The 144,179-nt window shown below is 41.1% G+C and overlaps 2 protein-coding genes and 1 long non-coding RNA gene across 4 annotated transcripts; 2 read left to right on the top strand and 1 right to left on the bottom strand.

Moving 5' to 3' along the window:
• Nucleotides 1-449: 449 nt before the first annotated feature.
• LOC109616304 lies at nt 450-5,979 on the top strand. Its single transcript, XR_002197416.2, has 3 exons — nt 450-563; nt 640-691; nt 5,799-5,979. It is a non-coding gene; the product is annotated as an uncharacterized LOC109616304 (long non-coding RNA).
• A 39,092-nt stretch (nt 5,980-45,071) lies between these two features.
• On the bottom strand, nt 45,072-95,015 carry rgra (retinal G protein coupled receptor a). The gene is made up of 7 exons (XM_010903949.5): nt 94,776-95,015; nt 94,315-94,471; nt 85,281-85,402; nt 70,227-70,380; nt 69,671-69,788; nt 68,294-68,407; nt 45,072-45,236 (listed from the first exon to the last, which is right to left on the bottom strand). The coding sequence occupies exons 1-7, from the start codon at nt 94,852-94,854 to the stop codon at nt 45,093-45,095; spliced, it is 888 nt and encodes a 295-aa protein (XP_010902251.1). The 5' UTR covers nt 94,855-95,015; the 3' UTR covers nt 45,072-45,092.
• Nucleotides 95,016-98,937: 3,922 nt separating this feature from the next.
• Nucleotides 98,938-109,867, top strand: LOC105030230 (leucine-rich repeat, immunoglobulin-like domain and transmembrane domain-containing protein 1). 2 transcript variants are annotated; one of them, XM_034292577.1, is made up of 6 exons: nt 98,938-99,189; nt 100,170-100,392; nt 102,978-103,259; nt 103,713-104,173; nt 104,831-105,136; nt 107,143-109,867. In XM_034292577.1, exons 3-6 carry the CDS (start codon nt 103,138-103,140, stop codon nt 108,186-108,188), a joined length of 1,935 nt encoding a protein of 644 aa, XP_034148468.1. In that variant the 5' UTR covers nt 98,938-99,189; nt 100,170-100,392; nt 102,978-103,137; the 3' UTR covers nt 108,189-109,867. The 2 variants fall into 2 exon arrangements, with proteins under 2 accessions (XP_034148468.1, XP_010902252.2); XM_010903950.3 differs by lacking the exons at nt 98,938-99,189; nt 100,170-100,392 and having other exon boundaries at nt 102,877-103,259.
• The last annotated feature ends 34,312 nt before the right edge of the window (nt 109,868-144,179 follow it).

The following is a 144,179-nucleotide window of genomic DNA, read 5'->3' as shown; positions in this document are numbered from 1 at the left end:
TTTAATATACATTTCTTTGTTTTACTTGGTGTGGGAATAAAAGTTGTCAAGCCATTAAACTGCATAAAGTGGCCATGTTGTGGCTCAGCTGTAATGTACCAAGACTTCAATCAAATACACTTGTCATTAACTCAAAATATCCAGGGTTCAATACCGAAGTGGCTAGACCTTTCAAGTGATAAGAATATATACATTACTAAAAAAAATATAGGACTTCCACAGGTCTGATAAGCACAAAGTATGTTCTTCTAAAGCAATATCTTAAAACATAACATTTGACTCAAAATTGCTTAAGATTCATTCCTTTCATTTTGTTTGATCAAATGCAGGTCATGTCCGGGGTTAATCCACAGAAAGTGCTTTCTATGGGATGGTTCTGGGGACTGCTACCTCTGTCAAGGTTTACACTTCAGATTTTTTTTCAATTTCAAGATGGCTGACAACTGTTTTGCTGTCTACCCCTGACCATAAACAAGACACCTCTGCTGCTGCTAAGACTCCCTCTCCTGACGCGCAGCCGGGGAAATCGCAGCCGTCCAACGCCCAACTGGAAACCGCCAAAGGTGATGCACAAAAGCAGTGGAGTGCTTTCCCCGGAATAGACACTGAAAAATGTTAATTTATTTTCACTGGTTACAGGTTTCTTGGTGGAAAGTGTTTTCAAGATTTCAGACTTCCATCAAACAAAACAGTAAGTGTAAAAACTGTTTTAATGTGTGGCCTGTGGCGTCCCCTGCGGAGGATTAATGTAGGGTGTCTGTGTGGATGATATAACTAGTCTGTATTTCCATAGTGCCATAATGTAATGCACACATGAAGTGTATGTATCCACGTTTTACATTGGTCAGCCATTTTGTCTACCATCTTGTAATATATCTCTATGTCTATGTATAAGACACAGGTATGCCGATTGCCAGGTTAATCAGAGTTACTTTTCTTATTTTTATAGGTTTAATATGATGTTCATTGTACAAAATATCCAAGATGATTGGTTCTTGATGCAGTGTTAGACCTCCTGGAGAATTAGACAAGTAGACCAAGAATCAGCATTCTAGGTCAATCGGGGTGCAAATACTGTCATTGTGAAAAAATGTATTAGGTTGTGGCCTGTGGCGCCCCCTGTGGAGGAATCAGGTCCAGTTTCTGTGTGGAAGGTATATGGCAGTAGTCATCAAACTTTTGTAGCCCAAGATCACATTTTTATTCAAAACGTAAGCTGAGATCTACCATTGAAAACAATCGATTTATAACATTTGATCTTAAAATGTATTTCACTATTAAAACATCATTCTGTCTGTAAGCACCAACAAACGCCGCCTTAATATACAAAATAGAGGTTAACAATATTATTTTACTATGCTCACTAACAGGCTTGGCACACAAATAGATGCAATTAGAATTGTATATTACAAGTCACATTAACCAATAACCGGCTTACCACACAAATGCATTCCCATCAATAGTATTGCATTTTAACAATGCACATGAATCAAGTTTACCATTAATCAATAACAGGCTTATCACACAAATGCATGCCCATCAATAGTCTTGCATTTTAACAATGCACATGAACCAAGTCTACCAATATTAATAACACACTCGTAATAATAGTATTGCATTTTACCATGGCACGTTACAATATTGAGTAACTTAACTATAAATAACCATCTCAACAAATACACACACAACAATGAACAACTATTTCAATGACAAGCTGCAAATAAAAATGTAAATGCAGTTTAGTTTTGAATTGTAGTAATTTGACTGTGTAAAAATAGAGTAAATTAAGAGAGGCTCAACATGATACCCATGAAAATAAGTGTCAAGAGGAGAACAGTGTCTGTCTGCCTGTCATTCAATCAGTGTGATGGATGGGACTGGACACTATCTGCAAGTGAGTCGTTGTCTGGCTCATAGTTCGACATGGCTAGTCTAATGCGGTCTGTTAGATGTGCATCTGTAAGGCGAGAACGGTATTTTGACTTTATTATTTTCATCTGTGAAAAGGCCATTTCACATAGGTATGTAGATCCAAAAAAGGCCTTCACCTTAATCGCGCATGTTGAAATGAGTGCATACTTCTCTCTACTCACAAGTCCCCAAAAGTCCTTGTCTCTCGATCTAGCTTTCAATTCAATGTCACTTTGTAAGTCAATTATTTCCATGTCTACTCCCATTGGCAAACCAAACACTTCCTGCATTTTAGCAGAGAGCTGTTCAATGTCATAGGAAAAGAATGGATTTGAAATAAAAGTGACCACTTGCTCAATCTGGTTTATCTCTTCAAATCTCTGATTGAATTCATGCATCAGCTTGTTAAATTGGTTACAGAAATGTTCAGAGTGGAAAGCGTTTTTGTTTTTAATGTTTTGCAACATCTTTTCAAGGTTTTGGAAGTGTGTTAGCTTTCTGTTTTTTACCTGGGTGGTCCACAAACTCAGCTTGACCTTGAATGCGTTCACTGAGCTTATAATGTGGGCAAAGTCCCTGTCTTTTCCTTGGAGCTCACAGTTTAGCTTGTTTAGTTTTGCTGTTAGATCAGTAAGAAACCCCAAATCTAACAACCATTCATCATTGGACAGCTGCTCATAATTTTCATTCCTCGACTCAAGAAAACATCTAATCTCAGGCAGCAAATCAACAAAGCGCTGGAGCACTTTTCCGCGACTCAACCACCGCATATCTGCGTGGAGAATGAGATCGCCATATACAGAATCAAGTTCATCTAACAAGGACTTAAACAAGCGGTGTTGAAGTGCTTTTGCGCGAATCGAGTTAACAATTTTAACCACAGGAGACATCACATGTGAGAAATCAATTACTTTACCTGCCAAAGCTTGTTGGTGGACACAGTGTTAATTCACAAACGGTGGAAAATCCGGATCTTTTTTACACAGTGCGCAAAAGCCCGAATGCACACCACGCATTGCGGGGGCCCCGTCAGTTGTTATTGACACCAATTTTTGAATTGGAATATTGTTCTCATTAATATATTTCTTGAATTTGTTGTACACATCTTCGCCCCTTGTTCTCTCTTTCATTGGGATAAGAGTTAGAAAGTCCTCCTTTGTTGTGGAGTCCTTGAAAGCCATTCTAACGAACACAATCAGCTGGGCAGTGTCTGTAATATCCATGGACTTGTCAAATTGAAGTGAAAAGTATTCACAAAGTGATAAGTCTTTAAGCACTTGTTGGGAAATATCCTCAGACAGCATCTCAACTCTTCTGGCTACAGTGGATGCACCAAGCGACACTTTCTTTATTGCTGCTTTGTCTTGTTTTTGAAGTCAGTGAATAAAGTGGCGGCGGTGACAGTCATAGCTTCTTTGAACAACTCACCATCAGTAAACGTTTTTTTGTGCTTAGCCAATATGTGGCTAACACGGAATGATGCCTTTGTAGCAGCCTTGTTTTTAGCTGTAGGTTTTGTAAAAAGGGTCTGTTGGGCTTTTAGCAGGCCTTTCAGTTCCTCCACTCTCTTAATTCGTAGTTGGCTTTTCAGTGGATAGGTGTCGGTGAATTTCGGATGGGCGGTGCTATGATGGCGCTCCAGGTTGCCTCTTTTAGATAAGGATATAGCCTTCTGACATATCGGGCATATCGTTTTTTCCTTCACTGTGGTGAACAGAAATTCATGTTCCCATTCATCATGGAAATTGTACTTTTTTGCCTTCTTTTTTACCGGTCCCTCAGCCATTTTGCTGGAAGTCTGACAGCTAACATTCGACCACCGAACATCAATAACTGTGCACTGCCATACAGTGTCACTGTACGATAGGCTACACGCACTGTTAAGCACATTGCTCTAATATAGCTTCTGATTGGTTTAATTGTATTTTCCGACACAGTAGAACAATCACATAACGGATCACTGTATATTTTTCGGTATAAAAAAGAAGTAAAAAAACAGCACATTTACAAAAGGGTTCACGATCTACTAGGAATGCCGTGAAGATCGACCAGTCGATCACGATCGACTATTTGGTGACCACTGGTATATGGTCTATATTTTTATTGTGCCATAATGTAATGCACACATGAAGTTTATTCATGCATTTGTTTTACACTGGTCAGCCATTTTGTCTGACATCATGTATTTTATCTTGTAGCTGTGAACACCCTATCAGGAGACATGTATAAGACACATGGTTGCCGACTGACAGGTCAATCAGTGTTATTGTTGATTTTATGTAGATTTTTTTTTTTTCAAGAAATGTTCAATGTAAAAAATATTCAAGATGGCAGACTTGATAGGTCCTTGAGGCATAGTTGTACCCCTTGTAGAATGAGGCATGTATACAAAGAATCAGCATCATTGTGAAAAAACTGATTTTGGCCATTGCTTGTGGCGCCCCCTATGGAGCAATCGGGTTGTGTCTCTTTGTGGTAGGTATACGTAGTCTATATTTTCAGTGGTCCAATTTATAAAACTTTTCACCAAGGACTTTTTGAGTTAAGTGGTTTCAAGGGGGGGAAAAGTAAATAATAATAAATATAGTTGCAAGAAACAGTGGGACGGGGTTCTCCTATATGGCAAGAATAGTGAAATAGGTCAGAAGTTACAAGCTGGAAAGGTCAGACACTGTGACACTATTTATATGGATTATTTATACCCTAGTGAATATTCTCAGAAGCCATGTTCCACCTCACTACATCTAGTTTTTCATTTATAAGGCAATTTTCATAGCTAAGTTTGACTTATAGTGTATTGAATTGGAGCAAATTGAGTGGGTATCATAAAAAGTGCTGCTGGCTATACCCTCTATTTTCCCCCATGAAATGACAATTTATATGGATTCTTCATACCTTAGCGAGTAATTCTTGAAAACCACGTTCCACGTCACAACGTCTAGGTTTTTTGTAAAAGGCAATTTGCATAGGCTAAATTCTGGTGTAGAGTCTTGCACTGGAGCCAATGGAGTGGTTGGCTAAGAAAGTGCTGCTGGTGTGACCTACGTTGAGATAGACAGCATAGAAGTTGGTCAATAGGGTAAACACTGGAAAATTGTTTGGCAGGGGACATTAGTGTCTGTTTGTGTATGGACTTTTGACTCAACAGTAACTCTCTAAGGCCATCAACAAAAACACTGGCAATGGAAAACAGTGGTAGGACACTGCAACTATGTTTTTTCAATAAGAATCTTTGTGCATGTGTGTGAAAGAGATACAATGAAGTAACCAATTCTATGCTGTCTGTATCACCTATCTTCTACAGTTAAACAGACTTACATTAACCACCTTTTTACTGTGGTCATTGTTCTGCCATCTTGCAACGTATCCCTTGTTCCTTACAACCCTATAGGGAGGCATATATGAAGCATGTACACCAAAAATCTGGTCAATATGACTGCTGGGTGATTTTAGTTATTTTATTAGTTTTTTGTGAATATACTTTTACCTTTTTTTACATTCTGTGATTTTCATCTTACTGTTGTTAACTTAACATCTTTAACATTTTACAGAACCAACAGTCATGTTTCCATTGCATTCATTATAACAATTGTACACATTAAAATACATATAGTATTCTTTTAAAAGGGCAATAAAACAGATCAAAATGACAAATTATGAGTAATGAGTTAAAAAAACCCAGTTAATAACACCCAGTAGATTTTAAAACTAATCCTAAATTACTTAAAATGGTCTCAATAATCCATTAAAAACCTTTTTAAACCATGTGTACTTGTGTTCTAAAAAGTAATCTCAGAATACAATTAAGAACAGTGTTTTTAAGACGTTCAAAAATGGGTACTAATCCAGTTCTATAGCTAAGAAGTTCTGTGTCTCCTCCTGTGCAGTAACAGGGCAACGACCGTGACTCCCCGCCATCCTGACTCCCCAGCGCGGGCACTGAGGAACCCCCCTCTGAGGCCCAGAGGAGATCGCCCCCGATCAGTCCGTTGCCGGCAGGGCCTTCCAGCAGGGGACATACAGTTATGTGTTGTGCCCTGTGATGGCAATTTCTAAAATCCAAGTAATTCTATGAAAATGGTAGGTAAGACAGGAGAAATCAATTGCGCAATAAACGGTTTTAATCTTGCTTGCAAGGAGAAAGTATACAGGTTACAAAGTAACAGTGGATAGTTTCTAAATAAAAACATCATTTCGACAGTATTTATTACATAGGAAAAAGGGGTGTGGTAAGATGCTGCCATCTGTTTCATGTCAATCAAACACCTTTCCCTTTGTTCTATCACACACGTCAAATGCTATCTTCCCCCACCTTATCCTTCCTGCCATAATGTTTACTGTAGTGTTTACCCAAAGGGGCCAACTGACCTTACTGGCCCCTGTTGTATCTTCTCCTATCCTGTCCTAAACCCCACTGATCTCCATCTGGACAGACAATAGATGCCCCCTATGCAAATACCAGATCCCACACATTCCTATACCTATCTAAACCGTGGGACTCAGTCCTTTACTCAGTCAGAATACATTGTATATAGAAATTTCCACAACAGCCCCCTCCGACTTCCGCCCTCAGGGTCTTTGCGGCCCCGGGGGCCCCACTTCGTCCACACCAAAGGCGCAGCGGCCCCCCGGAGCCGCTGCCAGAGAGCGGTTGTCCACACGCATCCACGCCAGCGGGTTCTGGAGGTCCGCAGTGCACCCTGGCAGCCAGCGCTGGCGGGCCACAGATTTTTTTATTTTCTACAGTGGTGTCAGCCCCCAGCCGCTCCTTTGCACAGGGTACAGAGTGCTTCTTAACTTGCTTTTTTAATCGACCCGGTGAGGGTCCAACAGCTCCTTGTTATTTCGTTTCCTCTGGGGCTGTGGGACACTCACCATCAGGTCGCCTTCCTCCTCCATCATCTCTCCTACACTCCCCTCCGACACAGTTTCCATGCTGTCGGAGAGGGAGAAGAGGAGACCGGTTTCCCCAGGGGCAACGGTTCTCTCACCGGTCGTGGATCTAAAATCCGTAAGGGCCCCTGGGGGAGGAACTGGTGCTTGAGACACGTCCTGGGGGGGTCTGGAGGCAGGGGCTCTTTCTCCGACTCCGCCTCACCCCCGACGCCCACCAAGCTCCTCTTCTGCAAATGCCACCACCTCAACCTCTTTTTCCTGACCTGATTTTGGGGCCCTCTCTTCCTCCCGTTCTATTACATTTCTGGCTTTTACTTTGTTGGCAAAAGAAGAAGGACAGTCCCTCATGAGATGGGAGCACAGACCGCACAGGTTACAACTCCTGCCGTTCGTGCACACCTCAAAGAGGTGCCCAATCTGCTGCATACTATACGATCGCAGTTAGCTGCCTGGTGGCCATGTTCACCACACTTCCCACACAACTTGGGCTGGCCATTGTAGTGAACATGGCCTGCTCTCCATCCATTAGCTGGCTCGGGACACGGCCGGCACCAGTCCAGATGCCGTTCATGTCCTTCACCTTTATAGGGTCACTCTTCCCATTGCAGAACCGGTTAAGCCACATCACTATGTCCGTTGGTTCTGCTGTCTCATTATACATACGAATGATGACCATTTTCAATCGATCATCTGTAAACTTTTCAAGTTCAAAACAAAACAAATTTAGCACTGCAGTTTTCAAAGCAGAACAAGAAGTTCCGCCGTGTCCCTGCCGTGGCAAAACTGACATCAAAACCCTACAGAGCAAGTATACAATGTATCTCTGCCGGATGGAAGCAAAGCAATTCTTGTAAGAACTTCCTCGAGGGGTCTAAACGGGAAATCTCTATAAGTTTCCCATCTACCCCCTTCAAGTTGAAACGCACACTGTGGTGCCTCTTAATGCTGGCCCGTACCGCTGACATGATGGAAGCTTTCACCTGCGCTCAAACTTTCCGGTAAAGTTCTAGGTTAAGCCAGAAATGTAAAAACACCCCAGAGGACTAAATTCTAAAAGCTAAAACCGGTAAAACCAGTTAAAACTAATACAATTCAGTCAAATGGGTAAAGGTTTAGAAGCAGTAAGATTAGTTAAAACCAGTAACAAAAGGCTAAAATCAGTAAGATGCCACTAGTTCCCACTGTCCAACTACCTCCTGGTCCAATCTTTCAAGGGTCCGTGGTGTTCTGTGGGCTAGCGAGTCCAGGAGGGCCGTGGTCAAGCCACTGTTACCCTCCTTTCCTCCTCCTTCTTCTGGCCTTGTCCGTAGACCTGTGAAACTGCACCAGCCGCGGTCAAGCCACTGTTACTGGCACAGCTCCCAGGTCCGTAGAAAGAAATAATAAAAAATATAAGAATAAGGGTGAGAAAAGGCGATAAAACCAAGCACCCCTCCAAACACTTGAGCGTGATTGAAGAGAAACTGAATTTTCTGCCCCCACTGTTTACATTTTAAATGATCTATAGAAATTAGCCAAAAATAAATATTTGCCCCCTCTGTATTATTTTCTGCCCCCTCATACAGATATACATTTTTACGACCCTATTTATATTTAGAACAGGGTCTTAGGATGCCTAAGGGGGAATTGTGTATGGTCTTATTGTGCATATGTTTAAATTTTATGACCATAGGGTTATTTGTGTATTAAAATGGGTTTATTATTTGTTAAGGTGTCTGTGCCTTGAGTAAGGGATCACAAGTTGGCTTGGGATGGGGGCAGATTTCCTATCTCACATTAGGAAGAGACCGATTTAGGTTTTATGACCTCATGATGCCTAAGGAGAAATTGTGTGTGTGTCTGTACATTGACTAAAGGCTCACAAATTATCATGTTCATCTTTCCACAGATTGTATGTCATATTGTTTTCTGGATCAATGGTAACTATGTGTAAACCTGAATGCTGTGTGTGCGTGTTGACTAAGGAATTCTTGAGATCAATGCTTCCTTGGAAGGGGAAACCAGGATTGGTTGGCCAATGGCAAGAGCCCTTCAAAGATTGTATAACATTAACTTTTTAGTTGAAGGGCACAAAAAGTCAATTTCCGCCTAAAATGATGCACCCAAATCTAAATGCTTGTAGCTCATGACCTGAATATAGTAGAAACATTTTCTTGGTACCATTTGAAAGGAGACACACTGTAGTTTGCAGGAATTATAAATTAATGCAGGAAAATATAACACAATAGATTTGGCAGAAAATAAAACAAACCAAAAACATGCGCAAACAGTTGGCAGGAGTAGAAAGGAAAAGAGTAGAAGGGAATAGGAGAAAGAAGGGGGAGACTTATCGACTTCTGGGAAATCTCTGAAATGGCCAGTCAGATGATGACATCACAGTGGGGGTCAAGGGCGAGAGGGACCTCCTGAATCACTGTTGGTTATTCAGGGAGAAATATGGGGATGAATAGGCCGTAAGAAACAGCCACAAAATGTCATTGCCAAATCACAGACAATTGGTTACATATAAGAACATTATGAACTGAAATCTACTATAATGACGTGACCCAATAGACAGTAAATGCTCAGAAACTATATGACATAGCCTAATATGCTAATGGTAATACACTGTATGTCTTGGGTAATCTATCTTATTGTACTCACCAAGTTTCTTGACTCACAGTCCATGATTTCTTCCAAAAATCTAGTCCAAATTGGTCTCCTATGTTGCTTTTCCACTTATGAGTAGCCATTTAAACTTTAAATGCAGAGTATAGTTTTGTGAGCAGCGACAGCTATGCGTCTTGCGCAATAGTCAAGTTTGGTTGAAGATTTGTGGGGGTGGTGTGCACCGTTGGTGTGTCCTGTGTGTGTGTGTGTGTGTCTGACGGTGATAGTTAAAAAATTGCCGTAAAGAGTGGCTCGTGTGCTCTCAACCTAACGAGTTTCAAATCCATTGGTCGTCATTTGAGGGAGCTACATGCTCCCAAAGACATGCGCTCGCGCATAACCGGTGCCAAACTGCATGTCTTTGCTTACGTGGTGCGAAGCATATAGGCAACCCAGAAGGATAAACTATGTCTGGTTAAATGCTAGAGGCTCTGTTCTTTTTTTACCAATTATTACTGTGTTAAAACCTAGCATGGTTTGAATATCATGAATAGTTTTGCTCCGAGTTGGATTTTGTGGTGGAGAACATGGATCGTCTTGGATTATAAAAACTGAATTTATCAAACAAAACGATGCTTGGCTATATCTCTGGGACCATCAAGATAAGAAATCAGAAGAAGACTGCTCATTGTAAGTACACAATTTACCACCAGAGACCAAACTAGAGACCCTGGTGCCATTTTTGTGGATGTTGACTATACTCAAAAACTTGCATAGGAGTTAGTCGCCGTAATAGCTATTTAAATTGTGAACTGCAGTTAGATTCACAAGATTCTAAGCTTTCTGCACATATATAATATGCCTATAACAAAAAAATATATTTACAACACTTTGCACACTTTGTGGCATAAACGTTTGGTGTCCCGGCGCCGGGACGTTTGAATTAACAACAAGGATCCACCCCATTTCAACCCCCATCCTCTCTCACCCAGGAAAGTGGCCTTCGGGGACGGTTTAAATAATTCCCTTTTTTCCTAGGGTTATATCTGTGACTTGTTTCAATCTGTATATAACTTAGGGTTTTTAAAGTGAGTGAAGAGTGAACACATAAGAAAAATAACAATAATAGCTTTGATACTGACTGATACATCGGTGCCCAAGGTGAAAGATGTCTTAGCTTGTCCATGATATTAAAACGTCCTTATTGGGTATGTGTTTAAATAATAATGATGCGAAATTAGGCTACATTACGGCATGGCAAAACTTTTCTAAACTTGATTTAAACATACTGAAATGTAGACGCTACTTATATTCATTTCGGAACATACCATTTTGACATTCCTTCGATTACTTTTCCTAAATAAGTGTAGCATTATATTATATTGTTCCGTTGTCAGATTTCTAAACTCACAAACTGAGAACTATTTAGAGACTAATTACCCTTTGTTTTACATTGTATTCCTGCTTAACTGATTAGGCATGTGAGACTACAAGTATTGTAACAGGCGCTTTGTCTCACCTGTGTTGTGGAAATTTCTCTAACCCTTGTTCAAATTAGAAAAGGAATGTGGGGGACCTGGTATTTGTCTAGGGGGCATCGTTGACTGGTATCAGCAGATGAAATTGTTACTCTTCATCTGCACATCTGTATAACTCATCAGGGCTTCTATTGTCTGTCCAGATGCTGTAAGAGCTCTTTAGATTTCAATAGGTTACCCATATGGGGGGAGGACAGCTTTCCCCTTGTGAAGACTAGGTAGTAACAGAACAAAGATTGTGTTTTATTGACATAGGACAGCTGGGCAGCATCTTACCACACCCCTTTTTAACTGTAATAAATACGGACTGTTCATGTATTAAGTTAGACTCCTCGGATGATTAGGTTTGTGTTTGACGCATCTCTTATTTGCAAATAATTAATAAACTGTTAAATTGTGCCAAGAGAATTTTGTCTCTGTTCTTACTCCTTTAAGAGTTCTGATCGATGGAATTGCCATCACACCCGTCTCTCTCTTTGGGTTAATGTGGAGTAATTAACAGTAATTTGTTGACTTTAGGCCATTGTACAGTAAATTAATGAATTACATGTTCTGTTGAATCATCATTTTATTAGAACATTTAGAAAGAAATCTAGTTATTTACCTCTGAAAATATTAATGAAACATTTAAGGTTTAACGTGTAGTCTATTGCCCTGTTTAATAAACATCCTTCATGTAAACATGCTATGTTAAACACTTGAATTATATTTTCTCTGGGGTCTACTCCGACATATTGTGCTTTATAAAAGAAATTTAGTGGGGAAAGTAATATTTTTTATTTTAATACGTTTTTATTGCTAAAAACAGATGCAGTCTTCAGGAAATATTTCTGCAGAAAAGTGGCATCAATGACACAGTAAGTAATGTACTTGGTAAAAGTCTGCAATTAGCCTACATAAATGTTAACTTAATCATTGTAATCAAAAGCTATATTTCCAGTCAAATAAATGTATTTTGGTTTAAATAATTACAATTAACGAAAAGGAAGAGATTCATGTGTAGACCTATAACATGGAATTAAACACAGCAACATTGCAATCCATGAATAGGATTATAGTAGACAATATTCCTCCACGGTTTTATTCTGGCCATATACATTGGACATAAGTCTACACACCCCTGCGAAAATACCTGGTTTTTGTGATGTAAAAAAAATTTGACAAAGATAAATCATGTCTTCCACTTTAAATGTGAACAATTCAATTGAAAAACAAAATATCCACTGCAAGTACAGACGCAGGCTTGAATAACAGCAGTTTCAGGCAGGTGTCGGTTCTCACAGATGCCTCCTGGTGGACATTCTTATTTTTTATTTTATGTTTTTCTCAATGTCGCACCACAGTGCAACTTGCCGCGGTATACTGCGCTATGCCTCGTTGCGGACCGCCCCCTTGGCGCTGGAATTAAACTAGCGACATCTGTAAATCTACATAAAATCAACAATAACTCAGATTGGCCTGGCATTCAGAATACCTTTGTCTTAATGTTACCATTGTGGTATTTTCAATTGTTAAATAAATTATATGGTTTAACACTGTCCTAGATGTAAAACAGTAATGGCAATTCTTGCTCCATTCCATTCGAGGAAGTTGGGGCAGCCCTGGTGGAAAAAAAGCACTGGAGACATGCTAGGATCCATTTTTAAAACAGAGAAGTTCAGGTAGATGTCTTTAGTTTAAATAACTTCTTTTTTTTTTTTTTACCTGTCCTTTTTAGAATGTTGTTTTAATTCAAATGTATAAAATTTGAATGTGTTGTTGTCACTACTGATAGCATGAGGCGGTACCTGCAGCCCATTTAGGTTGCACAGGCAGCTATCAGTAGTGACAACGACACTAGCAAAATGCAAAACTAGAGAAGAAATCAGTCAGGAAGGATAATGAGAGAGCAATTGTCTGAGGCCACCACCTGCAAAACCATTCCCTTTTTGGGGATTGTCTTGCTGTTGCCTTTCCAGTGCACCGGTTGTCACTTTCATTTACCCCAAAACAGATTACATTGATTCACAATCGCTAATGCTTCCAAACAGGACAGACCATCTCTGAATTTAAAATGACTTGGTGTTGCAATGTGATAATTATGTGTTCCCTTAATTTTTACGTGTTCAATGTTTGAGGCAGATAATTCCTGAGTATGCCTGCTGTGTGAAACTGCTGTTGTTTAGTAGCTACAAATAAATGTTAAATTGAATATTAAAAAAAATAAAGTGACCCTAATTCAACCAGGTACAAGGTAGGCGCAAAAATCAACACTCAGCCCTCAGTGGGAATAAACATACAGTATAACAAAATATAGTAAATAATGTATTGACTGAATGTTTCCTGCACTTTTAATTGACAATTTCATAATCTTTTGACAACAATAAGACAATTACAGCACTGAGTTAAAAACAAACTTTCTGGTTCCAGTAAGACTTAAAGTAACCTCAGTTATCAAATTATTTTGGTTGACATAACCGGTCCATTCCATGATCTTTGTAACTCAGGCAACAGACTTTTTGTAGGAATATAGTACATTTACAAAGAACTAGATCATAAAACAAATTCTATGACATAGAATTTGTAGGGCTGTTGGTTTTAAAAAAGATACTTGTATGTATCCTTTTTAGACAATGTAATGTCCAATATTGCAAAGAGTCTCAATATAGTTCCACAGGTATGACTAAAGATCAATGCCCTGCACAGACCCCAGATAACACCCAAATCACTTGCAGCATGAATGTGTGGCTGAATAAAAGTAGGGACTGCATGAGGGTATTGAGTCAGCATGACAAAAATCCCTAAATAACATTTCCAGCAATTTGGTTTAATACATGCTAAGAATTTGGTCGGTACACCATATACTACATGGGTGTAACAAAGAAAATTGCCACTTAGTGTCTGCGACATTTCAGCTCCACAAGTGTACCCCTCCATCAGTTTTTTGCTTTCCGTCTGTGTTTTATTTTAGGTTTTAAGTTGTCATTGGTGGCATTCTTGACCTTCTTAATCCTTTGCCAAAATGCATCAAGAGCAGTGATTTTTCGTTTCCTTGTCACCTTCATAAAGTTGGAGAAAACCAGTTGGTGTGCCCTCTCTACTGTTTTTGATGTTTTACAGTTATAATTGTATATCTCAGATTGGCTCCACAATACACATGCAAAAACTTGGGCTTTGATGATTCACATTTCTGTTTATTCCCATCGCTATTGCTATAAAAGACTAATATGTTTTTCTGATCGGCGTGATAACACTGACTATCAACTATTCATCTTGCTATTGTATTCCTTTGGTTTCCAATATCCACTCCTCTCCTCTGTTCCACTGTCTTTGTGAAAAATAAGTGCTTGCACATACTACCCATTTTATATGTTGGGCAATCACATTTAACAGTGACTAAATCTACCATGTGAGAGTTGGCACCTGATTCAGATGGTACAGAGCAATTTCCATGTTCATTTATAATAAACTGAGCCTCCAGTTCTTTCTCGAACATAGCTGTAGCAGCAGCACTGCATGCATCAGTGGCCACCTTTATTCTTCGAGCCTCTGCAAGATCATCCATGTAGCTGGAGCATGGAAAATATAACAGAATTAAGTGGCTTGCCTGTAGGGCAAGCACAAATCTAGAAATACCTTTCATCTATTATTATTCCAATTTCTTTAGCCCGCTCTAAAGACTAAACAATCATAGCCATCAATAAAGGAACAAACTCAAAAAATCCAGCCTACAGGAACTCTAATGTAAATTAACTATAAAACTATGCTTTCAACTATTTAAAATTATTTCACATGATTTGACTTAAATTAAAGTCTACACTTTCTAAACTTAAATTAGAAATATTATTTTTAGTTTAATCTAACTTTCATTCAGAACAAAAGTCACATCAAAGCAGGATATTTACCTGAAATATTTCTGGACATTTCTGCACTGCAAGCGAAGATGATGATCAATCCTCTTGTTGGTTTGGCCCCTCAGGAACTGTTATTTCATGGTGAGAAAGAATCTTGAGAGGTAATTGAGAATTTTATTGAATGGTTGTAAATGTTTAACATACAACAAGAATGCAGGATTGTGATTTGAGCGTGACATATAAACAAAGGTTGAGAAACCTCAAGGGATATCATCTGTTGCACTTGCACTGCATGAGTGAATATATCACGTGAATGAAAATAGGCTTAAGTCAGAACATGTGGGCAAAGTTTAGAACAAGCTGAGCAGGAAGTAGGGTTGTCCTGTACTACTCAAGTACCACTGAAAAGCTCAGCCAAAAAACATGTTAGGAGGGGTAGGTGGAAATTGCAAAATAAGGTAATGACAATCTAGGCTTGGTGATGGCTTTTTCAATTATTTATATTTAACCATAAGTTCTTTTTTTGTCCTTTTACACTTTTCTCCCCTCCCAATTTGTCATGTCCAATTCCCATTTGATATTGCTTCATCTGCAACCCCTTAGTAGATGCTGGATAGTCCAAAGTGCTCACATGCTTCCTCCAAACATGTCACTGAGCCGATCACACTTTAACACACTGCAGGTTTTAACTCTTTATCTGATACATGTGTGTGAAGTAAACGAATATGAAAACTATATTTCCGCAATGAAATAAAATAACGCAATGATCTGCACAAAAATAGTTGCTAGAGAGCCGCAGGGTAAAGTACCCATGTCCAACTTCACATCCACCAGCGGCAACAGACGCTATGCTAATGGCGCCTCCCTTTTGCTAGACCTCAGAGCACAGTCAGAATGACATGACCAGAATACAAACCCTGGCAGCCGTAACAGTTAGTTGACCAACAATACATTCTAAAATAATACAAGTTGTTGAAATGCCTTGTGAGCTCAGTTAAACATAACCCATCATAAACATATTTGGTAATAGGTATTGTATTTGTTGAGGTGCAACTGAGACTCATACCTCTCTGCTTTGTTGTTTGTCTCACTGTTATGATGGTAAAATGTCAGACTGAAATTGCATAAGGAAACCAGTGTGTCTTCTAGTATGTGGTTATGTGCCTACTACCGAAGTAGGAATCAAGCTCACTGCACTTGGTGGTTGAAACATTCAAAAAGTCTTCCTCCTTTAAAACAAATAATGTCTGATGTAACAAAAAAAATATTGAGTGTAACCCCTTAATATTCAATATAACACCTAATAACAATTGTCCCTGTTTAAAGTTGGATTTACTTTAAAATAGTATATTACTAATTTGTCTTAAGCTCAAATTAGTAATAATGATGGACACTGGCTATTTATGGCTGGACATGTTGAAGCAAGCCCTGTAATATTAAGAAGTGTGATGTATCAGTAGATCGGCTCGCTTACTGTTAAGCAAGCTTTCACGGATACCATGTCTTGAAATTCTCTGTTTGTTTGAAACACTGGAAGGTTACCTCCATCCATCTTCACCAGCCATCTATGCACAGCCTAAACAAACATTATACAGTGCAGGCCTATACGTTTTTGGACAGTTACACAAGCTTTGCTGTTTTGGCTATGTATGCCTGCAATTTGTATTTAACATTTTATTTGTATAATGTGGTGAATCATTTGCTGAGAATGTCATTGTAATTAAAGTTTATTGATCAACATGAAAAACATACTTGCAGCACATGAAACCAACAGAGAAGAAAAGAAAAACAATGTTTGTCAAATCTTAAAAAGCTGAAGACAAGTAACACTATGTTTAATACTCAGTCTATTTTTTGTTCACTTAAAAGGGGTGACAATACAGATGTTTATCAAGGAGCATATTAACAATAAACTCTTCAAATCATACATACCTGGGATGAAAACCAGGGTTACTCGCACAAAGCTTTTCTAAGCAGAGACTTAGTATTTCGGTTGAGTCCTCTTTTCATAATGTAAAGTATACAAATGGTATATCTCTACCCGTGTCATTAATCAACAAAAGCACATAAAACCCATAACCATATGAGGTTATCCCTTTGTAAGAGGCATCCATAAAAAACATGGGATATGAGTGCTCCTTTAAAATAGCAAAAGGTAGGATATGATGTGTTGTAAGAGCACTTGAAGATAGGCTATGTGTAGAATGACACGATCGTGCCGTTTGCTTGCCAGACTCCAAACTTTATACAAATAATCATGTGCAGAAAACTGTGATTTTATGCTCAATCAAAATAATAATTTTGACTGGTGGGATATATTTGTATACAATTTATTGTATAGTTGATTTTAGAATCTGTTTACCTACTTAAAAATTATAATTCAGATTACTAGTATAAAAGTTGGAGTCAATTAGGGCTTTCTGTTAAAAAGAGGAAGAAGATCGATTAAGAAAATTAAACCAGAGGACAATGAGATCATAGCAACTTCTCAGATCCCAAAGATTGTGAACAGTTCATTGTGCTGACTAATTTAAAGAAAAAAACATTTGTTGGGTCATATAATTTGTGTTTTATTGCTGTTTAAATGTAGGTTATTATACAGTATGGCTATTTAAAACATATGTTTAATAGCTATTCTATACAGCTGGAATTCGGGAATTCTTATGGCCATATTGGCTGATTTGATAAAACAATTGAGTTGATGCCACAAATAAGCAACTGAGGCATTTGTCCATTATATACAATAGAGTAAACTCTGACAGCCTATTCGCCAACTGTCATAAGATGTGTTTTTCTACCATGCCATACTTCAAAACTATGATCGTAACATAAGTGAGGCTTTTATTAGGTATTGTATTATTTCTTAAGATAATTCAAATGTTTTTAAAATAATTTTATGTTTTTCTGTGCAGGCTATTGGTGTATTTTTATATATTAATTCATTATAACCTGTTATTTTAGTAGAACATTGTGTGTACTGTCATTTAGAAAATGATTTTCAGCGTTTGGAATTGGAATTGTGTCAAACTGTGATTGCGAGGTAAGAAAAGCTGTAATTAAACAAGCGACATCTGTATACAGGTTTCATTAAATGGTCACTATACAAAATCCAAGATGGCATACATGATCGGTCCTTGATGCATATTTGAACATCCTGGGAAATGAGCCACGTACACAAAGAATCAGCATTCTAAGTCAATCATGGAGGAAATGGCCTAATTGTAGAAAAATGCATTAAAGAAGATTTGAGAAACTGAATATCATATTTAAATACTTTGAATTTAAACAATCTACCGTTCAAAAGTTTGGGGTCACACAAAAACTTTTTTGTCCATTAAAATAACATCAAATTGATCAGAAGGAAATACAGTGTAGACATTGTTAATGTTTTAAATTACTGTTGTAGATATGGAATATCTGCATAGGCAATCAGAGGCCCATTATCAGCAACCATCACTCCTGTGTTCAAATGGCACGTTGTGTATGTTAGTCTGAATGATCATTAGGAAATCCTTTTGTGATTATGTTTGAAAACTGTTGCACTGATTAAAGAAGCAATACAATTTGACCTTCTTTAGACTAGTTCAGTATCTTCAGCATTTGTGGGTTTGATTCCAGGCTCAAAATGGCCAGAAACAAATAACTTTCTTCTGAAACTCAGCCTATTCTTGTACTGAGAAAGGAAGGCTATTCCATGCAAGAAATTGACAACAACCTGAAGATCTTGTACAACAATGTGTACTACTCCTTTCACAGAAAAGCTCAAACTGGCTCTGGCACATTGGTTAGTGTTTGTATTTAAAGCTCTAATCCAGAAAACATTATCGTACCTCAAAAATAAATAGGAAAACCTACAGTTAACCAAACGCGCTATCAAGACACCAAGTGCCCATAAGGATATTTTCATGTTTGATGGATTGTCTTTTTAGTTTTCACTGTTATTTATTTTCTTAATAATAAATTATATTTTATATTACACCGATCAGCCATAACATTATGACTACTGACAGGTGAACTGAATAACACTAATCATCTCGTTATAATGGCAACTGTCAGTGGGTGGGATATATTATGCAGCAAGAGGAACATTCTGTCCTCGAAGTTGATGTGTTAGAAGCAGGAAAAATGTGCAAGCATAAGGATCCGAGTGACTTTGACATGGGCCAAGTGATGGCTAGACGACTGCGTCAGAGCATCTCCAAAACTGCAGCCCTTGTGGGGTGTTCCCGGTCTGCAATGGTTAGCACCTATCAAAAGAGGTCTAAGGAAGGAAAAGCGGTGAACCGGAGACAGGGCCAAGCCCCATTGATGCACGTGGGGAGCGAAAGCTGGTAGCTCAAATTGCTTAAAAGGTTAATGCTGGTACTGATAGAAAGTCAGCTGTGTAGCTGCACACCAGTCAGGGTGCCCAATACTGACCCCTTTCCACTGCCGAAAGAGCCTAAAGCTTCAGAACTGCAATGGACGAAAGTGGCCTGGTCTGATGAATCACGTTTTCTTTTACGTCATGTGGATGGCCAGGTGCGTTTGCGTCACTTACCTGGAGAACACAAGGCACCAGGATGCACTATGGGAAGAAGGCAAGCCGGCTGAGGCACTGTAATGCTTTGGGCAATGTTCTGCTGGGAAACCTGGGATCCTACCATTCATGTGAATGTTACTTTGACACCTACCACCTACCTGAGCATTGTTGCAGACCATGTGCACCCTTTCATGGCAACGGTATTCCCTGATGGCTCTGACTCCAGTCAGCAGGATAATGCGCCCTGCTACCTAGCAAAAATGGTTCAGGAATGGTTTGAGGAACACAACAACAAGTTCAAGGTGTTGACTTGGACTCCACATTCCCCAGATCTCAATTCAGTCGAGCATCTGTGGGATGTGCTGGACAAACAGGTCCCACCTTACAACTTGCAGGATCTACTGTTAATGTCTCTTGGTGCCAGATACCACAGTACACCTTCAGAGTCCATGCCTTAACGGGTCAGGTCTGTTTTGGCAGCAAAATGGGAACTTACACAATATTAGGCATGTGGTCATAATGTTATGGCTGATCCGTATATATGTTATTATTGTTGCTGTAATAGAGGGCTCAAATGGGAAAGGGAGCCATTTTAAATAAAAATCTAAATTGCGGTGACCTTGGACTACTTTTTAATGTGATGTAGGTGTTTTGATTATTTCATTTGTGTCCATTACTTCATTTTATTGACCACTGTGATGGCAGGTTTAAAAGTCCAGATAGAGGAAAACTCTATTGTACAATAAACAGTTTGTTGCTTGCAAGGAGAGAGTACACAAGTCACAAGGTAACAATGCATAATCTCTTAATACAGGACAATCAGGACTTTATACAAGAAAAAAGGGGTGTGGTAAGACGCTGCACACACACTCTCTTTGTCCTATCAATACCTAGGCTTTAACCAAGGGGCACGCTTGTTTACGTCTATTCAGCGTAATTCACACCCTCTTAGGCCTTAACTCCACCCAGCTATTTAAATATTCAATGGGGACACTCTGGCCTTGTGCTAAACTGGTCTGGTTGGTCTCAAATAAACACATACTATATCAAACCAAATAAAAATACATTTCACATGGACTTGATACATCATATATACACGTTAAAGTAGATTAGCAGCAGAATTCATAATAAATAGTAGCAGCAGTGTAAGTGCAGATTAAGTGCAGGTGGACAGCAACTGAGCCATTATAGGGTTTAGGCATAATCACACACCTAGATGAATGACCAGTCAATCAGGTAGCTTATGCTGTGACGTGCTCAGTTTTGTGAAGACTATGCAGACAATATCTGAGCATAATCACACAAGCTGGAAACCAGGAAATATAGCTAGCTGGTAAGTTAATGTTGTTACCTAGCTAGCTAACATTAACAGTAATGTCAGTAGCTATAGCTAGATAAGTAGCAAAACAAACGACTGACAACTTTTTGAAAAGGAATTATCTGCAGTGAGTTAGCAAACATTACACTTACCCGTATACATCCTCTGATTACAAGTCCTTTGTTGTTTGTGTAAAGTCTGTTGACCTTGTTTACAATGAGTCTTTTCGCTACCGTTCACACTCAAGGCATTCAATACTCCAAGAATCTATGCATCTTTTGTTGTCGCTATCATAACTGCCATGGTTGTCCTTTTCTTGTAAATGTAATCCGTGGACAGTTGTTTTATACAAGAGGAGCTAGCATTCTTTCTACCATTGGCACTGCAATGAAATGCCTCAATTTTGCCTGAACGTTTTGAACAGTATCAATGTCTGGGATCTCCTCATGTCATCCGATTCATCTTCTGAGTCATGGCATCACTGTACTCCAGAAAGTCGTATCTCACTTCAGATTTGTTGATAACACCAGAAAAATTCAGGGCAGCGATTGATTTACAGCTGTAGCATTGCTATCACAGTTGTCAATTTAAAAAAATCCAGGGATCACAATGATTTACTGACCAAGCAGTTGCGTTGTTGACAAAACCGGTTACTTTATAGACTAATCAGAGCTCAGTATGTCATCGTACCTAGTATACATGCGCGCATCTGAATAGGTATTACAAATGTGTAGGTGCGGTACATTTATAGAAATAAAAATTTCCAAAGCAAACAATGACCTCAGTAAATATGTCCAAATATACATTAGACCAGAGAAGACAACCCCAAAACATCATGAAGAATCCTTGTACACAGGAATTCAAAAATACATAGGCCAAATGAATTATTAAAAAAATACTGACTATTGCCCGTTACATGGGTCAAAATAGTATAAGGAACCCCACGTCCACAACAACAGAGTCCGGGCCATAGAGTAAAACAAGTCAAGGGTTATCTCGGTCACTAGTGGGGTTGGCTACGTCAACTGTAGGGAACTGTTTTCCACCAATGCAGTGTTGCCGGGCAGGGTGGGACAATGCAAAACTCCAAAGTGTCCCAGCAATCAGCGAAGTGCCACAGAGGCCAAGGACTGGCAGGACAGCTGGTAGGGTGTGGAGCTCGGTCAGGGTGACAGTCCAGGTCCAACCTGAGCAAAAATAACTACAACACAGAGCTCAATAAACCCAACACATCTCATCTTCATCCGCTTATCCAGTATCGGGTTGCGGGGGCAGCAGCTCCAGCAGGGGACCCCAAACTTCCCTTTCCCGAGCCACATTTGCCAGCTCTGACTGGGGAATCCTGAGGCGTTCCCAGGCCAGTGTCAAAATATACAGATGCTGGTCATTAAATTAGAATTTAATCAAAAAGTTGATTTATTTCAGTATTTCCATACAAAAAGTGAAACTTTTATATTATATTCATTCATTACACACAGACTGATGTATCTCAAATGTTTATTTATTTTAATTGTGATGATTATAACTGACAACTAATGAAAATCCCAAATTCAGTATCTCAGAAAATTTGAATATTACTTAAGACCTATACAAAACATTTTTTTAGAAATGTTGGCCAACTGAAAAGTATGAACATGAAAAGTATGAGCATGTACAGCACTCAGTACTTAGTTGGGGCTCCTTTTGCCTGAATTACTGCAGCAATGCGGCGTGGCATGGAGTCGATCAGTCTGCGGCACTGCTCAGGTGTTATGAGAGCCCAGGTTGCCTTCAGCTCTTCTGCATTGTTGGGTCTGGAGTATCGCATCTTCCTCTTCACAATACCCCATAGACTTTCTCTAGGGTTAAGGTCAGGCAAGTTTGCTGGCCAATTAAGAACATGGATACCATGGTCCTTAAACCAGGTACTGGTAGCTTTGGCACTGTGGGACCTTGATTTCCAAAGGAAATGCAAAATGTACTTTCATCAGAGAACATAACTCAGCAGCAGTCCAGTCCTTTTAGTCTTTAGCCCAGGCAAGACGCTTCTGACGCTGTGTCTTGTTCAAGAGAGGCTTGACACAAAGAATGCGACAACTGAAACCCATGTCTTGCATACATCTGTGCGTGGTGGTTCTTGAAGCACTGACTCCAGCTGCAGTCCACTCTTTGTGAATCTCCCCCACATTTTTGAATGGGTTTTGTTTCACAATCCTCTCCAGGGGGGGGTTATCCCTATTGCTTGTACACTTTTTTCTAACACATATTTTCCTTCCCTTCGCCTCTCTATTAAAGTGCTTGGACACAGAGCTCTGTGAACAGCCAGCCTCTTTAGTTATGACCTTTTGTGTCTTGCCCTCCTTGTGCATGGTGTCAATGGTCATCTTTTGGACAGCTGTCAAGTCAGCAGTCTTCCCATGATTGTGTAGCCTACAGAACTAGACTGAGACATCATTTAAAGGCCTTTGCAGGTGTTTTGGGTTAATTAGCTGATTAGAGTGTGGCACCAGGTGTCTTCAATATTGAACTTTTCACAATATAACAATTTTCTGAGATACTGAATCAGTTATAATCATCAAAATTAAAAGAAATAAACACTTGAAATATATCAGTCTGTGTGGAATGAATGTATACATTATACAAGTTTCACTTTTTGAATGGAATTACTGAAATAAATCAACTTCTAATTTTATGACCAGCACCTGTAATCTCTCCACCTAGTCCTGGGCCTACCCCGAGGTCTCCTCCCAGCTGGACGTGCCCGAACCACCTCAACTGGCTCCTTTCGATGCAAAGGAGCAGCGGCTTTACTCCGAGTTCCTCACGGATGGCTGAGTTTCTCACCCTATCCCCAGGGGAGAAGCCAGCCATCCTTCTGAGAAAACCCATTTCAGCCGCTTGTACTCGCCATCTTGTTCTTTCTTGTTTTCATGACCCAGCCTTCATGACCATAGGTGAGGGTAGGAAGGAAAATTGACCAGTATATCGAGAGCTTTGCCTTCCGGCTTAGCTCTCTTTTCGTCACAACGGTGCGGTAAAGCGAATGCAATACCGCCCCCTTTGGCCAGAGAATCAGAGCAATCTCCCACTCCATTGTCCCCTCACTCGCGAATAAGACCCCGAGATACTTGAACTCCTTTACTTTGGGTAACACCTCATTCCCTACCCGGAGGAGGCACTCCATCGGTTTCCTGCTGAGAACCATGGCCTCAGATTTAAAGGTGCTAATTCCTCATCCCAACCGCTTTGCACTCGGCTGCGAACCAGTCCAGTGAGTGCTGAAGGTCACAGACCGATGATGCCATCAGGACCACAACATCCACAAAAAACAGCGATGAGATCCCCAGCCCACCAAACTGCAACCCCTCCCCACCACGACTATGCCTCAATATCCTGTCCATGAAAGTTACAAACAAGATTGGTGAAAAAGCGCAGCCCTGGCAGAAGCCAACCCCCACCTGGAACGAGTCTGACTTACTACAGAGAACCCGAACACAGTTCTCACTTTGGACATACAGGGATTGGATAGCCCTCAGAAGGGACCTCCTCACCCCATTCTCCCGCAGGACCTCCCACAGTATCTCCGTGGGGACCCGGTCATGCGCCTTCTCCAGATCCACAAAACACATGTAGACTGGATGGGCATATTCCCATGCCCCCTCAGTGACTTCTGCCAAGGAGACTGACGATGCTTTCCCATCAGCCTCCAACTCTGCCTCCACTATAGAGGGCGTATTAGTGGGATTTAGGAGTTCCTCAAAGTCTTCCTTCCATCGCCCAATTACTTCCACAGTTGACACAGTCAACAGTGTCCCATCCTTACTGTACACTGCTTTTTATCACGCCAGAGCCAAGGATTCTTTGGTTTAAGAAGCAAAACCGTTTCCCATTCAAAGTAAATAGAAATAGGAAACCAACCCAGGTGTCATATAATTTTGGCCATTGATTGGGAGTGTGGTGCTTGTGCGACTTTTTCATCTGATTACTCTGACGAGTGCCTCCTCCTCCCTACCCGGAGGAGCACTCCATCGGTTTCCTGCTGAGAACCATGGCCTCAGATTTAGAGGTGCCAACACAATCCTCCATAAAGCTTTTACACTACCCTGTCTGAATCCGTTATCAGACTCTATTTCCCATATACCAAAACTTCTTCATCTTACCTCGCACATATTCTTCCAAACTTACCTTCAATCCGTGTGGTTGTCTCTAGTCAAAGCTACAATTAGCTGGCAAACCCAATGAGAGAGAGAGGAGAGCAAGAGATAGTCAGGGTAAGGATCCAAAGGACAAGCTCCCAAATTTTGATGGCAATTCCATCGATTATAACTCCTTCTAGGTAAGGCAGAGATCAAAAAATACTCTTGAACACAAATACAGTTTATTAACATTTGCAAATAGAGACAGAAAGACACTAACACATGATCAGTGACAGTGTCTGCCGTACAGTTCAGAAACCTCTTTTTGTATGAACATGATGAAAATGTTGATGAAAATCTCACAAAATAACCAACCTTTGAGCATCACATGACTATAGTCTCAATCAGTCTTGTTTCTTTGATTAGTTTAGTTCTGTATTAGCACATCTTGTATTGTGCTACTGTCTAAATACATGAACTCAGTACTTTACTATCAACACAGTAGGTAGCTAGTGATTTTTAACTCTATTATACAATAGAGGTAAAATTAATCAATACATAAGCTCAGTAATTTTCCACCATAATTGCCAAATTTATCGGGCATAGAATATGACCAGCCTATAGTTTGGAACATGCATGTCTATTGGTCTGTTATTGTAGTACAACATATACACTGCACACTGTTGAAACATGTGCTTATATTACTCAGCTGTGTTAAGGGTTCATTGTTGGTTTTAAAAGGTTTTAGTGGTTGGAGCACTGAATTACATAAGCGCAAGGTTAGTGACAAAATGCATATGATATTCCATTGTTATTGTTGTGTAGGACTTTTAGTCAAGTTTCTATCCAAAAATGACCTGCACTATCACATTATTTTATTAAGAAATAATGGTAAAAATAAACTTTATTGCTTTACAATTGTTAAAGCCGTTTATGCATCTTTTTACGGGCATGCCTGTCATCAGCTAGGAAGTTAGTCTGTGTCAATAGAATGGACAAGGAGATAAACAGAAGAAAAGCCCAGGCAGAAAAAGCCTGCTTCAGGGTGCTTATGTACAGAATATGCTCTATCCATCTTGCTAAGAAAAATATAGATAATGCGGTGTCAGAATGTGTTATTATACAAGCTCAAGCTCTTTCAGTAGAACCAAATACAGTGGGGAAAACAAGTATTTGATACACTGTCGATTTTGCAGGTTTTCCTACTTACAAAGCATGTAGAGGTATCATAGGTACACTTCAACTGTGAGAGAAGGAATCTAAAACAAAATCCAGAAAATCACATTGTATGATTTTTAAATAATTTGCATTTTATTGCATGACATAAGTATTTGATCACCTACCCACCAGTAATAATTCTGCCTCTCACAGACCTGTTTGTTTTTCTTTAAGAAACCCTCCTGTTCTCCACTCATTACCTGTATTAACTGCACCCGTTTGAACTCGTTACCTGTATAAAAGACACCTGTCCACACACTCAAACAGACTCCAACCTCTCGCCAATGGCCAAGACCAGAGAGCTGTGTAAGGACATCAAGGATAAAATTGTAGACTTGCACAAGGCTGGGATGGGCTACAGGATAATAGGCAAGCAGCTTGGTGAGAAGGCAACAACTGTTGGCGCAATTATTAGAAAATGGAAGAAGTTCAAGATGACGGTCAATCTCCCTCGGTCTGGGGTGTTCCATGCAAGATCTCAACTCGTGGGGCATCAATGATCATGAGGAAGGTGAGGGATCAGCTCAGAACTACACGGCAGGTCCTGGTCAATGACCTGAAAAGAGCTGGGACCACAGACTCAAAGAAAATCATTAGTAACACACTACGCCGTCATGGATTAAAACATACGCTCAAGCCAGCGTATGTCCAGGCCCGTCTGAAGTTTGCTAATGAGCTTCTGGATGATCCAGAGGAGGAATGGGAGAAGGTCATGTGGTCTGATGAGACAAAAATAGAGCTTTTTGGTCTAAACTCCACTCACCGTGTTTGGAGGAAGAAGGATGAGTACAACCCCAAGAACACCATCCCAAACATGAAGCATGGAGGTGGAAGCATCATTCTTTGGGAATGCTTTTCTGCAAAAGGGACAGGACGACTGCACTGTATTGAGGGGAGGATGGATGGGGCCATGTATCGTGAGATCTTGGCCAACAACCTCCTTCCCTCAGTAAGAGCATTGAAGATGGGTCGAGGCTGGGTCTTCCCGCATGACAACGACCCGAAACACACAGCCAGGGCAACTAAGGAGTGGCTCCGTAAGAAGCATCTCGAGGTCCTGGATTGGCCTAGCCAGTCTCCAGACCTGAACCCAATAGAAAATCTTTGGAGGGAGCTGGAGGGAGCTGAAAGTTCGTATTGCCCAGCAACAGCCCCAAAACATGAAGTATCTGGAGAAGGTCTGTATGGAGGAGTGGGCCAAAATCCCTGCTGCAGTGTGTGCAAACCTGGTCAAGAACTACAGGAAACGTATAATGATCTCTGTAATTGCAAACAAAGGTTTCTGTACCAAATATTAAGTTCTGCTTTTCTGATGTATCAAATACTTATGTCATGCAATAAAATGCAAATTAATTACTTAAATCACACAATGTGATTTTCTGGGTTTTGTTTTAGATTCCGTCACTCACAGTTGAAGAGTACCTATGATAAAAATTACACACTTCTACATGATTTTTAAGTGAGAAAACCTGCAAAATCGGCAGTGTATCAAATGTGTTCTCCCCACTGTATGTATCAAGCTTGACACAAACTCATGAAAAGCTCTTTAAATAAACATTGTTAACTGAAATGACATACAGTATGTGTCACAATTCATGACACAAGTGAATATATGATTTAGTAAAACACTATAGATTATTTTGTAGATCATCTAGTTCCATTTTCTGACAGGAGCTAATGGAGTCCACACTTTTAAAATGTAACATGCTTTATAAAATCTTCATTATCCCAGATGTCAGTGCAAAACGTGGAGATTTATGTTTTTTTAAAACAACATCAGTGGAAGATTTGCAAGGATAGAGGCCAAGTATCCAAACTCCAGGATTATGCCATACTTAGAATTTGAAACTCTGGCATGATGTCACAGTTTGTCCTCTTATTGACTTACTGTTCTCTTTTTTTCCATCAGCTTTGCCACTCTTACAGCAGCAATCTCAAGTCTGCCATTTGAAGTGATTCAGGTATTTACAGTTCTCTGCGGATTAAGCCGGGTAAACCAATGAACATTTCATATGGGCTTTTTAAGAAGATTACACAGAAATGTGTTACAGCTGTGTCAGGCGAGGTGACTCTGATAGAGGTAAGAGAGTTACCGATTGAGCAAATCTGGTTGGAAAGAGGCAAGTCTTTTGTAACCTCTTGGTGAACAGGTTATTAACACGTTTTAATGAAATGTTTATTAACGTCTTGTACTTGCCAAAAAATATTTTCCACTATTTGCTAACTTCATATCTGTTCCCTCCTTTTAGGACAATATACATGACACCTAGAAAATATTCCTTAGGGGTTTTCAGCATGGGCCTATGAAAGTTTAGTGTTCTAAAGATGGACAAAGCCCATTTTGCAAAAACATTGCCATTGAGGGTTCTAGTATTTGAACAATACCCAATATTCCATATTGAAAAAGCATTGGTTTTTTTTCAATGTTTTTAAAAATGTATGCCAGTATATTGAAAATTTAAAACTGAAATACCTCATTTATATAAGCATTCTGACCTTTTTCCATAACACTCCAAATTGAGCTAAGATGCATCCTATTACTTTTGATCATACTTAAGATCTAAAGTTTTATGTCCACCTGTGGCAAATGCAAATTATGGAAATGACACACCTGTCTGCGTAAGATCCCACACTCCACAGAACATATTAAAGGCATTGATCTGGGCAAGGTTATAAAAAAAAAAATATCTAAAAAACTGAAAGCTCCCAGGAGCACAGGGGGCTCATTCATTACAATGACTCTTCCTAGACCTGCCGAACATGCCAAACTAAGTAATTGGGCAAGAAAGGCCTGGTGACCAAGATCCCAATGGCAGTTCTAATAGAGCTTCAGAGTTTTTCAGCAAAGATGTAGAACCTGCCAGGAGGCAACCATTTCTGCAGCATTCCATCAATCTGACCTTCATGGTTAGAAACCCCTCCCAAGTAAAAGGACCTGCTGCCTAAAGGATTCTGAGGGCATTAAGGAAAAGATGATCTGGTCGAATTAGACTAAAACCAAAGTATTAGGTCTGAATGCCAAGTCCTATGTTTGGAGAAAACAAGTTACCACTCAACACCTTGCTAGTACCATCCCTGTTCTAGGACCATTATGTTATGGGGATGTTTTTTTAGAAGCAGGGACTCAGAGACTGATAATGATTGAGGGAAGGTAAACGGAGAAAGATACAGAGAGCTCCTTGAGGAAAACCTGATCCAGAGAAGTAGTCATGGTTGCATCCTTTTGACAAAACCAATTGTGTTCATGGTCCATGACAATAATGTGAACCTATTTCTCTACTGCTGCCCCTCTGCTTCCTAAAGGAAACAATCATCTTGTTTTACAAAAAGTGTGAGAGGTTGTTGTCCTGTCCTCCATGTTATCTGACGATTTTATTTTGTAGCCAAATTCCATAACAAATCAATCTTCACAGTCACTGGCTCTGCCTTGTGACACACACACACACACACACACACACACACACACACACACACACACACACACACACACACACACACACACACACACACACACACACACACACACACACACACACACACACACACACACACACACACACACACACACACACACACACACACACACACACACACACACACAGCTGAGATCTCACCACCAGATTTCTCAAAATACCACTGTCATCTGCATATTATTTCCTTACATGCTGCTGGTATTTTGTTAGTTCTATAGTATCAAAATACAGTTTTACAACACACACACACACACACACACAAAAATCTGCATTTTTAATAGTCATACTTTTGTTTTGGGGGGGAAATAGTATATTTTTAAAGGATTAGTGATTCCACAGTAATCTGGATTAGGGAGGTTTGCGTCACACAGCTCTTTAGAAAGCTCTCTGTTCTAATTCATTAAACCACTCACTTTTTCACCATACATATAGCTGGGGAGTCGGTCTGATTACACACAACAGCATGTTCAAAACACACATACCAAAATTGTTACTGAAATCTGTATAGCCAGCAATAACATGAAATTGTATAGCCAATTGCATGAAAGGTGCACAGGAAAAACAATCAAAACATTGTCAAATATTTTGAGAAGATTTAATTCACACATTAAGTAATTCCACATTACACAGTCTATGTTTCAGAAGCAGTTCCCTTAGTCCACCTCTTGGCACTGTGCGTTCACAAGGTTTTGCGTAAATCTACAAAGGATTCTCAAGCAAACGTTCATATTAATAAATCCTTTCCTCTGTCAGATTATCAAAATATTTTCTTCCTTCTCCCTTTCGGACTTACATATTGGCCAAATGCGTTAGTTTATGCCAGTTATATGCTAAGGTATCCTGTTAGTGCTGAGAAATGTTTCCTCTAATTTCTTTGGTGTCTTTTTGGAACTTGAAAATATTTGAGCCCTTGTACACTTGCCCTGGACTCTGGCCACAGCCCATCTTTTCTAAACTGTATTTATTGACCCACTAGTCCCAACAGTGCCACCTGGCATAGCTGTGTAAAGTAAGTATGTTGGGGGTGCAGCAGCACACCTACTTCATTGTAGTTTTGCAGAATCAATGTAAGTAATGCATTCCACCTGCTACTTTTAGAATCAGCAGCATATATGAAGTATATTCTCTGCAAATTGAGTGGAAATATGCTACTGTTGCAATTCACTAGACTGTTGCAAAAGTACCCCCAAATGTGTTGCACTTGAAGGTTGCATTTCTTTCTCCCCTTTGCCCAGTTCATCCCATCAGTCCATAAGAACTTCTTCCAGTCTTCAGTAGTTCACTGGTGGTATTCATATGCTTCATGACCCAGGCAAGCATCTTTTTCTTAGTTTGCCATCTTAGCAATGGCTTTCTTACTGCCATTCAACTTGTCAAACATGCAACTCAAATTCTTCTCTTCAAAGTTAAAACTGAAAGTTGCTTACCTCGACCGGTTACGCTGTGCTTGAAGCTGTTGATTCTCAGAAACTTCTCTTCTGATACTTTTGTGGCTATGGGTCTGCCAGACACCTTCCTGTCAGGTTTTCCAGGTGCCTTTTGAAGATGTAGGATACCGTACTCACTGACACCTTGGCTTTCTTTGCAATTTCTCTTGAGCAAAGACTTACACTTCTAAGGGTTATAATGGTCTGTATTTTTTCTTTTGTTATTAACATTTTTCTCACCATAATGATAGCAATATACTACTTCCTGCAGTACAATACTGTCCAAATTATGCTTAAGATAATAATAAAAGGCTGTTCCAACACTGCAGTCATGAACTCCTAGTAGGCCAGGGAAACAACATGCCATGCCATGCCATGCCATTGAATGTACATACACTGGACTAATGCAGAGAATGGAGTAGGAGAATATGGACATCAACAACAAACCAAAACACATCTCCTCCAAGCAGGATCTGTTGGGGTTTAAATATCAGGAAGTGGCGTCTGATTTGCAGATCACAGCATAGGGGAGGAACTGATTAATTGAAGCCAAACAGGATCACCTGAGAGGAACATAGAGGTTGATAGAGGTATGCCTAACAGAATCACCTGGGAAGAACATAGAGGTTGATAGAGGGAGACCAAAAACGATGAGCACATACAAGCGTACAAACACAAGATGTTTGTCAAGGGACGTAACAATTGCTTTTATATAGACAGAGGACTTGGAAGTTATCAGCAAAAGTTGGGCAACCTGAAAGAATTGTCATCTTCAACTTTGAAAGCTTAAAGTACTTCCATCAGCTGTAAATTGTTAACCCATAACTTGTTCCCTTATAACTCTGAAATGTACATTATTTTTCAGTTTTTGGTAAACCAATTTATTTATTTTTTACCTCTGGCAATTTCTAACCTTTCCATGATTTAAAGTTATTCACTGGACTTGAACTGATTACATTTCAATAAAAATTGGAAAAATTAGAGTGTTCTAAAACCTTGGACCGATTTTGAAATTATACCAGTGTCAAGAAATGATGGGTAGGAAGGAAAAAGTTTTCAACTGAGATGTTCTGCTGAGTTTTCTTTCACTAATTTGATTCACCTTGCATGTCAGCTTTGGGCATGTTCTGTGATGTGGCAGCTGTCACTTTTGATTATTGATTGACAGGTGGATAGGACTTCTGGTTCGGGGGCAGGTCTTCTCGTTTGGTAGGTGGGATTCCCTGTGTGACGTATGCTTGGGTGTGACTTCTGGTGTGACGTATTTTGGGGGTGTAACTTCCTGTGTGACGTGTGTTAGGAAGTGTTACTTCCGTTATGACATATGCATGTCCGGGGGGTAGGAATTTGGTATGGGGTGTGTGGTTTGTAATTTATGGTAGCATTGATGTTTAACAACAGGGCGCCAGGGTTTGGGAATGTTAAATTCCCCGGACATTCAGTGTTATGATAAGTTTGATGTTTAACAATAGGGTGCAAATTATGTTACGAGAAGTTCTAAGTCCATTCAACAGATGGTCTATAACCAGTGGGTGGTATCTTTTATGTTGTACGACGCGATAGGTGGCTGGATTGGTCTGTGTATTTAAACCACACAGACCCCAGGTGCTGGTCATTCTCAGACTAGCCTGAGTAAACCTACATGTATATTACAAAACATGGCGGATTCTAAAGTGAAACACTGCTTAACAGCTTAACCGCTACACAGCAAGTCAGCAAGAGAATACATTTGGGTGAAGACGACACGATGAAGATGCTACCCCTGAAGAAACCGATGCAGCATTTAGTGGATTGGTGGATACATTTTGAATTGTTGTGGAAATTCTTGCACTGATGTATACTTGGTCACCCTATACATGTATAAATGGGTTACTAGTTAAAGATGCCGAGAGGAATCTGGTATTTGCCTAGGAGGCATTGTGATGGTAATTCCATTGATCGATACTCTTAAAGGAGTAAGAAACATAGACAAAATTCTCTTGGCACAAAATTCTCTTTAGTGTCTCTGTGGATTGTCCAGACATTGTGACTCCTCAGGAGTTGAGAAGGATAAGGTGGGGGGACAGCCTGCCCTTTGAGTAAAAACCTTTGTGTTGTATTGACAAGACAGATGGGCAACAACTTACCACACCCCTTTTAACTGTAATAAATACGGATTGTTCATGTGTTAAGTCAGAGACTCCTCAGACGATTATGTTTGTAAGCGTTTGATGCGTCTCTCTTATTTGCAAATAATTAATAAACTGTTAAATTGTGCAAAGAGAATTTCGTCTCTGTACTTCATTATTTAAGAGTGTTGATAGATGGAATTGCCATCACATTTTGGGAGCTTGTCCTCAGCTACTAATCCTGGGGTCTCCTACTCAAATCATGGCGGGTTATCCGTGCACGGCCCAATTCCTTCCCTGCTCGTGGATTGGCTGCGACAGGGCTGAGAGTCAGGGCGCCCGGCTTACATGATTTTTGGGATTCCTCAGTACAGGTACCCAGGCTTAAATTTCGAACTCGGGAGGTAAGGGCCGAGTTTTTTGCGTTAGGGCGCAAGTATATGTGTTAGGGCACATTTAAATTCTGCAGACAAGGCTAGGCCTTGAACATCTCACTTACGGGCCGACAGGTGTATTAAGGATGTTTGATTGAGATGAAAGTGTTAGGGCGCTTATGCGTTATGGTGAAGGTATGTGTGTTAGGGCACATTCAGTTTAAGTGGTTCTGGTGTGAGCGACGCGCTCACATGTCATGAGATTTAATACTAAAATAGGGTTTGTTTCACCGCGTTTGTTTTTTTTGCTGCGTTTGTTGTTGGGTAAGCGTTGTGGTATGTCTTTGGTGGCAGAGTTTAGGTTTATGGTGTTTGGACATGTGAACAAATGTTTCTTTGAGTGTTATTAGGTTTTTCTGGCGACTGGCGTTTTCGTTCGGTGACGGATGCGCGAGCTGCCGGGCTGATTGGAGGTAGAATAAACGTGGTAACGTGTGGACGTTGCAGAGGGCGTAATGTGAAGTTGTTTGGTAGGTGTAGAAAGTGGTGACTGATGGAAGCTTTGGGAAATTGTGTGGGGTGTATTGATCTGGGGTGTTGTCCTCTCTGACCGCCCCCACCCCCCGTTAGGACAACTTGGAGGTTTGCGTGGTCCCAACATTTCCCTGCAATCGACGTAGCCAACCCCCGCCGGAGCCCGAACTGGCCCCCGTTTGGTTTCGCTCTATGGACCTTTTCGTTGTGACCGTGGTGGTGTTCGCTCTGCTTTGGAAGTGTTGAGCATGTCTACACGGGTTAAGAAAATGTCCAAAAGTGGGGAGTATTACACATCAGATCCGTAATCTCTAGTGTTTGCAGCGACTGAGAACAAAGAAGACTACAGTTGAGGAAGAGACTTTGCTAACCGCTACATTTGGATTAATGAAGCTACCACTAGTGACTGGTGAGATCATTCCTTAATACAGCTTTCCTATGCTTTAGTAAACTGCGTGGTTGGGTTTTGTATGTCAGATTTGATGGTTTTGTGGAAGTTGATAGATGGATTTGAGAAAGTATGGTAACAGGAAGTTATTTTTGATGTGTTTTAGTTATAGCGCCTGTAGTTAGAAAAATATCCAACATTGTTAAATGCTAGAACAATCTTGATGTCGTTGCATGACAGTTATGATTTTTGACTGATCACCACTCTTTTGAATAACATCGACATGCATATAAGTTAAGAAAATTCCCTAGACTTTCGGAGGTTCATTGCGTCATGTTACATGTGTTGTTTCACCTTAGTTTGGCCGTTGCCTGTGGAAATGCAAATTTTGATAGGCTAATTTGGGAGTTGTTTGATATACTTCCTTCACACGAGCGACCGTGTGGTACAGTTGTTTTTTTTAAATTCCTTTGTGGATGTTTTTATAATTTTCACATTTGTTTTTGTTAGATGTTTAGTTTGCGACTTTTACTGATTGACTGTTAGATTCCTCCCATCGATTTTCTTTTTCATGTCCGTCCCCGTAATGGTTCTGCTTTCACGCTTGGAGTCGTTTTCCGTTGACTCTGTCGTGAAAGCAGGGGGGGACTGTATGACATGATTATATATAATGAAAAAGAGTTGAACTTAAATAGGTATTTAAAGAGTTACGTGAAGAATTTAGTTTTTCTGTTTCCATAGTTATAGCAGAATATTGGAACATCCCTTATGTTTCCGTTCACAGTGTTTGTCTAATCTAACATGATTGTGGTTGAGTAGAATACATCTTACCATTTTAAGTTGGTTTAGATAAGAAATAACTAATTTGATGGGATGAATAAGTGACTATGGGATTGTTACTGTTGATATTTGATTAGAAGAAATCATATTCAATCTCATGCATTATGCAGGGAGCACATTTTGTTATTTTTTACATTTGTTATTTCTTGTTATTTACTACATTTTGCCATATTTTAATTGATACTGAGAAAGTAATTCTGAGAGGTACAGACCCTGGAGCGCTTCACTCACTGACCCAAAAACCAGTGTGTGGGGTGGGGGAGCTGTTTGAAATGGGTTTTTAACTTGTTTGAACTCTTTAGAAGAGAAACAGACTTACTGGGGACATTATCAAAATTGGGTATTCTAATTCTAATTTAATCTCTTTCCTAGTAGGCAATCATTGGAATGTTAATGGTTAACAGATGTTTCTGTGAGGTAAATGATGAGACAAAATAAAAAAGTTTGTTCACTATTGTCTAGCCTGGGTTGTTTCTCAAGAGAACAACAACGTGTCCCTTATTGATAAGGTGACCCTTATAGATAAGGTGACCATTCTTCAAGAACAGGGTCTGTTATCCTTAGGTTAGTAAACCACCCCCCACTCCAGGGTGAGCCCTGAGGTGATAGGGCGTAAAAGGGGGGGGTCATGATTTGGAGAACTTCACACTGAGTTTCATCTTGTAGAGAAATTAGGCTAAATAACAGTAATGTTAGCTGATCTTCAAGATGGTGTGACATGTTTTGATTTACAATAAGGTATGTGAAAATTTTTGTGGAACAATGGGGAATTTTATTGTAGTTCCGAGACAACACAATCAGATGTAAATTATATAGCAACTGTGATCTGGTTAGATTGTGAACTGAGAATTGTTCATGAACTACTCTTTGAGAGTGATACTTTAATGTAAGCAAATTATCTTAACTGATGAGTGATTGAAACAGTAATGGGAAAATGAGAAATTGTGTTCTTCTGTTCTTAGAAAAGAGTGGAATTGTTACTTTGCTACACTAGCAGAACAGAAGCACCAGAAATGTTAATGTTTTAACGATACTGTTTAATTTATTTAGAAAAAGGAAGTAGAAAGACCGTCCCGTACATCTCCAGTTCCCATCCCTCCACAAACACATTCCGGACTTGTCTTCGTGTCACGTCTTCAACTATTCACCAGGTCCCTATCATCTCGTTAGTATATGTTTAAATGTTTCCCCTCTGCTCCCCACATTTGTCATTCATTGTTGTTGGTACTGTCTGTGTGTCACATGTAACCGGTGAGTGCTTTCTGTTTTGCTGGCTAAAGATTCAGCCCCTTTGTTTTCTTTAACTTTGTTTTTCCATGTGCTCGTGTTTGATTTTCATTAAAAAAAACTACATGGAGTGTATTCGCCTGCGCCTGGTTCCTTCACTACCGCCACCGTTACAAGCAGTTGTCACAAAGTGCTTTACAAAGACACCCGGCCTTAAACCCCAAGGAGCAAACAACAGTAGTGTTGGATTTCAGTGGCTAGAAAAAACTCCCTAAGAAGGCCGAATTTTAGGAAGAAACTTAGAGAGGACACAGGCTCAGAGGGGTGACCAGTCCTCTTCTGGCTGTGCCGGGAGAGATATTAAGAGTCCAATTGGACTAATCTATAAATTTCTCTGGGCTAAATCCAGAGTCTTTGATTTTTAAAGTATGACCAGGTGGACAGGGACAGCAACGGGCCCCCCAAACCAGGTACTCCGCAGGTGTGGACCAGGACCTCATCTCCTCCTAAAATGTAAAACTGAGAAAAGTTAGAAAGTGTGTAGATATGAGTTTTTAGTAGACACAAGTTTGTGCTGAGTTTGCATTTCTAACCTTATTTGGCAGATCATTCCACAGTAGTGGAGCTCTATGAGAAAAGGCCCTGCCGCCAGCTATTTTTTTAGAAATTCTAGGCACAATTAAAAGGCCTGCATCTTGCGATCGTAGGTTACGTGTAGGTATGTACGGCTGGATTATTTCAGCAAGGTAAATAGGAGCAAGTCCATGTATTGATTTATAGGTTAAGACTAAAACCTTAAAATCAGCCCTAACCCAAATAGGCAGCCAGTGTAAGGACGCTAGGACAGGAGTAATGCGTTCAATTTTTTTTTTGTTTTTCTTTGTTCTAGTTAGGATTCTAGCAGCCATGTGCAGCACTAATTGAAGTTTATTTATTAATTTGTCTGGATAACCAGAGAGAAGAGAATTGCAGTAATCTAGTCTGGAAATAACGAAAGCATGGATACATTTTTCTGCATCCGTTTTTGATTGAAAGTTTCACATTTTTGCAATGTTTCGAAGATGAAAATAAGCAACTCTTGAGACATATTTTATATGTTCTTCAAAGGAGAGGTCAGGGTCAAGGGTAACGCCAAGGTTTTTTACAGTTTTTAGGGATACGACCATGCAGCCATCAAGGTTCACAGTGAGATGCTAACAACGCTCTTTGTTTCTTGGGTCCTAAAACGAGCATTTTTGTTTTCCTTGAGTTTAAGAGCAACAGTGAAAGTTTACTTTGTGATTTCGGATTACATCGCCCAGAGGGAGCATATATAGTGAGAACAATAATGGGCCCAGAACCAAGCCTTGAGGAACACCAAAGCATACCTTTGACTTGTCAGAGGATATGCTATCCACACTAACAAACGGATATCTTTCAGATAAATAAGATTTAAACCAGGCTAGAACATGTCCACGTAGCCCAATATGGGTTTCCAGTCTCTCTAAGAGAAGGGAGTGATCAATAGTGTCAAAAGCAGCACTAAGATCAAGAAGCAACAGGATGGATGCGGAATCTTTGTCTGAGGCCATTAGAAGGTAATTTGTTTTCCTTCATGAGTGCAGTCTCAGTACTGTGATGGGATCATTTTTCTAAGATTTCTGAGAGGAACGGGAGGTTCGATATTGGCCTATAATTGTTTAATATGTCGAGATCCAGATTAGATTTTTTTAGAAGAGCCTTAATTTCCGCAATTTTTAGTGAGTTTGGTACACATCCGGAGGAAAGGGAGCAATTTATTATGTTCAGCATTGGCTGACCTAGCACAGGAATTAGCTCCTTAAGTAATTTTGTTGGAATCGGATCTAGCTGAGAGTTTGTGGGTTTAGAACTCATTACAAATGTAGTAAATGTGTCAAGCGATACGGTATCAAAAAATTTAAGTGTCCCCATTGACACCTGGTCAGGGAGGTTCAGGACATTTTTAGGACAACTGAGATTTAGAGGACCATAACTATTTAAGGAGGAGTCAGTTATTTGTTTTCTAATGATCATGATCTAAGTAGTTCATCTATTCATTACAACTAAAGTGAAGACCCACTTCACTTGCTAAAATTAGCTTTTTTGTTAACTTTGCAACTGTATCAAAGAGAAATGTTGGATTGTTTTTGTTCACCTCAATCAGGTTGGAGAAATAAGCTGATCCAGCAGACATGAGTGATTTTCAGTATTGTAGTGTACTGTCTATCCAGGCTAGTCTAAATACTTCCAACTTGGTGGAGCGCCACTTTCGCTCCAATTTTCTGGAGGCTTGCTTAAGTGCTCTAGTATTGTTTGTGTACCAGGGAGCAAGTTTCTTGTTGTGTATTTCTTTTGTTTTTAGTGGTGCAACTGTGTCTAATGTATTTCGCAGTGTTGAGTTTAGATCCTCAATTTGATCATTTACAGATTTATTTACACTGTCGTTAATGACCGAACTTGTAAGAATATCAAGGAATTTATTTGTAGTCCGAGAATTTATAGTACGGCTTTTGAAACTCATTGTTTGCGGAGCAAGTGGATGTCTTGTTTTAACGGTAAATGTAATAAGACAGTGATCCGATAATCCCGGATTTTGGGGGAAAATTATTAGATCTACAATATCTATTTTTCGTGACAGGACTAAATCTAAGGTGTGATTGTGGCAATGTGTTGGACCTGAGACATGTTGGATAAAACCCTATTGAGTCAATTATGGCTTCAAAGGCTTTTTGAAGAGGATCATTGGACTTTTCCATATGAATATTGAAATCGCCATCTGCCATGACTACAAGGTTAGAAAATAATTCTGGAAACTCATTGAGGACCATTGTGTATGGCCCGGGGGGCCTATAAATAGTAGCTATGTAAAACGATTTATCGGCCTGGTTAACTTTCATTAGTAAAACTTCAAAAGAATGAAACTCGGTGATATGTTTGAGAGTAAATTTATATTTACCGTCATAAATATTAGCAACACCCCCTCCTTTTCGGGATGCACGAGGGATATGATCACTAGTATAACCAGGAAGAGAGGCCTCATTTAAGGCAGTGAATTCATTAGGCTTTAGCCATGTTTCACATAAACCAATAACATCTAGTTTATGATCAGATATTAATTCATTTACTGCAACTGCCTTTGGAGCAAGGGATCTAACATTTAGGAGTTCCATTTTGAGATGCGAGGTGATAGTCATTTTTATTTTTATTTGTGACCGAGGTGGAGGAAGGCTTTATCTTAATAAGGTTGTTATTGTTAGCACTACCTTGTTTAACTTTTCTCAACCTGGAACGAGTCACAGTGGCAATAGGTAAAGCTGTACTAACTAGTCTGGCTATGCTATCGACAGACTCCACTATGCTAGCAGGCTGGCTAACAGCCTGCGGCCTGACCTGCACCCTATCTCATGTTAAGGCAATAGGAATGAGACTCCTGTCAATGTTCCTAGACAAAAGAAGAGGACCACTCCAGCTAGGATGGAGTCCGTCGCTCCTCAGCAGATCAGGCCTGGCCCTATTTCTGGGAGAGTCCCAAAAAGAAAGCCAGTTATCTATAAACTCTACCTCCTGCGACGAGCAGAACTCCATTTTCAGCCAGCGACTGAGTTGCGCAAGTCTGCTGTAGAGCTCGTCACTACCCCTAGCTGGGAGGGGGCCAGAGACAATTACTCGATGCCGACACATCTTTCTAGCTAGTTTACACGCTGATGCTATGTTCTGCTTCGTAACCTCTGACTATTTCATCCTAACGTCGTTGGTGCCAACGTGAATAACAATATCTATGTACTCTCTATACACAGTTTTAGACTTCGCTAGCACCAACCCCAGATTTGCGGCTACGTCGGTGGCTCTAACCCCCGGTAAACAGTGTACGATCACTGACTGATTATTTAGTCTAATACTGCGGGTAATGGAATCGCCAATGACTAAAGTTTTCAGTTTTTCAAGGCCACCGGTTGAAAATGCCTGCCGATCATTCCCCTCCAAAAACAGTTCGGCCCTCGACTCCGACTCCAGTGGGGAAAACCTTTTGAAAGTCTCAGTTGGATTTAGCAACGATTCAGGTTTAACTGGTCGACGGCATTTCTTCCCAGTGACCAAGAGAAAGTTCTTGCCCAGCTGCAGGAGTTGTGCCGGGGGGCTAACAAGACTATCGTTTCTTCCTGGTGGCACTGACGCAGTTTTTTCTATTTCTAGCAAAATCCTTGTTTGGTTCTAATGCATCCTTCTCAAGGATTATTCACACTTCAGGTACAGGACACTTGAAAGCGATTCAGCGATAGAGGACTGGTTGGATCCCAGAGAGAGACTGAGTTTGACTTAAAGGACAACTGTGATGGATCTCATACACATAGACTGTCCTGTCCTACAGCTACGAGCGGAGTCTACTCTGGGGCGCCGCACGTCTACAGCGATGCCGGGTTCCTGAGCTGGACTAATTCTAGTCCTGACGATTCTCCCATGAGATGGAAAAGGCAACCTCCAACCGAGAGGATGGAGGTGAAGGAAAGCTCCGGTTCTGGACAACGTTTACGGGGCGTGGAAAGACCAACTGCACGACATCATGCCATGCTGATTGGGTCCATACCAGGTACATCTCATCTGCTGTCCAGGTAGCTGAGAGAGGAACCTGGGGTCGACGACACGCTACAGGAGGGCTTTGGTGTTTAAAGGTTAGTCACAGTAAATTGAAGTCCCTGAGGGAAAGGTGAATTTTCTGGTGCTAGTAACCAGTCACTTCGACCCGGCCTGCAGCTATAGAGCCTTTAGATGAAACTGGTCATCTTGGCATTCACAAGGGAGAACACACAGATTCTCCTGACCTGGTTCATAGAGCAGCTAGTATGGAGACAACTAGAGCTGTGTCTTTTGAGCTATGAAGGACAACACCTTGGAATATACATCTGACTTTTGCATGCTGTTAAACCGACCTGCCAAGAAATGGTTCATAACTGACTGTCTGACGTTTGGAGGAGCTGAACATTTGTGATGACTTTGGAAGTACATCTCATTGGAACCATGGAGAGGAATTTTCAGTGAATCGAGTAATTGGCATGAGAGGACTTTGTAACAGTGACAAATTGAAGAATGTATTCAGTGATCGATGCTGTTGATGCTACATACCCCATACTGTCAATATGTGTCACCTGAATTCATTTCCTTTTACCAATGATTTTAACATAAGGTTTTGCTGTACTATGTTATAATTCTGTATAATGAAAGTGTGTGATCTTGGAGTTAATACGAAGGTAATGATCTAGAAGCATGTATATGAGGATCCAGACATTTCAGATTTGTTCTGTTCTCTAATCATTAAGGGTATTGATATTGACTGGGTCATGTTGTTAAAGAGTACTCTTTTGTTGCAGCCTACATCTTAATGAGTAAACTGTTTAAGGGTTGATACCAAAGGTTGATACCAAGGGTTGATTTTGGTATCAAGAGGATGGATTGTTGTGGAAAGTGATGATGTATATTTGGTCGCCCTATACATGTATAAATGGGTTACTAGTTAAAGATGCTGAGAGGGATCTGGTGTTTGCCTAGGAGACATCCTTGACCGGCACCAGCGGATTAGAGGGTTACTCGTGAATCAGTAAATCTGTATAAGCCTTTAGTGTCTCTGTGGATTGTCCAGACATTGTGACTCCTCAAGAGTGGGGGGACAGCCCGCCCTTTGAGTGAATACGGATTGTTCATGTGTTAAGTCAGAGACTCCTCGGATGATTGTGTTTGTAAGCGTTTGACGCGTCTCTCTTATTTGCAAATAACTGTTAAATTGTGCCAAGAGAATTTCGTCTCTGTACTTCCTTATTTAAGAGTGTCGATCGATGGAATTGCCATCACACAACCCTGAGATAACAAAAGTTGCATTTTAATAATTGTCCGAAGGGAAGGTGTTTAAGCAGGGTGTGACTGATCAAATAACTTTTAGTGCTATTTTATGGAGCACCATTCGAAATGTGATTTATATGGGGCCAAAGCAGGGCACACGTAATATGGTACATTCAATACCAACAGTCATACTGCTTCACTCCTTCAATTACTTTAAACAACACATCTACTGTATTACGTATGCCCTGATATCCTTCCAAAAAAAGCTTTTGAGTTTTGAGTGAGGAACAGAAAGGTTAAAATTAAGAGACCACTGCAAATTGAACGCTTCTGTTCCTCACTCAAAACTTTCCTTTTCAACTTTTTTGGAAAGGAAAGACAAAGGTGCAGTGGTCTCTTAATTTTCTCCGGACCTGTTTATTAAATTCATTTGTTAATGCAATTCATTGCATGGGTGCAAACTCATCAGGGGTGAACAAGGTGACAAAGATGCAACGACACCCCCCGCACAGCGGACATTTATATCGAGGTAATACCTACAGTGGGGAGAACAAGTATTTGATACTCTGCCGATTTTGCAGGTTTTCCCTCTTACAAAGCATGTAGAAGGCTATAAAATAAGTCTGGATTTTTGTTTTAGATTCCGTCTCTCACAGTTGAAGTGTACCCATGATAAAAATTACAGACCTCTACATGCTTTGTAAGTAGGAAAACCTGCAAAATTGGCAGTGTATCAAATACTTGTTCTCCCCACTGTACCATTCGGTCATGAATACTGGAATACGAGCCTCCTATACTCTAAACAGTAGGGTGCAAACTCATCAGGTGTGAAAAAAACTTTATTTTTTTTAATCTGCTTTATAATGTGGATTTTCAGTCGATTTTAGCAAGAGGATATAGGGAAAAACTCATCCTAGAATTAATGTAATGTTAGTGCTACAAAACAAATGTTAGGGGGGACATCAAATATGAAGCAGTGCTAACAATAAGAAAAATTCTGATGGATGCGAGTTTAAGATGTATGTATTTTGTGAAATTACAAATTATATTAAGTGACATACAATACTTCCTCGACAGCCACCCAACCCAATACCCTCCCATCCACCCACTCCAGTCCACCTAACCAAGCAAGCACCATTGATCCATGGAAAATGGAAAGAGCCCCTCGAACTACATGGTTTAGGCCTGGGAACATACCAGTGTATATCACATTTGCCCACCAATTCACCATGTTGTCACCATCAATGTACAGGGCAAGGGTAAAATCAACATTGAACTTCCAGTGGCATGTCACACTGGGGTGGCACCAAGTGGTCTCTGTGTGGTCTCTGAATGGTGAGACAATGCTTGTAGGGTCCTGCTGTTCAGTGGCAACTTTTTTTTTATGTAGGCTGCTGTGGACATGTACACTCACCTAAAGGATTATTAGGAACACCTGTTCAATTTCTCATTAATGCAATTATCTTCCAATCACATGGCTGTTGCTTGAATGCATTTAGGGGTGTGGTCCTGGTCAAGATAATCTCCTGAACTCCAAACTGAATGTCAGAATGGGAAACAAAGGTGATTTAAGCAATTTTGAGCGTGGCTTGGTTGTTGGTGCCAGACGAGCCGGTCTGGGATTTTCACGCACAACCATTTCTAGGGTTTACAAAGAATGGTGTGAAAAGGGAAAAACATGCAGTATGCGGCAGTCCTGTGGGCGAAAATGCCTTGTTGATGCTAGAGGTCAGAGGAGAATGGGCCGACTGATTCAAGCTGATAGAAGAGCAACTTTGACCGAAATAACCACTCGTTACAACCGAGGTATGCAGCAAAGCATTTGTGAAGCCACAACACGCACAACCTTGAGGCGGATGGGCTACAACAGCAGAAGACCCCACTGGGTACCACTAATCTCCACTACAAATAGGAAAAAGAGGCTACAATTTGCACGAGCTCACCAAAATTGGACAGTTGAAGACTGGTAGAATGTTGCCTGGTCTGATGACACTAGATTTCTGTTGAGACATTCAGATGTTAGAGTCAGAATTTGGCGTAAACAGAATGAGAACATGGATCTATCATGCCTTGTTACCACTGTGCAGGCTGGTGGTGGTGGTGTAATGGTGTGGGGGATGTTTTCTTGGCATACTTTAGGCCCCTAAGTGCCAATTGGGCATCGTTTAAATGCCACGTCCTACCTGAGCATTGTTTCTGACCATGTCCATCCCTTTATGACCACCATGTACCCATCCTCTGATGGCTACTTCCAGCAGGATAATGCACAATGCTCGAATCATTTCAAATTGGTTTCTTGAACATGACAATGAGTTCACTGTACTGAAATGGCCCCCACTGTCACCAGATCTCAACCCAATAGAGCATCTTTGGGATGTGGTGGAACGAGAGCTTCGTGCCCTGGATGTGCATCCCACAAATCTCCATCAACTGCAAGATGCTATCCTATCAATATGGGCCAACATTTCTGAAGAATGCTTTCAGCACCTTGTTGAATCAATGCCATGTAGAATTAAGGCAGTTCTGAAGGGGGAAGGGGGTCAAACACAGTATTAGTATGGTGTTCCTAATAATCCTTTAGGTGAGTGTATATTCTAAATATCTGATTTGTAACAATATATTTTTGATACAGTCAGAATAGGCTTGAAATTAAACAACTGTAGAAGCTTATCATTAGAACTCAAATAAAAATAAAAACTGGACAACCAAGAATTTGTGTCTACTCTAAGCAACTTGTTCTGAAATGTCATACATCTCCAACGTTACAACACAAACACAAATCCATGTAAACCTCCAAGTACAATGTAAGTTACAATGTAAGTACACAAAACATCAATGCACTCGCTCACACACACACTCATGTGAAGTGCATTGATATGAATGAGTCCACAACATTCACACCTGTGAAAAAATCACAAACACACAATCTGTCCTTATTTCTTGCTTGTTTTATTTGGATTTGTTCTCAATATGAGGCACTTCAATCTTTTCACCTGTGAGGAACTGCCATATGCCCCCTCTATAATTCTCATTGCCGAGGGCGTACAGGAAAACGTTGAAGGTGGGAGAGGTCTTTGCCAGAATTGGAGCCAGCTGCAAACAGAGCCAAACAGAACGATGTTAATGTCTGAGTACTTGCAAGTTCAAAAAGGTGGTACATTACAGTCAATGTACTGTACAACAGCTTTATTCAAGATATAGATGTATGATGTCCCTGGGACCAACCTAGACTCAGAATTCAGGGATACCTACAATTGCATGTGTCCCTGAGTCCACCCAGACTGTTCAGAGGCCCAGAACACAGGGATGTCAAGTTTGGTCACTTTGACTTACGTATGTGTGTGATCAGTAGGCTTATGAGCTCGAGTGTAACAGAAATGAGGAGTGCCGTAGTAATCTATATCCCGATTCAACGTCCTCCCAACTAGTCTAAAAGTATACCATAACACACTATAGCATGAAGGTGTGCTAGGAGCTTCTGTTAACGACTACAAGACAAATATGACTACAAGACAACGTGTTGGGAGGTCTCTTTAACGACGACACGCTCCTAAATATGACTACAATACAACGTGTTCACTTTAACAATGACAAACTCAAATAACTTTTTGGATACATGTCTAATTTTAGGATAAATAGCCATACCTAAAACACTCCCCCAAATAGCCATTAGCATTACTTTACCTTGGCAAACACCATGAACACAATAGACAGGAATTGTCCCTCTTAATCAATGCAAAACTATCGAATGGACTGTAACAATGTGTGCAGTTGGGGATCAAGTGCATTTGTCTGACTGACACTTGACAACCTCCTGTCTAGTCATTGTGCTATTTGTTCAGCACCAGACCCTGTTTCTGGCATATGTACAACATGTACCTTGGGTATGTATATTGTGGATTGTGACAAGATGCACGACTGTGCCTGTCTTATGTTGTCCTGATATCACAGGTAGGATCTTACCCGTCATTGACTAATCAGCGCTCTTCACTGGCCACCCTTCAGGTCACATATCGGGGAGGATATAATATATATTGCAAGAGTTCTTCACAAAGCAGCCTGTAGCACACAGCAGTTTTATCATGTGTTACAGTAAAAAGGGTGCACCACCCATATGCCACAGCATCCCCCAGAGAAGGAACCAAAACTGCCACCGGCCTACATTTTTTTTTTTAGAGTGCAACAAAAACCATGTTGCCTGTTCAGACACACATGTATGATGAAAAGATTTATCTTCCCGAGATTACCAGCGGAATTTAAGTTTAAATTTTTTATTCACAAATACACACATACAGTTGTGCTCAAAAGTTTGCATACATCTGGAAGAAATTAAGAGACCAATGCAAATTTAAACACATGTTCCTCACTCAAGCCTTCCTTTACAACTTTTTTGGAAAGGAAAGAAAAAGGTGCAGTGGTCTCTTAATTTTTTCCAGAGCTGTATTGTAACCAGGCTTTTTTGTGACATTGGTGCAGTAAAAGCTTCTTTCTGGCAACTCGACCACGCAGCTCATTTTGGTTCAAGTATCATCGTATTGTGCTCCTTGAAAACAACCACACCATCTTTTTCCAGAGCAGCCTGTATTTTACCTGTGTGTTTTTCTTTTTATCTTGAAATATTACCTTTTTATCTTGAAAAATTACCTTTTTATCTTGAAAAATGACCTTACCCAAATGCCATGTGCACTAGTGGTTTTGGATCATCAGGGATTCTTTTGCAAGTTGCATCCAGTCTCGTTGCAAATCATTGATCTGAACTGGCCGTTAAATGTATCTTTGTTGTTCTGAACATTTGCAATTTAGAATTTATTATTTTGCAATCCAATATGACAGATGCTCTCAAGAAGTTTTTGGGGAGAGGCAAAGAAGATGCTGCTGCCACTGAAGGGGAACAATCACGAACGCAATCAATCCCCTCTGAGAGTGAGTAGCCCTGTGATTCCATTACTTTCATTTTACCATGGCGTCCTATGATGGTAAAAAAAAAATCTATAATAAAAGCATTTTGTTTGAGAAATGACGAATCATTTGTCAGGGTAGCCATCTTTCTAAAGGATATTTAGCTTGATGTGCTATTTTCTGCATGCGATTTGAGAAACACATGTTGCACTGTCATAATCAGAGCCACCAATACGCTCTGTGTAGACAAGTTGTATGAGAAGCACAGATGTCATTACATCTGTGGAAACAACAGTCGCTCTCCCAAATTATTATTTCAGCAGGAAGGAGACAGATCAAGCCAGTCACAGGGGAACGCACGTTGAAGGTACCAGTCGTTTGTTTGCTTGACTACGTTAATTACCTAACTACTCATTTAAAACACAAATTATTCACCCCTCATCTAGATGTGTATCTATCAGCATTGCTGCCACAATTGTATCACCAGTTAAATTGAACAAAGAACAAAGTTTTGGTAGCTAACAGTACTTTTTTGCAAGGAACTCTATTTGTTCATCCAACGATAAGAGCAACGTAAATGGATCCTTTTTCGATGATATTTTTCTTAAGTTGTGTTTGTTTAAATATTTTAATCTGTTGCAGCACAAGAGAAAGGGAGCAGGGACAATAGTGTCAGGTGTTAGCTAGTCTGAAGAAAGTCTGAATTAACTGATGTATTTACTTGAACCTAAATAACCATATTAATTAGGAGAAAATTATTATAATCTTTACAAGATTATACTCTGTGTTTTATATACGTGTATGTATTACTTAGATAGGCAGGAGGGAATTGGAAGAAAGGAAAGAAGAGATGGAGAGAAAGAAGGAGGGCATGTAGCTATCTGAATGTGCCTCTCCCTCAACTGCCCACCATCAATAAGCTGAATTATAGGATTTTTTCCCCCCAAAAGCCTAGAAGAATTAAGTGTCCCCCTGTTCAACAACATTCCCCCAACAGCAATACATTCCTTCAGAGGAATCACTGGAGTAGCCTATTTACTAATAGATTAAGATTGTGTTGATGTTTTTTTCTTATAATTGTGTCTGTCACCTGTTTTGGCGATTTGGTTTAATACACATTTTATGTGATCAAATTATGATCAAATTTACAGGTCAAGACACATCTACAACCAACTCAACCGTTTTGCATACTTGTCAGCCAGATGTAGGTGAACCTGTACCTGATCCAGGCAAGTTTAAATTGCACCATCTTTATTATAGGACATAATACAGCATATATAATAATTTTTAGTGTTACAACCTACAAATATATTTTTGTGCTGGTGTACTTAACTTTAGAACCTGAATTATTCTGAACTGTATAGTAAGATATTATTAGTATTAATTTTGTTAAATCAGTTTTCAGAAAGCATAAAGGGCTAAAATATTTTTTCAGTTAATGAATTACTTATTCTTGGAATTTCTCCAGGCCAAGTATCAAGTGCATCACAATTAAGTGCATCACATTCTGCTACTGCTTCCGGTCAGCCGGCTGGTCAAGATCCCACAACGCATTCTTTACAGGCGCCTCCTGTAGATCCTAAATATTGGCCAGTAATTTCAGAGAAAGCAAGGACAGAGTTGGTTAGTAGAAGGACATTTCAGATTCCCCCAGACTTTGCATTTCCCAGAAGGGAGGATGGGAGAGCTTGCAGAGAAATTGAGAGAGACGCGGGTTAGTTTATTCAATTCAAAATGATAATCAGTACTGTTGTTGCTGTAAACAGTTCTCAAACAAAGATCATAATCTTGTTACTAAGGGTGTAAATTATTGGAAGAATTGTGTCACTATACTAAAATCTCAGTGCAGTCTAGAACATAGTCTAGAACATAAAAGACAGATGACCTCATGGAACTTGAGTCATCTCCAAAGGGGGCAAACAATAGATCAGGTCAAAATTATGCAAACAGAGACCAAAATAAGACATTGTGGTGAGGTCCTGAAATGGTTGGTAGCCATTATTCAGTCCCACACAGAGAGAAACCTTTCTCAGAGAGGAAAAACAGATGCACTTTACCAGCCACATAACAGAAAATTCCTCCAAGAAGTAGAGCTTGTGGCCAAATTCGAAGCTATCCTCAAACAGCACTTAGATATGGTGCAAAGTGGAGCATTCAAAACAAACTGACTGACTGCATCGGTGACAGCATCACAAAGACAATTGTGAGTGATATAAAATCCTCAAAATATTATTCACTGATTTTGGACTGCACCCCTGATGTCAGCCATAGAGAGCAGCTCTCTGTTGTCATTCGAATAGTAGCAGTATATGGTGCTGAGATCCAAGAATATTTCATGGGGTTCCTTAAAGCTGAAGAATCAACCAGAGAAGGCCTGTCATTCCTCATCCTCAAGAGACTAGGTGATCTCAAGATCCCTGTTGAAGATACTTGAGGACAGTCTTACGACAATGGGGCCAATATGAGAAACATAAAGGTTTGCAAGTCAGGCTGTAAAATGTTAATCCAAGGGCCTTTTTTGTGCCATGCTCTGCATTACACACTTAATCTGTAGGTCGCTGATTCAGGAAAAAGCTCCCCTGAAACAGGTTGCTATTTTGGATATCTCCAGAAACTCTTCACTCTTTGTTCAATGTTAGGGTTAATTGAGATGTGTTAGGGCAATTCTATGCGTTAGGGCATGGATATATGTGTTAGGGCACATTAAGTTAGTGGTTCTGACATGTGAGGCACGCTCACATGAATTGAGAAAAATTAATGGGTAAGCGTTGTGGTAAATATTTGGCGCCGATGTTAATGTTTCTGTTGCCTGGGCATGTGAACAAATGTATCTTTGGGAGTTTTTGCGGTTAATGGCTTTTTCATTCGGTTGTGGATGCATGGCCAACTGGGCAGATTGGAGGAATACGGATGAGGTAACTTATGGAAGTTGCTGAAGGTATAATATAAAGTTGTTTGGAAGGCGTAGGCTACGGTATGTGGAAAGTCTGGAAGCTTTAGGGTGGTTTGTGTGGGGTATATTGATCTCTGGGTTGTAGTTCCTTTCGCTCAGGTTGGATGGGTCGTCCCTCTGACTGCCCCCACCCTCCCAGGGTATTCCGACAGGCTGATCGCTGGGACATTTCCCTACATTCGACATAGCCAACCCCGCTGGTGACCGAGACTTGTTTCGCTCTATGGACCTTTTTGTTGTGAACGTGGTGATGCAGTAGGCCGTCTGGAGGCCTTTTTGCTGGAGGCCGTGTTAAGAGAGTCTATGCGGGTCAAGACAAGATTCAAAAGGGGGGAGAAGAACACACCAGATATGTAACCTCTGTTGGCCCAGCCGGGCGACATACCCGGAACACACAGGAACGCTAAACCGCCAGAGGGAGGGGTGCTAACGGCCAGAGGCGGCGGACCAGAGAGCATCAACCTGTGATCTTTCCTTCACACAACCCTAGTTTTTCTCTGACATATTTAGAGAATACATGATTTATACCTTTTCTTAGGATTTAGTAAACTAGGTGGTTAATTTCGGTATGTCAGGATTGATGGATTTAAGTATGGTAAATAAATAATTTTTAGGGTGTTTCAGTTGTAGCTGCTGTAGTTCAGAAACTGCCAATGATCCGTGTCCTGGTAGCACTAGTAACACTCCCGTGCAGTCAAACCTGTTTTGGGGCGATTCGTGCAGGATTTTCAACAGCTCTCTATTGGTGGAATTGGTTTCTGTGTTAATGTCTGTGCGAAATGCGAGAAAAGTGCCTTGTTTGTGAATATCTGGTTATGGTCGACCTAGTAAATCCCTTTTGGTATTCCCTGTGCACGAGGGTTCCAATTGGCTGCATTTTGTATTCCTTGGTGGAATATTTGATCTCGTTCATTGAGATTGTTGTTAACCTGGATTTTTTTTTTTTATTCGCAAGGTTTGCTTTGTTTGGTTTACAGTTGGGTGAACGCATTCATTGCATCGTTAAATGTGGTTGTTTGGCCCACTTTTTCAGCCTTTGCCTAAGCACCGTGTCCGCGAAATAGAAACTTGCCTTCCAGTGTTGTGCTGGTAGCTGGCACACGTGGAGGTATTCGCCTGATAACTTTAATCAGAGGGATAGATTGGAAATTGGTACAATGATCCTAATTTGGTAAAATATGGTTTCATTAGGACAGGTTAAATAAAAAAATAGTCATGGGCTGCAACAGTGGGTAAATTGCCAGGGCCTGTTTATTCCCCAAATAGCCAAAGCCCGTAAAATTTGACCTGCTATTTTAAATGTTTAATTGGGTTTGGTTAAATATGTAAGTTTCACTTTGTTTGCAATTACAATGACAACTGGGATAATACTTGTGTTTTAAGACCAAAGCCTGATACTCGTAACTGGCGTTTAAATTCAAACCTGGTAAACTGACAAATGGACAAATGGGGTAGATTGATGTGACAGTGTATAGAGCTCTAGATTGAGTGTCCTTGGGATCCCTCACTGTACCTTGATTTTAGTGACATCATGCATCTGTTTTCTGTTATAACATCGCTTTTCTTGAGAGTTTTCTCACCCTGCTGTAACTGTGTTTTTTTTTTGCCAAAAGCAATGATATAAGCTGAGTAGGGTAATACATCGGAACCTTCAGTTAACGTAGGACATCGGCTAAATTGAAAACATGACGTCTCTTACTATAGACAGTCTGAAGCACATGTAAAATTTTTGGGTGGAAACATTTTCCTCTCAATAGCGTTTATGTTGAAATTTCTGGTTTTGAACCCAATTTGTAGTGAGGGTAGAGACCCGAAGTCATCCCACATTGTTAATAACTAGAAAGATCTAGCTGTCGATGCATGAAATTTGCATGAATGTTGCAATTTTGGCTGACTGCCACTATTTGGAATAACATAGACATGCATCACATTTCCTTAAATTTTAGGAGGTTAATTGAGTCATGATGTTTGTGTTGTCACAGTGTAGTATGGCCATTGCCTGTGACAATGCAAATTTTGGTTACAGTTCTTATGCAAATTTGAGGGTTGTTTGTTGTTGTTATATGCTTCCCTCGCACAAGCGATCGTGTGGCACATTTGTTGTTTTTGGTTTTGTTTGTGGATGTTGGGTTTTTATCATTTTCAAATTTATTTTTGATGGATATTCAGTTTGCAACTCCTTACTGAATGAATGTTAGATTCATCCCAACTATCGATTTTCTTTTTTTCATGTCCGTCCTGTAATGGTTCTGCTTTCACGTATGGAGTAATTTTCCGTTGGCTCTGTCATGAAAGCTAAGAAAGAACACATTTGTTGGGATGAATAGTGACTATGAGAATGTGACTGTTCAGTTTGTTTGTTTGATATTTGATTAGAAATAATCATATTAATCTCATGCATTATGAAATAAGTGGATAAAAAGGTTCAGGGAGCACATTTTGTTATTCCTTACAGGTTTACTAAGTATTGTTATGTTTTATCGGTCTGTCGTGGTGAAGAAAGAGCTGAGCCGCAAGGCGAAGCTCTCGATTTACCAGTCAATCTACGTTCCTACTCTCACCTATGGTCATGAGCTTTGGGTCATGACCGAAAGGACAAGATCCCGGATACAGGCGGCCGAAATGAGCTTTCTCCGCAGGGTGGCTGGGCGATCCCTTAGAGATAGGGTGAGAAGCTCGGTCACCCGGGAGGAGCTCAGAGTAGAGCCGCTGCTCCTCCACATCGAGAGGGGTCAGCTGAGGTGGCTTGGGCATCTTTTTCGGATGCCTCCGGAACGCCTTCCTGGGAAGGTGTTCCGGTCCCGTCCCACCGGGAGGAGACCCCGGGGAAGACCTAGGACACGCTGGAGGGACTATGTCTCCCGGCTGGCCTGGGAACGCCTCGGTGTCCCCCCGGAAGAGCTATAGGAAGTGTCTGGGGAGAGGGAAGTCTGGGCATCCCTGCTTAGACTGCTGCCCCCGCGACCCGGCCCCGGATAAGCGGAAGAAGATGGATGGATGGATGTTATGTTTTAATTGAAATTGAGAAAGCAATTCTGCATCAAGTTCTATTCTAGAAAACCAAGTTTAGAAGTTTTATAAACAGAGGTTATAAAGAGAGGTGCTCAACTCACTCACACAAACACCGTTGGGGGGGGGGGGTTGTGTAAATTTAGACTCATTTAAACTCTTTAGAAAAGAAACATACTTACTGGTGACATTATCAAAATTGGGTATTCTAATTCAGCTACACAGAATACTTAGTTTATTATTCTGGTTTTGACTTGAAGGACAGGAAATGTCAATTCCATATTTATTTACATATTCAATGACTCTTCACTTTTTTATATAGACATTTATACCTATGTACTTTCTGTCCCAGTAGGCAATCATTGGAATGTGTCTCTAATTGACAATGGATCTATTCTTCAAGACTAGGGTTTGTAATCCTTAGGTCAGTAAACCATCCCCCCTACTCCAGGGTGAGCTCTGGGGAGATAAGGCATAAAGGGGGTGGGGGGGTTCATGTTCTATGACAGGATGTGTCTTTGATGTGTCAGTGCTTAGAAGAAACATGCAACATTTGGTGGAGAAATTAAAGGCTAAATAACAGTTATGTTATTTGAGCTTCAAGATGGTATGAAATGTTTTGATTGGCAATAAGGTATTTGATCATGTATGTGAAACAAAGGTGAATTTGATTGTTGATCCGAGACAACACCATCAGATGTAATTATATATCAACTGAGATCTGGTCAGATGATGAACTGAGAATTGTTTATGAAATACTCTTTGTGAGTGATACTTCAACGTAAGCAAACTATGTTAACTGATGATGAGTAATTGGAACAGTAATTGGAAATTATTCTTCTGTTTTTTTTCTTCTTTTTGTGTTTTTTTCCTCTTCTTTTTGTGGTTTTGTTATTTGTTGGTTGTTAAAACAACTATAGAAAAGAGTGGAATTTATACACTAGTTGAACAGAAGCACCAGAAATGTTGTGTTTCCACTATACTGTTACTGTTTACAACTGTTCTAATCTATTTAGACAAAGAAAGCAATAAGATATTGGATGTACAGGTATACACGTTTAAGTGTTTGGTAGGACTGTGTTCTAATGCATTAGCAAGATGCAACATGTAATGGACATATTTCTGATTGTGTACTGTGCAGTTGCAACTAATCTTCTCAAGGAGAATTCACTGACAGATACAGGGCACTTGAAAGTGATTCAGCGTTAGAGGACTGGTTGGAGGACAGCCCAGAGAGACTGAGTTTGGCTTAAAGGACAATTGTGAGGTGGGCTGAAATAAGATGGATCTCACACACACACAGACTGTCACACAGCTGCAAAGCAGATTATACTCCCCAGGATGTAGGGAGTCTACATTAATGCCTGGTTCCTGACAGCTGGACTGATTCTAGTCCTGATGATTCTGCCATAAAATGAAGAAGATGAAGAAGGCAGCCTCCAACCAATGGAAGGAGGCTCAGATAAGCTCCGGTTCTGGACAACGTTTACTGGGGCATGGAAGACCAACTGCACAACATCATTCCACGCTGATTGGGTCCATACCAGGTACATCTCATCTGCTGTCCAGGTAGCTGAGAGAGGAGCCTGGGGTTGATGACACACGCTACAGGAGGGCTTTGGTGTTTAATGATTAGGCACAGTGAATTGAAGTCACTGAGGGAAAAGTGAGTTTTTGGTACCAGTAACCATCACGTCCGACCCTGCCTGCAGCTATAGAGTTCTTAGATAACCACATGTCATTTTGGCATTCACAAAGGAGAACACAGATTCTCCTGACCTGGCCGATAAAAGCAGCTAGAATGGAGACAACTAGAGCTGCGTCATTGTAATCTGCATTTGCACTATTCAAGGACCACACCTTGGAATACACATCTGACTTTCACGTTCTGTTACACTGGTCTGCCAAGAAAATTTGCGATGACTTTGGAAGTACATCTTATTGGAACCACTAGAGAACTTTTCAGTGAATCAAGCAATTGGCATAAGAGGACTTTGTAACAGTAACATTTTGAAGGATGTTTTCAGTGATTGGCGTTTACACACCCACATGTCGATGCAACTTGCCCCATACTGTCAGTATATGTGTCATTTGAAATTACTTCCTTTGACCAGTGATTTTAACATGAAAGATTTTGCTGTACTATGTCATAGTTCTGTGTAATGAAAATGTGTGGTCCTGGAGTTAATACGCAGGTAATGTTCTAGAAGCATGTAAATGAGGATCCAGACATTTCAGATTTGTTCCGTACTCTAATCATCAGGGTAATTATAATGACAGGGTCATGTTGTTACAGAGTACTGTTTTGTTGCAGTCTACATCCTAAGGAGTAAACTGTTTAAGGATTGATACCAAGGGTTCATTTGGTATCAAGAGGATGGATTGTTCTGGAAATCTTTAACTAAGGTACATTTGAGAAATGTCTGTCTTTCTATTACCTGGTATGTAACTCTGATCTTTGGTTGTGACACATGTCTGTATAAATATAAGAGCATCACTAGGTACTCTGGCAATCTGTTCCTCTGCCTTGACCAATAAGGGTATTGTCAGGGAAATTTATTTTATAATGTATTCTAACTGATTAAACGACTGAGCAACTGTTTAGATGAGAAAAGGAATGTTGATTGTGCTGTGGGAAAGGAAGTATGAGGTGTTGAGGTAAACATAAAGCTCCAGCAGGACGGGGGTAGATGCAGATCAATGGGTTTTAGGGCAGGATAGGGGAAGATACACAACAGGGGGTAGGAAGGATAAGGAAAATATGTGGTTTTATGGTGCGACCATGTGGGTTCCTAACCCCACCCATTTCTCTATAAGTATTGAATGTATTGAATGTACTTTAGAGACTATTCACTGTTTCCTTGTAACATGCGTACTCTCTCCTTGCAAGTATATTAAAACCGTTTATTGCACAATTGATTTCTCCTGTCTTACCTACCATTTTTGCATTTGGGCGCGAGTATACTAGGGGTTAGGGCTCCTTTTTGCGTTAGGGTGCGAGTATACTAGGGGTTAGGGCTCCTTTTTGCGTTAGGGCGCAAGTATACTAGGGGTTAGGGCTCCTTTTTGCGTTAGGGCGCGAGTATACTAGGGGTTAGGGCCCCTTTTTGCATTAGGGCGCAAGTATACTAGGGGTTAGGGCTCCTTTTTGCGTTAGGGCGCGAGTATACTAGGGGTTAGGGCTCCTTTTTGCGTTAGGGCGCGAGTATACTAGGGGTTAGGGCTCCTTTTTGCGTTAGGGCGCAAGTATGTGTGTTAGTGCACACGTTGGGTTCTTTTGCCAGGTTTTCTGAACATGGGTAAGTGCGGCAGTAAACCATTGAACGTCCCTCGTAGTTACGTTGGGCCAGCAGAGGTAATGAAAGATAAGTATGGTGTTTGGACATGTGAACAATTGCATCTCTGGGAGTTTTTGGGTTTTCCGAAGAATGGCAGCTTTAGCCAAAGACAGTTGCATGGGTTGAGAGAGAAGTTGGAGGAATACGAGCAGGGGAAAATTAAGAAAATACAGAAGGGGAGACGGAAAGTAGATTGGAAAGCTTATGGTATGTGGAAAGAAGCGACTGATAAAAGATTTAGGCAGAGTAGTGTAGAGACTACTGATCATTGTGTTCTGGCTCCTCTTACTAGGGTGGATGTTGATCTGGATTGCCCTCTGTCTGGCCGACCCCCGTCATATGCTGCTGCCTCACCACGGAGGTCCGCAGCAGATCCTGAACCACAAGCAGAAAAGTCGCCGAAGATGTCGCGAGATGGTCCTACTCCTGTCCGGAAGATTTATCCTTCACTCGCGGCCGACGTTGGTGTGACATCCCCAATTGCTTGGAGGACCAGGAGCGTCACGTCGTCTGGGATGCCTGAAGGGCATTTCCCGATGGTAGAAGTTGCCAATCCATCCGCGGGAGGTGAAGAACATGCGCCCCCAATTATTTTCGTCTACCTGCCATGGTCGCCTGCCGACCTAAAAGACATGGCCGCCTCACTACCGAACCCAGAAATGGAAGGAGGAGAAGAATTCAATCGTGTTTTTCTTCAGATGCTTGAACAATATAGACCAAATATAGTTGAAATTGAAATGGTAATGATGAAAGCCCTACAGCTCAGATGGGGAAGGGTGAAAGGAGACTGGCCCGTGCAGAATGGCGTGTATAATTGGGGTGCTGGTTCTCAATACAGGATAACCTTCATGGCGCTGTGTGGACGGATAGGTGCCTTTTTCCTCGAGACGGAAGAACTGGGAGAAAATTTCTGACAGCAAACAGAAGCCGGGGGAAAGAGTCACAGACTCGTAATAGACTAGAGAAAGAATTTGAAATTCACAGCGGGATGGGCAGAAAACCAGAAGGGGCTAATGATTCTCCCTGGGAACAACAGTGTAAGACAAGACTGGTGGCTGGTTTGCTCCCAGATTTGCAGAAACATGTAAAGGAGCACTGCGTGGCCTTGGACGAGGGCCGCATGGAAATCGTTTGGCCGTATATCAAGCATGCCGAAAAAGTCTGTGAGGGCCAAGAAGATAGGAAAAAAGACGAAAAAGGGGAAGCGCAAAGCTAAACTACAGATGGCCCAACTAGGTTTTTACAGCGACCACGACCAAAGGGGCCAAGGACGAGGTAGAGCGAGAGGACGAACACAGTCTAGAGCAGACCTGGGCAAACACCGGCCCGCGGGCCACATCCGGCCCGTTGTACGTCCCTGTCCGGCCCGCGTGAGGTCAATCACAAATTATAGGGATGCACCGAAAAGTCGGCCACCGAATAATTGACACAATCTTTTCTTTCGGTGTTTCGGTTTTTGGTTTTCAGCCTTTGGAAATGTTATTTTGAAAAGTGTTATGTTTTTCATTGTTTGTGGAGATTGACAAGTAAAAAAAATTTGCACTGATTCAATAATTGCTTTTGTTTTCTTATTTGACCTATACACCCCAATTTCACATTGCCTAATATTAATATTTACAGAATAGTTTTATTCTTCCGATTATCAGTACCAGCTATTAAAAATATATAATTTAGTGCATTTTACAATGGAAGAAAGTTGAGCAGAATTGAGTTCAAGTTATCATTGGTGTGGCCCTCTGACACAATTCAGGTTTCTCATGTGGCCCCTTGTAAAAATTCATTGCCCACCCCTGGTCTAGAGGCAGAGGACGAGGGTCTGATAACCGATACAATTATGACAAAGGTTGCCATCGTTGTGGCTCGACTGACCATTGGGTATGCGATTGTCCTGAAAAAAACACAAGAGAAGATGGACAAATGAATAGGGACAATTTGAATTCCGGTGGATTTACAGTAAACAACCTAAGAGCACATAGGACTGAAAATTACCAGGGCGAGGGGTATTGACGGTCGGACGGGGCGGTCCGGAGAACATCTACCGGTGAGATCAATCCATTACATGACCCCGCACATATTGGTGTTATGCAGACACTTAATGTACAAGCTTTTAGAGAGAATGTAGAGTACCAAGTTAAACCCACGATGTTTCTTACAATTAATGGTAAACAGATAGAATTTTTGGTTGATTCCGGAGCGGGATATTCTGTCCTTAGAGCCCAGGAATGGGACCCGCTTCCAAAATTAAGTGGTAGAACTATAATTACAGTAGGGGCTAGTGTGGGACAGACCACTGAGCGATTTAGATGGTTAGTCGGTTGTAGACGACGAGGGCAAGCGTTATCCAAAACATTCATTTCTGTTTTCCAATTGTTGTCCAGTTAATTTGTTAGCTAGGGATTTGATGACACAGTTAGGGATCACACTAGAATGTTCAGACAAAGGTATGCAAATTAAATGTACTGTTTTGCAAGCAGTTCAAAATGGTGTTCAACCTGTTGATTATTGTTATTCATGGGATTTAGAAAGAACAGGGCATAGAGCTGTTTCACATGAGTTGGTAAATAAGGCGATGAATAGAGTAGAAACTGGTTCAGCTTTGTTTATGGATATGAGCGACTTGCGTTGCCCGGCGAAGGTTTCAGAAAGTCAGGATGTTGGTTTTGAGAAGGTGTGGTTTGATAATGGTAAAAGTGATTTTTTGGCGGGTGAATATGTATACTGGTCTTTGGAGGGTTTTTGTGCCTGGTCTGTGCGGAATGTGAGAGAGGTGTCTCGCTTTTTTGATGTGGAGGGTTCAGACCCCCATGTCCCCCTTGCTAAACCTGTGTTTGGCACGTGGGCTAGCCTGGGTCCTTGGGTGAAGGGGTGCAATACAGTAGTGGACTGGGTCCCTTGTCACATGGTGGGAGTGGAATTTTCCGCGGCAGCCCAGGCCATAAACTAACACCAGAGGGTAAATGTCTCAGTACAGACAGAATAGAAGCAATTGTTGGCATCCCGAAGCCTCTTACTAAAACTCAACTTCTGTCCTTTCTGGGCATGACAGGTTTCTATAGGCAATGGGTTCCTGAATATGCCCGTTTGGTACAGCCCTTGCAGGACATGGCCTATGGCCAGAAGCTTGCTTCACATTATAGAGTTGTGTGGACTCCTGAGGGGGATGCTTCCTTTACTTCTCTGAAACAGGCCCTAACTACCTCTCCTACTCATGAGGTCATCACTGGAAGACCAGGGAAGGACAGGCCTCTCCCCTCATGAGGTCATCACTGGAAGACCAATGAACACAGGCCTAGGCGCCCCTACTCACACAGACCTCACCTCAGAACATGTGAATGATACAATGTTAACATACTGCACTAATCTGTCAAAGGTTCTGAACAACATCCACAGGAGTGTGAAAGCTGCTCTACCAACTCCCATTGAAGGCCTGCTGCACGACATCAAGCCTGGAGACTGGGTAGTCATCAAAGACTGCAAGAGAAAGCACTGGAGCAAGCCACGCTGGTTGGGTCCATACCAAGTTCAACTGGTCACTCAGTCTGCGGTCAAAGTTGCTGAACGAGGTACCTGGGTCCATGCCACGCACTGTAAGAAGGCTCCAGCATTAGAAGATACGGCGAAAGAATAGGTAAACTGAAGTTACCTAAGGGCGGCGTGGGTTGTGGTGCTAGTAACTAACAACTCCAACTCATCCTGCGATCATGGAGCCAGAGAGACAAGGACCATGGAACCCCTTCAGGAGGTCCGGAGGAATGAGGTGCACCATCGGGTGCCTGCTGATTTTAAGTATTATCATAGTCATACCTATAGTGTGGATTTCCAAACCACACTGTGATGATCATGGACAGATTGTAAATATGACACCTAATGAAGCAAGGAAAGAGACATTTGTACACCATGAGAAGAGGCCTGAACCACATATACAGACAGGGTCTGATTTCGAACAGACTTTGTTAATCTCTTGTGACATAATGAGCTGCCCCCCGGATGGGGATTGCTATGTGCTGAAAAGCCCAGTGTTGAAGGATAATGAGTGGTATTGGACTCTGAATACAGAAGGGAACACTATGTTTCCCTCACACCATTTTCCCAACCATGTGAATAGGTGAGATGTTATGATAATGTTTATTGTACTGTTAACATTTCCAAACCTCTAGGAGTAATCCAGGATTACTGCTGTTTCAGTACCAATGAGGGTACCACCCCTTGCAGATCACCTGACTTCCTTAAAGGTAGACCCGCTATGATATGTCCCTTAACAGTTTCACGTACTACTGTAGTTCCTACTCCTGCACCACGTCGTTCTGAACCAGGTAGGGTAAAGAGAGCACTGTTAGAGCCAGACAACATAGCACTTAGGATAATGGTTGACTATGCAAAACACAAGAACATGACTAATTGTTGGATTTGCCAACACATACCAACATCTTCACGTTCTCCTATGTTAACCCCTATCCCATTTTCAGTAGCAGACTGGCAGGCACATGGTTGGACGGATGTGGCAGCACAAATGACACCCCCAGATAAGGACTGTTATACCCCGTCAGCCATTCCTGACCAGCCCGGTGGGGCTAACTTAGATTTGGTCTATATGGTGATAGCAGAATTTAACAATTACCGTCGTCCTATGGGGGTAAACATATCCAAATTATTTAACTTAACCTACACGGAGCGAATAGGAAAAGGTGGCTTAATTGTAAGGATACAAATGACCCTGGTGCAGACAGACTGTCGCACTAAGGAGGATAGAATCAGACCTGTACAGGTAGGACCTGTACTCCCTTACCCTCAGGTTTCTCTATTCGTATTGATTCAGTGGTTAACTCTAGCCCATGGGAAACATACGTGAACATATATTCAATGACCATCAATTTGCATGACTGTTCTACTCCCTTGATACTTGAGAAGCTCAGTTTTCGTGATTGTGCCCAGACTTGGCCATCAATACCTGTTTATGAATTGCATAATGTCTCGCTCTGTATTACAGATGCTCCAGGAGCCACACAGAGTTTAGGACAAAGTGATTGTCCCACCACGACTCAAGCCAACTTCACGGCTCTAGGAGCTTTGCCGTAGCACGTCTATATAGTCTGTGGTGGGAATGCATACAGTTGCATCCCTAGAGACACAGGTGGAGTATGCTACATGGCGTACTTGGTCCCTTTGATTAGGCGGGCTGACCACGGGGAAATGGGAGCTTTACATCAATCCCAATCTCGCCATAAGCGAACACTAGAACTCAACGTATATTCAGTGTACTTATCCCAGGATATGGCACATACACTTCACAGGAAGAGATAATGGCCCTGTCCAAAGTGTTGGAGAAACACATGAATTTGACAAGTGACACCATTGCAGCAATAGGTATGGAGCTAAGTGAAACCCGCTCAGTTGCTTTACAGAATAGGATTGCATTAGATTTGTCTGTAAGGTGGTGGGATCTGAGTGTTGTACATACATTTCAGACGCATCACAGAAGGTAAATGATTTGGTACAAGAAACTAAGGAAGGTGTAGAAATACTTCATACAGTTCATGGATGGGACCCATTCTCAGGGTTGTCTTCTATGATTGGTCCCTGGGGGATGACAATATACAAGTTGTTGACCACTGCCTTAGCCGCTATTGCCCTATTGTCTGTTTGTTGTATATTTTTGTCTTGTTTAATCAAACTATGTGTTTCTAAATTTGCTACACAGGTAATGGTCCAGGAGCATGTAAATGAGGAGTCAGACATTTCAGAAGTGTTTCCGTTCCCAAACTACTTGGATGATGATATCATAAAAAAATCATGTTGTGTAAGATTGTGTTTGAAGATTATTGAGTTGATGTTTCATGTTTTAGGAATGAAATTGGTTAAAAGTTGCATGTGACCACTACATGACATTTCATGATATAGGGCGGATTGTCAGGGAAATTTATTTTACAATGTATTCTAACTGATTAAACGACTGAGCAACTGTTTAGATGAGAAAAGGAATGTTGATTGTGCTGTGGGAAAGGAAGTATGAGGTGTTGAGGTAAACATAAAGCTCCAGCAGGACGGGGGTAGATGCAGATCAATGGGTTTTAGGACAGGATAGGGGAAGATGCACAACAGGGGGTAGGAAGGATAAGGAACATATGTGGTTTTATGGTGCGACCATGTAGGTTCCTAACCCCACCCACTTCTCTATAAGTATTGAATGTATTGAATGTGCTTTAGAGACTATTCACTGTTACCTTGTAACCTGCGTACTCTCTCCTTGCAAGTATATTAAAACCGTTTATTGCGCAATTGATTTCTCCTGTCTTACCTACCATTTTAATAGAACTGTTTTGTACTTTAGAAATTGCCATCACAGTATCTGTCCTTTGTTCCTTAGGAATGTAGGAGAGGGGGGGGGATCTGGTATTTGTCTAGGGGGAATCTTTGACTGGTATCGGCAGATTATAAGGTTACTCATTATAAGGTTACTGAAGGAAATTTTCCCAAACCTTTGGGATGCCCTCTACTGCTCCTTTTACAGTAGCTTTTGCAGAAAGGAGCTTCTCAAAATTGGATTCAAGGATTTAAAGGGTCCTCTCCTTGAACTGCCACCTTAACGTGGTGGAGGGGTTTGAGTACCCGAGTGACCCTAGGAGCTATGTTGTCTGGGGCTATATGCCCCTGGTAGGGTCTCCCAAGGCAAACAGGTCTTAGGCGACGGGTCAGACTAAGAGCGGTTCAAACCCCCCTTAATGATGAAAAAAAATATTGAGTACCGTGACGTCGCCCGGTATGGCGCAGCCGGGGCCCCACCCTGGAGCCAGGCCCGGGGTTGGGGCTCGTATGCGAGCGCCTGGTGGCCGGGCCTTCCCCCATGGGGCCCGGCCGGGCTCAGCCCGAACGGGCGACGTGGGGCCGCCCTCCCGTGGGCTCACCACCCACAGGAGGGACCATAAGGGGCCGGTGCGAAGAGGATCGGGCGGCAGTCGAAGGCAGGGGCCTAGACAACCCGATCTCTGGACACGGAAACTAGCTCTAGGGACGTGGAATGTCACCTCGCTGGCGGGGAAGGAGCCTGAGCTAGTGCGTGAGGTTGAGAGGTTCCGATTAGAGGTAGTCGGGATCACCTCTACGCACGGCTTGGGCTCTGGAACCACACTCCTTGAGAGAGGATGGACTCTTCACCACTCTGGAGTTGCCCATGGTGAGAGGCGGCGGGCTGGTGTGGGTTTGCTTATAGCTCCCCAGCTCTGCCGCCATGTGTTGGAGTTTACCCCGGTGAACGAGAGGGTCGTTTCCCTGCGCCTACGGGTCGGGGATAGGTCTCTCACTGTTGTTTGTGCCTACGGGCCGAACGGCAGTGCAGAGTACCCGACCTTCTTGGAGTCTCTGGGAGGGGTGCTGGAAAGTGCTCCGACTGGGGACTCTATTGTTCTACTGGGGGACTTCAACGCCCACGTGGGCAACGACAGTGACACCTGGAGGGGCGTGATTGGGAGGAACGGCCCCCCTGATCTGAACCCGAGTGGTGTTCAGTTATTGGACTTCTGTGCTAGTCACAGTTTGTCCATAACGAACACCATGTTCAAGCATAAGGGTGTCCATCAGTGCACGTGGCACCAGGACACCCTAGGCCGCAGGTCGATGATCGACTTTGTTGTCGTCTCATCTGACCTGCGGCCGTATGTCTTGGACACTCGGGTGAAGAGAGGGGCGGAGCTGTCAACTGATCACCACCTGGTGGTGAGTTGGATCCGATGGCGGGGGAGAAAGCTGGACAGACTCGGCAGGCCCAAGCGTACTGTAAGGGTCTGCTGGGAACGTCTGGCCGAGTCTCCTGTCAGAGAGATCTTTAACTCCCACCTCCGGCAGAGCTTCGACTGGATCCCGAGGGAGGTTGGAGATATTGAGTCCGAGTGGACCATGTTCTCCACCGCCATTGTCGAAGCGGCCGCTCGGAGCTGTGGCCGTAAGGTCTCCGGTGCCTGTCGAGGCGGCAATCCCCGAACCCGGTGGTGGACACCGGAAGTAAGGGATGCCGTCAAGCTGAAGAAGGAGTCCTATCAGGCCTGGTTGGCTTGTGGGACTCCTGACGCAGCTGACGGGTACCGACAGGCCAAGCGGGCTGCAGCCCGGGTGGTTGTGGAGGCAAAAACTCGGGCCTGGGAGGAGTTTGGTGAGGCCATGGAGAAGGACTATCGGCTGGCCTCGAAGAGATTCTGGCAAACCATCCGGCGCCTCAGGAGAGGGAAACAGTGCCCTACCAACGCTGTTTACAGTAGAGGTGGGCAGCTGTTGACCTCAACTGAGGATGTCGTCGGGCGGTGGAAGGAATACTTCGAGGATCTCCTCAATCCCGCCGTCACGTCTTCCATTGAGGAAGCAGAGGATGAGGGCTCAGAGGTGGACTCGTCCATCACCCGGGCTGAAGTCACAGAGGTGGTTAAGAAACTCCTCGGTGGCAAGGCACCGGGGGTGGATGAGATCCGCCCTGAGTACCTCAAGTCTCTGGATGTTGTGGGGCTGTCTTGGCTGACACGCCTGTGCAACATCGCGTGGCAGTCGGGGACAGTGCCTCTGGGATGGCAGACCGGGGTGGTGGTCCCTCTTTATAAGAAGGGGGACCGGAGGGTGTGTTCCAACTATAGGGGGATCACACTTCTCAGCCTCCCCGGGAAAGTCTATGCCAGGGTTCTGGAGAGGAGAATACGGCCGATAGTAGAACCTCGGATTCAGGAGGAACAGTATGGTTTTCGTCCAGGCCGCGGAACACTGGACCAGCTCTATACCCTCTACAGGGTGATGGAGGGTTCATGGGAGTTTGCCCAACCAGTCCACATGTGTTTTGTGGATTTGGAGAAGGCATTCGACTGTGTCCCTCGTGGCATCCTGTGGAGGGTGCTTCGGGAATATGGGGTCCTGGGTCCTTTGCTAAGGGCTGTCAGGTCCCTGTACGACCGAAGCAGGAGCTTGGTCCGCATTGCCGGCAGTAAGTCAGACTTGTTCCCTGTGCATGTTGGACTCCGGCAGGGCTGCCCTTTGTCACCGGTTCTGTTCGTAATTTTTATGGACAGAATTTCTAGGCGCAGCCAGGGGCCGGAGGGTGTCAGGTTTGGGGACCACACGATTTCGTCTCTGCTCTTTGCGGATGATGTTGTCGTGTTGGCCCCTTCAAGCCAGGACCTTCAGCATGCACTTGGACTGTTTGCAGCCGAGTGTGAAGCGGTGGGGATGAAAATCAGTACCTCCAAATCCGAGGCCATGGTCATCAGTCGGAAAAGGGTGGCTTGCCCACTTCAGGTTGGTGGAGAGTGCCTGCCTCAAGTGGAGGAGTTTAAGTATCTAGGGGTCTTGTTCACGAGTGAGGGAAGGATGGAACGGGAGATTGACAGACGGATCGGTGCAGCTTCTGCAGTAATGCGGTCGATGTATCGGTCTGTCGTGGTGAAGAAAGAGCTGAGCCGTAAGGCGAAGCTCTCGATTTACCGGTCAATCTACGTTCCTACTCTCACCTATGGTCATGAGCTTTGGGTCATGACCGAAAGGACAAGATCCCGGATACAGGCGGCCGAAATGAGCTTTCTCCGCAGGGTGGCTGGGCGATCCCTTAGAGATAGGGTGAGAAGCTCGGTCACCCGGGAGGAGCTCAGAGTAGAGCCGCTGCTCCTCCACATCGAGAGGGGTCAGCTGAGGTGGCTTGGGCATCTGTTTCGGATGCCTCCGGGACGCCTTCCTGGGAAGGTGTTCCGGTCCCGTCCCACCGGGAAGAGACCCCGGGGAAGACCTAGGACACGCTGGAGGGACTATGTCTCCCGGCTGGCCTGGGAACGCCTCGGTGTCCCCCCGGAAGAGCTGGAGGAAGTGTCTGGGGAGAGGGAAGTCTGGGCATCCCTGCTTAGACTGCTGCCCCCGCGACCCGGCCCCGGATTAAGCGGAAGATGATGCGATGCGATGCGATTTAAAGGGTTTATTTGTCATTTGCAATAACAAGTATGGCAATAAAATGCTTGGTTTTCCTACTCCCAACATTGCAGATAAAGTTAAAAAGTAACACAATCAATCAGTAGTAACACTATACAAAAACACAAATCAATAATAATATTAACAACTACACAACTATACATGTGCATGATATAATTGGCAGATGAGCATGATATAAGTGACAGGTGAGCATGGGACTATGGATGGAAGGGAAGACAGGTTCCCGAGTTGAGCAACCTTACAGCCTGAGGAAAGAATCCATGCCATATCTCCTTAATCGGCGTAGGAAGAAGAGACGTTTCCTGGTCTCCTTCACCACGATGTTAGAGTGATGAGACCAGGTTAAGTCATCGCTGATGTTGACACCAAGGAACCGGATGTTGTGAACTCTCTCTACTGCAGACCCATTGATGTATAAGGGGACGTGGTCCCCCCGCCGCTGATTCCTGTGATCAACAATCATCTCTTTCGTTTTGCTGATATTGAGCTGGAGGTTGTTATCCTGACACCACAAAGTCATTGACCTTACCTCGTCCCTATAGGCTGACTCGTCGTTGTCAGAGATCAGGCCTATGATGGTGGTGTTGTCAGCAAACTTAATGATGGTGTTGGAGATGTGAGTTGCCAGGCAGTCGTGGGTGAAGAGAGAGTATAGGAGCGGGTTAAGCACACAGCCCTGGGGGGAGCCAGTACTGAGTCAGTGAGGAGGAGGTGGTGTTGCCCATCTGCACCACCTGGGGTCTGCCCATCAGGAAGTTCAGGATCCATCTGCACATAATGGGGTCGAGACCCAGATCCCATTTGGGTCTCGACCCCAAATGGGATCTATAGCACTATAGCACAATGGTGTTGAAGGCTGAGCTACAGTCAATGAACAGCATTCTCACATATGTGTTCCTTTTGTCCAGGTGAGAGAGAGTGCAGAGTGGAGGGTCAAAGCGATGGCATCCTCTGTGGATCGGTTTTATCTGTAGGCAATCTGTAGTGGGTCAAGTGTTTCTGGCATGGAGTCTGTGAGGTGTGTTTTAAATAGCCGCTCAAAGCACTTCATGATGATTGGTGTGAGTGCCACAGGGCGGTAGTCATTCATGCAGAGGAGTTTTTGCTTTTTTGGTACAGGAACAATGAGGGACTTTTTGAAGCAGGTGGGTACAACTGACTGACGTAGCGATAGGTAAAGATATCAGCTGTTGACCCACGGTTTTTGATTAGGAAATTATTTTGTAGTTATACGTGGTACAACGTCGTCATACATTTGCTAATAAAACCGGTCACGGACTCTGTGTATTCATTGATATTGCCTCCAGACGCCTCTCGGAACATTTCCCAGTCTGTGGTGAGGAAACAGTCACGTAAGTCGACATCTGATTCGTCTGTCCATCGTTGTAAGGACCTCGTCACTGGCTTCTCTTGTTTTAGCCTCTGCCTGTAAGCAGGGGACAACAGTATGGTCTGATTTGCCGAAAGCAGCAGCACGGGGGAGGGCCTTATATCCATGATGAAATAGAGAGTAGACATTGTCAAGTGTGTTTTTACCGCGTGTCAGGAAGTAGTTTTTTTCAACTTGATTGGCACCATTAAAGTTGGCAGCAACAATAAAGGCAGCCTCTGGGTGTAACATTGAAGCCTATCGATAACTCGAAAAAGCCCCAGCGTTGGGGGGGGTGTACACAGCTGCCTCAACGGCACCATCTTGATCATTTGTTTTATGTTTCAATAATGGCTTGATTAAATTATTGAATGGTCATGGAAATCTTGTATTTCATTTGTAAGTTCATTCAATTGCAACCAAGGCTCTATCATTCATCTGGGAGTATTGCGCATGCATCTATTGGCCGTTTTTTTTTTATTACAAACACAAAAGGTGTAGGCATTTGGCGGTTCTAGAGTTAAGATTATTGAGGTTAGGGTAAGGACAAGGGCTTGGGAATAGGTAACATGGATTTCTGGTTCTGGGTTAGGTCCCCACAAAGAGAAAAAAAATGTGTGTGAATTGTCCTCACCATCCTTATCTTGGGTGAAACCAGGTTGGCATTTTCAATAGCAGCGTAGAAGGCCAAGACTCCATAGGGTCCCCAGCAGAACAGAAAAGTCTTCAGGGGAGTGGCTGTGTTGAACTGCAGAGAGGGAAGTATTATTACATATTTCAATCATCATTGATTTAATACTGTATGTTCCTCTATGTTTGGTGTAGTAATCAATGTGTACAACACTTTGTTAAATTAGGTATTTTAAGTTATATTTAATTGAACGCAGTGAGAGAGAGAAACAAGAGGGACAGGGAGAGAAAAGATAGGGTAGAAATTAAACAGAAGAGCCAGAAAGGATAGTTTATGTACTAAGACAAGAAGAAGAGGGGGGGAAAAATTGTCGGGTTATGAGGATTACTTGCATGTGATGCCTGGTCACAAGCCTTTGATAACAGCTAGGATTAAATTACAATATCTAGCTTAACAGAATTTCATAATCAACTAAAATCCAACTTCAGCTCAAAAACAAAGACGTCATGAACAGAAACAGCAACATTGTTTGCTGACCATTCAGAGTAATAACGTCTATTATATAATTTTTTTGTGCACATGACTGCAAAGCAACTTTACATTCATAAAACCTTTGTAACCATTGTTAGTTATGTATTTGTTACAGTTCTGTAGACATATCTAGGAGAAAGCCATCTGAGTGGACAAAGGGGCTTTGTTTTCTGTGTTTCCAAAGTAACAACGTGATTAATTAATTTGATCCGTTCATGTGAGAGTGAGTCTGTGTGAGTTTGTGAGAGAGTGTATGTCTGTGTGGGTGATGCCTTTTGAAATTTGCGTAATAGTAACAGTGCTGCCTTAGTGAGGAGAGCTCACTGGAGAGCTCACTACAGCGGCCTATGATCATACATACAGCACTGTAATTGATTTATGAAACAAATCCTTCTGGACCTATCATCTTGTCTACTGTATCATTTTATGCCACTGTGACTAGATTCCATACCAATGCACACTCCTTTCCTCTGTGGCCTTAATAGTCCCCACACCTTGCATGGCTGAAACAACTAATTATATTAACATTTTAGGGTCTTTCCCCTCGATTGCTATGAGCTGTAAACACTCGTATCTTTTGAGGTAAGATAGTTGAGAAAAGAAAGAGAGGGAGAATGGTTTTGGTAAGGAATTTACTCCGTCTTTTAATGTAATCTTTTAAATGATGCATTATCTTTGTAGATTTCACTGATTTGATTTGATGTCTGGTTGTGTTAAATCTGGAATTATGACCTGTTAAACACTTGCTTTCCCCTATCACATTGTGCTAGATAAGCGATTCCTTCAGTAAAGCAAGAAAGTATGTTGACCATAGCCCTGTCTGACAATAATAGTGGACATGCTTCTTACCCTGGGTTTTCCAGTATTCTTGAATTTCTGGCCAATGCACTGGTAGGAGGACATGATAATAAAGGTCTGAATGGCCATGTTGAAAATTGCCATGGGAATCAGGTAGGAGACATAGTTCCTGTTGAGTAAATGGAAGAACACAGGATGTTGTGAAACAGTGAAATGGGGAGATAAAATATGCAAAATTACGTAAGAAGGAAAAACTATTTGAATGCTAATGAGAAATCTGAAAAATTATGGATACTAAAGTTGAGGTTTTACAATGGACATGGTGGTGTGTAGCTCAGTTGGTAAAGCATAGCATTTGCAACGCCAGAGGTTTTGGTTTCAGTTCACATTGAGGACCAGGTCGGAAATGTATACACTAAGTCGCTCTGGGCATGGGTGTCGGCTGAAAATGTAGGTCTGAAGGTTTTAGCACTGATGTTATGTATTCCTGTTTAGTTTGTGTCACCTGTCAGGCATTTTGTAGGACATGTTTTTATTTATTTAATCATTTACGTATATATTTGTCTGTCTTTTTGACATTAGTGAAGTAGTGTTTGTGTACAAATACCTGTCTCCTTTGCTGTAATCCAGGGTACAGCAGGTTCTGAGAGGTTCGTAGTCATACTCTCCCCAGCCAATTAGGGGCATTGCAGACCAGAAGGCGGTAAACAGCCAGATGAAGATAGCCAGAGTGATGGCACTGCTCCACTGTAGCTTTGTTCCTGAAGTAAAGCACAAACATACACATTTAAATGAATTCTGTGGTGGTGCTGGATTGTTTAAAAAAATAATAATAATAAATAAAAATAATGTTAATAATTTCCAGTCTGTATTAATGTGCCCGTGTGAACTGGAAATATGTGTTAAAAGTGACCCAGAAGAATTTTGGATGTTCACTAGTTCAGGGATTCCAAGTGAGGACCTTACGGTTACAAACTTACTATGCTATAGATAAAAGACAATTTCATGTCTATTTATCATTGGAATTTTGAGGAAAAGTAAACAAGTACTCTCTTGAGATCTTAGAAATATAATCAATTCACTCATGGTCCGGTGTGGACCGTGTAGGTACTTTGTAGGTTACGAAAAACTATGAAACAACATTTACCAAACTTTCTCTAGATAAGAGTATTGGTTAAATTACTCAATGTAAATTATTTTATTTATTAAAGAACACACAGTCTTTACTTTCAAGGACCAAACAATTATACAATACATTCGGAATTAATGTGACAGTGAATGAGAAAACATCATGGAATGAGCGCTATTAGCATTGTCCAAATTCATGAATTGAAACTGTGTGTCCCGAGCTACAAAAGCTGCATTGCAAGCTGAAAGAAACTGCAATTGCAAACTAAATTCAGTAATGTGTCACACTTTTTGGACTTACTGACAAAACAGCTGCAGGAATTTGATGACTATGCAAACTAATTTGTTTTGATATTGTAAAGAAAGAAAGCATAGCTGTGTGACTGCAATACTTTGCAAAGCTTAGCTAACAATTATTAAAGATGTTAGCCAAAGCTAAACTAGAATACATCTAGACTGGGCTGGAAGAACATTATAAAATTGACTGTCATTTTTAACTCTTAAACGCTGTTTGACCCTTTTTCCCTTATGACCATGTTTCAGTTACTGTATATAATTTCAGGGTCAGTGGAAATAGCTTAGCAAAAGTAAAAAAATGAACATCATTTCTGTATAGGAACTAGTCATGAATTGATAAGATATGTAAAATGAATGACAGTAAAGTACGCTAATGGCATAATAATTATGCTATATAGAACTTAAAATAAATTTAAATTTGTAACATGCTAAATTATGTTTTATGTTTAATCTCCTGATGATTAGTGTTTGATTTATTTTGTTTTTTACAAATTGGGAATCATTAAAATCATGAGTACAATTTTGAGATCCGTGACGTCGGCCGGTATGGCGCAGCCGGGGCCCCACCCTGGAGCCTGGCCCGGGGTTGGGGCTCGTACGCGAGCGCCTGGTGGCCGGGCCTTTCCCCATGTGGCCCGCCCGAAAGGGCGACGTGGGGCCGCCTTCCCGTGGGCTCACCACCCACAGGAGGGACCATAAGGGGCCGGTGCGGAGAGGATCGGGCGGCAGTCGAAGGCTGGGGCCTAGACAACCCGATCTCTGGACACGGAAACTAGCTCTAGGGACGTGGAACGTCACTTCGCTTGCGGGGAAGGAGCCTCGGATCGTGCGTAAGGTTGAGAGGTTCCGACTAGAGGTAGTCGGATCACCTCTACCGACGGCTTGGGCTCTGGAACCACACTCCTTGAGAGAAGATGGACTCTTCACCACTCTGGAGTTGCCCATGGTGAGAGGCGGCGGGCTGGTGTGGGTTTGCTTATAGATCCCCAGCTCTGCCGCCATGTGTTGGAGTTTACCCCGGTGAACGAGAGGGTCGTTTCCCTGCGCCTACGGGTCGGGGATAGGTCTCTCACTGTTGTTTGTGCCTACGGGCCAAACGGCAGTGCAGAGTACCCGACCTTCTTGGAGTCTCTGGGAGGGGTGCTGGAAAGTGCTCCGACTGGGGACTCTATCGTTCTACTGGGGGACTTCAATGCCCACGTGGGCGGCGACAGTGACACCTGGAGTGGCGTGATTGGGAGGAACGGCCCCCCTGATCTGAACCCGAGTGGTGTTTAGTTATTGGACTTCTGTGCTAGTCACAGTTTGTCCATAACGAACACCATGTTCAAGCATAAGGGTGTCCATCAGTCCACGTGGCACCAGGACACCCTAGGCCGCAGGTCGATGATCGACTTTGTTGTCGCCTCATCTGACCTGCGGCCGTATGTCTTGGACACTCAGGTGAAGAGAGGGGCAGAGCTGTCAACTGATCACCACCTGGTGGTGAGTTGGAACCGATGGCGGGGGAGGAAGCTGGACAGACTCGGCAGGCCCAAGCGTACTGTAAGGGTCTGCTGGGAACGTCTGGCCGAGTCTCCTGTCAGAGAGATCTTTAACTCCCACCTCCGGCAGAGCTTCGACTGGATCCCGAGGGAGGCTGGAGATATTGAGTACAAGTGGACCATGTTCTCCACCGCCTTTGTCGAAGCGGCCGCTTGGAGCTGTGGCCGTAAGGTCTCCGGTGCCTGTCAAGGCAGCAATCCCCGAACCCGGTGGTGGACACCGGAAGTAAGGGATGCTGTCAAGCTGAAGAAGGAGTCCTATCAGGCCTGGTTGGCATGTGGGACTCCTGAGGCAGCTGACGGGTACCGACAGGCCAAGCGGGAAAGTCTATGCCAGGGTTCTGGAGAGGAGAATACGGCCGATAGTAGAACCTCGGATTCAGGAGGAACAGTGTGGTTTTCATCCAGGACGTGGAACCCTGGACCAGCTCTATACCCTCTACGGGGTGTTGGAGGGTTCGTGGGAGTTTGCCCAACCAATCCACATGTGTTTTGTTGGTTTGGAGAAGGCATTCGACTGTGTCCCTCGCGGCATCCTGTGGAGAGTGCTTCGGGAATATGGGGTCCTGGGTCCTTTGCTAAGGGCTGTCAGGTCCCTGTACGACCGAAGCAGGAGCTTGGTCCGCATTGCCGGCAGTAAGTCAGACTTGTTCCCTGTGCATGTTGAACTCCGGCAGGGCTGCCCTTTGTCGCCGGTTCTGTTCGTAATTTTTATGGACAGAATTTCTAGGCGCAGCCAGAGGCCGGAGGGTGTCAGGTTTGGGGACCACACGATTTCGTCTCTACTCTTTGCGGATGATGTTGTCGTGTTGGCCCCTTCAAACCATGCCCTTCAGCATGCACTGGGACGGTTTGCAGCAGAGTGTGAAGCGGTGGGGATGAGAATCAGTACCTCCAAATCCGAGGCCATGGTCCTCAGTCGGAAAAGGGTGGCTTGGCCACTTCAGGTTGGTGGAGAGTGCCTGCCTCAAGTGGAGGAGTTTAAGTATCTAGGGGTCTTGTTCAAGAGTGAGGGAAGGATGGAATGGGAGATTGACAGACGGATCGGTGCAGCTTCTGCAGTAATGCGGTCGATGTATCGGTCTGTCGTGGTGAAGAAAGAGCTGAGCCGCAAGGCGAAGCTCTCGAATTTACCGGTCAATCTACGTTCCTACTCTCACCTATGGTCATGAGCTTTGGGTCATGACCGAAAGGACACAATCCCGGATACAGGTGGCCGAAATTAGCTTTCTCCGCAGGGTGGCTGGGCGATCCCTTAGAGATAGGGTGAGAAGCTCGGTCACCCGGGAGGAGCTCAGAGTAGAGCCGCTGCTCCTCCACATCGAGAGGGGTCAGCTGAAGTGGCTTGGGCATCTGTTTCGGATGCCTCCGGAACGCCTTCCTGGGAAGGTGTTCCGGTCCCGTCCCACCGGGAGGAGACCCCGGGGAAGACCTAGGACACGCTGGAGGGACTATGTCTCCCGGCTGGCCTGGGAACGCCTCGGTGTCCCCCCGGAAGAGCTGGACGAAGTGTCTGGGGAGAGGGAAGTCTGGGCATCCCTGCTTAGACTGCTGCCCCCGCGACCCGGCCCCGGATAAGCGGAAGATGATGGATGGATAAAATCATGAACAGTCTCTGGATAGCAATTATTAACAGATCAAATAGGAGATTACAGAACTTCCATGCTATTGTCTTCCAAATTAACTCATGACTATATGCCAGCTAATAGCAGTTCTCTGCATTGTGACTATAACTGCCAGAAATATAAAATTGTTAAGGTTGATTAGCTGGCAGTATAACAGGTGCTATCTTGCATTAGCTGGGAATAACTTTGGCAGAAAACGTGAAATGGGAAAATGGGAAGAAGTAAAGTGGTAAATGGCAAGAATACAGAAATGTTTTGCTATTTGTTGTCAAATACAGTTAAATATTTGGACACTGACACAAGTTTTGTTATTTTGGCTGTTTACCAAAATATATTCAAGTTACAGTTAAATAATCAATTTTAAATACAGTTAAATAAAGTGTAGTCTCTCAGCATTCATTTGAGGGTATTCACATCCAAATAGGATGAAGGGTTTAGGAATTAGACTGGATGTCCAATGGTGGCAGATGATCGTAGGATCCTTTCATGATAAAAAAATAAACTTCAAAACAATCAGCCAAGTGAAGAACACTCTCCAGGAAATAGGCATATCATTATCCAAGTCATTATACCATAAACAGAAAGGCTTCACAAGAACAATTACAATGGGTTCACCACAAGGTGAAAATCATTCAAAAGCCTCAAGAATAGGAAGGCCAGATTAGACTTTGCCAAAACATTTCTAAAAAACCAGCCCAGTTCTGGAACAGCATTCTTTGGACAGATGAAACTAAGATCAACCTGTACTAGAATGATGGGAAGAAAAAAGTATGGAGAAGGCTTGGAATGGCTTATGATCCGAAGCATACTGCATCATCTGTAAAACACAGTGGAGGCAGTGTAATGTCATGGGCATGCATATGACAGGCCAAGTGAGTCACAATCATTAGCACAAGACGCCGTAATGAACAAGACCACATTTTGGCAGGCAACACGTTTTTATTATGTCATGGAAACAAGCTTTGGCAGACAAAACGTCAAGGGAACGTTATTGAAGCACTCACGTTTGAACGGGCCATCTACTTCGTAAAAATATTCTTATTTCAATTAATCTTCTCAATAATTTCCCCACAAATTAACTTGTACCTTTGAATCACAGACAACAGTGAATTCAATTTTGATCTACTTACTGATCATATAAAGGAGATTATTATTGTATTACACTGTAAAATACATCAATATGATTGTTCATACAATACTCAAAAATAATGAAATTACCAGATTTCCAATTATTTTAAATCCATAATCACTGGTTCTATTGGGTTGAAATGATTATACCATGTGGAAGCACACTGAAAGACAAAGATATTTATTTTTTACAATAAATCAATGCTTTCCTTGTTTCCTGTGTAACTATGCATTCGTATTCCTTTCCACTAGTGCCTTTTAAAGAATATTGGTAATTTTGGTTAAAAACCTAGATCTGTCAGTAACAGGTAAGGAAATGAGGGTTATGAAGATGACAGTGTGCATATGGATATGTTTTTAGAGGGGAGCTTCGGGCAAAGACTACCTTTGTTTACACTGCATACTTTCAGTAAGCTTTACTATTGCAGTAGAGAATAGTTATCCATGGAGGCATTGGAAGTATTTTTATGGAAGTATTTAGTGGATTTTGCTGGGGCAGTACTCTAAAAGAGGCATAAGTACACAGCGGATTGAAAGGTTGTGGGGAAACATATGGCATGGCCTCACTAATGACTACCATGATATCTTCTCCTTCCTGGAATCAGAGGACATTATAGGCAGTGACAATGAGATGAACCTTTGGGCTCTGCATTATGTCTACATCCCCAGAACAAAGAGGGACTTGCAGATATTTTGCAATCAGTGGAATCATCATGGTCTACGAACAGACCGCAGACATTCACCACCACAGCTGTTTGTTCGAGGAAGCCTAGCTCTGTAGGCTAGGCTGCTGACAGTAATTAAGGATTTGTTTGCAGAGGCAACCGAGACAGTGTTGCTTCTGATGTAGGGGCAACGGAGGCACAGAGAGCAAATTCTGATGCAGGGGCGACGGAGGCACAGAGAGCTAGTTCTGATGCAGGGGAGTCAGAGGCACTAAAAGCTGGTTCTGATGCAGGGGCAACAGAGGCACGGAAAGCTGGTTCTGATGAGGATGCACAAATTAAAATGAGTATGAAAGTATGAAAATGAGAATGCCCTCCCGAGTTTATTCAGCATAACTCGTGGGATAGGGCAACAGGTCTAGGGGGCTCCGCTCCACTTATATAACCGGAGTTACATTCCCAGTAACGTTATATGTCGTGGAGCTCCGCCCCCTAGAGGGGCTTTAGCTCCTAGAGGTTCAACCCGGAGCAAGCAAGCCAAGGATGTACTCCCTGCCGGACCAACCAGCACAACTCACAGGGTTCCGTAGAAACCGTTCCCTAAAACCCTAAGACGAAACATCCCCAATAGCTGACGTGTTAAAGCAGAGATAGAATCAAGGCAAAGCATGAGATTCCCTAGCAAGATTCTGAGATCTCGGGCAGCTGCGAGAATCAAATGAACAAGGGATGAAGGAGACACGTCCAGTAAAAGAAACGGACAAACGCCCAAGGCGACGACCACAACGCCACGGCACAAATTTCATCAACCCTGACCCCGTGGAAAAGGGCAGAGGAAGCTGCAACACCCCGCGTGGAGTGTGCAAGGAGACCCTTCGGAAAGACAGAGCCAGATGCTGTTATGGAAATTCTAATGTACATTTGAGAAATGTCTGCTTTTCTATTACCTGGTATGTAACACTGGTCTTTGTTTGTGACACACGTTGGTATAATATCAGAGGATTATTAGGTAGTCTGACCATCTGTTTATCTGCCTAAACCAATAAGGATGTCCTTTGTTCCTTAAGAATGTGGTCCTTGGGGGAAGTAAGGGCAATTGGCTCATTTGGGGAAACATTATGGTAAGAAGGATAAGGTGGGGGGACAGCCCACCCTTTGGGTAAAACCTGTGTGACATAAGACAGTTGGGCAGCATCTTACCACACCCCTTTTAACTGTAATAAATACTGACTGTTTGTGTATCTACCTCCGAGATTCCTCAGAGGATTGTTCTGTAAGCTTTTGACACATCTCTCTATTTGCAAATAAACTGTTAATTGTGCCAAGAGACTTTTGTCTCTGTACTTACTCCTTAATGAGTTCCTATTGATGGAATTACCATCACATTTTGGGGGTTCATCCTTTGGTTACTTAATCTGGTATCTCAAACTCATATCCTAGCGGTTCAACCGTGCACGGCCGGAGACTGGGTCTCTGGAACCTACAGTAGGGCAAAAAAGTATTTAGTCAGCCACCAATTGTGCAAGTTCTCCCACTCAAAAAGATAAAAGAGGCCTGTAATTTTCATCATAGGTACACTTCAACTACGAGAGACAAAATGAGAAAAGAAATTCCAGAAAATCACATTGTAGGATTTGTAATTAATTTATTGATAATTTATGGTGGAAAATAAGTATTTGGTCAATAACAAAAGTTAATCTCAATACTTTGTTATATACCCTTTGTTGGCAATGACAGAGGTCAAACGTTTTCTGTAAGTCTTCACAAGGTTTTCACACACTGTTGCTGGTATTTTGGCCCATTCCTCCATGCAGATCTCCTCTAGAGCAGTGATATTTTGGGGCTGTCGCTGGGCAACACAGACTTTCAACTCCCTCCAAAGATTTTCTATGGGGTTGAGATCTGGTGACTGGCTAGGCCACTCCAAGACCTTGAAATGCTTCTTACGAAGCCACTCCTTCGTTGCCCAGGCGGTGTGTTCGGGATCATTGTCATGCTAAAGACCCAGCCAAGTTTCATCTTCAATGCCCTTGCTGAAGGAGGTTTTCACTCAAAATCTCACGATAATTCTTTCCTTTACACGGATCAGTCGTCCTGGTCCCTTTGCAGAAAAACAGCCCCAAAGCATGATGTTTCCACCCCCATGCTTCACAGTAGGTATGGTGTTCGTTGGATGCAACTCAGCATTCTTTCTCCTCCAAACACGACGAGCTGAGTTTTTACCAAAAAGTTCTATTTTGGTTTCATCTGACCATATGACATTCTCCCAAACCTCTTCTGGACCATCCAAATGCTCTCTAGCAAACCTCTAGCAAGACGGGCCTGGACATGTACTGGCTTAGGCAGAGGGACATGTCTGGCACTGCAGGATTTGAGTCCCTGGCGGCGTAGTGTGTTACTGATGGTACTTTGGTCCCAGCTCTCTGCAGGTCATTCACTAGCTCCCCCCATGTGGTTCTGGGATTTTTGCTCACCGTTCTTGTGATAATTTTGACCCCACGGGGTGAGATCATGCGTGGAGCCCCGGATCGACGGAGATTATAAGTGGTCTTGTATGTCTTCCATTTTCTTAGAATTGCTCCTTCACACCAAGATTTCTTCACACCAAGCTGCTTACCTATTGCAGATTCAGTCTTCCGAGCCTGGCGCAGGTCTACAATTTTGTTTCTGGTGTCCTTTGACAGCTCTTTGGTCTTGGCCATAGTGGAGTTTGGCGTGTGACTGTTTGAGGTTGTGGACAGGTGTCTTTTATACTGATAACAAGTTCAAAAAGGTGCCATTAATACAGGTAACGTGTGCAGGACAGAGGAGCCTTTTAAAGAAGAAGTTACAGGTCTGTGAGAGCCAGAAATCTTGCTTGTTTGTAGGTGACCAAATACTTATTTTACCGAGGAATTTACCAATAAATCCATTAAAGATCCTACAATGTGATTTTCTGGATTTTCTTTTCTCATTTTGTCTCTCATAGTTGAAATGTACCTATGATGAAAATTACAGGCCTCTCTAATTTTTTTGAGTGGGAGAACTTGCACAATTGGTGGCTGACTAAATACTTTTTTGCACCCCTGTATGGGGTGCGAGTCAGGGCGCCTGGCTGAAATGAGATTCGGGATTGATCCGTACAGGTACCCAAAGTCACATTTTTAACTAAGGGCACAATGGAGTTAAATATAGTTGTGGTAATATGTGTTAGGGCACATTTAAATCTGCAGACAAGGTTAGGGCTTGAACGACTCACTTATAGGCCAGCGGGGCTATTAACGATGTTAGGCCACGTTAATTGAAATTGAGTGTTAGGGCACTTCTACGCATTAGGGCGTGGGTATATGTTAAGTTAAAGTGGTTCTGACGTGCGGGGCATGCTTACAAGAATTGAGATAAATAAAATAAATGGGTCTGTTGTTTTGCCACGCATGGTAGAAAGTGGTGACTGATGGAAGCTTTAGGAAAGTTTGTATGGAGTTTATTGATCTGTGTTGTAGTTCTTTTTGCTCAGGTTGGATTGTCCCTCTGAACCTCTGCCCTCCCGCAGTGTTCCACCAGGCCGATCGCTGGGAGGCCTGGGACTTTTGCATCCCACCCCGCCTGGAGACGCTGCATCGTTGGGAAACCTTTCCCTATAAATCGACATAGCCAACCCTGCTGGGGACCGAGAAAGCCCCCAATGCGTTTTGCTCAATTGACTTTGTGGTTGTGAACGTGGTGCTGCAGTAGGCCGTCTGGAGGCCTTTTTGCTCCACTTTGGACGTGTTAAGAGAGTATATGCGGGTCAAGAAAAGAATCAACAGGGGGGAGAAGAACACACCAGATACATAACCTCTGTTGGCCCAGCCGTTGTTTACAGCGGCTAAGACCAAAGAAGACTTCAGACCCGGGGTTGAGGAAGAAAAGGAACAAACATTAATTTAATTGTAGTTCAGAGAAAACACAATCAGATGTAATTATATCAACTGAGATCTGGTTAGATGATGAACTCAGAATGGTTTATGAATTAGTCTTTGAGAGTAATACTTCAACGTAAGCAAACTATCTTAACTGATGATGAGTCATTGGAACAGTAATAGGAAATTGCTCTTCTGTTCTTGCAGTTTTGTTATTGGCTGGTCATTGAAGTTAAATCAACTATTGAAAAGAGTGAAATAGTTATTTATCTACACTAGCAGAACAGAAGCACCAGAAATGTTAAATGTTTCTACTATACTGTTACTGTTTACAACTGTTCAAATCTATTTAGGCAACGGAAGCAGATAGACATGGATATTCAGGTATACAAGTTTAAGTGTTTGGTAGGACTGTGTTCTAATGCATTAACAATAAGCAACAAACTAATGTAATGAACATATTTCTGATTGTGTACTGTGCAGTTGCAACTAATCTTCTCAAGGAGAATTCACTGACAGGTACAGGACACTTGAAAGCGATTCAGCGATAAGACTGCCTATAATTCCCTGAGAAGACTCCCTACCCTGAACATAGTTAACCTAGCTCTTACCATTACACTGAATAGGGAAGGGAATAGAGTCTGCACAAGCAAAAACATTAAAATACCTGCAGGCTGCAGGGCGTGAATAAGGGATAAGCTGCTCATTTGCGCCACTGCTTATATCCAACGGGGCAGACATAGAGACAGAGAGAGCGCTCGCTGAGTCTCTAATAGCCGCCAAAGGAGGCAAACTAGGGTATGCAGTGATTTAACAGGCTCAGACACCCCCCCGCTCGCAGCCCCCTCCACGCCTAGTCAGGACGGTCTGTGTTTCTTAGATGGTCACGGAATATCCAGTCTAGGGGTGGGTTGCCTGCGTCGCACTGGAGGAGGAGCAGGAGCCGCGGCAGTAGGGGGAGGAGGTGCCGAGGCAGCAGAAGAGGCGGCAGCAGAGACTTGGCGGCGCTGGCGTATTTTAGCAGAGGAGCTTGGGCGATGAGCAGAGGGCTGTGAGTCCGAATGAGTAGAGCGGCCAGCCTGGGGGAGGTAACGAGAGCACATTCCGTCCCTCGTCGGTCTCCTTGAAAGAAGCTATGGCAGTGTGAACAGGTCGCCGAATAAGCCCTCCTGGGACAGGAGTGGGTTCAGGAGGGGGGCGTGATCGGCATCGCATAGGGAGGACAGAGACAGTCAAAGGTGACGGTGTCTGACCACGGAAGAAGCCACTGTGCTTCCGGCGCAAACTGTCTGAGCCTGGTTAAGGTGGAGGATAGCCTTTAGATTACCCGCTACCTCTTTGACGTCACGTGACGACGGAGTAGTTGAACGATCTAAAATATGGGTGGCCGCCGAAGACGCGAAGAGAGCAACGTTGTTCACCACGGCCAGGGCCTGTGATCCCATGACGTAAACTTTATCCCGTAGCTGCCCATGTAGCGGCCATTGGTGGATGGCAATGCAGGCTTCTTCCCCGACCAGCCCCAGGAAGGCAGGAAATGCGCAGCCAACTCGGGCTCTAGAGGAGGCATGGCCGAGCTGATGGGAGTCTGCCTTCCGTCGACTCTGGTGAAGGTAACGTTGGATTTCACAGGATCTCTGGCAGAAACGGGAGAGGACCAGGAACCCTCGGCGAAATGCTTTAAAACCACGGATCTCAGGCACAGGGGAGTCCACCGTTTTGACATGTTCCACCCAGGAGCCGAAGGACATATTGGAAGGTTCCTTCTGCGTCGGCAGAGGAGGCAGCGGCAGCTGAATGAACTGCTCTCTCAATCCCACAAACTCCACCCGGAGAGGGGGAGGGTGGAGGGTGGAGGGAAGTAGCAGAAGAGAGGTCGTCATCTAGTTCTCCCCAGAGAGAGGGAGAAGCACAAGACCCGTCACCACAACCCACGTGGGAAGGGAGAAGGTCTTTCTGAGTCAGGGGAGTCGGGTCCTGCGTAGGAGCATCCTCCTCAGACATCTCGTCATTGTCGGTGCTATAATTCAACACGGAGGAGACATCCACTTCCTGTTCGAAAAAGTTTGCCCTCTCTACATGTGTAGAGAGGGACAAAGCAGCACAGGAGGAGCCAGCCGGGGGGGGTCAGTGAGACTAATTGAAATGAGTATATTTTTACAAATATGTAGATAGCCCATTCAAACGTGTGTGCTTCAATAACATCACCTGATGTCTTGTCTGCTTAAATGCATGCTTCGATAATGTTACCTGACATGTCTTCTGCAAAAGCGTGTTTCCATAACATAACATGTCATGTCATCTGCCAAAATGTGGGGTTCTTCATTACGGTGTCTTGCGCTAATGATTGTGACTCACTTGGCCTGCCACACTGTACATGCATGGCTTCCAAAGGCACTGGGTGCCATTGATGATGTGACAGAAGCATCTCAACCCGATCAAGCATGCATTTCACTTGCTGAAGACAAAACTTAAGGCAGAAAGACCCCCGAACAAACAACAACTGAAGACAGCTGCAGTAAAGACCTGGCAAAGCACCACAAAGGAGGAAACCCAGCATTTGGTGATTGTAAGGTCTGCGCCCTGTTCACATCATTCCTCACCAGGAACCGGCGCACATCCTAGACCTCAACCATCCACTCCACCTGAACGCATCACTCTTCCCGCCTCACAGTCATACTGATCATCCGTGTCACTTAACTGTTTCATTTGTTTTCTCCCAGTATTTAGTTCTTCCACTCCCAGCCTTCTGACTGTGAGGTATTGATTGTTAGTTCGCAGCATCATTACTAACCCCCCTTTGATTTGCTACAGTTTTGGATTTTGTATACCGACCCGCTTCTGCCCAATCTACCCTTTGACTCCGATTCCCAGTCTCTATCTGTAATTTTGCCTGTCTGTTGGATTACGGTGCTTTGACCTTCTGCCTGCCTGTGACCTGGAGACCTGCCTAGCCCTCTTGTACCTCAGTGTGTATCGGTGCCTTCTGTGTATGACCCCAGCCTGTATGTCTGACAACAGTTTCTACTGTTCCCCTTTATCAATCAAAGCCGCGCATACCACAACTGGAGCCACAACACCTGCCTCCGTCTGTTAACATTACAGTGATGTCCATGCGTTCCAGACTTTAAGCAGTCACTGGCTGCATAGGATTCTCGACAAAGTATTAACAATGAACATTTTATTTATGATTGTGTTAATTTTGCAAATTACATTTGAGCCCCTGAAATAAGGGGACTGTGTATGAAAATGGTTGCAATTCCTAAACGTTCCATACATTATTTTTATTCAACATCTTAAATTTAAGCTGAAAGCATGCACTTCAATTGCATCTCGGTTTTTTCATTTCAAATCCATTGTGGTTGCGTACAGAGCCATAAATAGGAAAATAGTTTCAGTGCCCCAATATTTCCAGACTTAACTGTATGTAATCATAGTTAACTAGACCAACCAGCTGGCTCATGTTTAGCATTGGCCATCTGCTTGAAAATGAGGTACTGATTAGGTGATTACCTGAACCAAATCTAATTTACAAAGAAAAGTATAAAAACAACTGCTGTGGTCATCACTATCCTCTTGCAATAGGACCAGCTGGATGGCAAAAACACTGCAAGTAGTACCTCAAAGTTCATTTGAATTAAAAATAAGTATTCAGCATGACAAAAGAGATGAAAAGAAAAGCTTTGAGTAAGGAAAAGAAGGGATAGATTCTGGCTTTACTGGAAGAGGGATACAGTGAGCGTCAGGATGCTTCCATCCTGAACATTTCAAAGACGGAGGTTCATAAGAACAAGGCTGGAATCGGGCAGATTTGTCTTTGTGAAGGACGCATTAATCAAGCTGACTACAAGGTTATCCTGGAAGAACACCTGATTCCTTTCTCCTCGCCAACTCTGAGAATTGGTTTTTCCAGCAGGACAATGCTCCATACCACACAGCCAGGTCAATCAAGGTGTGAATGGAGGACCACCAGATCAAGACCCTGTCATGGCCAGCCCAATTTCCAGACCTGAACCCCATTGAAAACCTCTGGAATTTGATCAAGAAGAAGATGGATGGTCACAAGCTGATATTACTGATATCGGCACACACACATATGTAAATCATAGTGACCAGACTGGTCATCCCTGAGGTTTGCTACATGAACCATTTCCTTTGTTACTTGACTGATGAGGAGTATTGAGGATTCATGTAAGCCGTGAAACACATGACCTATTAAATGTTTCGCTTGTGATGAAAGAATACCTACCTTCTCTAAGAACTTCCAGCATATTATGGTCCTTTGTGATTGTGTATTTTTACAAACAATATGGAGTTAGATTATTAGATTAGGTTGTAGATTTTCCTGCACTAATTTTCCTACCTAGTATTCCAAGCCTTGTAGGGTTGTGTGCATATTTCCTCAAGTAAGTGTATTTATGTATTATGTGTATTTTTTTCCTACTGTTCCTAATGTAATTCCATTGATTTTATGATTTTGAATAAATTCCAATTGTGACCTAACTTAAAGAATTAGGTAGGAAAAGGGGAGAAATATAAAGCATTTAATACTGTTATGTTTATATATACTTTGGAATAGGCGTAAGATCACTACTGTAATATTACTTTACTGTTTGCACAGGTAGTCCAGCTCCTTCAGGATGGCACATCCATATATGATGTCGCAAGAATGTTTGCTGTGTCTCCCATACAGTCTCAAGAGCATGGAGGAGATACAAGTAGACAGGCTGTTACATGAGGCCGTTGACGGTTTCCACTGAATGTTTCCATTGACCGTTGTTAAGTAATTTTGTTACTTAACAACGAATTACACAATATACAGTATAGTTCATCGAGCCCCAATGATATGAATACAATAATAATTCATAAGAATTGTGGCTTTGTTTGTTCGAGTGGTCGGGACCAGTGCCTGGGACACACGTGCACTGCAGTGTGATTTTGAATCTGGTCCACTGCTCTTTCCGCAAAACCTCTCCCCTCAATCTTTCCACACTTTCCTGACAAAATATGCCATAGTAATTCCTACAAAGCTACAAATCTTCCTTGGTAGGCAATTGATCTCTTATGAGATGGCTGGATACTTCATAAGGTATGATTGATCTTTTTAACAACATACAGACCTCCTCCTACCTTTTTATTGGCTTTACACAAAACTGTATCTCTTCGACAGAGCCTTACCCAATACCGTATCTCTTTGAAAGAGCCATGTAGATTGGTGACATCCTAACAAATGAACTCTAAAGGCCAGATGGCTTTTAGGATAATGTGAGGCTCCAAGTACAGCCGCACACCAAGACAATTTGGTCTTGTCTAGTGTGTTTTTGTTTGTGGACTTGTTTTTGTGTCTGAAGATGTATGGGACCAAAGAGACCTACACAACTCATAACACTTACTTGTGCAATATTGGTGGTATCTGTCCCATGCGATGGCAGCAATGAAGTGTATGCTGGTGAGAGCCGTCAAAAAACCCTGGAAGCCGTGAGTCTGACATCCATCAGATCCATAGGGCCAGTACCTGTTGAATTAAATTAAAGGCATAGTGGAAAGACAGTGGCCCTCATTCATTAACGCTCTCAGAAAATATCTCAGATTCAAGTGTAGAGTTGTGGACCCAAGAATGCGCTGCACCTGTCTTTAATTACATATAACACACAATCTATGCAAGTGTGGCGATCATAAACCTATAAATTGACAGTTTTCAGCCTAAATATTTGCTTAAAACCTGTAATTAACCAACCATTTGTCCTCCATGAAAACATCAGCACAGTCACTGAATACTCTTTTGCATCTCAGCCCAGAACCAAGGTCCTTAGAAGAGCAATCTTTGCCATTAGGGTAACTGCTCGACCCACAACCACTGGTTAATTTATACTCTGTAGTCAATTTAGGACCTGTTAGCTAATCAAGATTCCAGCCACCGAAATCTTAACACTTTATGATCTCCAAGTATGTCGATACAACAGGCATGAGTGATTTGTTTATTTTATTTGTTTAGCGCTTTACTTACACAAAGGCAATTCAATCATAACAAACACATAAACAACAGAAATGAGAGATAAAAATGCAGCATAAGGTGAAAGGAATAAATCATACATTAATAAGGTTGTGATACATTATTTAAGATTTTGGTATGTTTGTTATGTGGTATATTCCTCTTCTTCTTGTTTTATATTACCTACTGTTATTAGGGGTTCTTCGGTAGGAGAAACCCTTTTGTTCCTGTTATTATTATTATTATTGGCGCCTAAAATGCTTAATAACTCAATGTCCAAGGTAAAATGCTATAAACTAATAATCCACATGTAAAATAATCCACATGTATCTACCATACAGACCCTGCCCCGATTCCTCCACCAGGGGTGCTACAGTACATGATTTATTTTGCTAATTTCAAAATGATGCCATTTCCACCCCATTTGACCTACAGTGCTGATTTTTGTTTTTGTACCTGCTTCATTTCTCATGATGAACAAAAACACATTAATGCAATTGAGTAGTCCTTTGGCATACAGGTGTCTTATACATGCCTCCCTAAAATGTTTTCAGGAATTGAGACAACTTACAAAATGGCAGACAAAATGGCTGATTACTGTACAATATATGTATGCACAATATGCATGTGTGCAATTCTTTATTGGAACAATAACCTATGCACTTCATATTCATTGTGCAACCCTCATATAACACCATTTGCATTTGTTTGTTTATCTCAAAAGACGGCAACATTTTCAAAACAAGCTAATGCTAATGCTAATAAATGCCTTTAAAACTGGTTTTTCTCCTGAACCGTCAGATTTACTCGCCACTATATTTCCAAACCAAGGTTATAATCGTTAACGAACCGAACGACAAAACGAAAACTAGGTGGGAAAAAACATTGTCGTTAACTGAAATAAAAATAAAAACGAGGCATTACAAAAAAACGATAACTAACTAAAACTGTAATGTGTGGTTGACAAAACTAACTAAAATAAAATTATGGAGTAAATGTTCTTAGTTTTCGTCTTTGTCAATGTCTTTCCTTTTTTAACGCTATTTAAAACGCGCCAAGTATTCGCTCAGCTGTGTTTCCTTTCCTTGCTCTGCCTCCGTCTCTCTGTCATTATTAACAAAGGAATTATTTTAACTATCCCTTTCAGATACTTTTTTCAAAAACATTAAAGCAATTCCACTAAATAGCGATCAGATGGCTAAAAACTTAATCTGCATTTTGAGTTCTATCTATTTATGCTCTTGGCAAAGGTCATAACAAAACTAGTGCTAGACATATAAATGTATGATGATTCATGGTTATCACAGGTTTTGAGTGCTAACATCTGTGAATCTGTGCCTTGCTCCAAATATACATATCATAACACTTTGCCCCTAAACAACAGTTTTTGTTGAGTTATTATTACACAATACTTTTTCTGACCTTTTTTAATCTTGCCCCTGACAAATAGCCTAATACCCCTGACACTAAAACTAATAAAAACTAAACTAAAACTAAGCATTTTCAAAAATAAAAACTAAACTAGCAAACCCACTTACTAATTAAAACTAAACTGAATTTGAAAACAAAAAGTCAAAATGAAATACAAATAAAAACTTATAAAAAATGCTAAATTATAATAACCTTGTTCCAGACTCTTGAACCTAGTTGCTATGTCAAAAATTGACTGAACTGTGACTTCACAAAGGCGGCCCTTTATGCTTACTCTAATGACCTAGCATTAATTAACTATTTAGAACCGTTCGAGCTACAGACAGGAAACCAATTTTTTTTGTAGACATTTAGGCTATCCTCAGTTCATATGATGAAACGGTTATTGATTTTACATATTCTAATCAGCGTTAATTAACAATTAGGCTGTATCTTTTGAACCATTCAAGCTACAGACACCAGACCTGTGATTGGCAACACTTTTGAACTTTGAACTATGTCATATGCTAATTCATGCTAAATACCCTCACTTAAAAGTCATACAATATGATTTTCTGTATTTTTGTTTTATATTCCGTCACTCACAGTTGAAGAGTACCTATGACAAAAATAACAGACTTCTACATGCTTTGTAAGTGGGAAAACCTGCAAAATCGGCATTGTATCAAATACTTGTTCTCCCCACTGTATGTATGACAATCATCAGTCCCTCCCCCACCTCATAATATAAAGGGTAGAGAAAAACAATGACATCAACAGGCTACTATCACTGTTAACGGTGTTCAGCAGAAAATCTGACGAAAACATAACATCATGATTAAACACTTCCCCCAAAGTCCATTGATAATTTAAAAAGAATGTGTCCGTATCATGATCCATGTGACAATAACATACAAAAGACTTGTGCATATCCTGTTGCACCGGTGAAATATTCTACCTTTAATAGGGAAATATTCTACCTTTAATAGGGAAGGATTCACTATCCATATACAAACCCGATTCCAAAAAAGTTGGGACACTCTACAAATTGTGAGTAAAAAAGGAATGGAATAATTTACAAATCACAATTTAATTCACAATAGAATATAGATAACATATCGAATGTTGAAAGTGAGACGTTTTGTAATGTCATGCCAAATATTGGCTCATTTTAGATTTCATGAGAGCTACACATTCCAAAAAAGTTGGGACAGGTAGCAATCAGAGGGCGGAAAAGTTAAATGTACAGATAAGGAACAGCTGGAGGACACATTTGAAACTTATTATGTCAATTGGCAACATGATTGGGTATAAAAAGAGCCTCTCAGAGTGGCAGTGTCTCTCAGAAGTCAAGATGGGCAGAGGATCACCAATTCCCCCAATGCTGCGGCGAAATATAGTGGAGCAATATCAGAAAGGAGTTTCTCAGAGAAAAATTGTAAAGAGTTTGAAGTTATCATCATCTACACAGCATAATATCATCCAAAGATTCAGAGAATCTGGAACAATCTCTGTGTGTAAGGGTCAAGAAAACCATACTGGATGCCCGTGATCTTCAGGCCCTCAGACGGCACTGCATCACATACAGGAATGATACTGTAATGGAAATCACAAAATGGGCTCAGGAATACTTCCAGAAAACATTGTCGGTGAACACAATCCACCATGCCATTCGCCATTGCTGGCTAAAACTATATAGGTCAAAAAAGAAGCCGTATCTAAACAGGATCCAGAAGCGCAGGCGTTTTCTCTGGGCCAAGGATCATTTAAAATGGACTGTGGCAAAGTGGAAAAGTGTTCTGTGGTCAGACGAATCAAAATTTGAAGTTCATTTTGGAAAACTGGGACGCCATGTCATCCGGACAAAAGAGGACAAGGACAACCCAAGTTGTTATCAGCGCTCAGTTCAGAAGCCTGCATCTCTGATGGTATGGGCTTGCATGAGTGCGTGTGGCATGGGCAGCCTACACATCTGGAAAGGCACCATCAATGCTGACAGTTATATCCAAGTTCTAGAACAACATCCAGACGTCTTCTCTTTCAGGGAAGACCTTGCATTTTCCGACATGACAATGCCAGACCACATACTGCATCAATTACAATGTCATGGCTGCATAGAAGAAGGATCCGGGTACTGAAATGGCCAGCCTGCAGTCCAGATCTTTCACCCATAGAAAACATTTGGCGCATCATAAAGAGGAAGGTGCGACAAAGAAGACCTATGACAGTTAAGCCACTAGAAGCCTGTATTAGACAAGATTGGGACAACATTCCTATCCATAAACTTGAGCAACTTGTCTCCTCAGTCCCCAGACGTTTGCAGTCTGTTATAAAAAGGAGAGGGGATGCTACACAGTGGTAAACATGGCCTTGTCCCAACATTTTTGAGATGTGTTGATGCCATGAAATTTAAAATCAACCTATTTTTCCTTTAAAGTGATACATTTTCTCAGTTTAAACATTTGATATGTCATCTATGTTGTATTCTGAATAAAATATAGAAATTTGAAACCTCCACATCATTGCATTCTCTTTTTATTCACAATCTGTATGTATATATACCGTATTGGTCCGAATATAAGAAGTTTTTTGCCCTGGAAATATGTCTGAAAACGTGGCCTCGTCTTATATTCAGCGTCTATACATATACTTGATGATGGATCCATGTTCTCATTCTGTTTACACCAAATTCTGACTCTACCATCTGAATGTCTCAACAGAAATCGAGACTCATCAGACCAGGCAACATTCTTCCAGTCTTCAACTGTCCAATTTTGGTGAGCTTGTGCAAATTGTAGCCTCTTTTTCCTATTTGTAGTGGAGATGAGTGGTACCCGGTGGGGTCTTCTGCTGTTGTAGTCCATCCGCCTCAAGGTTGTGCGTGTTGTGACTTCACAAATGCTTTGCTGCATACCTCGATTGTAACGAGTGGTTATTTCAGTCAAAGTTGCTCTTCTATCAGCTTGAATCAGTCGGCCCATTCTCCTCTGACCTCTAGCATCAACAAGGCATTTTCGACCACAGGACTGCCGCATACTGCATGTTTTTCCCTTTTCACACCATTCTTTGTAAACCCTAGAAATGGTTGTGCGTGAAAATCCCAGTAACTGAGCAGATTGTGAAATACTCAGACCGGCCCGTCTGGCACCAACAACCATGCCACGCTCAAAATTGCATTCTGACATTCAGTTTGGAGTTCAGGAGATTGTCTTGACCAGGACCACACCCCTAAATGCATTGAAGCAACTGCCATGTGATTGGTTGATTAGATAATTGCATTAATGAGAAATTGAACAGGTGTTCCTAATAATCCTTTAGGTGAGTGTACATCCACAACCACAATCTGTAAAATGAGTGTTCCCTTCCTGACTGAAGTGCGCTGTCAATCCCAACTAGCTTACAGTGCAGCAGCCTGAAAGATGGAGAGACACACTAATCATTGTTTAAAAATTGTAAACATACAAATGTAGGGTTTTTGTACACTGTCGAGTAGGGATTGACCGATATGGATTTTTTTGGCGTCAGTGCCGATATCGAATGTGTATGACTTGGGGGGCCGATGGCCGATAATACCATAATATTTGAAAATGTGGATATTACACAAAACGTCTTTTTACTTATAAAACCGGAAATGTGATTCAACAGTTTATTTTATTAACAAAAATTTGTTAATCTGGGCAAATAAACTTGGTATTTCAACTTCCTCACACTGATAAGGATGCACCATTCATTATAATATGTGTGTCTTTTACTAAGAATACCCAGCAAATAAAAAGGATATTTTGACAGAATTCAGGAATAGAGTCCTATTGCAAAATTAGAGGACAAGGAATTTTTTTTATTTTATAAAGGTCCATTTTCAGCTTTGTAATTGTATAGAATACAATACTGTTTGATAAAGTTATGGGAAAGATATGCTGCTTTAAAAGTTGATAATCTGCTCTACTTAGTTCTGGAAAAAAAGCCCTGAAAGAGTCACACTTGCCAGAGAGCTGGTCTTTGTTTACGTCCATTCAGCGTAGTCCACACCCTCTTAGGCCCAGCATCACCCAGCTATTTAAGTATTCAAATGAGGACACTCTGACCTTGTGCTAAACTGGTCTGGTTAGTCTCTAATAAACACATACTTTATCAAACCAAATTAAATTAAATGCAATTGATACATCTGGTAGAAACAGTACAGTGAAAGGTAAAGGGGCTTAGCAGCAGGATTCATAATCAATAGTAGCAGCAATGTAAGGGCAGATAGTTTGAGTGCAGGTGGACAGCCACTGAGCCGTTTAGCAGTCTTACTGTACTGATGGACTTGGGTTGTCCACATCTCTTTTTTTGTCTACTCATAATAGCTGGTCATAGTCACACACACACCTGGATGAATGACTGGTCAATCCGGTATCAAATTACCGAAATAAGTGACTTGCACACTTTTGTGAAGACAATGGAAACATAACAATAGCACGGCATAATCAACTCTCCCCTGAAACACACGAGCTATCTACATTGACGGTTCAGCTAGAAAGCCAACATACAAGAAATGTTACAGAATCATTTACTAAAGTATAGCTAATCATCAGGCAAAGCTAGCTACCCAATGACCAAACTAGACACAAGGAAATGTTAGCTAGCTGGTAAGTTAACATCATTACCTAGCCAGCTAACGTTAACAGTAACGTCAGTAGCTATAGCTAGATAACTAGCAATGCAAATGATTTTGACAACTTTCTGAATAGGAATTCTGTAACTAGTTAGCAAACATTAGACTTACCCGTATACATGTAGGAATGTTACACGGCAGACGGAAACAACGGCAGCTACATTTAGGGAAGTGATTGAGAGCTCTAGCAATGCGTTCGCACTTGTCCATGTTTGAAATTCCTGGGATCGCAATGATACTGACCAAGTCCCGTTATAATTGACTTGATAGACCAACCAGAACTCAGTATGTCAGCATGTCCAGCCCCTTGATTATCTCAGCCAATACAGATTTTCTATTTTTTTCTCGCTGGTTAAAAAGGGTTTGAATTTTACATTTTGTACAAGTACAGTACAACGAAATGAAGTCTAACCAGAAGTGCAAAATGTAGGTGTTTTAAAACTTTTGACCGGTAGTGTATGTTACTTGCAAAAGTACTCTATTACTGTGCTGTGGCTGTTTCCAGTTCGCATTGGATTAAATAAATTGTATTGTAATGCAATCTTTTTTAAACATTGTTATTATATTATTCAGTATACAAATGAATTAATTGGATCCATTCTTCCATCAATTAATCTGCCCTCACAGAGTTGTTTTTCCATGGCTTCACAAAAAAACTTGAAATATATTAAACCAGAATATACCTCAATATTCTACATTGTTTACCTAATAACAGTGTATAATTTATACTGCACTATAAACATGACCTTGTGAGTGTAGATGGCATCACAGAACTTCTGACTGAGATTTCAACCATTAGTGCAAAACCTGCCTTTAGTGAGGATCACATTAAAATCTGCACATGCTAGAGTCTATAGAGATTAAACAGATGTCGTTCTTGACAAGAAACCATATTTTTGCAAGCTGCATGAATCTAAGATTATGTAACACATCACAATTATGGTTTGTTCACTTTGAAGTGAATATCTGATGAACTAATAAAAAAAAAATTCTGTAGTTGTGGTTGAAGAGTTTAATTATAAAATTTGCCCAGGAATGAACTTGTAACCATGAAAGTGGAAATAAATTAATTAATACATGTAGATGATATTGGAGGTGTGGCTTAATTTCTCAAAATGTAAAACAATGACTGTTTATCAATTCCAAGTACACTAAGAATGTACTTGAGAAGAACTTTCTTGCCAAGCGTCCTTGCGAGAACTGTCTTGCGAGATCGCGAAGACAGAGAACGCATCTATCTGGATTGAGAAGCATGTGTACTTGGCTATTGCGCAATACCCCTCCATCTCCTCAGTAGTCCCCAAATGAAATATTAATTTGAAGATTACCGGCAGAAGGTCGTATGGAGACTATAGCCATAATCATATGATATATTGTATATATTTTTTTTTTAAAGTGAATATCAACTCCAATTCAAAAAAAGCTGTCCTTCTCTACCAGTACTGTAATTTCTTAACTTAGCTAATGTTAACTAGCCTCTCCACTGTACTGAATAACGTTAGCTAGCTGATCGAAAAGTCGGAGCAAAATTATAAATTAGTCATTTCTTAAATAAAATAAGCAAATATTCCGCGACTGCAATGCCCATTTCTCTCTTTTTTTTTATTCAGATGCTGATTTACAGGTACCGTTTACCTGAAATAAGAAAAGTTACAACTTATTACAGTTGTGGACTTTTTCATGCTCCCCTGAGATCTTGAAATGACTTTTTGGATATCAGATGCATTCTCGCTGAACAAGTCACCAACCCATGCATCCTCGATAAAAGAGGCGGATAAAATACACATCCGGGCATTTTAGGCGTTCTTGGTAACTTGCATTCGTTGGATTAGGACCGTACTTGGGCCATGAAAGATGATGTCAAAAGAGTTCACAAGAACACAAGTATGGACAAAAACGCGTATTGATAAACGGCCAATATGGACTCCATACAGTTTCACAGCAACTGTATCATTTTGAATATTGACTCCAACATATACAAATATCCAAAATGTATTCAATATATTAAGTGTAATTGGTTTATTTAACCATTTTGAATTATTAAAGCATATTAGTGTTTAGATATTCACTGTAAACTATAATCTCATTTTTGGGCGCATTTGGTTGTTGGTCTGGGAATTAGATTATTTAAGCCCTAACACCCGTTTATATTTGCCTCGGCAGGTTTAGTTCTAAACAGCGCTAAGGTGAGATAATTCGTTTGAAATGGATACTGCTGTCTCGATAGAGACGCGTTGCGCAGTATTTGCGTTCAAAGACTATGCCACATTTGTTCATTCATGGTATTTCGCCAAAAGTTGTAATGTTAGTGTAAGCAGAACGTAAATATGTGGATAAAATGGGATAGTTTAGGCTATGCAGCGTCACTCACCTCAGAAAACTGGAGAAGGCAGCAATGGTTGCGTTCGCAGATATTCCCATATCAGCCAATGCCAAACTAAATACAAGAAAATTGCTGGGCGTTCGAAGTTCTCTTATTTTGAGGAAAGCAGCGACTGTCACAGCATTCAGAAAAAATCCCAGCAGACCTGTGTGGTGACATAGCACATAATACGCTAAGCAGTGGCTGTGCGCATAGCCCCAGAACATAATAGCAGACACGTTTTAATGCCACGAATAATAATAATGTTAGTTCCGTACTACTAATTTGAAATTCTGGCATTTATCAGACTGTTTTCATTCATATTGCATATTACCTAATGCTGAAACCGCTTCTCGCCATTAGAGCGTTAACACACCACCACCCCATGACCACGGAACATCAAGTCTAAGTGCTATAGCCTACGGTTGGAAAGTATTTCTCCATGAATTCCATCATATAACACATCTCACCCTCCACGAGCAGGCAAGATCCCAAAGAGAACACATCGAAGTCCGAGAAGCCATCCGGTAAAGGGTAGGAAGTCACCATATTTAATGTGATTCTCTTTACACAAATTAGAGGAGCAATTACAGACCTACCCAACCAGTGTCCGCTCGCTATATGATATGACTCAAACCAAACAAAACCAGATTTTAAAGGGGAATTTCATCTGAAATAGAATGCATATAATTATGTAAAGCTCCCCCTCTTTTGCCCCAATCCGCACAAGAATGTCTTAATGAACATACCCCCGGCTCACCCACGTATTTACAAACTAGCCTTTGTGTCTCTACCCGAAGTGTTATTATAGGACACTTTCGGTGTTGTGCTCTGTTTTGCTGGTGCAAGTCCACAGGTGTCCCTGAAAGGATGTTGACCACCACTCATAAAAAGTACATGTTTTAGTTGGTTTTTCATTTTGTCCCAGCATAGGGAACACTTTATAGGCTGTAGAACTAATCTCTTTGAATAACCATTTGAACCACCGCTTAGTGTGCGAGGCGTCTTTATTATTTGCTTTGTCTCTGAAAGTGTTAAAGTATCAGTTATCAGCTTTTATTTTGGTTCATAGATAAGTTTATGTTTTAATATAGAGTTGTATCTATGTAGCTTTCCTGAACAAGTCACATACAATTATTGGATATTACAATGAAAGTGCTATTTGATTGATTAATTGATTGATGGAGCTAGTATGGAATTATTTTTGGTGGAGTGGGAAAATGAATGTTGTGCATCCAGAGAGGAGCGCTCAGTAATGAGTAGAAAAACAGATGGTTTAACTTTGCTTACATATTCTGGCTTGTGCTTTGGGCAGACAGAGAAGCTAACCAGCTCAGAAGGATGTGACAGCTGCAACACCCACAGGGCACATCAACCAAGCTATGGTACACATGCAAAAATATAACCACAACTTACAGTCATGGGCATGAATAATGTGACAGCTAGAGTGACCATGTACAACCCACTAAGGCTACACACATTTTATAAAATAGATCTACCCAGCCAAAAAGACTAAACAAACAGATAAATAATAAAAGCATTCCATCTGAATCACGGAAAGTAAATCCCAATCGTTACAATACAAAAGAAATTTCCAAATAAAAATGAACAAGTTCTGACATGATTTTTCTTAGTCTTATTGTTTTACATCACAAGAACCTGGAATTTTAACAGGGGTGTGTAGACTTTTTATATCCACTGTACACTTGTCAGAATTATATAAATGATGATATATAATAAAACAATAGGCCTAATTCATTTGATCAAGTTATTTTAAAAGAAAAGACAAACTCACAATCTTTCCATAGACCATATGTTGCTATTTCACTACCGAGCAAAGTGTGGATAGAGAAGGAACCTTGCATTGTACAAGTGAAGAGGAAACATGAACAGATGAGCAAAGACATAAATCATTTATAATGATAACCCTGTTTTATCAATAATTTATAAATGCATTAACTTACAGTGTGTACTGTAATTTGTTCATGTTAACACAGAACATAAAATCATGTTGTTTTTGTAGGAAAACACATATTTTACTGCCATTTGTTGATGTTGATACAGTACATGCATTCATGTAGCTAGTTTTCATGAACAATAAGCTCTGTAATATAAACTATTCATAAGATAATTTAATTTGTTAATATGATTACACTGGGTTAACCATTATTAATAAGGTAGGCTATATAATGATACTTTCAAATCATTTATTTATATTAACTAATGGTGCGAAACCATTTATAAATATTTTATTGCCACCCTGTGGGTCATTAGTTAGTCATTGTTATTGTGGGATAATTCACCACTTAGGGGTACACAAAATAATTAACTAATGGTGAAGTATCAGTTATAAATAGTTTATAGCTACAAATGGGTTATTAGTTAGTCCTTGGTACTTTAAAAAGGCCCCATCAAAACTGAGATCCCTGTGGATGACTAAGGAAACATAAATTAAAGAGAAATTGTAGAAAGGCAGGTCCATTATGATATTTTGAGCAACTGAATATATAGTACCAGTCCAAAGTTTGGACATACCTACACGTATTCAGCATGTGGGAACCCCTTCAAGACTGTTGGAAGAGCATTCCAGGTGATTAGCTTATGAAGTTGGTTGAGAGAATGTCGACAGTGTTCAAAGCTTTCAACAAGGGAAAGGGTGGTTACTTTGAAGAATCTACTTTGTTTAACCCTTTATAATTGTTCCTCGCATCTAAGTTTGATGAGATGCAGCTTATTTCAGGGACAATATAACAAACTTTAGGTTAGGTTTTAGTCAATCATATCCTATTGAGAGTCCTGATATTATGCACCCCTAGCCTACTATGCAAAGCCACTTTGGACTATTTTCCCTGGTTGACAGACTTGCTCAGGTAGTATCTCAACTTAAGTCTTATAGCTGTCTTCTTGAGTTTATTCCCAATACATTCTTCAATAAAGTTTTTAACTGCATATCTAATGAAGTGCATTAAAATGTTATTCACACCCTGTTCACTGGCACTTTCCCTAAAGCCCTTATACTGACATGGTGCAGCCCTTCCTGAAAAAAAAAAATTCTAATCTATAACCTTTTTTAGCAAAATTCTTTATTAACCAGTTAAACTACTTTTTGAATGCTAGTTGTATGTTTTCAATTTTTTATTTTATATCGTTTTCCCCTCCTGAGGTGGCGGATGGTTTTCCAGAAACACCTTGGTGCCGACCAAAAGTCCTTCTCCATGGCTTCCCCAAACATCCTCCCATACCCGATGTTTTGCCTCTCACAGCAGAGGTCGCAGCCCTTCGGGTCTGTCGGTACACTGCAATCGTCACCGGAGTCCTCCGGGATAACATATCCCGGAAGGCCTCCTTCTTCACTCGGACGGCTTCCCTGACCACTGGTGTCCACCAGGGTATTAGAGGTTTACCGCCCCTTGATGCACCTAAGACCTTTAGACCACAGCTCCCCGCCGCAGCTTCGGCAATGAAGGCTTTGAACATTGACCACTCAGGTTTAATGCCCCCAACCTCCACAGGGATGCAAGAAAAGCTCTGCCGGAGGTGTGAGTTGAATATCTTTCGGACGGGGGCCTCCTCCAGACATTCCCAGTTCACCCGCACTACCCGTTTGAGTTTTCCCGGTCTGTCCAGAGTCTTCCCCCATCCCCTGACCCAACAACCAGATGGTGATCGGTTGACAGCTCCGCCCCTCTCTTTACCCGAGTGTCCAAAACATGCAGTCTCAGGTCCGATGACACGACACAAAATCAATTATCGACCTTCGGCCTAGGGTGCTCTGGTACCACGTACACTTATGAGCATCCTTATGTTCGAACATGGTGTTCGTTATAGATAATCCATGAATAGCACAGAACTCTATCAAGCACTGTTCAGCACTAATTGAAGTTTATTTATTGATTTATCAGGGTAACTATAAAGAAGAGCATTGCAGTAATCTATTCTAGAAGTAACAAAAGCATAGATTTTTGCAATGTTCAGAGGATGAAAATAAGCACTCTTGAGATATATTTTATATGCTTCATCAAAATATAAAACTGTGTCATCAGCATAACAGTGAAAATGTACATTGTGATTCCGGAAGACATCAGCCAGAGGCAGCATATATAGTGAGAACAATATCGGGCCCAAAACTGAGCCTTGAGGGAACACCAAAACATACCTTTGATTTGTCAGAGGATATGCCATCCACACATTCAAACTGAAAAATAAGATGTAAACCAGGCTAGAACATGTCCACATAGCCCAATATGGGTTTCCAGCCTCTCCAAGAAAAGGGAGTGATCAATAGTGTCAAAGGCAGCACTAAGATCAAGAAGCAACAGGACGGATGCAGAACCTTTGTCTGAGGCCATTAGAAGGTCATTTGTTACCTTCATGTGTGCAGTCTCAGTGCTATGATAGGGTCTGAAACCGGACTGGAGCATTTCATAGATTGTTTTCAGGAAGGTTTTCAATTGGTGGGAAACACATTTTTCAGAGGAAATGGTGTTTCGATATTGGCCTATAATAGGTCCAGATTAGATTTTTTCAGAAGAGTCTTAATTTCTGCTATTTTTTGTGAGTTTGGTACACACCCGGAAGATAGGGAGCAATTTATTATGTTCAACATTGGCTGATCTAGCATTGAAAATAGCTCCTTAAGTAGTTTTGTTGGAATCGGGTCTAGTTGGCAGTCCTGCAGCATATGAGAAGGAAATTTCATTGCAAATGCGGAGAGGGCCAAAAAGAAAAAGCTGGCTTGTATGAAACGACGGATTACTTTTACAAACAAAGGGCAACCATGACAGAGACAATGGAAGCCAACAGACCAAACGTTAACGACAATGGACGTCGTATGTAATCAGAGGATTATTCCATTTGCCACAAAACATTCCTACATGTATACAAGTAAGTCTAATGTTTGCTAACTTGCTACATAATTCCTTTTCAGACGTCCTTTGCATTTCTAGTTATCTAGCTATAGCTATTAATGTTACTGTTAACGTTAGCTGGCTAGGTAATGACGTTAACTTCCCAGCTAGCTAACATTTCCTGGTGTCTAGCTTTTCTGTTGGGTAGCTAGCTTTGCCTGATGATTAGCTATACCTTAGTAAATAATACTGTAACATTTCTTGTATGTGGGTTTTCTAACTGAACCATCAATGCAGATAGGTAGGTGTGTTTCAGGGGAGGGGTGATTATGCAGAGTTATTGCTATGTTTCCATTGTCTTTACAAAAGTGTGCAAGTCACTTATTTTGGTAGTTAACTACCTGGTTGACCTGTCATTCATTCAGGTGTGTGTGTGACTATGACCAGCTATTATGTGCACACAAAATAAGTCCATCAGTACAGTGAGACTGCTAAACGGCTCAGTGGCTGTTCACCTGCACTCAAACTATCTGCACTTACATTGCTGTTATTATTATGAATCCTGTTATACCTGATGTATCAAGTCAAATTATATATATTTTTTGATATAGTATGTATTTATTTTATTTGGTTTGATACATAGTATGTGTTTATTACAGACTAACCAGACCAGTTTAGCAGGTCAGAGTGCCCTCATTTGAATACTTCAATTGCTGGGTGGGGTTAAGCCCTAAGAGGGTGTGAACTAGGCTGAATAGGTGTAAACATAGAACAACTGTCTGGCAAGTGTGAATCTTTCAAGGCTTTTTTCTCAGAACTGAATAGAGCAGATTATCAACTTTTAAAGCAGCATATCTTTCCTATAACTTTATCAAATTGTACTGTATAATGTACCATTACAAAACTCTGAGTCTGGACCTTTATAAAATGCAATAAAAAGCCAAACTCAAATTTCTAGATTCAGTAACATTTTAATTGTTACTGTCTTCTCCTCTGTGTTTGTGGTTTTCTTTGCAGATTGGGGACAGGTGGAGCTGAGTGGATCTTTACGGTGACAAGTTGCTACTGGGTTTGAAGCTAACTAGGGGTTAAAAGTTCCTGGTGCATAATCTCTCGCTTTCTCTCCACAAGCACCATTTTGTTTTGTGATCTGGTTGATCATGCTTTTTGGATTAGGTGCACATTTTAACACATTTTACATTCATTCATGCATCTCCATTTCCACCTTTACACTTCACAGGTATGTTAATATTTGTAATCTTATACTTAGTTCATTATTTAAAAAAAAAAATTGTTACTCCTTAAACACTAATGTGTGGACTCCCTTGCATGTTACCATCTAAGAACTGGGTTGTGACAATGCTATTAACATACGCCATAAAAAACGTATTTCACTGCTCTGTTTGTCTTTGCCGTAAATAAGGTTTCTTACATAAGCACATTTATAAACCTCAGTAATGCTGCGCAGGAAAACATAACGCATTCTTTCAGACTATTGCCCTAAGCCACAGATCAAGTCACAGAAAGAGACATGCGTTTTGTGAGACTCTTGATGTAGGCAAATGGTGCTCACACTCTCCTTCCTTCAATGACCTATTGTTGAAAGTTTGTTGAAAATGTGCCAATAATCACTGCATGTAGTATTTGGCCCTTGCATAACAATTGCTTTCTACTGTATATCCCATGTTATTTTCAAAAGGCTGTGGGATTATGTCCAAAAAGGTTTGTGCAAGATATGGCCAAAACACTCTCTTATTACAATACAAAATGCTGTAATGGTAATTGCATTAAAATACAATACCAAATACTTTTCCACATACTGTATTTCATCAAAACTATTGAGTTAATCTTGAATTATAATGTATATGAATTACTTTGCAAGTAAATGCCTTCACTACAACAACATTCACATACTAACTATGACTTTTACTTGCAAATGTATTAAATGTGTGTTTAACCTACCTTGGAGGAAGGCTCTCACTGTTAGTCACTATGGATAAGTGTCTGCAAAGTTAGAAAAATGTAATGTTTACATAAAAATAAAGCAAAGCATGTTAAGTTATAGGCCTTGTTTTCGGAATAATTTGATTCCTTGCAGTTGTTTTATAGGAGGTAAAGGAACACTTTTTAACATCCACCCTATCAACCCCATATGGTGTAAATAAATGTTGCACCAGCACCAGCAACACCACATGCCATGGGATTTAACATGCCTATTGTATCCTGTATCATTCAAAACTACTATATTAAAATGTATATAGTAGTCTACTATAGTAGTCTACTGTTTAGTAATCTTCTAAATCTACTATATTTAAAATGTATTTTGTTATATACATAAAAGGTACACTAGATACAAATTACAGGTTTCAAAAGTATCTTCTAAAAAGCATGAATTACAACCAAATACAATTGGTTGTAATTCATGCCTGCAAAGTACAAATTACAACATTCTCAAAATTAATTGAAATAAGTATTTCAAATACATAAAAAGTGACTGCTCTTCTAGTAAGGTTTATGCAGGCCCAAACAACTCATTATTAAATAATTAAAGGTGTTGTCCTGTCACATCAATTGCAAATACCAATCTCCTTCAATCACACACTGTTCTAAAAGGTGATCTCACCTTGTCTAAAAGGGACTTCACCTTTTAGATCTCAGACAGATCACCACCAATCAAAATTCCAGTCAAAATTAGGTGTGCATCCAATTATGGGGATGCAGTTCTCTGTTTTAATAGGCTAGTAGTTGTCACTCTTATTTTGTCTTCTAAAGCAGTGATTGGTTTGCGAGGTGGTACTGTTTAGCTAAAAAACTATAACAGATGTATGATCATGTGACAGGAGTACTCCTTTAAATAAATGATATGTAAAAGCAGCATTTGATTTAGAAAAGGTTCATGAATAGAAACACTCAGTCATTACACCGTATTTTATTTATTGATGATTTCATGATAATAAATCGTGTTTCTGATTTTCATAAAAACAACATGAATGTCATAATAGTAGGATGTAATATACTATTAATAACATTTAAGGATGTATGTCCACGCCTTTTTCACAGACTTTCCACCTAGGTATGTATCAAGATACCTATCATGTGTTAAATATGCCCATGTCAAAAGCAGGGTAATGAGTAAACACTGAATTTAAACCTGAAGGTTCTGTCTCTGTTATATAACTGTATTGCTTCTAGTTCTCCGTGTGTGTGTGTGTGCGTGTGTGTGTGTTTATTCTTTTGTCTGCTTTGGTTTTAGTACCTATAAAGATTATAGACAAATCTCCTTGTAGACAAACAAATACTCAAAGTATTTTCTGATTCTCTTCCATTATTTTCTTGCAGTTGTACTTTAACTCACTTATAAACATTGCATGTTTTTGAGCTTTTAATCTGTTGTGGTTACTTAAATACTGGCTCTAAAATACTGCCTGGGTAATTGAGTAGGAGTAAACATACCAACGGACATTTCCTGAATGCACATAATTAAAACATTTATGGATTGAATCTATGATGCATACAGATGACAACAGCAATCCATTAGGATCCAACATCTGAAAGTGCTGAATAGGGGCCCCCTTGTGGTAAAACTAATGTAGCCCACTAAGAGATTACCAGTCACGCCAGGGCTCAAATGAATAACCTGATTTTGTGGGGGAGAAAGAAAAGCCAAACAACATCATAGTGGATTATGACCATTTCGGAAGTATTTTCTCTGATAATAAATGGTGACATCTCTGTGCAGCCTATCAGAGTCCAGGATGCAATACGCATCCAGATGAAAAGAACGACAGTCCTTTTGCTAATCCTTGTCTATCCTTTTTATCTCAGGACTCATAGCAGTCAGATCACTATGGGACAGCGAAGCAGAGGGACAAAGCCATGCAGATTTTATTCCGGTAAATTAGAAACGCAGGGCTGTTTGGTTTCAGTGGGTGCTGACTGGGTGCATGCAGACTAGCTGTGCAGTGAGCGCATAAAGTGGGCCAACATGTTTGTAGTGTTCATCCTGGGATTCTACCTGGTATCAGGTGCGCTTCCCTCCCAAGTGAGCGCGTGCCCGTCGCAGTGCAGCTGTTTTTTTCACAACCTGAGTGATGGATCAAAGGCTAGGTAAGTAAAAGACATGATAAACCAACCAATTTGTGGCTATATGTACTTTCCTATTTGTGAGCTCATGCAGATGTATTCCTTTTGATTGAAGATCAGTTTCTCATATGAATACAGATGTTGGCTGCGTATTGCAAAATCACCATGAGGAGAAAGTAATTTAGGGTAGTGCATCATCAATTTTATTTAATGCAGGATTATCTCACAAAGGCACATTGGCCAACTCTTAATCTCTGACAATCTGAGTTTTTAGTGACAGTTTTTAGTGACAGGCCTACATGAATTGAGATTTTGTATTTTTTTTAATAAATTAGGTTTTTAGAATTATAACCTATATTGAGAAATCATATGACAGACAAATTTGGCATAATTTACAAAAATGTCACACATTTTACATAAAGACTGCACAAATAACACAAGTTTTATTACATATTACGTTCTGTAATATTTTCACAGGAGCGTCATTTGCAACGACCCCGAGATCTCCCTTGTGCCTGCCAGTTTTCCTGTAGATACGTCCAAGCTGCGTATTGAGAAAACGGCTATCCAGCGAATCCCAAGCGAAGCCTTTAATTACCTCCCTAATCTGGAGTTCCTCTGGATGTCCTTCAACATGTTGTCTGTTATCAACCCAGACAGTTTCCTTGGGCTGCTAAATCTAGAGGAGCTACGACTGGATGGGAATGCACTCACAGCATTCCCCTGGGACTCTCTTAAGGATATGTCCAACCTTAGGCTGCTCGACTTGCACAATAACCAGTTGACCTCAGTTCCTGCAGACACCACAATTTATATAAAAAACCTAACATATCTAGATCTGTCCAGCAACAACATTCTGACTATACCAGCTGAGGTGCTTACTACTTGGCTAACAGTTAAACCTGTGCAGGGCCCAGATAGCTCCAAAACGATACTTGGTAAGGGAGATAAATTTTGTACCTTAATGTTTTCCTCTATTGAACTAACCAAATGAATCCATTCATCCCATGTACCATTGTGATACAATCTAATTTACAAGGGAATTGAAGGCAGAAACCAATTAAGGATGTGTGTGATAACACTGAGTTCTAATATACATGCAACCACAAAAACTTTCTGCATAATTATTAGCTAGTTTTCCACCATATTAAACCATACAATAAAAAATGAAAAAGTATCCTATTCTAAGGTTTCTTGGTCTGAAAATTCCCTCTAATTTCTTTAAAAAAAAGAAATTAAAAATACGTTATTATTGGGCCATTGTCATCATCACCACTGTCATTGTAGTTAAGTGTAGCGTGCAAGTAATCCTTACACAGAAATTAACAGCAATACACTGTGGGCATACAGTGAAGCTGTGCAACTAGACAAACACTCTCATTCCTGTCATCAACATTGTGTTAATAAAGTGATCCTGATCATACGTGACATGACCAGGAAAATTCTGTGCCATCCCTATAACAAGTTCCCTACTTCATACTGTAATTTATCCCCTCTACTCTGAACCAACCAACCCTTATCTGTATTATATTTTACACAGAATTCACAGTTAAATTATATTGTCATGTGAAATGAGTTGACCTTGAACCATCCAGGTCTCCATGACAACCCCTGGGTGTGTGACTGCCGCCTGTATGACCTGGTCCAGTTCCAGAAGTCACCAACCCTCTCTCTAGCCTTCATCGACACACGGCTCCGCTGCTCTTCCCCTGAAAGTCTGTCAGGCGTTCTGTTCAGTGATGCCGAGCTGCGCCGGTGCCAGGCACCACGTGTTCACACAGCGGTGGCCCGTGTCCGTAGTGCTGTGGGAAACAATGTGCTGCTGCGTTGTGGGACCATTGGCGTTCCCAGCCCAGATTTGGCCTGGAGAAGGGTGGATGGGAAAACCCTAAATGGAACAGGTTTGTCAGCGATGTATGTGGGCGTGTGTTTGTGTTTTTTGTGTGTTTCTCTTAATCTGTTTCTCTCTATCTGTGCATGTATTTGTGAGTGTGTGTGTGTGCGCATCAAGGATGGTTAGATAAGAGGCTTTTGGTCCGCCATCAAGCAATAATACGTTGGCAATTAAATAGATAAAATAAATTAAATTAAATCTATTAAAATAGATGATATACAGTGGGGAGAACAAGTATTTGATACACTGCCGATTTTGCAGGTTTTCCTACTTACAAAGCATGTAGAGGTCTGTAATTTTATCATAGGTAAACTTCAACTGTGAGAGACGGAATCTAAAACAAAAATCCAGAAAATCTCATTGTATGATTTTTAAATAATTAATTTGCATTTTATTGCATGACATAAGTATTTGATCACCTACTAACCAGTAAGAATTCCGGCTCTCACAGACATTTTTCTTTAAGAAGCCCTCCTGTTCTCCACTCATTACCTGTATTAACTGCACCTGTTTGAACTCGTTACCTGTATAAAAGACACCTGTACACACACAATTAAACAGACTCCAACAATGGCCAAGACCAGAGAGCTGTGTAAGGACATCAGGGATAAAATTGTAGACCTGCACAAGGCTGGGATGGGCTACAGGACAATTGGCAAGCAGCTTGGTGAGAAGACAACAACTGTTGGCACAATTATTAGAAAATGGAAGAAGTTCAAGATGACGGTCAATCTCCCTCGGTCTGGGGCTCCATGCAAGATCTCACCTGGAGGGGCATCAATGATCATGAGGAAGGTGAGGGATCAGCCCAGAACTACAAGGCAGGACCTGGTCAATGACCTGAAGAGAGCTGGGACCACAGTCTCAAAGAAAACCATTAGTAACACACTACGCCGTCATGGATTAAAATCCTGCAGCGCATGCAAGGTCCCCCTGCTCAAGCCAGCGCATATCCAGGCCCGTCTGAAGTTTGCCATTGACCATCTGGGTGATCCAGAGGAGGAATGGGAGAAGGTCATGTGGTCTGATGAGACAAAAATTTAGCTTTTTGGTCTAAACTCCACCCGCCGTGTTTGGAGGAAGAAGAAGGATGAGTACAACCCCAAGAACACCATCCCAAACGTGAAGCATGGAGGTGGAAGCATCATTCTTTGGGGATGCTTTTCTGCAAAGGGGACAAGATGACTGCACCGTATTGAGGGGAGGATGGATGGGGCCATGTATCGTGAGATCTTGGCCAACAACCTCCTTCCCTCAGTAAGAGCATTGAAGATGGGTCGTGGCTGGGTCTTCCAGCATGACAATGACCCGAAACACACAGCCAGGGCAACTAAGGAGTGGCTCCGTAAGAAGCATCTCAAGGTTCTGGAGTGGCCTAGCCAGTCTCCCAAGCTGAACCCAATAGAAAATCTGGAGGGAGCTGAAAGTCCGTATTGCCCAGCGACAGCCCCGAAACCTGAAGGATCTGGAGAAGGTCTATATGGAGGAGTGGGCCCAAATCCCTGCTGCAGTGTGTGCAAACCTGATCAAGAACTACAGGAAACGTATGATCTCTGTAATTGCAAAAAAAGATTTCTGTACCAAATATTAAGTTCTGCTTTTCTGATGTATCAAATACTTATGTCATACAATATAATGCAAATGAATTACTTAAAAATCATACAGTGTGATTTTCGGGATTTTTGTTTTAGATTCCGTCACTCACAGTTGAAGAGTACCTCTGATAAAAATGACAGACTTCTACGTGCTTTGTAAGTAGGAAAACCTGCAAAATCAGCAGTGTATCAAGTACTTGTTCTCCCCACTGTAGATCTTTGGGGAGCAAAGACAGTGAAAGCAAAACATGTAATTTCTCCATTCAGTACTAGATACTTTTTCTTTATATTAAAGGATGGAATGCAGTCTTGAAAAAGTCAAGCAAATTAGTCTTAGTATTACTGAATTATTGTTTTTTTCCCCAAATAAAAATTGTTTACTCTGACTTAAGGGGTGTATGTCTCTTTCTCTCCACAGTCCAGCAAGAGAACTCAAAGGAAGGCATCACATGGTCAATACTCAGCGTCCCAGCTGTGTCTTACCGTGACACAGGAAAGTATGTTTGCAAAGCCACTAACTATGCCGGCCACGCAGAGGCAGTCATCTCCCTTGTCATCTCTGACATTGCCCCAAAACCCGACAACAACAATCAAACTAGCATAGTTGCTGCTGCTACTTCCGTAAAAAAAAACAAGGTTAAGAAACCCAACGAGATGGGCAAGGCAGCCTACCAAGAGAAACTGATGGCTAAGTTAATGGTTCCAACAGCTACCCCAATTCCCCCACTTGTTTTGGTAGATTACAGCCCAAATCCTGACAGTACAGGATTAGGGAGTGAGATGGATAGGGCATCTCTTGCACCAGCAATGTTGGAGCTTGAGAAGACCAACCTAAGCAACCTTGCCCAGGCCCAGTATGATCCGGACCGGATAGTTCGCTCAGTCAAGGTCTTGGGTGATACAGAGAACACCATAACCCTGAACTGGCGGGCACCCAAGGCCAAGAACACCACAGCCTTCAGTGTGCTCTACGCTGTCTTTGGTGAGAGGGATATGCGCAAGATTAACGTGGCGGCTGGACAAAATCGTGTCTTTATTGAGGGCCTGGTGCCCAAGACTAAGTATATTGCCTGCGTGTGTGTCAGGGGCCTAATCCCCAAGAAGGAGCAGTGTGTCATTTTCTCGACCGATGAGGCGGCTAGTGCTGCAGGCACCCAGAAGCTCATCAATGTCATTGTCATCACTGTGGCATGTGTCATTGCTGTGCCGCTCACTGTCATCGTATGCTGTGGGGCACTCAAGAGACGCATCCAAAAGATGTGGGGCAAGAAGTCCAAAGACATCCAAGACTCATACGTTACTTTCGAGACATTATCCCCTGGGACCAAGGCTAAAGGTTTGGAGGGTGAGTACCTGACTAGACTCAACCCTGAGGAGTCGAACCGGTTGTTGTCTGCCCGTTCCAGTCTGGATTCAGAGGCCACAGCTAAGATAGAGGGACAGCCGAATGAATACTTCTGCTGACGTCATGCTCCAGCTCCAGCTACATCCCCACACTATCTTCCCCGCTCGCACCCTCTGAATCAACAGAGCCCCATACACACACCTCATTTACAGCATAGTCCCCCACACACACATTCCTACCACCATAGCCCCACACATATAGCTCACCAACAGCACGGCCCCGTACACACACAACATCCCCACCATAGCCCAACACACACACCTCATCTACATCATAGCCCCACTCACATGTCTCATCCTCACACACCTCACCTCTACCACAGTTCCACACACACACCTCATCCCCAACATTACCAAAGCCCCATACGCAAACCTCGGCCTCACACACCTAGTTCTTTTTCTCACCAACACCAAAGTTCTACAGAAACAACTTATATACTTGCTCACTCTCAGCACAGTCCCACACACACATCTAATCGTCACCATAGCCCTTCACACACATCACAATCGCACCCTTACCGCAGTCCCATACACAAGCCTCCACCTCTCCCTGAGTTTCACCACAGCCCCACACACATACCTCGTCGAAATGCACACGCTCACTACAGTCCTACACACACACCCCGCTGCCTCCCTTTCCCATATGAAAGCCCTACACACATGCCTGGTTGTCTCTTTTTCTCCCACCATAGTCCCCCACACACATACTCACACAGGGCACAAGACTCTCCCCCACCTCTTCCCCCACGTTGGGCGCCACCACACCGCGGTTTTTATCAAAGGACTCTTGGACGATGCACCATCATGGAAATATCTGTTTAAAATTATTTTTGTTTTACAGCTGAATCGAATACTATTTCTACTGAGATATTTTGAATTATATAACTCACTGTTTTTGTTGTTTTTATATATATAGATATATATATATATTTTTTTTTTACATATTAGAGGTTCTAAATGAGACTTTAAATGAGCCCTCCATATAACATTTTTGTCAAATACTTTTATCATAGTTAAGTTATATAAAATTTAAGGCTGAAAGGAAACCTGGGCACAAATGTCCTTGCTCCAGTCTATTTCTACTGATATTCTTAAGTTATATATTGAGTTGGCACATATATCTATGCTCAAGACTTTCTATTATTATTCATTGAAATAACTTATCAGCTAGGAAAAGCAGGATGCTAATAATATACAGAACTTGATGGAAATACTTTGCTACAAATATTATTTGCAATATCTACTCCAACTTCAACCCCTTCAGAGAAGTCTCTCACAACTCACTTAAAAGGGAACATAATGACAAACAGTAATAGCAGTTTTTGGTGTTTACATGATAGGTATGTGTATGATTTGTAAATACTTTTCTGTACAATTTACACTTACATGTATAAACCTATGCCTCTGTATATATCAATTATATGTTTTTGAAGATATACACAAAGGCATGGTTCATCCCATTGAGAAAGAAATAATGCTGGCTGGAGCTGGAATGAAGTACATAGACTGAGCTATGCCCCCTGTAAATAATGTGAAAATGATGTATGATTAGCGTTATTAAACTTCCAAGGTCTAGGAAAAACATATCAACACATAACTATCAACACTGTGTTTTCTATCTTTAACCATTTACCTGTTTTGTGTCCCCTACATTTCAATGCGTCATTAACTATTGTATAACTTCTGAATAACATTTTGATTTATGGAAATATATTTAAATAAACTTTTATATGTAGTTATTCAGCATCTGTTGTTTTTATACCACACATTTTTTATTTTCAGGCAAAAAAGGTGAATATAATAAATAAAATACAAATAAAAAACATGATTAAGAAACATTAATGACCTGTACATGAATCAAAACCATAATTCAGAAATGCAAAAGTTCAATAAATGATAAACTATATAATATATACAGTACAATAGTCCCCCAACAAATAAAATTAAATAAATAACAATAACAACACAATCAACAAAACAATCCCATGCACATACATTTTTCTTGCAGTGAAAACTCTAGTAATGCTTTACATTCATTTATGGCCACAAGGCAGTCAAGTTCATTCCATTTAAATTGAATGGATAGTAAAGTTCAGAAGCTACCTTTAGTATATCCAGCATAAACCACATCATTATTCTTGTGTTATAATTAATTGTTTTGACTTTAATAAGTGATATGTTACACGTTTCTGCAAAAGCACCTTGTAAATATTAAGAGAGTGCTTGTCTTGTCTTACATTGAGAGGCCCATCGCAACTTTTCATACAATATACTATGAAAAAAGTTCTAACGCTATTGAGATGGTAATTCTATCAATCAGAACTTTTGAAGGAATAAGTACAGAGACAAGATTCTCTTGGTAGAATTAACAGTTTATTTGCAAATAGAGAGACGCTTCAAAATCTTACAAATAATCCTCTGAAGAATCTCTAAATTAATACAGGACAATCATCAGTACTTATAGGGGGAAATGGGGTGTGGTAATACGCTGCACATCTGTTTTATGTCACATAGGTTTTACCCAAAGGGTGGGCTGACCCCCACCTTATCCTTCCTGCCCTATGTGTTTACTGTTGTGTTTACCTAAAGAGGCCAATTGCCACTACTTTCCCCCAAGGGCCACATTCCTAAGGACCAAAGATGGATACCCTTATTGGATTAAGCAGACAAATAGATGGTCAGAGTTCCTAATAATCCTCTGATATTATACAGCCGTGTGTCACAATCAAAGACCAGAGTTACATACCAGGTAATAGAAAAGCAGACATTTCTCATATGTACCTTAGTTCAAGAATTTCCATAACACTATCCACAGAAATACAACCCTGTTTTCAAAAAGTTGGGATGCAGAATATCAATAAAAAAATATAATTCCAGAAAGGATGGTACTGTCAGTGAGAATGGGGAGGGGTTCATCACTCTGTGAAAGACTGTGTGGGCAAATAGTGCAACTATTTAAGAATAACATTTCCCTATATAAAGTTGCAAAGAGTTTAGGAATCTCTTCATCTACGGTACAGTACATAATATCATTAGAAGAGTCAGAGGCCAACGATTCTGTGGTGAAAATCACTACATGGACTCAGGAACACTTTCTAAAAAGTAGGTATGGCAGGAAGTTTCTTTGAGATTGAGTGAGATGAGATTGAGTTTGTAGGACTGAGTAACAAGTCTGTAACCTAATGAACAATAGACTATCAAATGCTGCAATACATAATTCAATTTCTCTCTCCCTTGTCGACCGGGTATGCGATTATTATTTCAACCTCAATATGAAATGGCTGATTTCCGGTTTGGTCGGTGGGACTTCCTGTGTGATGTATGCAGGGGTGGGACTTCCGGTGTGACAAAATAATAAATAATAATAATACATGGGATTTTTAGCACCTCTCAGGAAACCCAAGGACACTACATCAACAAAAATCAAAAACAAAGTAGTAAGAACAAGGCTTAGGGTGAGCTACACAGAAGGAAAAGCCAGCATGAACAAGTCCGTTTGCAGTCTATTTTTAAAGATGATGATCTTTAAATCAAAGGTATGTTTTGGTGTTCCTCGAGGCTCGGTATTTGGCCCATTATTGTTCTCACTATATATGCTGCCTCTGGGTGATGTAATCCGGAATCACAATGTCAATTTTCACTGTTATGCTGATGACATACAGTTATATATTTCAATGAAGCATGGAGAAGCCCCAAAATGAGCTACTTTGGAATCTGTGATGGCAATTCCATCGATCAACACTCTTAAAGGAGTAAGAAACAGAGACAAAATTCTCTAGGCACAAGTTAATAGTTTATTAGTTATTTGCAAATAAGAGGGACGCGTCAACCGCTCCAAGGAGTTTCTGACTTAACACATGAACAATCCGTATTTATTACAATTAAAAGGGGTGTGGTAAGTTGTTGCCCATCTGTCTTGACAATAAAACACATTCCCTTTGTTCTATCACATGTCCTAGGTGTCAAACAAGTCACATGTTGTCCTCCCCTATCTGGTTAACCTTCTCAACCCTTGAGGGGGACTTAAAGCTTCTGGACAACATACAGATAGGCAGATTTACGATTAACCCTATAATCTACTGTTACCAATCAAGAATGCCCCCTAGGAAAAATACCAGATCTCTCTCTAACACATTCATCTTCACATCCAAACAATGGGACTCAGTCCTTTAAACAGTAAGAATGCATCAGGTTTCAGAACTTCCACAACAAAGCATGCATTTCAGATAATAGGAAGTGGATGACAGAGAACCTCTTCCTTTTAAACTCAAGAAATACAGAAACAAAGAGCTTTGTTCACAGATCTCACTGTGAACCTTGACAGCTGCATGGACGTATCCCAAAAAACTGTAAGAAACCTCGGCGTTACCCTGAAACCTGACCTCTCCTTTGATTAACTTATCAAATATATCTCAAGAGTTGCTTATTTACATCTTTGAAATATTGCAAATTTAGAAACATTCCATCAAAAACAGATGCAGAAAAACGAATCCATGCTTTTGTTACTTCTAGATTAGATTACTGCAATGCTCTTCCTTCCGGTTACCCTGATAAATTAATAAATTAATTAGTGCTGCACGCAGCTGCTAGAATCTTAACTAGGACAAAAAAATGTGAACACAAATTACTCCAGTACTTGCCTCTTTACACTGGCTGCCTGTTAGGGTTGGGGCTGATTTAAAGGTTTTATTGTTAACTATAAATCAATACATGGACTTGGTCCTACTTACCTCGCTGAGCCATACATACCTACACGTAATCTTAGATTGCAAGATGCAGGCCTTTTAATTGTACCAAGAATTTCTAAACAAACAGCTGGAGGCAGGGCCTTCTCTCATAGAGCTCCACTACTGGGGGATGATTTGCCAATTAAGGTTAGAAATGCAGTCTCAATGCAAACTTACAAGTGTCTACAAAAGAGTCATCTCTTTAGCATGGTCTATGATTAAGTGTAGTCTGGCCCAGGGGTGTGAAGGTGACCAGAAAGGCTTGATACTCTCCACCCTTGCTGTCTTGCCAGGTTGGCTCTCATCGCCACTGGGATGCCTTCCCTCCAATGCCATTCAGGGGTCTCCTTTGATGAACATATCAAATATACAGGTGCTGGTCATATAATTAGAATATCATCAAAAAGTTGATTTATTTCCGTAATTCCATTCAAAACGTGAAACTTGTATATTATATTCATTCATTACACACAGACTGATATATTTCAAAATTTCTTTTAATTGTGATGATTATAACTGACAACTTATGAAAATCCCAAAATCATTATCTCTTCGAAAATTCGCATATTACTTAAGACCAATACAAAAAATTTTTTTTTTGAAATGTTGGCCAACTGAAAAGTATGAACATGAAAAGTATGAGCATGTACAGCACTCAATACTTAGTTGGGGTTCCTTTTGCCTGAATTACTTCAGGAATGCGGCGTGGCATGTAGTCGATCAGTCTGTGGCACTGCTCAGGTGTTTTGAGAGCCCAGGTTGCTCTGATAGTGGCCTTCAGCTCTTCTGCATTGTTGGGTCTGGTGTATCGCATCTTCCTCTTCACAATACCCCATAGATTTTCTATAGGGTTAAGGTCAGGCGAGTTTACTGGCCAATTAAGAACAGGGATACCATTGTCCTTAAACCTGGTACTGGTAGCTTTGGCACTGTGTGGAGGTGGCAAGTCCTGTTGGAAAATGATATCTGCATCTCCATAAAGTTGGTCAGCAGCAGGAAGCATGAAGTGCTCTAAAACTTCCTGGTAGACGGCTGCGTTGACCTTGGACCTCAGAAAACACAGTGGACCAACACCAGCAGATGACATGTCACCCCAAACCATCACTGACTGTGGAAACTTTACACTGGACTTCAAGCAACATGGATTCTGTGCCTCTCCTCTCTTCCTCCAGACTCTGGGACCTTGATTTCCAAAGGAAATGCTAAATGTACTTTCATCAGAGAACATAACTTTGGACCACTCAGCAGCAGTCCAGTCCTTTTTGTCTTTAGCCCAGGCGAGACGCTTCTGACGCTGTGTCTTGTTCAAGAGAGGCTTGACACAAAGAATGCGACAGCTGAAACCCATGTCTTGCATACGTCTGTGCGTAGTGGTTCTTGAAGCACTGACTCCAGCTGCAGTCCACTCTTTGTGAATCTACCCCACATTTTTGAATGGGTTTTGTTTCACAATCCTCTCCAAGGTGCGGTTATCCCTTTTGCTTGTACACTTTTTTCTACCACATCTTTTCCTTCCCTTCGCCTCTCTATTAATGTGCTTGGACACAGAGCTCTGTGAACAGCCAGCCTCTTTAGCAATGACCTTTTGTGTCTTGCCCTCCTTGTGCAAGATGTCAATGGTCGTCTTTTGTCAAGTCAGCAGTCTTCCCCAGATAGGGCCAGAGTGTCACTGGACCCCCGTGTCTCAGCCCCAAGGTCTTACACTGGTATATTATTGTGCTGAGGGAGTAGGGTCAGTTCAATCAAATTCAATCAATCAAATGTATTTATGAAGCCCTTTTTACAACAGCAGTTGTCACAAAGTGCTTTACAGAGACACCCGGCCTTAAACCCCAAGGAGCAAACAACAGTAGTGTTGAATTTCAGTGGCTAGGAAAAACTCCCTAAGGTCGAATTTTAGGAAGAAACCTAGAGAGGACCCAGGCTCAGAGGGGTGACCAGTCCTCTTCTGGCTGTGCCGGGTGAGATATTAAGAGTCCAATTGGAATAATAAATACATTTCTCTGGGCTAAATCCAGAGTCTATTTGAATTTAGACTAGGTCAGAAGTATGACCAGGTGGACAAGGACAGGGACAGCAACGGGCCCCCCAAACCAGGTAATCCACAGGTGTGGACCAGGACCTCATCTCCTTCTAAAATTTAAAACTGGAGGAAACTGAGAAAAGTTAGTAGTACATCCCTCATATCCCCCAGCACAATAATAACAGTTCTCCTTCTCCACTATAAATCCTGGTAAGTCTAAGGAATGCATTTTCTACATTTTCCCTGTCTCCTGCCCTGTTTTAAACTTAGGAGTACATGAAGGCCCCCATCTCCGGAGTACCAGGCTTGAAAGATTTGTTGCTGGTTGTGTTGCAGATGAAGACGATACCTGACGATTTCAACTGCCACTCTGCTGACCCCCCCCCCCCCCCGCGTGTTGTCCCTGTCCTTGTCCATCGGGTTATGCGTCCGACCAGGACTAGGTTTATTTAGACTCTGGACTCAGCCCACATGCATTTAATAATTATTTAAATTTTCCTTGGGGTTTAAGGCTGGGTGTTTTGTAAAAGCGCTTCATGATAACTGCTGGTGTAAAAAGGGCTTTATAAATACATTTGATTGAGGGGAGAGAGTTTCAAAGTTTAGGGGCTGCAACCCTGAATGCCCGGTCCCCCGTGATACAGAGTCTAGTTTTTGGAATGGTAAGAAGTCCAGTGTCAGAGGAACGGGGCCTAAGAGAAGGATTGTGTATGTGGAGGAGGTTGGACAGGTACGAGGGGTAAGGCCTTGTAGGTGAGGAGCAAGATTTTGTAACTGATGTGCAACTTGACAGGAAGCCAGCAAAGATTGTACAGTGTTGGGGTGATGTGCTCCCAGGTTTTGGTCCGTGTGAGAATTCTGGCAGCTGAGTTTTGAACATACTGGAGCCTGTCCAGGGCTTTGCCTGTTACCCTGTACAAGACTCCATTACAGTATTCCAGACGTGATGTTATGAAGGCATGTATGAGGGTCTCTGCTACTGGGTCAGTGAGTGATGACTGGAGCTGAGAGATGTTACGGAGGTGGAAGAAAGCTGATTTGCTGACAGACTTCATGTGGAGGTCAAAAGAGAGAGTAGAGTCAAAGATGACACCCAGGTTTTTGACCTTGGAGGATGGGCAAATGGTGCAGCCGTCAATCGACATAAGTCAATTATGTTGAGTAGAGCAATCGACACAAGGGCACCAATTATGTTGAGTAGAGCCTTTGGAGCCACCAACATGAGCTCAGTTTTACTGCTGTTGAGTTTAAGTGATGTCATCCATTTATTTTATGTCTTTAAGACAGCTGATCAGGGATGGGGGATGAAGTTGAGAGTTGGGTTTGGTGTGGATGTAGATCTGCGTATCATCTGCGTATGAGTAGAATTGAAGACCATGCCGGTGAATGATCTGGCCCAAGGGTATCATGTAGATGATGAAAAACATGGGTCCAAGCACAGAACCTTGCGGCACACCTTGGATGACAGGAGCTTGGTGGGATTGTGAGCCACAAAGTGACACAGACTGCTTACGATCAGCCAGATATGAGCAAAACCAATCTAGGGCTGTTCCAGTTATCCCCAGAACTGTTTCCATGCGATTAAGAAGAATGGTGTGGCAGACAGTATGAAAGGCAGCAGAAAGATCTAAAAAGATGAGAATTTTGAAGTGGCGCGCGTCTGCAGTAATGAGGAGATTGTTGATGACAAGAGCAGTCTCAGTGCTGTGCTTAGCTTGGAATGAGAGGAGTGTGTCATAATGAGACACCAATGCCTCAACAGAGGAAGGTTGAGGAGCTGGGTTATTATTAGTTTGCAGTCTGTGTTCTAGAATAAATGTGTCAACAGACTTAATGTTTCGATACGTAATGTGACGTATGTTCCGGGGTGGTACTTCCGGTGTGAAGTATGTTCTGGGGTGGTACTTCCTGTGTGACGTACGCATGTCCAGGGAGATGAAATAATGTATTGGGGTGTGTGGTATGTAATTTCTGGGGGTTTTGATTAACAATTGGACTCCAGGGTTCTGGGGATGTTAAATTCACCAGACATTCTGTGTTACGATAAGTCAGATTTTTAACAATAGGGGGCCAGTGTTTGCGAATGTTAAATTCCCAAGGGAAAAGATGTTACAATAAGTAGTTTGCTGTTTAACAATAGGGCGCCAGGGTTCGGGAGTGTTTAATCCCACTGGCAATTGATGTTACAACAAGTACTACACTGTAAAAAAACAAAAATAACAATCTGTTAAAAAACTGCAAAAAGTCTGGCAGAAAACTTTCCAGACAGATACCGTTAAATAACAGTAAATAACCGTAGCACAAAATTACTTTTAATAAACTGTAAAAATACAGAGCAGGATTTAGAGTAAGAATTAATAAAATTACTGTATATTATTGTTTTTAAACGTTCATTAAACCATGGCAATACAGAAATACTATGTCAAAGTACATTAAAAACAACAACCTTTCAGATTAATCTTTGTAAATTCAGGGTATTTATTGGTAACTGTACAGTAAAAGTTAATTAAATTACAGTATATTATTGTTTTTAAATGTTAATTAAACTTTAGGAAAACAGAAATACTATGTCAAAATACATTAAAAACAATGTCCTTTCAGGTTAATCTCTGTAAATGTAGGGTATTTATTGGTTACTTTACACTAAAATTTGTTTTACAAACTTAAAATTTAGCAGGCAATCCAGGTTCATGTAGTCCATGTAAAACAATCCAGGTTACAGCCATTTGCCTACTTGTGTCATTGGCCATTTTCCTTGATGACAGATTAACCAGTCATGCTCAAAGCAACATGATGAGACAGCCAATAGAAATTGTTTCAGCGTCATAACATGCCAACTCTAGGAAAAGATGACTTGTTTTAAAAGAAAGAAAATGTGTGTATTTAGTTTCATTTGTAGGCTGTCATAATTAATGAATTGGTCAAATGGTGTTTCATTGCAGTGTAAAATAAAAAATGGAGTAATGTATAGTAACGTTGTATTAATACCTATAGGCTAATACACACACGGTGTGTGCCCTAAGCTTATTGGGCATGGAGTTCACCAGAGCTTCACAGGTTGCCACTGGAGTCCTCTTCCACTCCTCCATGAAGACATCACAGAGCTGGTGGATGTTAAAGACATTGCGCTCCTCCACCTTCAGATGCTCAACAGGGTTTAGGTCTGGAGACATGCTTGGCCAGTCCATCACCTTTACCCTCAGCTTCTTTAGCAAGGCAGTGGTCATCTTGGAGGTATGTTTGGGGTCGTTATCATGTTGGAATACTGCCCTGCCGCCCAGTCTCCGAAGGGAGGGGATCATGCTCTGCTTCAGTATGTCACAGTACATTTTGGCATTCATGGTTCCCTCAATGAACTGTAGCTCCCCAGTGCTGGCAGCACTCATGCAGCCATAGACCATGACACTCCCACCACCATGCTTGACTGTAGGCAAGACACACTTGTCTTTGTACTCCTTACCTGGTTGCTACCACACACGCTTGACACCATCTGAACCAAATATGTTTATCTTGGTCTCATCAGACCACAGGACATGGTTCCAGTAATCCATGTCCTTAGTCTGCTTGTCTTCAGCAAACCGTTTGCCGGCTTTCTTGTGCATCTTCTTTAGAAGAGGCTTCCTTCTGGGATGACAGCCAGGCAGACCAATTTGATGCAGTGTGCGGCGTATGGTCTGAGCACTGACAGGCTGACCCCCCACCCCTTCAACCTCTGCAGCAATGCTGGCAGCACTCATACGTCTATTTCCCAAAGACAACCTCTGGATATGATGCTGAGCACGTGAACTCAACTTCTTTGGTCGACCATGGCAAAGCCTGTTCTGAGTGGAAACTGTCCTGTTAAACCACTGTATGGTCTTGGCCACCGTGCTGCAGCTCAGTTTCAGGGTCTTGGCAATCTTCTTATAGCCTAGGCCATCTTTATTTTGAGCAACAATTATTTTTTCAGATCCTGAGAGAGTTCTTTGCCACGAGGTGCCATGTTGAACCTCCAGTGACCAGTATGAGTGTGAGAGAGATAAAACCAAATTTAACACACCTGCTCCCCATGCACACCTGAGATATTGTAACACTAACGAGTCACATGACACCAGGGAGGGAAAATGGCTAATTGGGCCCAATGTGGACATTTTCACTTAGGGATGTACTTACTTTTGTTGCCAACGGTTTAGACATTAATGGCTGTGTGTTGTGTTATTTTGAGGGGACAGCAAATTGACGCTGCTATACAAGCTGTGCACTCATTACTTTACATTGTAGCAAAGTGTAATTTCTTCAGTGTTACATGAAAAGATATAATCAAATATTTGCAAAAATGTGAGGGTGGTACTCACTTTTGTGAGATACTGTATACAGTATCCAGCTAATCGCTGGATTGACATCATGGTGACATTATAGAAACATTCATGTAGCCCATAGAATGACACTCGTGCATTTTAACACTTTAACACTTGACCTTTCCTTTAGAACCACTCTTGGGCAAAAGGCCAACTCTACACACAACAATAAAATGTTCCCCTTTATTGTGTTGCAGTGTTAGTTTAGGTTTAAGCCTCTGCCCACAGCAACAGTTATTTTCCAACATTGCCAGAATTCTATAAAAGTTACAACATTTGTCTTGAGACTTTCATTATACTGCATGGAGTGAGTCAGTCCATTGCAAAGCCATTTCCCCCTCTTCTTGTCTTTATTTTTCTGCGTAGCTCTGGGCCAGCCAGGTACAAGTTGTGGACTACAGTGGTTTAGGCCATTAACCACAACTGATATGGGATAATGTAAATTGAAATGTGTAACATCTCAAAGTAGACAGTGACGGTCTTTAATGTATTTTAGTTATTGATGTAAGAAAAGCCAATGTTTGTATGGATTGGCCCTAAGCCAGAGCTCCAGAGTTCCGCCATGAACCCTGGCCTTGCTGTCATGGGCCACATAGGTATTTCTTTCATGCAAGGGCATGGTAAAACAAAACAAAAAATGTTGTTTGTAATGACAACAAATAATAATAATAATGACAATGTAGATTAGAGCAAGCCGCCCATTCAAATAAACGTACTTGAATCTGTCTCTTTTTGGAAAAAGCTTCCCCAATATGTATTTGTTGCTCTAGCCTGAAACATGGGGGGCATCTTTTTTTATTGGTTAATCCCAACACCCCTCTGTGTCAACATATATGACATTGATAACAAACTTGATCATCATATGTACTGAAAGTCAGCTTGGAAAAATTGGTTTATTAACGAGACTATGCTAACAGTGCTAGCAGGCCTGCTAACAAGACTGCGGCTTAAACTATCTGGAGTAAGTTACGATGGACTTTGTTAATGGTTCCGCTGTTGGTATTTCTTCTAGAGAGGCGTATATGTGAGCAGATTCTCTCTGTTAGCACTAGATGTCTCGGGAATTCCAGATAGTTTTAGCCATAGGCTTGTTAGCAGGCCTGCTAGCACTAGCGTAGTGGTGGCAAAGACAACAGCTCCCATGATCTCACATTAACTCACAGAACAAAATCTGTAAAATAATATTTTTTTATTGACTTTCAAGTCATTTGCAGTAAACAACTTTTTGTGTCTTTACAAATACTATGAATTTTCCTTAAAACATAAAATCACTTTAATGACCTACAATTTTAAGGAAAACACTTTGATTTTTGATGCATTTCTTCATAATAATTTAAAATGATTACCTCACATTTTACTTAAAATGACATTTGAAAATTTTCTGTGATTTGTAAGGGTGTAAATTTTAATTACTGCAAATATCTGTAAATCCACAGGCATGTTATTGTTTTATGGAAAAACAGGAAAAAAAAATTCCAAAAAAAATACTTTTTACAGCGTATGTACAACAGATGATCTATAACCAGTGGGTGGTACCTTTCATGTTTTTACAACGCCATAGGTGGCTGGCGTGGTCGATGTATTAAACCAGACAGACCCCCAGGTGTTGGTCATTCAGACTAGCCTGAGGAAACCTACGTGTATGTTACAAAACATGGCAGAATCTACAGCAATCAACATTGGATTTGAAACACTGATGCAGCAAGCAAGCAAGTTTATTTATATAGCACAATTCATACATTGAAGCAATTCAATGTGCTTTACAAAGAAAAATATATGAAAGTACAATAACATAAAAACAAATACTCAAATGAAAACATTAAAACAAATGAATACATTACAAAATACAATAAGAAAACGTATAAAGATTAAAAATGGGATAAAAACATAGGAAGCTATAAGGCTAAACAGTGTGGGTAAGTTTAAGTGCTCAATCATAGGCATGTGAGAAGAGAAGTTTTTTTTAACCTGGATTTAAAATTGTATACGTTTCAGGCTTGTTTAAGATCTTCTGGTAGTTTATTCCAAGTGCTAAGCGCAGCTTCTCCATGTTTAGTTTGGACTCTGGGCTCTACTAGCTGACCTGTGTTCATGGATCTAAGAGCCCTGCTCGGTTTATATTCTTCAAACATATCAGAAATGTATTCGGGTCCTAAACCATTCAGAGATTTATAAAAGCACCACTTTGAAATCTATTCTGTAATTGACAGGAAGCAAATAAAAAGATTTAAGAACCGAAGTGTTATGCTCTGTTCTCTTGGTCCTGGTTAATATTCTAGCAGCAGCATTCTCAATGAGCAGCAGTTGTTTTACAGTCTTTTTTGGGAGTCCAATAAAGAGGCCATTACAGTAGTCAACTCTACTAGAGATAAAAGCATGGATGAGCTTCTTTTGGTCTTTTTGGGACACACTTTGATTCTGGCTATATTTTTTAGATGATAGAATGCTGTTTTAATGACCGCTTTGATAGATGTGAGGTCTGAGTCTATCAGAACACCAAGATTACGCACTTGATCCCTTGTTTTAAGGGCCAGAGAATCCAGCTCTTTACTAATACTTGTTCTTTTATTTTTGTTGCCAAACACAATAATCTCAATTTTATCTTGGTTAAACCATTAAAACTATTAAATAGTCGACAATTTTGATTCATCCAGGTATATATGTGCTCTATACAGTGGCACAGATATTCTATTGAGCTGTTGTCATATGGTTCAAGAGCCATATATATTTGAGTATCATCAGCATAGCTGTGGTAGTTAATGTTGTTGTTTTGTAGAATTTGTCCCAGAGATAGCATATAGAGATTGAACAGGAGCGGTCTGAGAACTGATCCCTGTGGAACTCACAGTCCCTGTGGAATTCAATCAGATTCATGATTACCCATGGTGAAAAAGTAACTCTTGCCATCCTTGTTAGACTGTGTAGTTCTGATGTTCCGTCTAATACTTGTAATTTTTTCACTAAAGAGACATGCAAATTCATTATATTTCACTGTGGACATGAGTTCTGATGCTATCTGCTTCATTGGATTTGTAAGCTTCTCGACCCTGACAAATAGAGTGCAGGTATTGTTGTTGATCATCCCTGATAAATGTTGCTGTCTGGCCCTGCGTAACTCATTGTTGAATTTACCAAGGCTTTGTTTATAGATGTGATAATGCATTTAAAGTTTAGGTTTCCTCCACTTACGTTCCGCTTTCCTAGATTGTCTTTTCAGGGCGCTTACCATCATGGTGGTTCTCCATGGTGATATCTGTTTGTTCATAGTTTTCTTTTCCTTTACCGGTGCAACACGATCAATGACATTCAATATTTTGGCATAAATTATTATCCAGGAGTACTTACTCAGCACTTATTGTTGGACAGATATGATATGGCTTCAATAAACTGAGCATTGGTACTCTCATTAATGTACCTTTTCTTAACAGAAACAGAGTTTACTGGAACATTTGGGGTGATAAGTGAATCAAAAATGTCACAGAAATGATCAGACAGGGCCAAGTCTTTAACCAAGGCAGAGGAAATATCGAGACCTTTAAAGATAACCAGATCTAGAATATGGCTTTGAGTGTGTGTACGCTCTTTCACATGTTGAGTGAGATCAAAAGTGTCAAGTAGTGCAAAACGTTCTTTGGCATTATTGTCTGTATTATTATCTATGTGGTTGTTAAAATCCCCTGTAATAATGAACAAGTCAACTGATAGACTGTAGTTCAGCAAAATCATCAGTAACATTTGCTGAATATCGTGGAGGTCTGTAAATGGTTACAAAAGAAAATTGGGGGTACCCTTCAATGTAAAACAGAGATATTCAAAAGAAATAAAATTACCTTTGAACTGGAATGTATCTTTGAATAGGGCAGCTTCTCCTCCTTTCCTACCATTTCTTAACGAGACAGGGGGCTGTCTCGTTAAGAATTGCAGCACTACAATCTTCTGTTAGCTACGTTTCAGTGAGAAACATAAAATCAAGTTTGTAGGATATTATAATGACATTTATCAAGAATGATTTGTTGGCGAGAGATCTGATATTAAGTAAAGCCAGCTTAATAGATATAATAGGGGTTCCTGGACTAGTAGGTTGACATGTTAAGGTTAACATATTAGACAAGTTTACTCCTATGGGTTGCATGCTCACGGTTCCTTCTATTTCTAATCAACACAGGAATAGAGATACTTGGTCCTAGCTTGTACTCAAAACAGTTGGTATTGCTATTTTTACAATAGCAGGGACCCAAAGCACATCACAGCGTATATTCTGTGCTCTGTGGAAATAAAGGACAAGGTTGTTGACGATGTTGCAGTTGTCTAAGCAATCGTTTTGAAGGTTAACAGCATAACAGCTTCACAGTAAGTTGGCAAGAGAATTTATGAAACATGTCTCAACAATACAACCAACCAGAGTTTGAAGAACCCAAGGCTGAGGACTGCTTGGGTGACACCTTTCATGACACGGCTAAATCCAGCTATGCTGTCCTGGACCCTGACTCCTCGATTCAACCGTCTTATCCACCAAAAAACTACCATTGGGTTGACCGGCTTGGCGTTCAGCTAGGACCTCTAAATCTATCATACCTTTCAAATGCTGACAAGAGTTATCACAAAATGGTCCTTGAAAACGTTGTTGCAGCTATTCTCCACAAATCATGCATCGGATGCGAAGTGGACCACCAGAGCCAGAGAAGACATTCTTGTCTCAACCCGCCTGATAATTTTTTTGAGACCCATTATGATGACATTGTGGAGACAGACAATCATAGCTACCATCGGTTTATTAAGATAAACCCTGTTGACGTTTGTGAAGAAAATGTTTGATTAGTTCTTAAGAACATGTATGGTACAAAAATGATGAGAAATGGAAATCAAAGTTACAAGATCTGAGTTGAAGATACTGTGAGACTCTCAAAGTTGAGAGGGGCGTTTACCAAGGGTTATGAAAAAGGGTACACAGATTAATATTTTACAATAACAGAATGCATTCCTAGGGTGTGTCATGGCAATTCCATTCATAAGAACTCTTAATGGAAGTAAGTACAGAGACAAAATTCTCTTGGCACAATTAGCAGTTTATTATATAATATTTGCAAATAAAGAGATGCGTCAAAAGCCTACCGAATAGACCTGTGAGAATCTCTGAGGAAACACAGAACAGTCAGCATACTTATTACAGTTAAAAAAACTAGTGTGGTAAGGCTTCTCATTCTTTAAAGACAACATTTGTTCTTTATCCTTCCTTCAATAAATGTTTACCCAAGTAGGAGCAAGGGGAACATCGTAAAAGACAGTCAACCACATTCCTGAAGAACAAAGGACAGATTCCCTTATTGTGTGCCACAACAATTAAACAGCCAAACAGCTCTCTTCACACCTGGCACTCCCCATCCTGTCTAAACACTGACTCTGTACTCTACAACCAGCTCACTATTAAAACAGTAATTCTTTAGAGTTCACTAATACATCAGTTCAACACATTTCTATAACAGGTGCTGCCTGTATATAGAATAAAAGATTACAATGGTGATGTTATCGTTGGGACCTTTCATTAACATGAATTAATGAAAATATTATATTGTCCCTACAGGGACCAGTATATCAGTATCAGTAGATCAATTAAAAAAATTGTGATGTCTTAGACTAATGCATGTCTTTCAGCTCTATGCCAAATTGATTATTATTGTAACAAAATACATTCAGGGTCACTCGACAATTGGCACGTAGGAGGAGTACTAACAGGCATATGGCAACTATGGCTATAATAACTATACCAATCCATTCAAAGACTACCTAGCAATACTGACCCCTCAATTTGGCCATCCAGGAAAGTTTTTGATGATATTACTGTGGGCTGTGACGGTAATTTTATCGATCAGAACTCTTTTAGAAGGAAGTACAGAGTCGAAATACTCTTGGCACAAATTAACAGTTCATTTATTAAATCAGTTGCAAATGAGAGACGCGTCAACCGCTTACACACACATAATAGTCTGAGGAGTCTCTAACTCAAAACATGTCCTTCAACAGTATTTATTACATAGAAAAAGGGGTGTGGTAAGATGTCCTGTGTCACATAGGTTTTACCCAAAGGGTGGGCTGTCCCCCCACCTTATCCTTCCAGCCCCCTGTTGTGTATCTTCTCCTATCCTGTCCTAAAACCCATTGATCTGCATCTACCCCCATTCTGCTGGAGCTTCATGTTTACCTCAACACCTCATACTTCCTTTCCCACAGCACAACCAACATTGCTTTTCTCATCTAAACAGTTGCTCAGTCATTTAATCAGTTAGAATACATTATTAAAGAAATTTCCACAACAATCCATCCTCTTGATACCATGTCAAACCTTGGTATCAAACCTTAAACAATTCACTCATTAGGATGTAGACTGCAAAAAAACAGTACTCTTTAACAACATGACCCAGTCAATATCATTACCCTTAATGATTAGAGAACGGAACAAATCTGAAATGTCTGGATCCTCATATACATTCTTCTAGATCATTACCTTTGTATAAACTCCATGATCACACATTGTCATCATACAGAATCATAACATAGTACAGCAAAACATTATGTTAAAATCATCATGAACACCTATCACTGAATGCATCCTTCATTTTATCACTGTCCTCTCATGCCAATTACTTGATTCACTGAAGAGTCCTCTCCATGGTTCCATTTAGATGTACTTCCAAAGTCATCACAAATGTTCTGCTCCTCCAAACGTCAGACAGTTAGTTATGAACCATTTCTTTGGCAGGCCGATGTAACAGAATGTGAAAGTCAGATGTATATTCCAAGGTGTTGTCCATAATTCTAACTGCTTTATCAGCCAGGCCAGGAGAATCTGTGTGTTCTCCCTTGTGAACTCCAAGATGACCAGTTTTAGCTAAAGGTTCTAGAGCTAAAGGCCAGGTAGAAAGTGACTGGTTACTAGCAACAGAAAATTCACTTTCCCTCAGTGACTTCAATTCACTGTGCCTAACCTTTAAGCACTGAAATCCTCTCGTAGCGTGTGTCGTCGACCTGCAGGTTCCTCTCTCAGCTACCTGGACAGCAGATGAGATGTACCTGGTATGGACCCAATCAGCGTAGCATGATGTTGTGCAATAGATCTTTCCGCCCCAGTAAACGTTGTCCAGCACCTTCCTTTGCCTCCATCCCTTCGGTTGGAAGGGATCCGATTCTCCATCACATTGCAGAATCGTCAGGACTCAAATCAGTCCAGGTCACAGGGACCCAGCATCCTGTAGACGTGCAGCACCTAGACGTGCAGCGCCCCAGAGTAGTAGGACAGTCTGTCTGTGTCTCTGTGAGATCCATCTCATCTCAGCCACCTCACAGTTGTCCTTTTAAGCCAAGCTCAGTCTCTCTCTGGGCTCCAACAAGTCCTCTCTTGTTGAATCGTTTTCAAGTGCCTTGTATCTGAAGTGTGAATTATCCTTGAGAAGATTAGTTCCAACTGCACAGTACATCATTAGCTTGTTGCATCTCGCTGATAAATTAGAACCACACGCTATGAAATACTCAAACCCTATATTTCCAATATCTCACAGTTGTAATCAGTAACAGTATTATTAAAACATTTCTGGTGCTTCTGTTCTGCTAGTATAGCAAAATAACAATTCCACTCTTTTCTATAGTTGGTTTAACAACCAACACAAAGAATAGAAGAACACCATTTCACATTTCTCATTACTGTTCCAAAAACTCATCAGTTAAGATAGTTTGCTTACAATGAAGTACCACTCTCTAATAGTAGTTCATGGACAATTCTCAGTTCACCTATATAATTTACATCTGATTGTGTTGTATCGGAACTACAATCAAATTCACCATTGTTTCACATAAAGGATCAAATACCTTATTTCAAATCAAAACATTTCACACCATCTTGAAGGTCAGCTAACATAACTGTTATTTAGCCTAATTTCTTTACAAGATGAACTCAGTGTGAATGTCTCCAAGTCTCTTCTTACGATCCTAGCACATCAAAGACACTCTTTAATCCTGTCATAAATCATGACCCCCCCTTTTTACTCCCTGTCCCCCAGGGCTCACACTGGAGTGGGGGGTGGTCTACTAACCTAAGGATAACAGACCCTGGTCTTGAAGAATGGTCACCTTATCAATAAGGGACACTGTTGTTATCTTGAAAAACAACCCAGGCCAGACAATAGTGAAACAAACTTTTTTTTTCTCATCATTCACCTTAAAGAAACCTCGGTTAACCATTAACTTTACAATGATTGCCTACTAGGACAGAAATTAAATTAGAATACCCAATTTTGATAATGTCTGTTTCTCTTCTAAAGAGTCCAAACAAGTTAAAATCCATCTCAAACTGTTTTTTGTGTCAGTGAGTGGAGTGCTCCAGGGGGTCTGTACCTCAGAATTACTTTCTCAATATCAATTAAAACATGGCAACATTTTGTAAACATGTAAGAAATAACAAAATGTGCTCCCTGCATGTTTTTACCCACTTATTCCATAATGCATGAGATTAAAATGATTACTTCTAATCAAATATCAAACAAACTGAACAGTAACACTCCCATAAAATTAGTTATTTCTTATCCAAACCATTTCAAAATGGTAAGATGTATTCCATTCGACCATAACCATGTTAGATTTCGCATAAAACATACTTTTCAAAAACCCAATTAGACAAACTAGATTATTCACGTAACTTCTTTAAGTACCTATTTCATTTGCTTTGAACTCTAAGTTCAACTATTTTTAATTTGAACTCTAAGTTTAACTCTTTTCCACTATAGATAATCATTTCATACAATCCCCCCCTGCTTTCACGACAGAGTCAACGGAAAATGACTCCAAGCTTGAAAGCAGAACCATTACAGGACCAAAATGAAAAAGAAAATTCTAACATTCATTCAATAAAAAGTCGCAAACTGAAAATCTAAGAAAAACAAACGAAAATCAAAAACTATTACACCACACGTTTGCTCGTGTGAAGGAAGCATATCGAAACAACTCCCAAATCAGCATATAAAAATTTGCATTCCCACAGGCAACGGCCAAACTAAGTTGAGACCAACAAACATCATGACTCAATTTACCTCCTAACGTCTAGGGAATTTTCTCAATTTTAGATGTCTATGTCATTCCAAATAGTGGCAGTCAGCCAAAATCGCTACTTTCATGCATATCTCATGCAAAGACATCGAATTTGTTCTAGCAATTAACAATGTTGGATAACTTAAGGTCTCCACCCTTACTACAATTTGATTCAAAATCATAAATGTAAACATTAAAGCCAGTGAGAGGAAAACTTATTTAGCTTTCACTTAATGTCTGATTAACCCAAAACTGAATATGCTTGTGTTGGTAAAGTTACCACGGGTGAGAACAGTCTGAACACTCGAATTTAACCCTTAGTAATAGGCTACTCTGATGTAATGGGAAAGGTTGCTACTCTGAGCTCCACCCATTTATGGTAGGCCATTAAAAAGGCCAAATGTTCGTTTATGGTCCTCAGACTATCCTATCAATTTAGCCGACATCCGTTGTTAACCGGAGATTTTAGATTTAGTGTCCAACACATCTAATATTTTCGCAGTTTGTAAAAATGTGCTTATCATTATCTATACAACAACTCAACATTAGGGTGGAAATTAAGAAACTCTTAAGAATGGCAATCCATACAGAAAACAGATGTATGACGTCACTATAATTAAGGTACAATAAGCAATCCAAAGGAAAACTCAATGTAGGCCTTAAACACCGTTATATCAAAACCCTATTTGTTCACTAATGTACCATTCCAGAATTTAAATTCAATGAACGAGTATCAGGCATTGGTTCTAAAAACACTTATCGTTGGTATATACATATAAGATAAACTATATTATTTAACCAAACTCAATTGAGCATTTAAAATAGGACATCTAAATTTACGTATTTTTTTTATTTGGGGAATAAACAGGCTTTGGCTATTTGGGGAATAAACAGGCCGTAATCATTTTACCCTCTTTTGCAGGCTATGACTATATTGGCTGAATCCAGTCTTCATTGGAAACAGCATGTCAGGACACGGAACAAAAATGACATGTTTCTAACTACAGCCGCCCTGACTGTAATACTCCAAAAAAACTTCTAGTCACCATACTTTCTTAAATCCATCTATCAACTTCCACAAAACCATCAAATCTGACTTACAAAAACCAACCACATTGTTTACTAAAGCATATGAAAACTGTATTAAGGAACAATCTCCTGTCTGACCGTCCGCACCCCTCCCTCAGGCGGTTCAGCGTTCCAGCGTGTTCCCATTGAATCACTCGCGGCAAGGCCAAAGAGAAGCCGAAACTGTCTCTATTCTTGCGGGAACAATACGTCTGTACAGCCGTTGTCTTGATTCGCACAGGCATCTTCCCAAATCCAATGTCCAGTCGAATGTCTAGTGGTAGCTTCATAACTTTAAACTAAGCGGTTAGCACAGTCTCTTCCTCAACCCCGGGTCTGTAGTCTTCTTTGGTCTCAGCCGCAAACACTGGAGATTACAGATGTGTACACCTGGCGTGTACAACTCCCCACTTTTGGAACTTTTCTTGACTCGAACAACGAAAAGGCCCATAGAGCTTGGCTACGTCGACTGTATGACTCCAACGAAGCAGTCGCCGGGCAGGATTGGACCATGTATCGGTCCGGCTGAACTCCACGGGGTGGGGTGGCGGGCGATCAGAGGGAAACAAGCCATCTAAAAGGACTACAACACAGAGATCAATACACTCCACACAAACTTTCCCAAAGCTTCCATCACTCCACACTGTCTACACACCATAGCCTACGCCTTCCAAACAACTTCACATCATGCCTCCTGCAACTTCATACGTTACCACGTCCATCTACCTCCAATCAGCCCGGCAGGCAGCGCATCCATCACCGAATGAAAACGCCAGTTGCCGGAAAACCTTATAACACTCAAAGAAACATTGTTCACATGTCCAAACACCATAAACGTCAGAGATAATTTTTGCCGGTCCAGCGTAAACACGAGAGACCGACAAAGATTTACTGTTGCATCTACCCATAATTAAACCCAGCAAACCCCAAGCGTGGCGAAAACGTCGGATCCAGAGCGACCAACAAAACCTCCACCAGTCACCCTGGTACCTCGATCAACGTGCCTAGCATGCATTGATAAGCTCGCCAGCCTTTGAGATATACTTTACACTAGTGTAATACTTTACACAGTGGTCCAACCACCGTACTGTTAACAGTTTTTCCTTAAGCTGACTGTAATGTGCACGTACTTCCTGAAGACGAGTATACCTGTACTGATCAGGCACGAGTCACAGCTCCAGTCTATTTGGAGATGCATTAATTAACTGTGAGTTTACACTATGTTTTAATGTATTAGTTAATGTTTCTTGATATGTGTTCCAAGAGTTAACTAATAATTAGTTAATATGTTAATTAACACATGCACACATAATCAAGGCTTTATAAATGCATTAATAAGTCATCTATCCATGTCAATTAATGCATTTAATAATGATTATTACTGTATCCTTATTGTAAAGTGTTACCAAAATGTTTAAGTCACACCAACTTAAAAACAACTATGAATTATGATTTGAAATAAGAATATGGAAAAAATTTAAAGTGTAGTGAATTTGGTGGTTTGTCTAATTAAGTTGTTTAAATCTGTTTTAAAGATATTGTTCACTGGCCAGTACGTTCTAAATAGAAAGGTAAAGGTAAAGACTGTTCTTTTGGTGATATAGGGGTAGAGCTTTACAAAGCGCTATTTTCACAGACATCTCAAATTAGCTGAAATAAAACAAGTGTCCCTCTTCCTATGAGTCAGTCCAGATGGTTACCTCTCCTTCATAGAGCTCAGCTCCTCTTGCCTGTAATGGTCCAGCCTTGGACTGTCTATTGTACATGACAGTCTGTCACCCACCTCTCCTTAGTTTTGGTGAAGCTGGTAATGCTAAATGATTAAATGATTAATGTTAGCTTACTCCTTGACCTGCTTTATACTTCTCCTAATATCAACAACCAATAAGGATGGGTCACCCAAATAGATTCCTCACAAATGCTTAATTTGATCATAGATCTGTAGATCTGTATCATAGTGCTGTAACTCTGCACCCTACTCCACATTTCAGCTAACAAAGTCCTTCTCCCCCTTTTCTTACCCTATTCAACTTATGTCCTTGGAGACAACTCTCTCAACACTGAGGGGAGACAGAAATTGTTACTATTACACAAAGGTCCCATCTGGGGATCTAACTATGTTTACCATAAAAAAAAACTGTAGATCTAAGCCAACAGCATTTGTGAGGATGTTGAATTGAACTAATGTAACATTAGGGTTATGGGAAGGTAATCACCACATACTTACAATGTATACATCAACGTCTGTCCTTGCTTTTGGAGTTTAACCCATGGATCGATTATGGCAACACCAATACAGTTAAATAGGCACCTTCATCTGAGTAGTGCCTCTAAGGCTGAATTGATAAGGACCTCACCACAGAGATAACCACATACTGCTTCTTAAGGAAACCAGATATCCCCTATCCCATTCTTATAACTAAACCGGCGTGAGCAGTAAATGTAGGGTATAATGAGTCAGAATGGTGATTTATGGCCATGGAGGGCGGGACTTCCAGACTGATGTGACAGGTGGGCGGGATATCCAGTTTGTAGGGTGGGACTTCCTGTATGACATGTGTTCGGGCAGGACTTCTGGTGTGACGTATGCATGTCCGGTGACTTTGTAATTTATGATTACATTGATGTGTCCGTGTTTGATGTTTTACAGCGCCTGATGAGCAAACCAGAATAGTGTTATAACAGGTGGGTTATGTTTGATGATGAACAAATGGGCCTAAGGGTTCCGGAATGTTAAATTCCCAGGCAATAAATAAGTGTGTCAGCGGTAAGATGTTTGGTGTTCAACAAAAGGGTGCCAGGGGTCCACTGCCAAGTGATAAAACAGATGTAAACTTCCATGTTTTACAATGTGCGTGTAGCATGGGGTTTAACCACAAGCTCAGAATTGTGGGGGACATGCTTTTTGTGAGATATAAAGAAGGGGTGGGGACTTACGATTTGGAGATTTTCAGGCCATTTTTTCATTTTAACAAGAGATGGGTCATAAGATCAGATCTGCCCTGTAGTAATGGTGCCTTAATAACCACTATTACAAACTGTAGTATATGCAGGTTGAAAATTATCCCATGTTTCACAGATTGTAGGTCAACACAGCACAGTAAACTGATTTTGAAGGAACAGTCATGGCCTGGGCCAACACACAGTATGCATAAGTGGATTGTGTCGCGGTTTTGGTTTAAAACTATTGTTAAAAATAAAAACAAGGATTTTGGTACATGTGTATGTATGAGCAATGTTGAGTTTTGTACTAAAAATGGTTGTTTTAAATCAGCATTACATTTTAAGTTGCATTATATATTTACAAAGTTACCCGGAAGGTAGCATATAAATTTGCATGAACAACAGTGAATCGTTGACAGGTCAGTATATGTTATTTCAGGTGATTAAAACAGTCGTAAAGGCGTCTTTTGAAATTTTACAATGGTGATCAACGCGAGATTGTTTTCCACACAGTGGTAGAAATGTTTAATAATACGAAACGTTGGTTAAAAAAAAACTGTTGTATATGCAATTACCGGTTTGTGTTAGTATGGGCGTTTGCTGTCATTCCCGGGTAAGAGGTGCTGCATTCTTGTAATGACCAACCAATATATTTGGTTGTCAAACCAATCCTTTATAATAATTTTGGTCATCACAAATGACAAACTGGGATTATAATTCGACACTGGCCTGGGAACGCCTCGGGATCCCCCAGTCGGAGCTGGCAAATGTGGCTCGGGAAAGGGAAGTTTGGGGTTCCTTGCTGGAGCTGCTGCTCCATCTACACCCGATACGGATAAGCGGATGTAGATGAGATGAGAGATGAATAATGCAATCATATATATAACACTGTACATAGCAGCAGTGTGTGTAAAAAAGAAAAACAAAACAGTACTGCAGCTTAGCAGCAATATTGGTTGTGCTGGAGATGTCATTCATATTCACAGCAGGTCCCTTGTACCGCTGCGACATCTCCCACCTGCACGGTCAGCTGCCCCTTTCTGGTACCTGGGGACCTGGTTCTGGACAGCCTCATCAGTGGCATCCCGGTTGGAAAGATTCTTCCTTATGGTTCCTGTAGTACAGTAATCAGTTATTGTACTTAAATGGTCTGACATGATTTTGAGAATGGCATGATTTTCAAGACAAATGAAATGTTTCATGAAGACAACATGCTAGCGCAACTATAGTCTTGTTTTTACCTGATTGTAGAGCCAGCTGTGCCAACGGCTTGACATTCTTTTCAGTCAGACGTTTTAAAGAAGCTAAAAAACACAATGAAATGTCAATAGCTTAATAATGAAATAAACAAAACGGCCACATACATGTAATTTCAAAAAGGCTGTACAGTATTGCATTTCAGTAAAGGGCACACATTCAGACAAATGCAGTTTCATTAAGACAAGATGCTAGCATAACTATAGTTTTGTTTTAACCTCATTGTAGAGCCAGCTGTGCCCTCAGCTTGACCTTCTCTTCAGTCAGCCACTTGATATTCTCCAAATGTTCTGAAAGTAAAGACAGACAGTTAATTATTCAGTCCTGAATATCTAGTTATTTTACAATCAGAACTCAAATCGCAGTGTCCACCAAAATGTTAATTCTTACCTTCATGTTGTGGATACACTGAATGTATAAGCTGTCAAACTGTGAGCATTGAAGCAAAATGTTGAATGTCTGTAGCATAAGCTGAAACTGAAAGTTGCAAGTAGAAAACAGGAAATCTTATTTAGGCTGTTGCTGGGGTGGAAGAGTTGACTAAGCTTGTGTGTCAGACTAACAGGAAATAGAGGGGGACAGATTAACAACACACACACATAGCCTGGGCAGGGGTATGACAAGACAGAAACCACAAAGGGCAAGATGATGGTTGGGCTGCACGTACACATATAAGGTAAAGAACATAAACTGGACCAATGGCACACATACTTGGCTACCTCAACCCCCCCACTTTTTAGGCATATTGGTCCTCATTTATCATTCTTGCGTAGAAACGGGCGTATATGTTGGCGTAAGATTTTGCTTACACTCCTCTCATCGCCTGATTTATGAAACTGTGCGTACCTTTAAAATCCAGGTGTACGCAATACCTTCCCTTGATAAATGCCGCGGCTGAAAACGATCGTCATTAGAATAACATGCCCCTATATATTCAAGTCTCCGCTTCCCCCACGCCCTCATTTTACGCCATGGACACACGGAAGACGGCAAAAAAGAGAAACTTCTCTGACGTGGAGATTGAGACGATCACCAGGGAGGTAGAAAGAATTGTTTCATTTGGCAGTTTAAAAAGCGGAATAAAAGATGATGATGTGATGTGGAGTACCATTCATTCACATTAATAACTGCATGACAATTTGTAATATTCGTCTTATTATTTCATGATATTTATCAATGACGTTTATTGTTATTTAGAAGAAGAATGTCGTTATTATTATTATTTCTATTATTGTCTAAAAGAAGAAGAATGTCATTTTTATTATTTTGTCAGTCTGAATTATATTTTGGTAATTCAAAGCCTTTTATTACTGAACCCAGTCCATGCGCAACTGCCGGGCCTAACCCTGAAACGTCATGTAAAGCGCACAGGCTCACATCTGAAGGAATACATATAAGTCAAATGCTTTGGTAAAGTCACACAAATGAAATCTTGAAGTCCATGTTGCACAAAAATAAACACTGAAGTTTGTAATTATGTTTTTTTTTTTTACAGTAGGTCATAATATATCACATCTTTTAGTTTGTCAGTGCGTTAGGATTTTCTTTTCTGCGCTGTTAAGGTTTCATTTCTCTCCGCCATGTCCATGTGCAATATGTTGTTGTCATCCATCCACCAAAGATCACTCCAAATATAACTATTAATACTGTTTTATTTTCAGTTTACATCTCAATGCACTGGCATAACATCTGTGCACGAGGGAACAGCAGCAGGGGCTGAATATACGGCGACCAATTTTTTGCTTGAGACAGGTCAAAATAAAAGTCCCGTCTCTTCACACATGCGCACAATTAACTCTTGCACAATTTTGGGTATACAACAGTCAGTATCATAATTAAACAACATAATATAAATGATGAGAACATATAACTCAACATGCGCATTTCCGCACTAACTCAAAACGTGCGTACACCACCTCCTGAGCTGGCATAGGATTTGAGAGTGCCATACGCCAACGTCCATATTGATAAATCTCAAAGTCACCGTGGTTTTGGGTGTACGCCAGGTGTACGCTGGAAATTTGGTGTACGCACTTTTGATAAATGAGGGCCATTGGGAGTATAAATAATACTTGTGTGACTGCTGATCTTCAGACATTGTGGGGCGGCATTCTGTCTCCAGAAGCTTCTGTAATAAACAGAATATACGGTATTGGAATTGACTTGACTCCTGGTGTGTTATTCTCCTTTCCAACAAACCAACTCAGGGAAGTGTTAGACTTCAACAATTTTGGTGGCTCGTCAATTTAGGGTTAGGAGATAGGGACACCTCAAATATAAGGAGTGAGTTAGAATCTCACATGACAGATAAATACTATTAAGGAGTTTGGGACTCACCGAATTCTGTATAAGAGTACTGGGTTCGAGCCCTGGGGAATTGAGGATACCCCAAATTCTAAAGGAAACTCGAGTCCCAAAAGTGTTGGGTCAGGGACCCATAGATAAAGTGTTGGATCAGGGACCCGTTAATCACTCGTTAATCATTCAGAGTCTGGGACTCATAGCAAAATAAGTCAGGGAGAGATGGAAGGAGAGTTTGAGAGAGAATTGGACGATGATGGGTGGGGTCCAGGTACCGGGGGATGGAAGAAATTGGAAATACAGGTGGCAAATGTACTGACAGTTGTATACAGGATGGACCCAACTCAGAAAGAAAAGGGACAGATAGAGGAAAAATTGCGACAGGTGGTAAGAGAGGCAGGTTTAAGGATGGATGAAAGGAGACCATTGCATGTAATTTTGTTGAATAAAGAAAAGGAGTGTACCAAGAATCGAGACAGGGTAAGGGAGAAGAAGGAAACAGCAAGTTTGGTCAAGAAAGGGAAATATAGAGATGAGGAGAAGGTATGGGAAAAGGACAGAAAGGAGTGGTGTGAATTGGCGGTGTGGTGTCAGGGAGTAGGTCATCTGAATAAAGAGAAAAAGGAGGGGAAGCTTAGAACACAGGATGTGGAGGATAGGAAGAAAAGAGAGACAGAACCCCCAACATATGAGAACGACTTGGTGTCACCTAGTGCACCGCCAGCACCACTATATCCAGTGCTGCGCTTAGAAGAGGTAACATTGTGTTTAGACCCAGAGGAGAAGAGCGAGCCGGTAGCTAAGTTAAATAGAACCACAAAGTCATAGAGCGAGCCAGACACGGAGGAGGAAGTGAAACCGTTTAAGGCAAGCGCAGAGAGAGAGTACGGGAGGTATGAGGAGAGGAGTAAGAAAATGAAGAAAGTAGGAGAGAAAAAACAGAATAAAGTGAAGGGAGCCAGGCAGTGGCAAAGGCTGGTTACGCGAGGACACGGGGTCGGGGTATGATGGGAGTTACACAGAGAGAAATACCAAAAACAAGAAAGAAAAGGGAAATTCACACAATGGACGGGTGGTACTCATGGGGAAAGCAGTAGGGAGATGGACTGACTCAGACGAAGACACCGACTCAGACAGTAGTAGAGAATGAGGGATGCTTTTTTCTGTCTCCCATTAGCAGATGAACTTTCGCCTTCAGAACTGCCTTAATTCTACGTGGCATTGATTCAACAAGGTGCTGAAAGCATTCTTTAGAAATGTTGGCCCATATTGATAGGATAGCATCTTGCAGTTGATGGAGATTAGTGGGATGCACATCCAGGGCATGAAGCTCCTGTTCCACCACATCCCAAAGATGCTCTATTGGGTTGAGATCTGGTGAATGTGGGGGCCATTTCAGTACAGTGAACTCATTGTCATGTTCAAGAAACCAATTTGAAATGATTCGAGCTTTGTGACATGGTGCATTATCCTGCTGGAAGTAGCCATCAGAGGATGGGTACATGGTGGTCATAAAGGGATGGACATGGTCAGAAACAATGCTCTGGTAGGCCGTGGCATTTAAACGATGCCCAATTGGCACTAAGGGGCCTAAAGTGTGCCAAGAAAACATCCTCCACACCATTACACCACCACCACCAGCCTGCAAAGTGGTAACAAGGCATGATGGATCCATGTTCTCATTCTGTTTATGCCAAATTCTGACTCTACCATCTGAATGTCTCAACAGAAATTGAGACTCATCAGACCAGGCAACATTCTTCCAGTCTTCAACTGTCCAATTTTGGTGAGCTTGTGCAAATTGTAGCCTCTTTTTCCCATTTGTAGTGGAGATGAGTGGTACCCGGTGGGGTCTTCTGCTGTTGTAGCCCATCTGCCTCAAGGTTGTGCGTGTTGTGGCTTAACAAATGCTTTGCTGCATACCTCGGTTGTAACGAGTGGTTATTTCAGTCAAAGTTGCTCTTCTATCAGCTTGAATCAGTCGGCCCATTCTCCTCTGACCTCTAGCATCAACAAAGCATTTTCGCCCACAGGACTGCCGCATACTGCAAGTTTTTCCCTTTTCACACCATTCTTTGTAAACCCTAGAAATGGTTGTGCGTGAAAATCCAGTAACTGAGCAGATTGTGAAATACTCAGACCGGCCCGTCTGGCACCAACAACCATGCCACGCTCAAAATTGCTTAAATCACCTTTCTTACCCATTCTGACATTCAGTTTGGAGTTCAGGAGATTGTCTTGACCAGGACCACACCCCTAAATGCATTGAAGCAACTGCCATGTGATTGGTTGATGAGATAATTGCATTAATGAGAAATTAAACAGGTGTTCCTAATAATCCTTTAGGTGAGTGTACATGTTCAATACATATGGGAGTGTGAGTGCAATCAGCTTAAAAACACATCTGCAGATGTCAAAGCTTTCTTGAAGACCTCTGATGCTCCAGAGCGCCTTGATCCTCGGGATGCTCTTTTTGGCGATCGTACCAATGCAATTCATTTGAAGTTTACGGCTCGAGAAGGGGAGACTATTCAGTATAACAATGTCTGTAGTCTTTAACCATTCTGCAACAAGACAAAAACTTATCTGATTGGGCATCCAGAAATAATCTTTACAGATTTCAAACCACTAGATACCTACTTTGGTATTGTTAAGGCTATGGTGTGTCTACCGAAAGGCCTTTATCATCCTGTTTCACCGAACAGGGTCTGTTCTTTCCCTTGTGTAGATTATGTGCAGAGTCTGAAAACCAGGTAACTGATTATTCTCACAATGATTCAGAAAGAACCTGGGTTTCTTTTGAGCTGGCATAGGCTGTTGAGAAAGGTTATCGCATTGTGAAAATATTTGAAGTCTGGGATTTCACATTCCCATTGAAAAACCGAGTATTGTCTAAGCGTTTCAGAGTTGTGTACAACAAGCCTTACGGGTACTGTGATGGCAATTTTATCGAACTCTTAAAGGAGGAAGTATAGAGACAAAATTCTCTTGGCACAATTTAACAGTTTTATTAATTATTTGCAAATAAGAAAGACACGTCAAACGCTTACAAACATAATCGTCTGAGGAGTCTCTGACTTAATACATGAACAGTCCGTATTTATTACAGTTAAAAGGGGTGTGGTAAGTTGTTGCCCATCTCTCCTATGTCAATATCACATGTCATGGGCTTCAAACAAAGGGACAGGCTGTTACTCACATGGGTAACCTTCTCAACTCCTGAGGAGTCACAATGTCTGGACAAACAACAGATAGACTTACAGATTTACTGATTTACGAGTAACCCTCTAATCCGCTGGTGCCGGTCAAGGATGCCCCCTAGGCAAACACCAGATCCCTCTCTAACTACATTCCCTCTCTCATCCAAACATGGGGGCTCGGCATCTTTAACTAGTAACCCATTTATACATTTAGGACCAAGGATACATCAGTTCAAGAATTTTCACAACAGTACTAAACCACATTCTAGGATGGATAGCGGTTTTGACCCATGACATCCTTTCAGCTGTGTCATTAGTGGCCCCATTAATTCGGGTAAAACATATTTTGTGAAGATGGTTGGATAATGCTGATGTTGTTTTCTCCAAAAAAAAATCTAATATCGTCAGGGTTTATCCATGTTGGCAAGAGCTGTATGACGAAATGTTGAAGGTGAGGGAGATACTTTTATAGAAGGTCTACCAACATCGCTGTGTGATACCAATCTGCTACCGATTCAGAAAAACAACCTTTTAATTATTGACGATTTAATGAAAAGTGCATCAGAGAGTTTGGAGATGGAGAGAGTTTTCACACAATATTCACAACACCATAACCTGAGTGCAATTTACCTTGTCCAAAACATGTTTGTTAAAGGCTAATCTAGTAGAACTATTAACTTGAACACAAACTACCTCATTTTGTTTAAAAACCCCCATGACAATCAGCAGATTAGTATTTTAGGCAGACCGGATGTAGCTTTAAAGTCAATAAGTAAATAACCAAAAGGCGGATGTGTTGCAACTCTCCATGTTTTGCAACACATCCGCCTTTTGGTTATTTACTTATTGACTTTAAAGCTACAACACCAGAAGACTACTGCCTGAGAACTGGGTTATTTTCAGGGGATTGGTCTGTCGTGTACATTCCTAAGAAAATGTTATCATGTCTAAATGCATTCGTAGAAATTTACCACTTTTGAAGATGATATTTAAGTAATTTTAAGTTATATGGTGTTAAACCCTGCCAGAATATCTGTGGGGAATGTTCCGTACCATGGGGCGTACCACTGCTCGCCTGGTTTTAAGCCCAATATCTGTTCCATTTTTGTACAAAATGTTTAACTAAAATGGGGCTCACCTTTTAGAAACATTTTATTTTTAAATTCATCATACCCCGCCCATACACCATGTGGTTTAATATAACTTTTGAGCTCTGCCACTAGTTTTACTATGCCATTGTAATAACAGGTGTTGAGTTCATATTTCCAAGATTTGTCGTTATTCGAGTCATGTAGTTCAAATGCGTTTTCACGCCATGTAAATGTCTTCCATGTATGCGGGTATTGGAATTTTATCAAAGATACTTCCCAATCACCTTTAAAATCTATACCTTTGGCAAAGTTTGTGGTATAGCTCGAACTCGTATTGTTTGGACAGACATGTCTCGATGAGTTACTGGGCAGTGTAACTCATCGAGAGTCATTTCACAAGACTCTCTTTCTTCCCTTTCTGTACTCTCATTCAAAACTGCTTCCATAATATAAATATTTCATCAAAAAGAATTGCTAAATGAGCCTCTGTCTAAGCTAACGTTAGATCACCTGGTGACATGAACATTATAACCAATGCTTTAGCTATTCGTAATTTGCCTTTTGTAGAGAGGGTGTTATGTGTTCAAGCCTCAGTAGGTATTCCATTCTCAGTAGTTAAGTTAATTGTCTGTTTTCATTTGTTTCTACAGTTCCACTTCTAACTGAGAGAGGGCTAAACCTATCAATTGCACCTTTAAATTGTAGTCATGGCAGTTAAATTAAAACAAAATATTTATCTGATGCAGAAAATTGTATGTCCTGAAAACTATTGCAATGTAACATGCAAGTAAATTTGGTTTGGCCAAACAGTGGTGGCATAATAGCCATAACACAATATCTGTTGATCTTTGTCACTCATTGAGATTACATTTGGTACACATGGTCTGGGTTGTAATTTTACTTTATATATGAATGATGTGTCAGGTTGGCCACATGGGGGCGCTATAGGAAAGGAAAAACGATAGATTTCATATGGATATAAGGTGAAAATAATTTGCAATCTGGCTACTAGTAGCTTTAATGCTGAAACCCGCTAAATGCTGCTTACAGCTTTCATTTATACTTGTTATTCTTTATTGTTTAAAATGTTTAATGCTTGTTGCACATATTTCTTAATTTTAAAAATGTATTTTGTTTTAAATGAATGAAATAAATATGGTAACACTTTATATTAAGACTACATACATTAGATGTAATAACATTTCAATTAACGCATTTATAACATAGTAGATACTATTAAATACTATGTAAATAGCATTTCATTATTATGTAATAAGGGTTTATCGGTATCAGTTATTACACAATTGGAACAAAGAGATTTAATTACAAACATGATTGTGCCACACGTGTAATTACTAATGATTTATGTATCTGTAATTATAAGGTGTGTAGTTATGTGTAACTAACATGGGCTGTAATTACACTTTTGTAATTTCAATGTGACATTGTTAACAATGCATTTTGAAGTTTAACCTTGTTACATGTAACTACATAAGTTCTTATCACCAATGTTAGTCTAGGACACAACAAGGCAAACCCTATCATTATCTTCAACTATCTTATTTGATTGTTGAGCAGTGTCTTTCCAGTTGATATTAATGTAACTATAATGTACCTACACAAAGTGTGAAATGAAAGACATTTAATTATCCCTTTCATCATAGCCAAATTGGAACAAAGAGATGTAATTACAAACATGATTGTGCCACACGTGTAATTACTAATGATTTCCCCGCCCCTAATCCAAGATGGCAGAAACTATGTTTGTCCTGTATTGTTTGTTTCTTTTTTGGAAATGGTATCTCTTTTAATGATTATTTTCAACCCTAAAAAATACAACATATGGACTTTTGAAGCATATTGAGTGGATTACTGTGTTCCACTGTGGAGTTTATTCACTTGATTCCTGGTACTTTTGATTCCTGGTACTTTTGGGCCTTTGGATTCACAGTCTGCATTATTCTTTGGAACAGCAAGAGGAACCAGTTCATCACAAATCGAACTTGGATTTAACTGAGGTGAAACTTACTCCCTTGCCATTTTGGATGACACGGACCATCCTGTCAGTGTGGAACCTGGATCCTGTTCAACGGAGACAAATCCCTGACATGCCGTTTGAGTCTTACGAGTCTAAACTTCTCACAAGAAAGGAAAGTGCATTTTTTAATTTTTTTTTGCCTTTGTGACTTGTGCTTGAAACTGCATTTTTATGGTTTTAAATCTCTGCTGGTCCTGATGTATAATCACTTTATTCACAGCATTGCTTTATTGGGTTGATTTCCTGTTTACATGTGACGTGTTGTAACGTCATCTGTCTCAGGAGGTCGAAAAAGCCTTCACAGGACCAACTACTCCCGTGCAGGTCTCTCAAATACACTCACAATACGCTGGGGGACGTGTATCTTATTGCTGATGTCGAAAATGCTTGGAATTTTTTCTATAATGGTTTTAAAGAAATTGTTGACAAGCACATTCCCCTCAGAAAGTATAGAGTAAAAGGCCGAAACAATGCATGGTTCACTGTAGATCTAGCCAGCTCTCTTCACGAGCGTAATAAGGCCTGGGCAAAAGCCAGGAAAACAAGCCTGGATTCTGATTGGCTGCTCTTTAGGCGACTACGCAATATGTGCACAGTGGCTATTAGAAAGGCTAAAGCAGACCACTTTTTAACGGAAACTTCAAACAATTTAAATAATCCTTTAAAATTTTGGAAGATGATCAAATCCTTGGCTGGAAATAAAACTGGCATCCAGCTGCCACCATGTATTCTTAAGGACTCCCGTGATTTATCTGATAAGGCTGAAATGCTTGGTTGTTTTAATGAGCATTTTATTTCCTCTGGTTCCTTATTCGATTCCCTCAACATCTCGCAACAGAATCATCCTAAAGGCCATACTCAGGGTCATACTAGAGTCAGTAATTCTTTTAGTTTTAATCAATTTTTAGTCTCAGAAGTGCATAAAGCCCTTACTCTTTTAGACACTAGAAAAGTCGGCATGTTGATGTTATATGTTTTTATGTCTGCAACCTTGTTAATTTTGCTGCTGTCTGTCTTGGCCAGGACGCTCTTGGAAAAGAGATTTTTAATCTCAATGAGTTATCTTTCTGGTTAAATAAAGGTTATAATAATAATAATAATAAAAAATTATTCCAAAAATATTTGGTGTTCATGTGAAAGGGAACAACACTAGGTTAATTTGTTTTTATTAGGATCCCTTTGAAAGTACAGTACAATATAGAATAATAATATAATTTGAAATAACAATGCAATGTCACAGGCAAACACCAAATGTAGTATATTTCATTCTGAAAGTGTTAATATTTTTCTCCATGTCAGAGTAAGAAATACTAAGTGTACTACAAAATCATTTCTATGTTGTTACACAATGCAAAACTTAATCAAATGTCAATTAATATGCAATTGCATTGTAATTACAATTGTATTACAAAGGAACAAGTAAATTAATGTAAAGTGAAACAAGACCGATTTAAACATCAAGTACTATGTTACTATGTTACTATGTTACAGCAACCACAGGGAATACGTTGTGATCTGGGAATGAAAAATGGGTTCGCTTAAGTAAGTGTCATTAAAAAGTAATATCAATGCAGTTACACATTACAACACTCAATCCTAGGTCAATTACTATGTACCTTCCATCCATCCATCCATCTTCTCCCGCTTTATCCGGGGCCGGGTCGCGGGGGCAGCAGTCTAAGCAGGGATGCCCAGACTTCCCTCTCCCCAGACACTTCCTCTAGCTCTTCCGGGGGGACACCGAGGCGTTCCCAGGCCAGCCGGGAGACATAGTCCCTCCAGCGTGTCCTAGGTCTTCCCCGGGGTCTCTTCCCGGTGGGACGGGACCGGAACACCTTCCCAGGAAGGCGTTCCGGAGGCATCCGAAAAAGATGCCCAAGCCACCTCAGCTGACCCCTCTCGATGTGGAGGAGCAGCGGCTCTACTCTGAGCTCCTCCCGGGTGACCGAGCTTCTCACCCTATCTCTAAGGGATCGCCCGGCCACCCTGCG

The sequence above is a fragment of the Esox lucius genome, chromosome 6 (assembly GCF_011004845.1).
Source record: "Esox lucius isolate fEsoLuc1 chromosome 6, fEsoLuc1.pri, whole genome shotgun sequence".
NCBI classification, from domain to species: domain Eukaryota; kingdom Metazoa; phylum Chordata; class Actinopteri; order Esociformes; family Esocidae; genus Esox; species Esox lucius.
This window is presented reverse-complemented; position numbering and strand designations above follow the sequence as displayed.

Excerpts from the sequence above, each read along its gene's own strand:
- rgra (XM_010903949.5), bottom strand. The coding sequence starts at position 94,854 with ATGGTGACTTCCTACCCTTTACCGGATGGCTTCTCGGACTTCGATGTG. Across the intron at positions 70,381-85,280 it reads ATACCACCAATATTGCACAA|GAACAAAGCTACAGTGGAGC; the intron begins GTAAGTGTTATG and ends GCTTTACTTCAG. Across the intron at positions 69,789-70,226 it reads GATTACAGCAAAGGAGACAG|GAACTATGTCTCCTACCTGA; the intron begins GTATTTGTACAC and ends TTTACTCAACAG.
- LOC105030230 (XM_034292577.1), top strand. The coding sequence starts at position 103,138 with ATGTTTGTAGTGTTCATCCTGGGATTCTACCTGGTATCAGGTGCGCTT. Across the intron at positions 103,260-103,712 it reads AGTGATGGATCAAAGGCTAG|GAGCGTCATTTGCAACGACC; the intron begins GTAAGTAAAAGA and ends ATATTTTCACAG. Across the intron at positions 105,137-107,142 it reads GAAAACCCTAAATGGAACAG|TCCAGCAAGAGAACTCAAAG; the intron begins GTTTGTCAGCGA and ends TTCTCTCCACAG.